Source organism: Oncorhynchus nerka, linkage group LG4 (genome assembly GCF_034236695.1).
Source record: "Oncorhynchus nerka isolate Pitt River linkage group LG4, Oner_Uvic_2.0, whole genome shotgun sequence".
Taxonomy (NCBI): Eukaryota; Metazoa; Chordata; class Actinopteri; order Salmoniformes; family Salmonidae; genus Oncorhynchus; species Oncorhynchus nerka.
The window spans coordinates 31,425,801-31,553,474 of record NC_088399.1 but is presented as its reverse complement, the minus strand read 5'-3'; the positions used below and the strand labels follow the sequence as shown (position 1 = coordinate 31,553,474).

Here is a 127,674-nt window from a genome sequence, read left to right as displayed (position 1 = left end):
GAAAGTCCAGGACCCAGTTGCACAGGGTGAGGTCGAGACTAGGGTCTCGAGATTAATAACGAGTTTGGAGGGTACTATGGTGTTAAATGCTGAGCTGTAGTCAATGAACAGCATTCTTACATAGGTATACCTCTTGTCCAGATGGGATACGGTAGTGTGCAGTGTGATGGCGATTGGTCGTCTGTGGACCTATTGGGGTGGTAAGCAAATTGGAGTGGGTCTAGGGTATCAGGTAGAGTGGAGGTGATATGATCCTTGACTAGTCTCTCTTCATGATGACAGAAGTGAGTGCTACGGGGCAAAATGGTCTATGACTCATAGTCACTCATGTGTCATACAGTACATGCTTTCATTTTTTGTTGTCCTAGGCTACCTGGCTAAAATGCTTGCTCGCTAGCCTAACTTCCTTTCATGGGCAGTGTTAGCTAGTTAATATTAGCCTACTACATTGATATACTACATATATTACATCCATCCTCTCAGTCCAATGGCCAGTACGGAGAATTAAGTAAAACCACAAGTCCAAATCCATATCTCCATCCATGGCTAATTTAGGAAAGGGACAATTTTAGCTAGCTAGCCACCAGAGAACAACAACATAACAAGATGCAACAATTCAAGTTGTTTCTATAAATTACTTATTTACATGTGATAGAAGTGAAGCCAAATCCAAACTGGCTTCCCTTGACACTTTTATTTGGTGCGCCAGGACCATTCACAGTTGAGCTCACTCAGCCTACCTCAACGCTGATTGGCTATTATTTTATGCATGTTTTTTGGGGGAGGCCAAATGCTCTCTGGCTTCCCTTGAATTCAATGCTACGTGCGGAAACAATGTCATACTCTTTATGAAAATTATGAAAACACCGATAGACGAAAGATAAATTATTTTATGTTTAAATTTTTTTGTATTGGTCAATTTGATCTATCCATTGTAGTTGGGGCAGCGGTCAGTTGTGAGTGAATGTATCAATGTCCTCTATGTTTTTAGTGTATGCAGTATGATGGACTGACTGGTTTAAATGTGTGTGATGTGAGAATGTATGTGATCCTTTAAATGTAAGGTGGCTATCCTGGATGGACAATAATGTTTTATTCTATTATGTTCAATTATATTGTGTATGAATGCCATTCAGAGGCTGAATGGGCAAAACAAAATATTTAAGTGACTTTGAACAGGGTATGGTAGAAGGTGCCAAGTGCACCGGTTTGTGTCAAGAACTGCAACACTGACAGGTTTTTCACTCTCAACAGTTTCCTGTGTGCATAAAAAATGATCCACCACCCAAAGGACATCCAGCCAACTTGACACAACTGTGGGAAGCATTGGAGTCAACATTGGCCAGCATCCCTGTGGAATGCTTTTGACACTTTATAGAATCCATGCCCCAACAAATTTAGGCTGTTCTGAGGACAAAAGAGGGCAATATTAGGAAGGTATTCCTAATGTTTTGTATACTCAGTGTATATCTCAATAGAAACCCTCCCACTTCTGCCATGCCAGAAGATACTGTAGCTATCTCTTCATGTATCTGAGAAAACGAGCGACCAGCACTGTGAGGCTCTGTTGGATGACTGCCTGTCTGTACAAGAAACAATGTGTCAGAACTCTGGTACGCAGAAGCATCCGGCAGACACTTAACCTTTCTCTCGCTGACAGACCCACCAGCTTCCTCTTCCGAAGCTCACACGGCCGCCATCGTTAAAGTGCAACGGCGGAAATTGAAGGTTGATCTGGACATGCCGTGCATCTTTGAAGTAATTTGTCAAAAGGCGTTCTGCAAGTCAAGCCTCAAACACCTGAATGTGTTGTTCTGTTCTCAATGAGTTGACTTTAGACAACAAGAACATAATGATACAGTTCCACAGGGAGGCCAAACACCCTCATGTACAACTGATCACACTGATCAGCCATGCAGAATATTAATGAGAAACCATTAGTATTTCGTTAGAAGGGAGTAAGAAATTTCTAGCCAATTAGTATTGGGGAAATGGAAGGGTAGCACTGCCCTTCATGGCTCAACCTATGTGAACTTTCTCTCACGGAGAGGGTCAATTAAAATCACATATTCATTTTCAAGGAAAAAACAGGTTTGTGGAGGGTCAAAAGGTGAAATTGTGCACAAAGCAAATATTAAATCTTCTTGACTTTCTAATCTCTCTACAGGCTACACCTGCACAAGTAGAGGAATGAGAAGGCACAGACACTCACACACAGACACACACCAAACAGCAGTCTGCAATGGTTATCAACAGAAGACAGACAGTTTGGCCTGATCTTCTATAATGCAAGACAGGTTATCTCCAAACAAACACAGTGGCTGTTTCCTGACATCCAGCCTCTTTCTCTGATGATGATTTCCACTCTAGCATCACATCACTTGGCCAAACTGCCCCCAAAACACACACATGTCTAATGAACAAATCATGTCTGCAACTGCCCCCACCACATGTGACTGTACCTGCACCACCCCTTAATTACTGGACTGCTGGGTGAAAGAGTGGTACTGTCCACATAAGGAGGTTCAAGCACACTGATTACAATCTGCTAAATTACTAAAATATAAATGTAAATGCTAAGGTTTTAGTGTAGGATCTTAATTTGAACCAGTTTGCTACAGCAGGAAAATAATCCTGCAACAATAGGAAATGTTCATTATTATGTAAATTATAATTCATGGACATTTTTGTAGGGGTTGGTACATTTTTCGTGAGGGAAAATCAAGTCAGAAATTTCACAGTAGAAATTACAACCTTCTGAAGCCTTTTTAAACAACAAATACACTAAAAGTCTTACAAGTTGTCCTGCAACAGGGTGATCAAATGAAGATCCTACATCTGTATGCACAACATGAATCTATTTCCTGATGTTACCTGAGGCGTCCGTTGACCCATTATTCCTCAGGTGATTTTCATTAGTACAAATATCACAGAGGGTATACAGTAGTCGTCATATTTTTAGGGAGATCTCAAATGTATAATGTTCACGAAGTTTAAAGTTTACTAGACTCTTTAACTCAGTAATGCATGGGAAAATATGAATGAATGAATAAACAGCAGTCATGCCAGAATACTTTCGAGCAAACATAGTCCTATGGTATCTTAAAGCATTAACTTATTATAGCATTCATGCTCTTTTTCGGGATCATCCCCAGGTGAAAAGCATGTTTTTTTCATGTAGTATATAAATAGGAAAGACCATGTATTCAATAAATGAATGCTTCTAGTCTACATCAATGTATGGACCTACTGTAATAAAATAAGCTATTCCTTTAAATGTGTTTCCAACTGTCAAGTTGTGTTTTTTATCTGTTGATCAATCAAAATAAGTTAGAATGGACCAAATGAAAAAAGAATTGACCTCAAACCATTTCATTTTCACCATCTATCACAGCAAAGTGGATCCTTACCTGTCAGAAGTTTGAAAATGAATACTGTGACAATTGGCAATATCCAAAATAGAGGCAAATAAAGCATCTTGGCAAGTTGGACAGTCCTGATTATCTACAGGAGCGCTCTAACAACGTACCAAGAGAACAGCGTCAGACTTTCTGCTCTCAATTGACACACATCTATGGTAATTTACATTTTTTCAATCCCCAACAAAGTAAAGAGCTGTAATGAATATATATAACTATATGTTGATAACAGATGCAACGGTAAATTCCTGTTCCAAGTAATAACTGAAGTGTTGTTTAGGTCCACCAGTTTGGGTATCCACTTTACGCTACTTTCTGCACCTTGCCTCCGTCTAATTTTCCTGCGTAAAATTCACTTTCGCTTGTGGATCGCCAAATTGTAGAACAAAGATCCAAGTTGTGGTATTCTTTTACATTCACCGTTTATTGTGGACGCAACTAAAAGCAAACTTCACTGGGTAGACTGCGGATATGTTATATCCTGTCCCGGACTGCATATAGAATGAGTAAAAATCAGGTTGAGCGCTGTGCCCATATTCCGTCAGATTAACGATTCTCGAGAGGTCAATGGGATCTAGTGATTTCTCCACGATTTATTAAAGGCTGTCCCATTTGGAATATGTTGCGCTACTAGTATATAGGCTACAATTCACAAAAGGCCTAGAAATACTTTGTAGGCCTACATGTCTATATATTTTATTTGACCTAATAACTTTGCTATTTTTAGTCTATTGTTATTTTGTATTCTGTTTTTGTAGCCTATTGACAGGGGTGTAGAGGGGGCTGGACAAAGGTATACCCACTTTTTTTCAGAGGGCATTGCATATACACTCTTAGAAAAAAGGGTTCCAAAAGGGTTCTTAGCAGATGGATAGATAGGGTTCTACCAATAACCATTTTCACCTAAAGATCCCTTTTTGGAAGATGAGGGTTCTTTGTAGAGCAAAAGGTTCTACCTAGAACATTTTTCATTCTAAGAACCGTTTTTGGAAGAAAGGGTTCTTTGATGATTATTTGGAAGGCAAGAAGCATTCTAAAGAGAACCGTTCTGAATCATTTTTTGAAATAGTGCTTTGACCGTTAGTGTTTACCTCAGTGTTTAAACTTAATCCTTTAACATTTAAAAAAGATTGATGTGATAATGTTTTAAACTGTACCTATATGAGAATATTTGTACCCAGCAAATTGTGTTACCTAGTGCTGTTTTTCGGTGTTACATTTTAGTGTAAAAAATAGGTAAATTAACATTCAGTGCTCTATAGCAGGTTGATTTTAAATTCGCTATGCCCTCAGATGAACCATCCATCAAGCAAAGCGTCAATACAGGATTAAGATTGAATCCTACTACACTGGCTCTGACGCTCGTAGGATGTGGCAGGTCTTGAAAACTATTACGGAATACAAAAGGGAAACCCAGACGCGAGCTGCCCAGTGTTGTGTCTTTTGCATCATTAAAGTGAAGACTGTTATTTTATCAAATCAATTCTCTGTAATTATTATTATGTGATTAAACTAATCATGTAAATGTAATTAACTAGGAAGTCAGGGCACAAAGTAAAATCTTCAGATTAATTTTCCTAATATAACTCTTCAGATATTTTAAATATCTAATCAATTAGTCTTCTAATTAATGAATTATTCTTTACCTCACGTTAGTCTCATTCCAAACTTCATAAATTGTTGGTTATCTGCATGAACTCAGCCACACCAATTGTCTTAATCAGTATCTCAGACTTGTAATTATCTCATACTTGTAATTAGTATCTCAGACTTGCTCTTATTCTTGAGAGATTGATAGTCTCAGTTTAACCATTTCCAGCCGTGTAGCCAATGCTCCACGTGGTATGGTTAGGAATTCAATAACTATTTGCAATCACAGCTCACGCTGTGGATGTGCTTAGTCTAAACTCAAACCTTTGCCCCCTTAGCTGATCGAGGTATGCGTGGTCTGAAGAGGATTTTCTCAGGAGTTTTTTTTAATTAGTAACAGTATAAAAGGGATGTTCCATGATGCCTGATCATGTCTGTTCTCACCGGGGCGGGAGAATGACTTGGTTAAACTTTAAAGGGAATACAATTCTCTTTTTTTTTTTTTACCTTTATTTTACTAGGCAAGTCAGTTAAAGAACAAATTCTTATTTTCAATGACGGCCTAGGAACAGTGGGTGTCGTTCTGCCTGTTCAGGGGCAGAACGACAGATTTGGACTTTGTCAGCTCAGGGATTCGAACTTGCAACCTTGCGGTTACTAGTCCACTGCTCTAACCACTAGGCTACCCTACACCTTAGCCAATTACATTTAAACTTAGTTTTTCACAATACCTGACATTTAGGCATCGTACAAATTCCCTGTATTAGGTCAGTTAGGATCACCACTTTATTTTAAGAATGTGAAATGTCCGAATAATAGTAGAGAGAATGATATATTTCAGCTTTGATTTCTTTTATCACATTTCCAGTGGGTGAGAAGTTTACATACACCCAATTAGTATTTGGTAACATTGCCTTTAAATTGTATAACTTAGGTCAAATGTTTCAGGTCGCCTTCCACAAGCTTCCCACAAAAAGTTGGTTGAATTCTGTCCCATTCCTCCTGACAGAGCTGGTGTAATTGAATCAGGTGTGTAGGCCTCCTTGCTCGCACACACTTTTTCAGTTCTGCCCACAAATTTTCAATGGGATTGTGGTCAGGGCTTTGTGATGGCCACTCCAATTCCTTTGACTTTGTTGTTCTTAAGCCACTTTGCCACAACTTTGGAAGTTTGCTTGGGGTCATTGTCCATTTGGAAGACCCATTTGCGACCAAGCTTTAACATCCTGACTGATGTCTTGAGATGTTGCTTCAATATATCCACATCATTTCCCTCCCTAATGATGCCATCTATTTTTTGAAGTGCACCAGTCCCTCCTGCAGCAAAGCACCCCGGCAACATGATGCTGCCACACCTGTGCTTCACGGTCGGGATGGTGTTCTTTGGCTTGCAAGCCTCCCCCTTTTTCCTCCAAACATAATGATGGTCATTATGGCCAAACAGTTATATTTTTGTTTCATCAGACCAGAGGACATTTCTCCAAAAAGTATGATCTTTGTCCCCATGTGCAGTTGCAAACCGTAGTCTGGCTTTTTTATGGCTTCACAGGGTCGTTTGCTGTTGTTCTGGGATTGATTTGCACTTTTCGCACCAAAGTATGTTGTCCAGTGACCATTCCCACCTTCTCACTAGTGGAACTTTTGTATCAAATCCCCATTTTGGAGATTTAGGAGTTTGCCATGTGAAATCCTTTGTTCTCTCTATGTGTCTCTTTCTGCATGGCCAGGGGGAGAGAGTGTCCTCCAGGAATTTATGACCTGAGATAACATAACCTGGGTGTAAGAGAGAGAGAGAGAGAGAGAGAGGGGAGGATGCCACGATCTATATCCAGAAAGGGGCACGTCATGACACCAGTGACGCGAGCCTACCAGATGAGCCTATTGCCTTTTATGCTCGCTTCGAGGCAAGCAACACTGAAGCATGCACGAGAGCACCAGCTGTTCTGCATGTGATTCCGCTCTCGGTAGCCAATGTGAACAAAAACCTTTAAACAGGGCAACGTTCAAAAAGCAGCTGGGCCAGACGGATTACCAGGATGTGTACTCAAAGAACGCGCGGACCAGCTGTCAAGTGTCTTCACTGACATTTTCAACCTCTCCCTGACCGAGTTTGTAATACCTACATGTTTCAAGCAGACCACCATAGTCACTGTGCCCAAGGAAGCAAAGGTAACCTGCCTAAATGATTACTGCCCCGTGCCACTCACGTTGGTAGCCATGAAGTGCTTTGAAAAGCTATTCATGGCTCACATCAACAGCAACCTAGACCCACTCCAATTCGCATACCGCCCCAACAGATCCACAGATGACACAATTTCAATCGCACTCCACACTGACCTTTCTCACCTGGATAAAAGGAACACCTATGTGAGAATGCTGTTCATTGACTACAGCTCACCGTTCAACACCATAGTGCCCATGAAGCTCATCACTAAGCTAAGAACTCTGGGACTAAACACCTCCCTCTGCAACTGAATCCTGGACTTCCTGACGGGCCGCCCCCAGGTGGTAAGAGTAGGCAACAACATGTCTGCCGCGCTGATCCTTAACACTGGGGCCTCTCCGGGGTGTGTACTTAGTCCCCTCCTGTATTTCCTGTTCACCCACGACTGCATGTCAAAACACGACTCCAACACCATCATTCAGTTTGCTGAAGACACAACAGTGGTAGGCCTGATCACTGACAATGTTGAGAACAGCCTACATGGAGGTCAGAGACCTGACAGTGTGGATCCTGGACCGAAAACCTTTCCCTCAATGTCAGTAAGACAAAGGAGCTGATCGTGGACTATAGGAAATGGAGTTTGTAGTGGAGACGGTCGAGATCTTCACGTTCCTTGGTGTGCACATCAATAATGACCTTTCATTGTCCAAATACACCAACACAGTTGTGAAGAGGGCACGCCAATTTCACATGGGCCCTCAGATCCTCAAAAAGTTCTACAGCTGCACCATTGAGAGGATCTTGACTGGCTGCATCACTGCTTGGTATGGCAACAGCTCTGAATCTGAACGCAAGAAGCTACAGTGGGTAGTGTGGGCCGGACACCTAAAATTGTCAAAGACTCCAACCACCCAAGTCATAGTCTGTTCTCTCTGCTACCACATGGCAAACGGTACCGGAGAACCAAGTCTGGGACCAAAGGGCTCCTGAACAGCTTCTACCCAAAAGCCATGACACTGCTGAACAGTTTATTAAATGGCTACTCAAACGTCCTGCTTTTCACCAAATCCATTTCTATCAGCACTTGACTCTCGGGTGCACGACATGCAGTACCAGTCAAAAGTGTGGACACACCTACTCATTCCAGTTTTTTTTTTTTTTTACCATTTTCTACATTGTAGAATAATAGTGAAGACATCAACAATATGAAATAACACATATGGAATCATGTAGTAACCAAAAAAGTATTAAACAAATCAAAATATATGTTCTTGTGGCAGACCAGGGGGTTTGGTCAAGACGTTTACACAGATCAGACACAGATCAGACACGGACAGAGTATGATTAGCCCGGTTTCAAGGGTGTTTATTAAATAATAAATCAAAAGAAAAGGATAGGTCACCCCATGAGACCCTCTCCTGGGCTCCGGGTCTTGCTGTATCCTGTCGGGCACACAAACGTCTTCGCTCGGACACCGTCTCCAACTACACGGAAGTCACCTTACTTCCCCCAGTCCTCCTCTGTGTGCTGCCCTTCTGGCAGCTTCATGGGACTTGTACAGCTGGTGAGCAATCAGCCCTTGATTACTCACCAACTTCCCAATCAGCCCCAATTAGTACTGGGCGGAGAGCCCTTCAAGACCTGGCATATTCAGCAGATGGAGCCATCGCCTCGTGATGTATACTCCGTCTGTCACCAGGCCTCGACGAGTCTCCCCCTGGTGGCTGACCTGCTGTACACCACAGATATAGTTGAGAATCTAGCCACCCTTTGCCTTGATGACAGCTTTGCACACTCTTGGCTTTCTCTCAACCAGCTTCTGCTGCACAGGATAAGTTCATTAGAGTTACAAGCCTCAGAAATTGCAGCCCAAATAAATGCTTCACAGAGTTCAAGTAACAGACACATCTCAACATCAACTGTTCAGAGGAGACTGTGTGACTCCGACCTTCATGGTTAAATTTCTGCAAAGAAACCACTACTAAAGGACACCAATAATAAGAAGATACTTGTTGGGCCTAGAAACACAAACAATGGACATTAGACTGGTGGAAATCTGTCTTTTGGTCTGATGAGTCCAAATTTGTATCTTTGTGAGATGCAGAGCTGGTGAACGGATGATCTCCGCATGTGTGGGTCCCACCGTGAAGCATAGAGGAGACTGTGATAGTTTGGGGGTGCTTTGCTGGTGACACTGTTGGTGATTTATTTAGAATTCAAGGCACACAACCAGCATGGCTACCACAGCATTCTGCAGCGATACGCCATCCCATCTGGTTTGCTTTTAGTGGGACTATCATTTGTTTTTCAACAGGACAATGACCCAACACACCTCTGGGCTGTGTAAGGACTATTTGACCAAGAAGGAGAGTGATGGAGTGCTTTATCAGACGACCTGGCCTCCACAATCACATACTTCAGCCCAATTAAGATGGTTTGGGATGAATTGGACCGCAGAGTGAAGGAAAAGTAGCCAACAAGTGCTCAGCATATGTGGGAACTCCTTCAATACTGGTGGAAAAGCATTACAGGTGAAGCTGGTTGAGAGAATACCAAGTGTGCAAAGCTGTCATCAATGCAAAGGGTGGCTACTTTGAAGAATCTAAAAACTTAAATATATTTTGATTTGTTTAACACTTTTTTGGTTAATACATGATTCCATATGTGTTATTTCAGAATTTTGATGTCTTCACTATTATTCTACAATTTAGAAAATAGTACAAATAAAGAAAAAGCCTTGAATGTGTAATGGTTGTCGGTGGAAGAAGGTGAGGACCAAAGCGCAGCACTTGTTCATGTTATTTATTTAAACTGAACACTATCAAACAAAGAAACAAAAAGCACGACCGAAACAGCTCCGTCAGGTGCAAACCACACTAAACAGAAAATATAATCAACCAAAACTCAAGGGTGAAAACAGGCTGCCTAAGTATGGTTCTCAATCAGAGACAATGATTGACAGCTGCCTCTGATCGAGAAACACAGAAATACCAAATCATAGAAAAAAGAACATAGACTGCCCACCCAACTCACACCCTGACCATACTAAAACAAAGACATAACAAAAGAACTAAGGTCAGAACGTCACAGAATGAGTAGGTGTGTCCACTTTTGACTGGTACTGTAAATTTGATTGACTTCAGCCTAATTGCTCCAGGATCGCCATTGATAATGGCTGAATCTGGCCGTAACCACACTCTCCGAGGGTGTCTCAGGGGATGTTGAGATATGCCAAAAATACATTTCCAATTAACACATGAGTATAATACACACTTGTGCATCTGTTAATTAGGACAAATATAAGCACCCACCAAACTATTATTATCATGTACTCCTTTTGCCTAAGCAAGTAAGTCTAAAATATTATACAAATGGCCTAAAATATGTCTATACTGCATTTAATCTTAACCCAGTCTTGTTAAAAAATGTCAGACCCTCACTTGTTGTGGTACACTGAACATCATTGCATGTAAGATATTAATTGAAATGTCATGCAGCCTCCCATGATGGCACCCTGCAGGGGCAGTGGAGAGATGATGAGATGGGCATTTTTAGGACCGAACGGAGGTGAGGATACGGCTCATCGACGCTGTGTCATCTCTGGATCCACACCAAGACTGTGGATGAATGCCTGGCTGGCTGAGAGAACATCAACTTTGCAGTAAACCTGCAAGGTTTAATGAGCCAATATTATTGTCAGGCCTGTCCTGTCCTCCTCTCATCTCGTTGACTCCCTCTCTGTTTGGACTGAGTGGCAGAGGGTATCCCAGACTCCCAGTGTCCTGTGGTTTGATGGTCACTTGTTGGTTGTCTGTGCAACGACACGTGTCAACACTCATTAATGCCTGAAATAAAGGGATCATGGCTGCCAAGCTGATGCTGTCCTGCTTCAGCACAACCTGATTTTCAATGGAAGGTGACATGGGTGCAAAGGTTATGCATTATGCAGCGACAGACTCATTTCCAAATAAACATCCCATCCCTGACAGCGCCAGCGGGTTAAAATAAATATGTGTCTTAGAGAAATTAAAGTGCCTGTGGATAGCTATAAAGAAGGGGTACCTATGTAGCCCAATTGTTTCATGCAAAAGAACCAGATGGAGTCTGTCGTAATCCATCCTGGACCATAGTGTGTGATATGTTTAACATTGTCAAAACACCTTTTACCACAAGCCAAACTAGGCCTGGTGGATTTAAATTAGGAGCATTATTTTGTGATGCAGTGTTAGGAGGTAGTTTTGTCTCTCTACCATTATTAAAGCTTCAGCAACGTGCATGTTAGCGGTGGTAGCCATCTGGGAACGGTTCCAGGTCTTAGCTGGGCATTTCAAGACATGCAAACATGCTCTTACGGCAGCTATTAATGGAAGGAACCCTGTTGAGTGGTGGTCTGGTCACTAGTGTTGTTGGCCTGGATAAACTAGCTAAACAGTATAGGTGGCTGAAAGGTTGAATGGTCATCTAAAATGGATCAACCATGTTCAACCCTAATTACCGACAGGAAGCTGGATGGATGTCCAGCTATTCAGACTAATCGGCAGAGAAGTATGAGTCCCTAATAAGGTGATTGGTAGGAGGAGCTTAGTGGGGACGAAAGAGAGGCTGAAAAAATACATAAACCTGTGGGAAAAAACTGCAAATTATGTGTTTGGGGCTGTTACTCACCATGTGTGCTCTCCTAATTCTCCCCTCTGTTCTTGCTCTGAAATTAGAATAGATTATTTTCTCTTCGGTCCTAAAATGAACACTTTAATAATCAATAGTTCTGGAAGCATGGCCTCGCATTGACCCTACGATTTCCCCTCGCTCAAAAAGATTTTGGATCCTTTTCCTGACAATTTCAATCTAAGTGAAACATGAACAGAACATCCACGAATGATCTGTAAGGACCCAGGTCACTGGATGGTTGGTGGCTCTGTTAACCTTTGCTGACACTAATCCTGTTCTGAGATTGACATTAAAGCCACTGTGCGGGTGTGTCTTAATCATAGAGATAGAGGACTCATTTTTATACCTGTGCCATTATAGCATCTGTGACAGCATTAGCAGCGCTATTGAGGCTACAACCCATAGGAATCCCCCCTCAGTTGACTACTATGACTACTTTAAAATGGAGGAAGCATGGTGGAAGCCCTCAATGGCGCTGCCCATGCTAAAACAGCATTTTGGCCTCTAGAGATAAATATCATTCTCTATGGTATTAATCTGTCTTCAACCTCTCTACTACTCCCCATTAGTTGAATTATGAGATGGACTTCATTGTATCCATCAAATCTGAGTTGAGAGATTAGTGTAAATCAAATATGCCCGGTACAGTGATGTAGGCTATAGGAAATCTCATGACTTATCATTAGCTCATACAAGTTTTTAAGACAGTAAGAACCATTAAATAATTTCTGAAGCCCTGTACATTGTTGTTATCATGGCCTCCACACAACCTCTAGAGAAATCTGGACCATACTCTTGAGCTGCCTATATGGACTGACTGTCAATAATGCAGGTTATGTCTAGCATTCAGTCCTTATAGGCAGCTCAAGAATATGGTCCAGAGTTTGTGAGGTAGCTCTGGGACCTCTCCAGAGCCGCATTGATGGGAGGCATTGCCCCGTGGCTAGCCCACTGTGAACAGCACAGACAAAGATGAATGGCTGGGGCCAGGCTGAGCCTCCTTCTCTCAGTGTCACAGGATGACAAATGAAAGTGGCTCTCAGAGCATGGCCACCATACACATCACTCCGCAGGAGACTGGGATGAGTTACAGGCCAAGTGGAATTTTTTACATTAACATTTTAGTCATTTAGCAGATGCTCTTATCCAGAGCGACTTACAGGAGCAATTAGGTTTACGTGCATTGCTCAAGGGCACATCAACATATGTTTTACCTAGTCAGCTCAGGGATTCGAACCAACAAACTTTTGGGTACTGGCCCAACACTCTTAACTGCTAGAGTACCTGTCCTCCAACCGGTATCTGCTCTCACAGACTAATGAAGGGGAGGCCACAGTCCTGACTCTTGCTACATCCTGCAGGGTTGAAATGTAAAAGGGTATTGGTATTCCATGTGATCTCACTTTTTTATTTGACTATTTCCCACCTGTGCTGACTTAGGGATATGTGCTTTTTTTATAGCATCACATGTAATGGCATCAACTCAGGACTCTAACACACATATACGAACACACACAAACACACGGTATATACTCAAGAGCCAGTTTATTAGGTACACCACCCATCACAAAAATGGAGTGGAAAAACATTGTCTGGTCCGATGAATCCCGGTTCCTATTGCATCAAGCTGATGGCAGAGTCAGGATTTGGTGTAAGCAGCATGGGTCCATGGCCCAAACCTGCCTGGTGTCTATGTCTATGGTGGCAGTGGTGTAATGGTGTGGGGAAAGTTGTCCTGGCACATGTTAGGTCCCTTGATTGCAATTGAGCAACGTTTCAATGCCCTGAAGAATTCAATGTGTTCTGCAGGCAAAAGGGAGTCTGACCGGGTACTAGATGGGTATACCTAATAAACTGGCTACTACCTATGCCGGTAAAGCTTCTTTAAACAGGAACACATTATCAAGACAAAAGTAAGCAGTCAAAAGAACTGAGGGATTTAAACAACTACCTGATCTGTATAATCTTTATCTTTTGTAGTGATCTCTGCTGTCTGTTGAGGGGTCAGCACTATTAGGACCTGTGAAATATAATTATCTGAAAAGGCCACCCGAAGATGGATGCTTGGATGGAGAGGTCAGTCGTTGAGAATTTTAAACATCCGATGGCCCCAGGGCCCTAGGGAGTGTTACAGCTCACTCAGGATCCGGAGAAGGCGGCGAGGTGGGACCAGGATGCTGTGATGTATGAGTGTAATCTCCACTCTCTCACTTTTTCACTCTTTTGTTTTCTGGTTCAGAACATACAGGGCCCATGTGCCAAATGTACTGAAGCATCGACTCAATGAACCAAAGCAGTGAATCACAGCAGTTCTTTCCACTCAATCAATAACTTTTTACTGTAACTAGCTACTGTATTGAACAATATTTGTATAAATGAAGGCTTGGATATATGGAATCAGTATGTAGAAATAATAATATTGATGCTTAGACAGTTGGCATCAGCAGTTGTCCTGATTAGGTTCTAACAGTGAGGCAGTATACACAATAAGACTTCGCTCGGCTTAGAAAAGAAGAAAAAAAACAATCGTGGCCAGGGCTGTGAGGGAGCACTTGCGTTTTGCTGGGACTGAAAATAGTGCTATTGGGGATGAAGATCACTGCTGCCATCCTGAGAAAGTAAAGCGTAATACAGTAGAACACAGGCTGATCCCTCCAGTTTCACTTAGCTTGTCTAGTGCTTTTAAAGAATGGACTATGGCGGAATAAAAAATAACACAGAAATATATAAATCAGAATATTTATCAGAATCAGATAACATCTGTAACAGAAAGTTTACAAACCCAAAATAGTTCAACTCTGTTTAACAGATTTCACATGTAGTTTTGCTCTTTATAATATGGCGAGACATACTTAAATTTTTTTTTTTTACCAATGTGTACTAATGATTCACAAAACAATGCATAAAACTATATAAATATACAGAAATAATGAAAACTGGCCGGGGCAAACCCTCAAACTTGAACTACTTCAAACTTTCTCAGAACAAAACACAACTAAACTATGTCATCAATTGACATACTGTATACAGGCTCAACACTTTACTTCAAGCTTCTATCATAAGGCCTATATTACACTGCATAACAACAACATAACAGATGTCATAAGCAGTTGTCAGCTGTCATGACAGTTTGTCACCACTTTGTCATCACAGTGCCACCTCTACATGCAGCGTCAGTAGGCTCTCCCAAAGTGCTTGTTGACTTTGGCCGTGGCGATGAAGACTACCAGATTGATGAGGAAGTACTGTCTCTGCTCTTCCAGCCACACAAGGTCCATCCTCACCTACAACAATAAAGAACTCATACATTATTGTTATTGTAAAGAAAAAAAAAACAGATGTCCACTCATTGGTTGCTGCTCCCCATATGTGATCATTTACTTACATTAAAGGTTATGGGTGATCATGTAAAATGTAAATATATACAGTACAGATACAATGTTTCCAATGACATGGTCCTTGTCAAATAAACCAACCCAACAAAAAACAAGTAGGCACAGCTCTGCTCTGCTCAAAGGTAATATATCCTCTGACGTGTGAGTCATGTGGGGTTGGTTTACCTTGCCTTCTGCATCCTGGTACTTGATCAGGAAGTGCTGACCCTCGTAGTCATTGGATGGCTCCTTACTGTTCAGTGCCATACACACTGGTGTGCTGACACACCAGAAGGGGTTCTGGTACTCATCCATCAGAGTCAGGCTCATCATGCAGCAATTCTACACAGACAGACAGAGACAGAGAGAGAAATAGAAGTAGAGAGAGACATAAACCATGTTTCCACATGCTTCCTAAACAACAGGTGTAGCCTAACAGTGAAACACTTACTTGGGGCAAAGACAGAAAACAGCTGTGATGGAAACAGGCACTGCCTGTTTCGATACAATTTTATAAATGCACAGATCATTTGTTCGTTCGACATGGTGGGTAGGCAGTGCCTACACATACTGTATCTGTGATCTGTTGGCTAGAGCGCACGTGCCAAGACCAGAGTAGGCACATTTATTATTTAACCAACAGTTTGTGACAAACAAAAAAACTTGTCTGCACTACGTCATCACACACTCATTTTTATCCACAAGTCAGTTTGGTGGAAACACCACTGGTGGGAAAATGCACATATTTTCTTTATGCAGATTTTACAATATTCGCATGAAAATCTGTCGCCAATTGAACGGAAAGCTAGCGAGAGAGAAATAAAGAGATAAATAGACAGAGAGAGAAAGAGAGAGAGGGGGAGCGCCAAAGTCTATATGTCAGCTGTTCTGTTATTACAATGACCCCATCATGTAGCCCTGGTGGTTCCAGTAAAGTGTAACCTAAACCAGTTGGAGTCAGTGTTCCCCTACAGTACCTCCACGGTGCCCTCTAGAGCCTCACACTTCCAGGGCAGGCTGATCCTGCCAGAGAGAGGGGTGTGCTGGGACAGGCTTCCCCTGTTGATGACATTCAGCTGGATAAAACCACCATGGACCTGACCTGGACAACCACAACACACAATCAAAGTCAACTACAGACTGCGGTATCGTACAGCGGCCCAATGTGGTTCTGAAAGAGAAACGTCCTGGGTACTGGTTTCATTACTTTTGCTACAGTAGAGTTGAGAGAAGTGGCCGGCCATGATCTGGGTCACAGTGTTGTGTAGTATAATGCGGAGCGTGTAACCATGGAGGCCGGAGTCAGGGTCCATGTCGTCGAAAGGAGGCTTGTTCTCTGGCATGGAATAGGGGCTGAGAGAGAGAGAGAGAGAGAGAGAGAGAGAGAGAGGAGAGAGAGGAGACAGAAGAGAAGAGAAAGAAGAGAAGAGAAAGAAGAGAGAGAGGAGAGAGAGGAGAGGGAGAAGAGGGAGAGAGAGAGAGTGAGGAGAGAGAGAGAGGAGAGGGAGAAGAGAGGGAGAGAGAGAGAGAGGGAGAGTGAGGAGAGAGAGAGAGAGAGAGGAGAGAGAGAGTGAGGAGGGAGAGAGAGAGAGGGAGAGAGAGAATGATTTAGTTTTTCATTGAACATGCATGCAACATCCTTTTCTGTTGAAATATAAAAAACAGATTCCAGTCACGCCAATTTGTTCAATCCTAGCCTGTTCCGGAGTCAGGGGCGCTGCATACCACATCGAGGTGCCCAGGAGACTCCTCTCCACCAGCCTGTGGTAGTGGAAGCTGGCCATCACAAAGGCAATGGACCACCGGCCCTGTGGAATGACACAGGGAAATCCCAAACATTATACACTTTTTATCAGGAAACAAACTAACTCATCAGCACACTGTGGGTTAGCCCATCAATTTTCTAATGATGTGATTTAGATGACATACCCTCCAGACGCCAATGACGATGCTAGGCGAAAAGAGTACCAGGGTGACTAGTTGGTCTCTACCGATGACCTGGCCACTCTTAGAGATGGTGTCCCTGTCAAACTTAGCCATCAGAGACCGCCAGCCAGGCCTGAGGGGAGAAGAGGGGAGCAGGCATTTCACTCAGAGGCAAGAAGAGACAAGAGAGAAAGAGAGACACTCACTTATTGATGTTAGGGGAGCTGAGAGCTTGTCTTTTGACACCATCTAGCTGTAAGGTAGAGAGCTGGTGGAAGGAGGGCCAGCGCCCGCTGCTCCAGCACACCGTCACGGACGAGTCAGAGAAGTAGGCACGGCTCTGCTCAAACGTCCCCTCCAACCCCCACTTGTCAGACACTGTGATCTCCCAGGTCACACGCTGGCTCCTGAGGCAGTGGAGAGGAGAACAAAATGCATTAGAGTAACTATGTAAACATAGTTGCGGACAATTTAATTGATTCTGGCCCAGTGAGTAGGTTCTGACAATATTACAGCAGCATTGGAGCCTCTGTATGTGTGCGCCTTATAAATGGCATGTTCTATACATGAGCCTGAACAACAGAGGCGGTACAACTTCAGTACTAACTGCAGAAACGGTTTAACCTGAGGATTCTTTCAGTCTGACTGGGCAAGCCTGTGAAAGGGTTGATGTCTCTCAACTCCTTCCTCCACTTGGTCTCATTGAAGCCAGCCATGGTCCTGAAGTACAGTCTTCTCCAATAGCCCTCTGGTCTCTCCTGGACCACCACCGCACTCAGTTTATCCAGCACCTGGTGGAGGAAAACACCAATAATAATAATAATAATACAAAAAATACTGTGCATACAAGCACATAATGCTCATAAAAAATGACCTTGGTGTGATAAGTAAAAAGGAGTGTTATGAAATATGAATTGCACTGAACCTCGTCCAAACGCTTGGGCCTCCACTTCTTACTGTGTCCATACTCTGCAGAATACATCTTGTGCCACATTCCACTGCAAGAAAATACTGTGGGTCAAAAATGATGACGTAAAACCAGTCTGTAAGACTGTAGGGAGGAAGAATAGACTACAATGTGACCAGTACGTCACTCCTTACTTGTTGTGGGCCATCTCATAGAATCGCTTGTTGGTGAAGCCAATGGAGAAGAGAGAGAGGGCATCCAGGTACGATAGGATCTTCAGAAGGATCTCCGGTGGCATCCTAATAAAACACCAAATAGACATGATTAAAACATTTATTGGAATGCTTGATCTTTCCCATCTAGTGCAAACACAATCGAGTAATCAGATTGCAGGGCATAGAACCAATAACATATGTTGCATATGTTCTATGCCCTGCAATCTGATTACTCGTGGGTTCCACAGCAACCCACTTTTACCTCTCTATGTGATTCGGTGTGCACTCAGCTGGCTTGCCAGCATGTCCAGTAGACTTTGTAGGTACCCTTGGCAGTGGTACAACTGGCTGACAGGGTACAGTAGCCTTTGACGCCTTCTTTTTCCTCTTCTTCTTTCGTGGCAGTGTTGGTGGTTCCACACTTGTAGTCGAGCATAGAGAAGGACAGAGATGCAAACACAATTTTGCAGTCAACAAAAGTCAGTGGCTAGCTGAAGTTAGTCAGCTACAAACCAGCTTATTGGGACTCAGTGCATACTATGCAACAGGAGTTGACGACATCACACAATACCTTTGAGTGCCCGGGGAAAATCCAGTAATTTTCTCGCAGAGTCTGCTATTCTCTTTGCCTGTCGGTCCTTGACCCTCTGTTGGCGGGGCATTCTTCAACAAACCCTCTCTGAAACTGCGGAAAAGTTGTCCGCGGCCAATAGCCATAGCTAGCTAGCTAACGTTAGTTACCTACAACAGGAGAAGCTACAGATGCTGTCAAGTTCAAGTTGTGAGAAAGCTCTGTCGAACTAGGCACGCTTTGCAAACCAGTAATGACACGATTCAAACAAACCCTCTCCCGTCAAGTCTGCAATAGCACGCAGAATTGCCATTCCTACGTTCTCCTAACACATGAGTGTTTGTTATTGTTATTATCAAATGTAAATGGGCCTTTTTCACGTTTGATAAGGTCTGCAAATGGTGAAGTAAAGATCACTGCTGCCATCCAGAGGATATAAAGTGTAATAGCACGGATTGAAGGTGATACCTTCAGTAGGTCTTCCCTTTCATCTGTGGTAGCTAGGCTATGCTGCAAAATCCATATTCAGTTATGTTATTATTAGTAGTAGTTTTAATTCATGCAATATGGGTTAGAAATCATTTATCATTCAGGTCATTGAGATATAAAAGGGAAATCATGAACATGCCTAATGAGTCCACTGGTCCCACTCACACAGAAGTACCCTACGCCTTGACCTCTTTCTCCCCTCTCTCTCCAGATGAAATCCTGTTACTAATGAGGTCCGGCTGCCCGACAAGCTGCCCGCTCGACCCCATCCCCTCCTCCCTTTTCCAGACCATCTCTGGAGACCTCCCATTCCTCACTTCCCTTATCAACTCATCCCTGACCACTGACTGCGTCCCTTCCTACTTCAATATGGCCAAAGTTTCGCCCCTCCTCAAGAAACCAACACTGAACCCATCTGACCTCAAAAACTACAGACCGGAATCCCGTCTTTCTTTTCATTCCAAAATACTTACGCTTGCTGTCTCTGACCAACTCTCTCACATTCTCTCTCAGAACGATCTTCTTGACCCTAACCAGTCAGGCTTCAAGATGGGTCACTCAACTGAGACTGCTCTTCTCTGTGTCATGGAGGCTCTCCGCACTGCCATAGCTGACTCTCTCTCTTCTGTTCTCATCCTCCGAGATCTATCCGCTGCCTTTGACACGTGAACCATCAGATCCTCCTCTCCACCCTCTCAGGGCTGGACGTCTCAGGCGCTGCACACTCTTGGATTGCATCCTACCTGGCAGGACACAACTACTAGGTGATGTGGAGAGGATCTGTATCTACACCATGTACTGTAACTACTGGTGTCCCCAGGACTCGGTTCTAGGCCCTCTCCTCTTCTTACTCTACACCAAGTCACTCAGCTCTGTCATATCCTCACATGGTCTCTCCTATCATTGCTATGCGGATGACACTCAATTACTTTTCTCCTGCCCCCCTTCTGACACCCAGGTGGTGACACGCATTTCTGCGTGCCTGGCAGATATGTGTGCTTGGATGTTGGCTCTCCACCTCAAGCTCAAACTCGACAAGACAGAGCTGCTCTTTCTCCACTTGGTGTTCAATCTTCCCATGTTCTCCCATGTCACCCCACTCCTCTGCACACTCCACTGGCTTCCGTCTCTCACAGCTGAAGTGTACCTATGATAAAAATTACAGACCTCTACATGCTTTGTAAGTAGGAAAACCTGCAAATTCGGCAGTGTATCAAATATTGTTCTCCCCACTGTATGTGGTTGTCCCACCTGGCTATCTTAAGATGACTGCACTAACTGTAAATCGCTCTGTATTAGAGTGTCTGCTAAATGACTCAAATGTAAATATGCACCAAAGTAATCCAAACACAATATTCTACAAAATATCAAATTTATTTTTGATTAAAAAATGTAATTTTTTTGCACATGCACACACACACACCATAAATAATGATTTCATTTTTTTTGTTTGTATCTTTGATTCACGGAGCAAGCACATAACCGCAGACTTAAACATCTTATCTGGAGGACACCATGGAGAATGCTTGCACTGTTTACAGTAAGAATTACATCTCAATGCACTAAAAAAGGCAGTCTGAAAATCAAGTATAAACATTTAGAAATGATCTATAAATGGAGAAAAGTACAAAAGAGCAACAGTATAGACACTACGCCCATTTACAAATAAAGGATTTGGTATTATGACTAACACCTTTTGACAAATGGATGCATAACATAATGCATAACGTTGGACAAATAATAACATGTGTACTATATTGCCCGCTGAACATTTCGTACATTCCTTTTTGACAATCCATCATTTGATTTTCTCTCTCTTTTTTTAAAAATAAACATAAAAGAACCCTGTAATCATTATACAGCAGGGTATTATGCTTGACTCAGATATCTTAGCTGATGGGAATTTAGAGGACCCTGTCAGAATAAAACACTGTCATTTTGAGTCATGGATTGACATGTTGTCCATTATGATCATGTCCATCAAACGGTGGCTGTACAGCAACGGAAGTAATGTTAAACTATTACAGAATAGGATCATGGTTTATGAAAATGGGTTAATATATGGTCCTGAAAGGTGTCAAAATACAGGACAATGTTTGTCTAAAGGCTATGACAGCCTCTCCAGTCAATGGATCAGCTGGATGCATCCTAGCACTCAGTTATCCCATAAGCCACATGACTACTGGTTTAGAGGTTGTAGGTACAGTATGTAGGTCATCCCTCCCTTTCCCTTGACTTCAGAAATAGGTTCTCACGAGTTCTAGAAGAGTGTAAACAAGTAAACGGTGCAGAATCTTGAGCACACCTAGACGTCTTTACTGAAATGGCTGAGCGGGGAAAATGGCCCTCTTTGACAGACAACAGAACTGAATATTACACAGGCAATGTAGTTAGCAGCACACCACTAAGATCACATGACTCAACTACTTGTCCTCTTTTTAAATAAAGGATGCACAGACATGAATGCACACTGAGCACACAAACTCACACACCCTCAACACATCCATACACACAGAGAAGTACTTATTTTCCATTCATCAGACAAAACACACCTTTGTGCAATTGGAAGGCAAACACAGAAGGTTGTCTTTAACTAGGCGTTTCATGACAGTTGGACAGCAATGAAACGAACAAACATACATTTTAGATTTCTATCAAACAAAGCTGCAGAGATGCACTAGGGGTTCTTGGCAAAGACTTGTAAGTCTAAATACAACCTTGTTCAACCATAGAAAATGAGGAAAGTCATGCTAGAATTGCTTTCATAAAGGCCACTGAGATGGTTCAAATGTATTATCCAATGCAGCTCCTTCTCCTGTCTGTAATGCCCTGTGTCCAACTACCCTATAGACTTCTAGGTTCTGTGAGTGATTCAACCCTTTGTCACCATCCTGTCTGTGATATATTGCACTGAATAAAGCCTCTGTATTAGCAGCCAGCATTACTGACAGAATGCCATCAATAGTTGAGTTGTTGCTCCAGTGTTCCAGGAGTATGGTCTCTCCTGGTATCAACATCTCACTGCCACAACATTGATGTTTTTTGCCACGTCATGTCTGTTAGAGACCTTGTAATTGCACAATTGCTATGGAAACCATCTAGAAATGTTAGATTTGTAATAAACAAAAAAATAGGCTACTCTGTTGTTACCCTGCTTGAAACAAATGCACACAAATGGTTTAGCAGCATCGTCCTGATCTCCATTCGATTAAAGAAAACAGTGGAAATGAAAATCCATGTCATGAAAATCCTAGTTTGTTCTCCTTTTTCCCCTCTACCTCAAATACATCACAGTTATACAGTATGTGTGAGCAAAGGTCTCATTGAATTTGGCACGAAGTACATGTAAGTATGTGTATTAATCATTAGAACATGTATCACTGAATATATTAGATTAGGCTCACATATATTGTCCTGTAATACATACACACATGTTGCAATTGTAGTTGTGTGCGTACGATCAGCTGATTTGATTGCATGTACTGTATGTGATGTACAGTACTTGGCTCAGCTGGGAACAGTTTATTTAACCGGAGAGAGCTTCTTGAGCAGTTTCTTCCCCTTGGAGAGCAGTCCCTTTTTCTTTTTGTTGTCTCGGAGGTCCCTGGGGCCCCTGGTGGGGCTGATGGGCCGCATGGTGCCTGGGGGACACACGGGACGCACCATGGGGGATGCCGCTCGGACAGGCGGGGCCGTGCTCTCTGTGGTATCCGTGGTTACCTGAAGAGAGATGCCATGGAGGGTGGTGGGGGTAGGGGCAGTGCATTACAAAGAAATCAGTAGTCCACTGTGGCCTACTCTTTCTCTTTCTGAGGTAGGGCTACAATAGTACATACAGTCTACAGTCAGCATTGTGTCCCTCAACAACACTTTATCATCCCACTGTCACCTGAGTAGCCCTATCCATCAACAGTAAAGCTATATATTCAAATGGACTTTAAAATATGTTGTGTTAAATAGAGTGAAGGGTTAGGTATGCCAAACATTTCTACAGTCTAATTCAATTTCCAATAATATTTGAATTTGAAGTTATGTGTGCTGACCTTCAGACTTCTCAGCATTAGCTGTCAATATAGACAAGTATGAAAACATAACTCTGCATAAAGTCCAAGAAAAAGAGAACAGTGTCAATGCAGACCATTATACTTACTGTAGGTTTTCCACTAAATGTGTGTCAAATACCTACGTAACGTTTATGTTTCAAATAGGGCTGGTTTCCCAGACAAGGATTTAGCTTCAAACGCTTGCTCAATAAACATTTGCCATTGGAATAGGTTTTTAGTTCAGGACTAGTGTCCGGGAAACAAGCCCTTAATGTTTATAAAAGTGGTTCAGAATAAGGATGAGGTATTGCCTTTTGGGCTATTGTTGAAATCATCAATCCTTAATACCTCCCTCTCCTTCTGTTGATGGGGACTGAAGACATTGGTGGCGCTGCTGAGGTTTCACACACACAAACACTGGTGAAGAAGCCATCAAACATAGAGCACACAACATTGCAACACCACAGATTCTGATATGTCCATTGATCATGAGGGACACCAACAGTAATATACAACACTCAGGGACACAACTGTAGATACCATCCCTCTTGCCTAATGTACTGGACTGGCAACCGATCAAAGTATGGTATGCTACCATACAGTTCATCTAGGACCTTTAAAATGGTCTCTCAAAGATAAAGAGGAATCATTTTTTAATCAAATGGGGATTTGCAGCTCCCATTAGTAATGTTTTTTCAACAACTACAGATATAGGGAACTTTTAAGTTTGCAAAATAGAGCACTATCTCACAGATAATTAGTAGTCCACTACTTTGCAGGCATTAAATTACTCCAATAAATTGTTACAAAAAATGTATTTGTAACAATGTTTCTAATTTATGCTGTAAATTAGCATTCTGGTTACATTAAAAAGTAAGGGGAAACACTTTCCTAATTACACAGAATAGTATATAAAACTTTAATGTGCAAGCATGAATAACCATGTTGCTATAAACTTTGTGACTGTGTAAGCAGAATGTTTACTGGCTACAAATGAACCATTTAACATAAGTGTAGTCACAATACCCTGCATTAGATCTGTCAGGCTGGTATCTCTAGTTGCTCACGTACTGTACAAGGCAGACAGAGCCATTTATGACGTGAAATGAACAATCTTCTTCTGTTTGTATTTGCCAAAGCAGGTGAGGAAAAAAAGTAAATCCGATGTGTTGACGTTTCATTTTCAGTACAACCCACAAACGACTATGAGAACAGAAAAGAAAAACAACAAGAATACGCACATGAACACAGGGCGCAAATGAAAATTATTGCTGCTTTTATTGTTCCATTGTACCATTACAGTATGGATGTATCACTGTGGCTGTTATTTCTTCTGGTTTAGTTCAACCATGGCATATCTATCAACTCTCATCAGGCCTGAAAAATATATATTTTTGGAAGTGTATGCAGTATACAAAAGAAACAAAGCCTCTCCCAGGAAATACAGCATTGGGCCAAAGTCTACTATTATATAAAAGGTATCGAGTTTGTTTTTGAAAAAGGCATGCTTTGCTATATTACCAACCCTACAGTTTACTCAAATCATTTCTGTCCATTTGGGTACAACTGGTAGAAATCAGGAAAGTTTCAGAGGTGTTCATAAAGCACTTATTAATAGACACAGGATCCAGAGTTGAGTTTGGTGTTTTGGTGCAAAGAGGTTACCCAATGATCCTTCTGTATTCCTGTGTAGGAATGACTTTAGCCTATTTCAAATCTGTACTCTCTTATGTCACTGGTCTGTGAATATCACCCACCCCGTACGGGCACAGTTCAAGTGTTCTATCTCTCTGTCCACATCAAGCTTTGCTTCTTCCTCTCTAACTCTCAGAAAGGTTTGACTGTGTTCGTCCCTTTCGCCAGCCGGGGCTAAGGTTTGTATCGTCACCACTGTCACACACGGACAACACACACACACACAGAACACAGACGGCAAGTGGAGGAAGCGAGGCGTAAATCAAGAGAGACGGAGGATGGATGGACAGAGGGACTAGCGCTGAGAGCGGCGATGTACCCTTTTGGCCTCGGCCCGGTTGGCGGGCTCATCCTGGGCGTAGCGGGATGGAGTGTCCGTCAGGTACACCTCCACGTCGTCAGGCACTTCTTCCAGAAAGTTGGAGGGGACGAGGCCACGGTGGCCATTGATTTCACCCTGCAGAGAGAGGAGGGTGCAGTGGGGATGAGAACCATGGCTAGATCCATTGAACTCTGATGGTCAAACCTGAGGGAAAGAGCCCTCTCCTGGGCAAGAGGACATACTATGTGTATGAGCAGGCAGTTGAGCCAATGGTATTTCTTAAAAATGCAGAACTAAAACATCTGACTTTTACAACCTTTGAATTGCCCTATATAATAATGCTACTAGTAACATCGCGGAACCCAGAAGAGGCATACTCACATAGTAGAACCCGTCTTCGTCAATCTCTCCAAATACAGCGAGGATGTCACCAGCACAGAAAGTCAACTCAGCCTATCAGGAAACAGAGACGTCATTAATACCCTTACGATGTCTGTCTATCTGGTTACATGTATGTACAGTGTGTGTATGTACAGTGTGTGTGTGTGTGTGTGTGTCAATACCTCCACATCCACGTTGGGGGAGCTCTCTCTGGGGTCATAATCATAGAGGGCCACCATCCTCCTGGTGGCCTGATGCTGACAGAGGCCTCGTCTGTCCTGCCCTGTGAGAGGAAACAAGAGGACACGCCAGGACAGGAGGTGATATAGTAACAGATATGTATGTGGTGTCATAGAGAGATACGTGTGCCCTGCCCAGTATGTTACCTAGAAAAATATGAAATGGGTACAGTCAAAATGGCTCCCAGTCTACCCGTTATGGAATCATTGACTTGAATGAGGATGTCTGTTCTATTCCTTATAGTTCTGTGGTTACCTATTCCAACTTTATCCACTGGTGTGTTGAGTGGGAGGAAGCCCTGCTTGATGAGCTGGTCCATGGTCTCCTCATCTTCAGCCCTGATCTCTGACACCATGTTGCAGGGCAGGAGCCCCATCCTGCCTCCCCTGATCTCCCCTCGGTAGAAACCATCAGTGTCCTTATCACCATATACCTGGAAAGAGAGAGCGAGAGTGAACAAGCGAGCGAGAGACAGAAAGCAAGGGAGAGTGAGAGGGGAGAGAGAGAGAGAAAAATGGAACAAGATTGATTGGAAGCAAAACAAAACAGATGGCAGAAGGAAAAGTCTATTTTCAATTATGTTTTATATTGTACCTCATTGTTTTCAAACACAAGCACAATATATCTCCTCGTATGGCCTAGCACTGTGTGTGACACCCACCCTGATGATCTGGCCCTCTTTAAAGGGCAGTTCCTCATCTGCTGCGTCCGGGTTGGGAGACATGGACAGGGGGTCGTAGTCAAACAGAGCCACAAAGATCCGGAATGTTTCTTCAGGTTCTGACTCATCGTAGTTAGGAGGGGAGCGGCGTTCCCTGTCCCCGTATCCCTCTTAAACACGGGCGAGAAAGAGAACACATCCACCTTCATCTCAATATACAGTTGAAGTCGGAAGTTTACATACACTTAGGTTGGAGTCATTAAAACTCGTTTTTCAACCACTCCAACAAATTTCTTGTTAACAAACTATAGTTTTAGCAAGTCGGTTAGGACATCTACTTTGTGCATGACACAGGTAATTTTTCCAACAATTGTTTACAGACAGATTATTTCACTTATAACTCACTGTATCAGAATTGCAGTGGGTCAGAAGTTTACATACACTAAGTTGACTGTGCCTTTAAACAGCATGGAAAATTCCAGGAAATTATGTCATGGCTTTAGATGTCATGGCTTTCCAAACGCCTGAAGGTACCACGTTCATCTGTACAAACAATCGTACACAAGTATAAACACTATGGGACCACGCAGCCGTCATACCGCTCATGAAGGAGACGCGTTCTGTCTCCTAGAGATTAACTTACTTTGGTGCGAAAAGTGCAAATCAATCCCAGAACAATAGCAAAGGACCTTGTGAAGATGCTGGAGGAAACAGTTACAAAAGTATCTATATCCACAGTAAAACGAGTCCTATATCGACATAACCTGAAAGGCCACTCAGCAAGGAAGAATCCACTGCTCCAAAACCGCCATAAAAAGCCAGACTACGGTTTGCAACTGCACATGGGGACAAATATTGTACTTTTTGGAGAAATTTCCTCTGGTCTGATGAAACAAAAATAGAACTGTTTGGCCATAATGACCTGTTTGTAGGAAAAAGGGGGATGCTTGCAAGCCGAAGAACACCATTCCAACCTTGAAGCACAGGGGTGGCAGCATCATGTTGTGCACTTCACAAAATAGATGGCATCATGAGGTAGGAAAATTATGTGGATATATTGAAGCAACATCTCAAGACATCAGTCAGGAAGTTAAAGCTTGGTCGCAAATGGGTCTTTCAAATGGGCAATGACCCCAAGCATACTTCCAAAGTTGTTGCAAAATGGCTTAAGGACAACAAAGCCAAGGTATTGGAGTGGCCATCACAAAGCCCTGACCTCAATCCTACAGAAAATTTGTGGGCAGAACTGAAAAAGCGTGTGCGAGCAAGGAGGCCTACACACCTGACTCAGTTACATCAGCTCTGTCAGGAGGAATGGGCCAAAATTCACCCAACTTATTGTGGGAATCTTGTGGAAGGCTACCCAAAACATTTGACCCAAGTTAAACAATTTAAAGGCAATGCTACCAAATACTAATTTAGTGTATGTAAACTTCTGACGCACTGGGAATGTGATGAAAGAAATAAAACCTGAAAAAAATCATTCTCTCTACTATTATTCTGACATTTCACATTCCTAAAGTAAAGTGGTGATCCTAAGACTGGACTTTTTACTAGGATTAAATGTCAGAAATTGTGAAAAACTGAGTTTAAATGTTTTTGGCTAAGGTGTATGTAAACTTCCGACTTCAACTATAGGTCCACTAGGATCCACTACAGTTGTAATGGGTCACAGTCTATGGCATTATGTTACATTGATTTTGGATTCATATCTATAGCATGAGAGAAACAATTTTTTTGACTGAATTTGGCCACTCAGTAACACTAGTGTGTAGTGGTGAGTCATGTTGCGCATGCTATTATGCATGGACGGAGAGAAGGGAAGAGGCATATACAGTATAGACAGGTGTGTTATTTACAAGTGATTTACAAGCGAGAGAGCCAAACCATGTAGGTGACTGTGCAGTACTATGGTATATAATGGATTGAGCTTGCTCATCAAACCAACACTTCATTTTGTAGCGTGCAAGCAGAATTCTATGGTCAATCCATCAATTGGTCGCAGTATCAGCACAGAGACAAGAGTAAATAATGTAATGTAATGTGCATCAATTTGACACCACATATGAACTTATGGCCAGGTTACAGATGGATAGAGATTGGAGAGCAAACCAGACATGATGGGTTACACGAACATGGTTGACAAAAACACCATGACACACACACACACACACACACACACACACACACACACACACACACACACACACACACACACACACACACACATACACACACACACACACACACACACACACACACACACACACACACACACACACACACACTACAAGACTCTGAGTTAAACATGCATACTGCTGACCCATGACATAGTGGTACTGATCTGACTATTGTTTTAGGCTCCACTAAAGTACAGTGGGCCTACAGTTTGTCCAAAGAAAACTCTGTCTGTCCTGTAGTTGACTCCTTGCTTAGAAACGATAAAATCAAATCAGGCCATCAACATAGTGAACATATGAAAACCCAAACAAACTTATAAATATGTATTTCTATGTAAGATGTAAAAGGACCATTTCAGTAGAACTTTCTGTAACAGTCATTGAGTTCTCAGCAAGTACAGCAATGCTATATAAGTCTTCAATAACCCTGACTCCTTCCACCCAGTCATGCATAGTAACCCCAGGAAAGGTGTGGTGGGTGGGGTTAAATTGAGAGGGGGAAGGGTTTAGCAGGCATCTGATGGAGTTCAGTGCAAGGGAGGGAGGGGAGAAGCATCATTTGAGCAGCAGTCATTCCAATCCGCAACAGTGGGCGGCCATCTTCAACAGTGTGGCTCAGCAAGGTGCCATATTGGTGCAGTGCAGTGGATCATGCTAGGCGTTCTGAGACATATTAAGGCAGTCGTTGGCATCACTACTCTTCTCTCGACTAGCGCTGGTGGCTATTGGCTGTGCTTTGGTGAAGGAGCGAGGGATAAACCACAGCACGTACCATTATAGGAAGGCTTGGTGCCTGTGGGGCGTCGGCGGGACGACCACGTGCCGTGCCGTACTACACTGCCATAGTAAACATCTTCCGTGACGGGGGAGAGGTTCCCATCACTGTTACTCTCTGTGGTTATCTCTACAGGAAACACCAATCAAACGGTGGTGGTTAAAGCGCGAATGCTACTCATTGGTTGGTTGGTTCGGAGGTCTCTTCCTGGCATAACCTTTGATAATCCTAACATATTGTTGGCCATAAACAGAGAGCTCAAAAGCAGTTCTTAATCATTAAAATATTCAGCTACATTTGTTACGGTAAAATATGTGTCTGTGTACCTTGTCACCGTAGCAGCCACGGAACGTTCTAGTAGCTGATAATACTGTACATTGACTGATGTCTATAAGTAAGCTGTCAGTACTGTGAAGGCATGAGCATGGTTCAAAGACACAGAGGTGATCTGCACACACAGAAGCTCATGGAGGATTAAAACAGGCAGCAGAACATCTACTAGGGCACAGAGAACATCAATGCACAAAAACAATACAACTCCCAGAGTCCTCTCTGGGGTAATGTGACCCGACTGACCAATGGAGGGCACCATAAGAGGGTGTCTCTGGGGCTGCGGACCGTCCCGTGGCATTCTTCTCCCCGTCTCCCGATCCAGCCGACCCCCAGAGGAGTTGTTCCCAATCTTAAAAAGATCACACATAAAAAAAATCTTAATCTTCCCACAACTAGCAAAATTACTTTCAATGACCATTGCTTCAAATAAAAGGTCATCCCAATCAAACAAGATAGAAGAAGTATTCTAATGTAGACACATGGCTGGACACAGGGGCCATATCATCCAACTGTGGTAAAGGGGTTTGCGTACTTGATTTTTTCCATTGTAAAAGTGGTAATCAGAACCAAATCAGTTTACTCGATTTTAATATTTAACATTTCAATGTTAAGCTTTGATGAGAGACTACATGAGTGGTATTCCTACCTTGAGTGCATTGTGGGAGTTGCGTCGTCGTCCCTCCTCCAGCTGCATTTCAGAGTAGAGCTCCTCCTCATCCTCTTCCATGATGTCAGAAAGGTCAGAGCCCCGGCTGCTCTCACTGTGGTACTCCTCACTGTGGCTGTAGTGGGCCTGACACACACACACACACACACACACACACACACACACACACACACACACACACACACACACATAAAGGTGTGAAATCATACTAGGATATCCAGCACCCGGGAAAAACCATTGGATGTGAATATGTACCCTATTACATTCTGTCTTTACCGGCCTGCCCAGCTCGGACCCTCTGAGGAATTCATCTACTGAGGCCCCCTGTCTCCTGAGGCCGTGACCATACCCTTCCTCATCCTCCTCTTCCTCATCTGAGTTCTGTTGGTGGAAGGCCTGGCCCTGCTCATTGTAGACGACTCTCCTCTCCATCTAACACAATCCATAGGCAGATATTTGTAACTTCAACAAACAAATGATCAGACTAGAGCTTTAACCAGGGCAACATTGATTGGCTTTATGTATGAATGACTCACTCTGCCACTCTCTGCAGCCACCCTCTGTGCTGCCTCGCGGGCGATGGCTTTGGCCATTTGGTCTGGGATAGGGGTGCCCCTGGGCTGTGGCAGGATTCTCTGGGGGGAGGGCGAGCGGTGGTTCGCAAAAAGGGGCGCCTCCAGGGTGTGCCCGTACATGGGGGCAGGAGGAGGCTGGGCGGAGGGGGAGCGGGTAGGGTCCCAGGGCTGGCTTGGGACGCCCCCATGCTGGACCACCTGCTCTTTGGCTTCCAGGTCTCTGGCACTTACTGGTCTCTGGTGGAGCTGGGGGTGGGTGGGGCAGCAGGGGTAGGCGGTGCTGGGGAATTGTATGGGGAGGATGAGGCTGGAGGTGCAAGGGCTGTGGAGGACCACCAGGGTGTGCGGGTTGAGGCTGTCGGTGAGGCTGGGGAACAAGATGAGGGGGCAGGGGTTGGAGTTGTGGCTGGGTTTGAGGACTGTGGTTAGGGAAGGGTTGTCTGTGAGGCAGGGGTGAGGGAGGCTGGAGGTGAGGCGGGGGTAGTTGGGGGTGGGGGAGGTGAGGTGACTGGAGGTGGGGTGGGGGGGCATGGGAGTGAGGTGGAGGGGGCCCTGCGTGTGGTTGCTGAGGGGGCACAGGGGCAGGGTGAGGAGGCGGCAACAGTAGGTTGTTTGGAATGGGGGCAACGTGGGAGTCCTGGGACTCTCCCTGTGCTGATAACGTCCTGACGATGACCTCCCTGGCCTCCAGACACTGGATCCTGTTCAGCTCCACTGTCACATAGTCAGCCAGAGGGTACAACACCTCCGCTATCTGACAGGAAACACAACACACACACCTCGGGTTGGACACAGTTGACATTCAGTTCATTGTTGCATTCCTTTCAACTGCTTTTCAACTGCATTGCTCTTAAATTCAGAGCAACGTCCACTAGTATAGACAGTTTGCCTAATACAGACCCTGTGCAACTCTACAAAGGGAGGATGTCCATATTTAATGTCCACCAGCAGAGGGAGTGAGAGTGCTTTCTAGGGTTTTCACAGGCCCTTGTATATAGAGAATACTAACACTGACAGTGTGAGCTGTCTAGGTAGCACTGCTGAGCACTAAAGCCAGCGGTGATGTAATAACACAATTACACACACATATCACATACTCTAACACTCTGTAGTTCACTCACTCTCACATACTCCGCTGTCACTTGGGGTATACCCTTACTCACCTTCTGTCTTTTGGCACACAGTTACTGACTCACCTTTTGTCCTTTAGTGCAGACTGCGTATCCGATGACGCTGGCTCCATTGGAGGTTCCACTGGGTGAGAGGATAGGGGGCTTCCAGCGCACCTGCAGGACCCCTGGTGCCTGGCCACACTGCACCTGCACCTCCTGAGGTGGTAATGGGGGGCCTGGAGGGGGGATGACACGTTAGATACTATCAACATAGGTTTTACACACACAAACGGTGATGGAGTGGAGGTGAGTGGAGCATTCATGAGTGCTGTTACTTGTTTCATCCTATCTCTTTTTTTGTTGGGAAATTACGTGATACACAAATCCCCTTTCCCTTTTCCAATGTTGGTTGCATAGACCTAAGGAATCACGATGTAAATGTTATGTAAAATCCAGTCAATTTTGGAGGGATTATTTTAAGAGTGAATCCTAAATGCATGAAACATCTTATCTGATTAACCTCAAACCCTTTAGCTTTGTAATCAGTCTATTCACACCCAAATGGAAATGTATTTATCAATATAGTATTTAAAAGCAATTTGGAATGTTCTAGCAATGTATTGTATGATGAAAAAGTGAAAGTAGAAGGCTAAAAGGGACAGAGGGAGGTGTGTGTGTGTGTGTGTGTGTGTGTGTGTGTGTGTGTGTGTGTGTGTGTGTGTGTGTGTGTGTGTGTGTGTGTGTGTGTGTGTGTGTGTCTCTTGTGTGTGAAAGGCATCAGTGTGGGTTGAATGGGTACAGCCTGTTCATTCCTGGTTCACTAGGTACACCATGCAGGACATCACAGTGATGTCACAGCTCAGGCAGGGGGGAATGCACACAGATACTGATGTGGTCAAATAAGTGAAGGATAGAGTGGGAGAGAGTTACTTCAGCATATTTAGGTTGTATCCCACATGGAACCCCATTTCCCATATAGTCAACTACTTTTGACCAGGGCTCTGGTAGTGCACTATATAAGGAATATGGTGCCATTTGGGACATAACTTTAATCTATGAGGTATATTAGCATTGAGCCAAAGGGAGGGAAAAGCTGAGGAATTTACTCATAGTAGTTTCCTAGGTTTTAAAGTGCTGTTAGCTTGTTTTCATTCGATGTGTCAGTTGCACATGCCAATGAAAAGCTACTTCCTACTTTTCCCATAACCACCATAACCCAACTGGTCTTCATTCTGACCTGATCTGGAATATGGTCCTGGACCTGGACAAAACATAACAGACATACATAGCACACGTAAGGACGTGAGTCATCTATCTATATCTATGGATGATTATCCAAACTTTCTAGAAAACATTATAGATGACATATGAACATGGACAACATAAAACACTTAGACTTAAGAAAAGATCAAACCGGCCTCACCAGCAGCTTGTGTACAGAACTCCACAGCAGCCTCCTTCTTCTCCCTCTGTTCCATGAGCAGTTGCCATGGTACCTGGTGTGGCCGGGCCACCACCCTCACCTTGTATACCGTCATGGCCTTGAGGTTAACAAAGCGCAGCCTGTACCTCCCCGGCTTCACCACTGCATGCTCCGCCCCATCCAGGAATACTGTGTGCCCATAGTTACTGTTGCTGGGCAACCATGAGAGCTCGGCTGAGTCACGCAGGATGTCGTCCACCCGCAGTCCATATGGCGCCACCACCACGTTGGCTCCCACCATCAGGGTGCAGCGCAGCTCGTCCGACAGGCCCCTGTCTGTCACACTCTGCACGGACACGCGGTGCGTATACGTGTCCAGATCCAGCTTCTCCAACAACGACTTGGTCCTGTCGCCGTAGGGCACGCTGGCACGCACCTCACCATCCACCAGCACGTTGTAGCAGCTGATTTTTCCCCATCCCAGGGGCACCATGGGGGGCTCCCAGGCCACAATGACGCTACGGGCCAACTGCTTGATCAGGGTGATCCTCCGGGGGTAAGGCACAATGTCATCGACCAGATCCTCAGGGTCCAGGGGCCCTGTGCCGTTGCTGCAGGGGCCCAGGGGGTTGCTGGAACCCAGTAGCCCATCCCGAGGGGCCCCTCCATCCACCCCCATCAGGCCATGGGTGATATGGTCCAGAGAGCCCAGGTCCTCCTCTCCGTCCCCTAGTTGGATGGATGGTTTCTCCTTGTCTTGGACAAACTCCACAAAGTTGGACGGGACCAGCCCTCTCTGGCCGTCCAGCAGCTCACCTGGAGCACACAGAGACAGACAGAGAGAGATGCTTACTTTATAATCAACAAAATATAAACCCACAACCATCTCTCTTCTGCAAATTCCTCTACAAATCTTGTCTCCAAACACGTTATTCCAAACAATTCCATGAAAAAAGACCTTTAGAATGTATAAAATAATTCATATTTATATGGAAATGTGGTATGTAAAGAAAGGATCATACGAGTTGAGCAGAATATGGATATTTCTATTGGGAGTAACATGTAGTATCACCCAGGATTCTTTGGCTATGAAGATTTAATTGAGCGATTATTCAGTCAGACACAGTAACACCTTCCAGGAACCCTGTTCTGTTCTGACACACAGTAGCCTGATGATAGATACCATTCACACACGGCCGTCTCAGGGGGAATCTATGGCACGCTCAAGCCTTTAATGATGCCTGCTGCAAATGTTAACATCAGCTAAAAATAGACCATCTCATCAGTGAAAAAAGAGAAAGGAAAATAATAACGAGAGCCCTCGTGACTCAATGCAAGTGTGATCTGTGTTTTGAGCACTATTTTCCCAGGACAACATGACCCTGTGGTGCTCGTCCTCATGGTAGGGACTGTTCTCTCAGATCTGACAGAGAAGAAAGGATAGGGCTATGATGCCATCATCACTTTCTCCAGGAAGTACGGGGGGTTAAAAACCTATTCCTGCACAGTGGATGGAACAAAGGGTGTCTGAAATGGCACCCAATTCACTATAGTGACTTAGTTACCACCAACATCTTTCTCTCATCAGTACTGTACTTGCTTTTCAAAGAGATCCTGACTGTCCTCTCCCTCTCATCTTTCCAGTCAGTACAGTAGTGAGGTTGGGAGGCCCTAGCTCTCTGTCTGCAGAGGGATATGTCTGCGATTAATCAGAGCCTTGCTGGATTAGCCGTCGAGCTACATGGCTCAGGCTGCATCTTGACAACAGCTTGGTCTGAGCACCAGTATCCCTGTGGTAAATACAAACCACTTCCTCCTCCATGCAGCCAGCCAGGCAGGCAGTAGCTAGACTAGATCTAGGCATTCTCACCCACCACCACCAACACCACCGCCCATGGCTGCCAGTGATGACTCACCAGAGCTGCTGATGCAGGCTGAAGTCTGGGCCAGGGATGCTAGGAGGATTAACGTAGCCATGGATGAAAAAGCCTTCATAAGTCTAATGAGATTAGATATGACGCGGGCCCTGTTGATACTGATGCCAGTGGTGATGTGTGTGTGTGGAATGTGTGTAGTAGTACATTTACATTTGAGCCATTTAGCAGATGCTCTTATCCAGAGCGACTTAGTCAGTGCATTCATCTTAAGATAGCTAGGTGAGACAAACACTTATCACAGTTGGAGTAAGTACATTTTTCCTCAACAAAGAAGTTAGCAGCAAAGTCAAAGTAGTAGCCCTGGATTCACTCTCACCTTGGTAGAAACCGTCGTCGTCCATGGTGCCGTACACGTACAGGTACTTCCCAGCCACCAGGGGGAGCTCTGCCTCTGGGTGCTCGTTTGGCCCATCGTAAGGGTTGTAACTACACAACAAGAGAGAGGAGGGGGAGTTCAACATATTGATGTGCTCCACAAGATATACTACAAGATTTCTATGGAGAAAAGAGTGCTTCCGATCTGCAGGTTGATGTACTTGGTGATCTAACTCTGGTCCAGGGTGTAACGTGCGGCTTGCTCACACTGACATAACGCCCTGGACCAGAGCCCTATCTGATCCAGCTGTCCCAGGTGTTGTATGACAGATTGAACAGTCCCACCTGTAGCGGGCGGTGCAGAGACGGACCGTGCCAGTGTAGCGAGGCTTGGACCGGGGCGCAGGGCTGACCTCATCCTCCATCTGCAGGAACACAGGGGCAGAGGAGCAATCATAGAGTTGCATCTAAATACTTCCACCCTTAATTAACTTCTCTAGGGTAGGGGGCAGCATTTGAAATTTTGGATGAAAAGCGTAGTCAAATTAACCTGCCTTCTACTCAGGCCCAGAAGATAGGATATGCATTGGTAGATTTGGATAGAAAACACTCTAAAGTTTCCAAAACTGTTAAAATAGTGTCTGTGAGTATAGCAGAACTGATTTGGCAGGCGAAAACCTGAGAAAAATCCATTCAGGATGAAGGATTTTTTTTTTGTTTGTAGTTTTCTATTCAATGCAATTACAGTATCCATTGACTTAGGACTCAAATTGCAGTTCCCATGCCTTCCACTAGATGTCAACGGTCTTTAGAAATTGTTTCAGGCTTGTATTCTGAAAAATGAGGGAGTAAGAGCAGTCTGAATGAGTGGACCCTGCTGTGTCACAGAGCTTCTTCATGTGCGCGACCGAGAGAGTGCCTTTCTTGTTAACCTTTTATATTGACGACGTTATTGTCAGGTTGAAATAGCTAAAAACAACATGAGGATTGATTATGAACATCGTTTGAAATGTTTCTACAAACTTTACGGATATTATTTTGATTTTTTGTCTACCTGTTGTGACTGCGTTTGAGCCTGTGGATTACTGAAGAAAATACGTGAACAAAATGGTTTTTGGATATAAAAGAGACTTTATCGAGTGCAACCATATGAAGATCATCAAAGGTAAGTGATTCATTTTATCTCTATTTCTGACTTGTGTAACTTCTACTTGGCTGGTTACTGTTTGTAATGATTTGTCTGCTGGGCTATGTTGTCAAATAATCGTACGGTCTGCTTTCTCCGTAAAGCATTTTTTAAATCTTACACCGTGGTTGGATTCACAAGAAGTTCATCTTTAAACATATGTAAAGTAGTTGTATATTTTCTGAATTATTATAATGAGTATTTCTGTATTTGAATTTGGCGCTCTGCAATCTCACTGGATGTTGGCCAGGTGGGACGCTAGAGAGGTTAAACTCTCTAGTTCTACTTCTCTGACAGTTGTCACTGGAGAGTCATGTTTCTGTCCGGTGCTAAACCCATAGGTTTTACGCTATAGCTCAGCTGACTGCTGTCATGTGCTATTATACAGCTGTTCCATGAATAGCCCATCTCTTGGTAAGAACAGAGATAAAGCACCCTCATGCTTTTGCCTTGAGACTTTGTCTCTGAATGGGAAGAGAAGAGAGGCGTTACCCACCTCTGAGGGGGTCGCCCGTTGTGGGCTGCTGGGGCAGCTCGTTGTCACGGTGGTGGGATTGACAGATAGCAGCTCTGGCCTGTCTCTGATCTGTAGCGGGCGGAGGAACTTCGATATCAGCGGAGTGTTTGCCGAGCTCTCATTGCCTGGGAAACATTGATTTCCACACCAAATAAAGAGCATCTGTCATTCCTTCTGCTTTCATTCATGGTACAGCTATTGATTTCCTGTTCAGGGGAGTACACAGCAAACACTCTACAGTATATGGCCAGGACCTGGCTGTGCTCTTTCTGCCTGATGCATCTGCAATGCATTTCCCTGATGCTTAACACTCTCGAACGACACAGCTGACAGGGACCAGGACACAGCCATCACAGAGTTCTCATCGACACACCCCTACACAACACCAAACCTAGGTAATTTCACATTTTAGACAAAAATATAAAATTATTGGTGGTTGGATTTGTTTCATCACACCACCAGATTACAACCATACAGTAGCATTTTAACTGCAGTAAAGTGACAGTAGAGGATATCTAGAGCAGTATCTCAGAGCCTTCTAATCTATAGTATCTGCATTGCTGATTCTGCTGTATGTATTAGCTGGCAGATTACAGTATGTGGGGTTAGAATACTAATGTGTTGGCTCTCATTAGCAGATGTCATATATCAACTCTCTGATCAATGAGCTGTGTTATTGATCATGAATATAGCAGCATTTCACCCATTTCCACAGTGGTCCAGATTTGCCTTGTAGCCTACCGTCGAGATGGGCTGAGAGAGAAGCAGGACCTTACTCACACCAGCCAGTTTAGCTGCCAATTTATCTTCTCTATCTGCCACTCTCCCAACGTCACTCCAGCCGGCTTCTTGTAAAGGTCAATGTTTTCACTGTCTTGTTCCATTTTTAATTAATGAATTACCCACGCATAATGTCTGACAGACCCTCATCTGGACCACAAACAAGATTGTGTACACAGACTTTCAGAACCGTCCGCTGGTCTTGATTGATGAGATACACAGTTTGAAACAAATGCCAGATATGATGCATGTACTATGACTCTCTAAGGCAAGGCTCTTTTCTGCTTCATATGTATGTCTTCTGACTGCACAATGCTCTTACAGAGGGCAGGGTTGGGAGCTCTCACCTTTCCCTGCCTTCACTGCCAGTCCGTTGAGGATTTGGGAGAGTTTATTTTCCAAGGAAAGGGGAGTTTTTTGTTTGGAGAAAGAATCAGTGCTGAAGATGTCCACAGTATCCGCCTCCAGACGGAAATCTTCCAGGCTCTTGGACAAATGGCCAAACCGTTTAGTCTGTGACCTGCATTTCTGCTCCAGGTCGCGAACCTTGTCCTTCCGTGGACAATGATGTGATATAGAGGGGAGGAGAGAGAAGGAATGAATGTTTCTGTGTTCCTATGTAGCAACTCTTTAGAAGGGGATAGATACACTGTATTACATTTATATTTGAGTCATTTATCAGACGCTCTTATCCAGAGCAACTTACATACATTTTCATACTGGTCCCCCGTGGGAATCAAACCCACAACCCTGGCGTTGCAAGCGCCATGCTCTACCAACTGAGCCACAAGGGATCTATTACAAAGCAATGCATGTTTTATGTTAATAAAATGTACATAATATACCTCTACATGACTATGAGTTCAACTAATCAATGGCTTAAATCCTTATCTGGTGCTGCAGATCGCAAGCCGAACCAATTACCGCACGGGATCCCAAAAGAGCCATTTCATATCAACAACACTGCCTGCCAAATAATCAATGTACAGTATATGGAAGAGGCTGTGTAACACTGATACACTTTGATAACCAAAGCCAAGCACAGTGAAGAGGCTTATAAAAGTATGTACATTAAAGACATTATCTAAGCAGCTCCGAGACAATGATTAGAGCCCTGAGTTAAAACAACCGTTGGGTTTTCTCTGAAAGCTAGAAAGCTCAAACCCCATGGCTTGCTGGGTAAGAGATAAGACAAGCCAGGGTCCTAGCCAAGGGGAAAGTTGGTTTTACCCAGCAATAAAACTAGATGTTTCAGAGTCAGAACACTGGGCTGCAAGATGGGCTGAGATACAATAACTGAGGATGAATGAACAGCCATCGTTTTCAAATGGAAACAAGGAAATCAAATGTGTTTAGATGTTCCAGAACATCTGGAAGGTGTACAAAATGGCACTCTATTCCCTATATAGTGCACTACTACCATACAGTGCACTACCTCTGACCAGAGCCCTAAAGGTCCTGGTCATAAGTAGTGTACTATATAGGGAATAGGGTGCCATTTGGGACACAATTTTGGACTGTAGTACAGAGGAGGCAGAAGAGGATCTATAGTGTGATCCAGTACTGACACAGGCTCTGTTCAACTAATATAATTCAATCTAGTTCAATATTAGCATATGTATGATTGCCTAATTACCATAACATATGCACTGATGTGAATTAGAGCCCAAGTGATTCACTGAGACTTTTGAAAGGCTATAGGACGGAAATGACCATGGAGATGATGAACACTGTGTAACTAGATGTTTCAGGGTGGGAAACATCATTATCTGCATTCTGTCCAAATGGTTCTGTTCAGACACAGAAGAAACACATAGAAACACACAATGACATTGAATAAAGATGAAAGAAAACAAACACCCAAATCAAGCTGTTACATCGTATGCAATCAATGCATATGTAATACAGTAATCCATTCAAAATCATGTCAATGAATTAGAAAAGAGAACCATTACAAAACAAGTAGGTTTGACGAGTCCCCCTATGGGGAAGATCATGTACAATGAATATCCTAAAAGAAAACACCCCAAATCATAACCAAGACTGTGCTGAAAACTAGAAATTATGGAAATGAACATTATGTCTAGTTCATCTTAGAGCCATCTCCTCTCTAGGTTAACTGAACACGCTGGTGGAGTTCTCTGTGCACAGCGCCAGCCCTAATGCAGCTCCTCTGCACTGTAGATATTTCATCATCTGGATGGTTGCCCCCTGAACTCCTGTTGATTTTTCTGTAAAAGAGGTTTCTCCAGAGCCATTAGTGCGTGGCTGGGATAAGAGCTTCTGATCTTAGCCTGAGCAATGGCAGAGTTCACCGGTCTAACTGAGTCGTAAAAGAAAGAGTTATGGGCAGGTTGAGGTTTTGCGGACCCAACTCTCTGGGTATTCCACGCTCATCAGTGCTTAGCTCCCCACTCAACAAAAGCCTCCAAAAGCAATGCAAATACAGTATAGAGTATCACCTGGGATTAACCAGGTTTATCTCAAAACTCTAGCTTTTCATGAAAGGCAATACGGATTTGGTGGATTTAAAACAAGGTATTTTTCTTATGCATCAATGTGTCTTGAATACACAAACAAAACCACATGTATCAGTCAATTGACAACCATTTTGAAAACAGCCACAGAAGCCATCCTCTCCTCACCCACTGGACCTCCATGTCCACTTACCTCTAACAGGTGGACCGCTCCCTCATGCTCTCTCTCAGCTTCAACCTGAGCCTGGAGAACACAAACACAGGTATATAGGCCCTGCAGGTGACACGGTGAGCACTGCACATTCTTTCTCTGTCAGTAATACATCAAGCATACACTTGGCACAGCTCTTGGTACACTGCAGACATAGAAGAGACAGTCTGAGTTGAACAACAACTCAAGAGGAACTGTCAGCGCAAGAGCAGACACATGCAGAACCCTCAGTGGTGTCAGCTCTGCACAGCATGAGCAGGAGAAATAGTCTTAGAGAGACAAGTTCACAGTACAAAGGCAATGAATGCCTCACAGCTGTGGGGTTTCTGAGGACAGGGGAGACTAGGCAAAATGGAAAGGGTGCTATGACTTCCAATTTAAAAACCTGCAACTAAGGTGCACCGGAAAAGCCTCATAATATCAAGCTGTTTCATCCAGATTGGCTTTGATATCTAGAAGGACGAAATGCTGTTCTACTCAAGTGATATATCATCTGTGCGATTGGTAATTAAATGGAATCACAGCGCAATAGATTAGGTAAAGGACAAAAGAGACAAAGGACGAGGCCTCAAATGAGCACGCTGTGGCAGATGCATACAAACTCGCCGATTGAAACGCAGATAGACGTGCACACCGACAAAACACACACCAATACTCAAAAGCAAACATCCTCATTCAACTCCCAATAACACACACACAAGCAAACACAATCACACATGCATTCCCTCTCCGTCTCCCTAAAGTGAAGTGCTTGGTTAACTTTAGGCAGTGTCTCTGGGGAGTCTGATCTGTGCGGTGCTTGCGGTCTGCACTAATTGTTATGTCTGTCATGGCTCCTCTCTAAACAGAACACACAGGGATTCACACAGCTCGCTAGGAGCTCAGATTACTGCTGCCAATGCAGACAGACACACAATCACAGGAGACTACTGATTATATGGCCCCTTTTACATTCCCATCATATTTCAAATCCACAGGCTGAGTTGAAAAACAACTCAGGAGGAACTGTCAGTGCTAGAGCAGACACATGCAGAACGCTCACTATGGTAGAATGTTGTTGTTTTTCATGAGTCATGAGTTACAGTGTTTGGGGGAACATTGCATATTAGTTGCACAATACTAGTCTCTCTAATAAATGCACACATACTTGACCACTGTTATCATGATGCATTGTCTTTAGTGACCACTGTGGTGATGGTTGGAGTCTAGGGCGGAGGCGAGGTGGGGTGTTATGGGCTTACCTTATGCAGAAGGTGGATCTTCTGCTGCTTGGAGGTGAGGGCAGCCAGGGCCTGCTCATGCTCTTCATCCAACTGCTGCCTCCTCTCAGCAGCCTCTCGCATATGCTGGGGAGACCAGGACACAAAAACAACACAGTCAAAACATGTTAATATGCTGGGGAGACCAGGTCACAAACAACACAGTCAATACATGTTTATATGCTGGGGAGACCAGGTCACAAACAACGCAGTCAATACATGTTTATATGCTGGGGAAACCAGGTCACAAACAACACAGTCAATACATGTTCATATGCTGGGGAGACCAGGTCACAAAAACAACACAGTCAAAACATGTTAATATGCTGGGGAGCCCAGGTCACAAACAACACAGTCAATACATGTTCATATGCTTGGGAGACCAGGTCACAAACAACGCAGTCAATACATGTTTATATGCTGGGGAGACCAGGTCACAAACAACACAGTCAATACATGTTTATATGCTGGGGAGACCAGGTCACAAACAACACAGTCAATACATGTTTATATGCTGGGGAGCCCAGGTCACAAACAACACAGTCAATACATGTTTATATGCTGGGGAGACCAGGTCACAAACAACACAGTCAATACATGTTTATATGCTGGGGAGACCAGGTCACAAACAACACAGTCAATACATGTTTATATGCTGGGGAGACCAGGTCACAAACAACACAGTCAATACATGTTCATATTCTGGGGAGACCAGGTCACAAAAACAACACAGTCAATACATGTTGATATGCTGGGGAGACCAGGTCCCAGACAACACCGTCAATACATGTAGATATGCTGGGGAGACCAGGTCACAAACAACACAGTCAATACATGTTGATATGCTGGGGAGACCAGGTCACAAACAACACAGTCAATACATGTAGATATGCTGGGGAGACCAGGTCACAAACAACACAGTCAATACATGTTGATATGCTGGGGAGACCAGGTCCCAGACAACACAGTCAATACATGTAGATATGCTGGGGAGACCAGGTCCCAGACAACACAGTCAATACATGTTCATATTCTGGGGAGACCAGGTCCCAGACAACACAGTCAATACATGTAGATATGCTGGGGAGACCAGGTCACAAACAACACAGTCAATACATGTTCATATTCTGGGGAGACCAGGTCACAAAAACAACACAGTCAATACATGTTGATATGCTGGGGAGACCAGGTCACAAACAAAACAGTCAATACATGTAGATATGCTGGGGAGACCAGGTCACAAACAACACAGTCAATACATGTTCATATTCTGGGGAGACCAGGTCACAAAAACAACACAGTCAATACATGTTGATATGCTGGGGAGCCCAGGTCACAAACAACACAGTCAATACATGTAGATATGCTGGGGAGACCAGGTCACAAACAACACAGTCAATACATGTAGATATGCTGGGGAGACCAGGTCCCAGACAACACAGTCAATACATGTAGATATGCTGGGGAGACCAGGTCACAAACAACACAGTCAATACATGTTTATATGCTGGGGAGACCTGGTCCCAGACAACACAGTCAATACATGTTCATATTCTGGGGAGACCAGGTCCCAGACAATGCAGTCAATACATGTTGATATGCTGGGGAGACCTGGTCACAAACAACACAGTCAATACATGTTGATATGCTGGGGAGACCAGGTCACAAACAACACAGTCAATACATGTTGATATGCTGGGGAGACCAGGTCACAAAAACAACACAGTCAATACATGTTGATATGCTGGGGAGACCAGGTCACAAAAACAACACAGTCAATACATGTTGATATGCTGGGGAGACCAGGTCCCAGACAATGCAGTCAATACATGTAGATATGCTGGGGAGACCAGGTCACAAACAACACAGTCAATACATGTAGGTATGCTGGGGAGACCAGGTCCCAGACAACACAGTCAATACATGTAGATATGCTGGGGAGACCAGGTCACAAAAACAACACAGTCAATACATGTTGATATGCTGGGGAGACCAGGTCACAAACAACACAGTCAATACATGTTGATATGCTGGGGAGACCAGGTCACAAACAACACAGTCAATACATGTTGATATGCTGGGGAGACCAGGTCACAAAAACAACACAGTCAATACATGTAGATATGCTGGGGAGACCAGGTCACAAACAACACAGTCAATACATGTAGGTATGCTGGGGAGACCAGGTCCCAGACAACACAGTCAATACATGTTCATATGCTGGGGAGCCCAGGTCACAAACAACACAGTCAATACATGTTTATATGCTGGGGAGACCAGGTCACAAACAACACAGTCAATACATGTAGATATGCTGGGGAGACCAGGTCACAAACAACGCAGTCAATACATGTAGGTATGCTGGGGAGACCAGGTCCCAGACAACACAGTCAATACATGTTCATATGCTGGGGAGACCAGGTCCCAAACAACACAGTCAATACATGTAGATATGCTGGGGAGCCCAGGTCACAAACAACACAGTCAATACATGTTTATATGCTGGGGAGACCAGGTCACAAACAACACAGTCAATACATGTTGATATGCTGGGGAGACCAGGTCACAAACAACACAGTCAATACATGTTCATATGCTGGGGAGACCAGGTCACAAACAAAGCAGTCAATACATGTTCATATGCTGGGGAGCCCAGGTCACAAACAACACAGTCAATACATGTTCATATGCTGGGGAGCCCAGGTCACAAACAACACAGTCAATACATGTTCATATGCTTGGGAGACCAGGTCACAAACAACACAGTCAATACATGTTAATATGCTGGGGAGACCAGGTCACAAACAACACAGTCGATACATGTTAATATGCTGGGGAGACCAGGTCACAAACAACACAGTCAATACATGTAGATATGCTGGGGAGACCAGGTCACAAACAACATAGTCAATACATGTTGATATGCTGGGGAGACCAGGTCACAAACAACACAGTCAATACATGTAGATATGCTGGGGAGACCAGGTCACAAACAACACAGTCAATACATGTTGATATGCTGGGGAGACCAGGTCCCAGACAATGCAGTCAATACATGTAGATATGCTGGGGAGCCCAGGTCACAAACAACACAGTCAATACATGTTGATATGCTTGGGAGACCAGGTCCCAGACAATGCAGTCAATACATGTTGATATGCTGGGGAGACCAGGTCACAAACAACACAGTCAATACATGTTGATATGCTGGGGAGACCAGGTCCCAGACAATGCAGTCAATACATGTTGATATGCTGGGGAGACCAGGTCACAAACAACACAGTCAATACATGTTGATATGCTGGGGAGACCAGGTCACAAACAACACAGTCAATACATGTTTATATGCTGGGGAGACCAGGTCCCAGACAATGCAGTCAATACATGTTTATATGCTTGGGAGACCAGGTCCCAGACAATGCATTCAATACATGTTAATATGCTGGGGAGACCAGGTCACAAACAACACAGTCAAAACATGTTTATATGCTTGGGAGACCAGGTCCCAGACAATGCAGTCAATACATGTTAATATGCTGGGGAGACCAGGTCACAAACAACACAGTCAAAACATGTTTATATGCTTGGGAGACCAGGTCCCAGACAATGCAGTCAATACATGTTGATATGCTGGGGAGACCAGGTCACAAACAACACAGTCAATACATGTTTATATGCTGGGGAGACCAGGTCACAAACAACACAGTCAATACATGTTGATATGCTGGGGAGACCAGGTCACAAACAACACAGTCAATACATGTTTATATGCTGGGGAGCCCAGGTCACAAACAACACAGTCAATACATGTTTATATGCTGGGGAGACCAGGTCACAAACAACGCAGTGAAAACATGTTGATATGCTGGGGAGACCAGGTCACAAACAATGCAGTCAATACATGTTTATATGCTGGGGAGCCCAGGTCACAAACAACACAGTCAATACATGTTTATATGCTGGGGAGCCCAGGTCACAAACAACACAGTCAATACATGTTGATATGCTGGGGAGACCAGGTCACAAACAACACAGTCAATACATGTTTATATGCTGGGGAGACCAGGTCCCAGACAATGCAGTCAATACATGTTTATATGCTTGGGAGACCAGGTCCCAGACAATGCAGTCAATACATGTTAATATGCTGGGGAGACCGGGTCACAAACAACACAGTCAATACATGTTGATATGCTGGGGAGACCAGGTCACAAACAACACAGTCAATACATGTTTATATGCTGGGGAGACCAGGTCACAAACAACACAGTCAATACATGTAGATATGCTGGGGAGACCAGGTCACAAACAACACAGTCAATACATGTTGATATGCTGGGGAGACCAGGTCACAAACAACACAGTCAATACATGTTGATATGCTGGGGAAACCAGGTCACAAACAATGCAGTCAATACATGTTGATATGCTGGGGAGACCAGGTCACAAACAACACAGTCAATACATGTTGATATGCTGGGGAGACCAGGTCACAAACAACACAGTCAATACATGTTGATATGCTGGGGAGACCAGGTCACAAACAACGCAGTGAAAACATGTTTATATGCTGGGGAGACCAGGGCACAACATGGTCATACATGGTCATAGTGCGGTAACTATGTCTTGAATGGTTACAACACAATCCAAACACATTTACAGCACCCATAATACCAGATGAATACATAAAATGTCAAAGCAACAAGAATGCTGTCGTTTTCCATTCAAAGGGTATGAAGTTTGTTTACCTCTATTGACGCCATATCAAGTCCGACTCACTGATTCTTGTGATCAATCGCATACACTGAGTGTACACAATAGTAGGAACACCTGCGCCAGGCGCACCAGTTTGAATCTGTCAAGAACTGCAATGCTGCTGGGTTTTTCACGCTCAACAGATTCCTGTATGTATCAAGAATGCTCCACCACCACCCAAAGGACATCCAGCCAACTTGAAACAACTGTGGGAAGCATTGGAGTCCACATGGGCCAGCATCCCTGTGGAATGCTTTCAACAATTTGTAGAGTCCATGCCCCAATGAATTGAGCATGTTCTGAGGGCTAAAGGGGGTGCAACTCAATATTAGGAAACTGTTCCTAACATTTTGTACACTCAGTGTATAGTCACCCACTCCCAAATGAGTAATTATGACTGTATCTCCAGAGTTAAGAGCAGCTGCCACCGGTAGGACTTGGAGTTAAGGACATAAGATGTTTCTTGGAGCTTAAAAACATAAAGCAGCTTATAAACTCTGACATTCATCTTTTTCTCTCCGGGAGAAGGAAAGCTTCTTTCTCCCCAGAGATGCTCAGAGGTGTCCTGAGCAGGCACTGCTTTGCATAATCACAGAGGAGTCTTAAGCTCTGCTGGAGACCCAGGAGACTCCAGTGACCGAGGGACTGTCACTAGGCTCACTCTGTCAGATGTGGTTGTGGTCATTCAAGAGCTCCAAAACAGACTGGCCCGTTAGAGCTCTGGCTCTCATACACAGGGACCAGACGCTAGCCCACAGCTAACTGATTCTTATAATCGTCGTCATCGGTATCGTTATCGTTACCGTTATCGTCATCGTCATCGTCATCATCCTCATCCACAGCAACAAAGATGCAACTTCTCAGTTTAAGACTCCACTTATTCAGATTAGCCAACTTTATGGCGATATTATGTCAGTGAATATCTCTCTCTGAAATTCCGAGGTATAGCACAATCTTGGTAACATGGTTATGCAATGGTGAAAAAGTGCAAACTATTATCCCTGAAACATTGAGCACACTGGAAACGAAGGAGAGTGCTCCACTTCAGGAAATCTCTCACTCATATTTTTTTCCTTCTCCCTTTTCAGTCTTTCTCTGCTTTCTCCATCCTCATCTCTCTCCATAATATTCTCCAACATGCAATCTCCACATCCGTCCAAATCAATAGGCAATGAGAAAGTAACACACACTTCTTTTATTTTTTAGGAGCAGGAGTCAATTTCCTCAGATGGGTACATTTTTCTCTCAAATATAGCCTTACAAACAGACAATCAATATTGCATGGAGGGAAGCAGTGATTTGCAATGAGAGTATATTTCACACTGCTATGAGACTGCTGCTGATTGCTATTGGCATACAAGAGTCTAATGAAAAAGAGTTTCCTGCAACACAAATGACAAAACTCACACACTTTTATTGGGAAGGAAGATGTATTCTATAACTCATAGGATAGACTTTGTAGATATATGCAATTGTCCAATCGGGTTTTCAGAAAATATTGATCTAGTGATCTAGCTTCACCTTAACCTAACCCAATCAGATTGCAAAGGTCTTATAGTAGCCTATCTCTGACGTTTAATTCATATCTCATGATTGGCTGACAGAGCTTACTGTTGAGTTGAAAAAAACAGTAGCAGTGAATGTAGGAGAGCTAGGACTGATGGATGGATGGATGGACGGACGGATGGATTCTCACCTTGAGGACCTGCTCGAGGTTCTCCAGTTTGCCTTGGAGCCGTTTCCTCTCCTGTTGGGCTAAGTCTCTCTCCTAACTCACAGCACTGTAGGTGTGTCCGAGCTGCTCATAGTCTGACCTTACCTAGAGAAAAATTAAATAAAGACAGAAATCAAGTAAGGGCAAGAGTGAGTCAGGGTGAAGGAATATACACTACAGGGCCAAAAGTATGTGGACACCCCTTCAAATGAGTGGATTCAGCTATTTAAGATTGAGCACACAGCCATGAAATCTCCATAGGAAAACATTGGCAGTAGAATGGCCCGTACTGAAGCGCTCAGTGACGATCATCTTGGCACCGTCATAGAATGCCACCTTTCTAACAAGTCGGTTCATAAGATTTCTGCCCCTCAACTATAAGTGCTGTTATTGTGATGCTGAAATGTCTAGGAGCAACAACATCGTATGACCTTGGTTGCAACACTCACTACCGAGTTGCAAACTGCCTCTGGAAGCAACTTCAGCACAGGAACTGTTCGTCAAGAGCTTCATGAAATGGGTTTGCATGGCCGTGCAGCCGTGCACACAAGCCTAAGATCACCATGTGCAATGCCAAGTGTCGGCTGGAGGGGTGTAAATCTCGCTGCCGTAGGACTCTGGAGCAGTGGAAACGCGTTCTTTGGAGTGATGAATCACACTTCACCAGCTGGCAGTCCGATGGACATATCTGGGTTTGGTGGATGCCAGGAGAACACTACCAGCCCTAATGCTTAGTGGCAACTGTAAAGTTTGGTGGAATAGGAATAATGGTCTGGAGCTGTTTTTCATGGTTCAGGCTTCTTGGATCCAGTGAAGGGAAATATCAACACTACAGCATACAATGACATTCTAAATGTAATTAACATGTTAGATATTACTGCACTGTCGGAACTAGAAGAACAAACATTTTGCTACACTCGCATTAACATCTGCTAAGCATGTGTTTCTGACAAATAAAATTTGATTTGATTTAGATGATTCTGTGCTTCCGACTTTGTGGCTCTTGCAGGGCTCATTGCAGGCCAGTCAAGTTCCTTTCTTGTTTCAGCACGACAATGCCCCTGTGCACAACACGAGGTCCATACAGAAAGGGTTTGTCAAGATTGCTGTGGAATAAATTGACCGGCCTGCACAGAGCCCTGACCTCAACCCCATTGAACACCTTTGGGATGAATTTTAACACCGACTGCGAACCGGGCCTAATCGCCCAACATCAGTGCCCGACCTCACTAATGCTCTTCCGGCTGAATGGAATTAAGCCCCGCAGCAATGTTCCAACATCTAGCGGAACGCCTTCCCAGAAGAGTAGAGACTGTTATAGCAGCAAAGGTGTGACCAACTCCATATTAATGAACAAGATGTTGGAATGAGACGTTCGACAAGCAGGTGTCCACATACTTTTGGCCATGTAGTGTATATGGAGTAAGTGGGAGGAGAAAAAAATAATTTTGTTCTTCCATCAATTTACCTGTCCTTTTTCATTTACAGTGCCTTCAGAGAGTATTCAGACACCTTGACTTTTCCACATCTTGTTAAATTACAGTTTTATTCTGAAATTGATTGAATAAAAAAAACTCTACACACAATACCCCATAATGACAAAGATAAAAATGTTTTTAGAAATGTTTGCAAATGTATTTAAAATAAAAACAGAAATATCTTACTTACGTAGTAGGTATTCAGACCCTTTGCTATGAGACTTGAAATTGAGCTCAGATGCATTATGTTTCCATTGTTCATCCTTGAGATGTTTCTACAACTACATTTTTGTCCACCTGTGGTAAATTCAATTGATTGGACATTATTTGGAAAGGCACACACCTGTCTGTATAAGGTCGAGGCACAGATCTGGGGAAGGGTACCAAAACATTTCTGCAGAATTGAAGGTCCCCAAGAGCACAGTGGCCTCCATCAATCTTAATTTCTTAACATTTGGGGCGGCAGGTAGCCTAGTGGTTAGAGCTTTGGACTAGTAACTGAAAGGTTGCAAGATCAAATCCCCGAGCTGACAAGATAAACATCTGTCGTTCTGCCCCTGAACAAGGCAGTTAACCCACTGTTCCTAGGCTGTCATTGAAAATAGGAATTTGTTCTTAACTGACTTGCCTAGTTAAATAAAGGTTAAAAGAAATGGAAGAAGATGGGAACCACCAAGACTCTTCCTAGAGCTGGCCACCAAGCCAAACTCAGCAATTGAGGGACAAGGGCCTTGGTCAGGGAGGTGACCAAGAACCTGATAGTCACTCTGATAGAGCTCCAGAGTTCCTCTGTGTAGATGGGAGAACCTTCCAGAAGGACAACCATCTCTGCAGCACTCCACCAATCTGACCTTTATGGTAGAGTGGCCAGACGGAAGCCAATCCTTAGTATGGCAAATGACCTTCCGCTTGTAGTTTTCCTAAAGACTCACAGACCATGAGAAGCAAGATTGAACTCTTTGGCCTGAATGCCAAGAGTCACATCTGGAGGAAACATGGCACCATCCCTACGGGGAATCATGCTGTGGGGATGTTTTTAAGCGGCAGGGACTGGGAGAGGCAAAGATGAACGGTGCAAAGTACAGAGAGATCCTTGATGAAAACTTGCTCCAGAGTGCTCAGGAACTCAGACTGGGGCGAAGGTTCGCCTTCCAACAGAACAATGACCCTAAGCACACAGCCAAGACAACGCTGGAGTGGCTTCGGGACAAGTGTCTGAATGCCCTTGAGTGGCCCAGTCTGAGCCTGAACTTGAACCCAATCGAACATCTCTGGATAGACCTGATAATACCTGTGCAGCAACACTCCCCATCCAACCTGACAGAGCTTGAGAGGATCTGTAGAGAAGAATGGAAAAATCCATATAGACCAAGCTTGTAGCGTCATACCCAAGAAGCCTCGAGGCTGTAATCGTTGCCAAAAGTGCTTCAACAAAGTACTGAGTAAAGGGTCTGAATACTTATGTAAATGTTATATTTCCCAGGGGGGGGGTGTAGAGTCTAAACTGCTGTGAAATTAGTCAGCATAGCGATGATACAAGGAAGTTGCTGACTCAAGCTCATGGCCCCATTTCATCATCAATCAGAAAGCCTTGAAGGAAGGTGACTTAAGTTGGGTTCTCTCGAGTTCGGCTGCATCTGAACAGAACCATTTCTTAGCCACCCACCAACTGCTTAAGTCTCTAATTAATTAATATAATTGGATCAGCTCGTTCAAGGTAACTTGTGGACCCAATGAAATCGTACCGCACCAGTTATTCACAATGTTGTACTTGTTTTTTGAAACAAATTATTTCAGCCGAACCCTCAAATGAAATAATCCATGATAATTTTGGGTTGTGGGTAAAGATTGCAACAAGATCCTCTGTTCTGATATGAAATTGAATCTATTATATATCTCCCCATAATTCCAGTATTCTGACAACTGCACCTAGATGTGATACAATCCTTTCTCTACACAGGGGTCAGTTAATGTTCATCTGGGGATCATGAGGGGATCGACCATGAAGAGAAAATGATAACGACAAACACCCGACTGATTGGCTTAAATCACCCACGGCAACGAGTCCCTCGCCTTCCCTCCCATCAACCAGACAGCCCTGGCACATTCCTCTCAGCACTTATTCACTCATATGCCCCCCGCCCTCTCTGATATTGGAAGGCCGCTCTGCTGGCATCTCCCATCGATCTTACGTCATCTGCTTTGAGAAATCGCCCCTCTGATGCGAGGGGTAGACAGAGGCGCCTTTCTCTCTCCCATGTTATTTACTGATTCTCCACAATCTCATTCACACCCAGAAGGTGAGAGGCGAGCACCTCGGCTAGCGCCCGGTGCTACGCTAACTCTTCCTTTCATCACTGACTCTGATGCTAATGCTAACCATGTCCTCTCAGGTAGTAGCGTCAAACCCAGGCTCAGGTACCTGGGCACCGCACTACTCTGCCCCCCCTCTCTTTCATTTCAACGTCTGACAGATGGCTCCTTTCTGTTGGCCGTGGCATGCGGGCGGAATACGTGAGGAGCCGGAAAGGGGATTAGGATGGAGCAAAGTGCCAAGCTGTTTTGTTCTCTGGACACGTGTCAAAGCTGGCCCCGTGAAAGTGACACCATTAGCGCTAGCCGACCCCCCCGCCACAGACAGTCACTCACTCACACTCCCAGTCTGTGTGTGTGTTTGAGTGTGCGTGCGTGCGTCCGTCTGCGTCTGTGGGGCCTGCTGGATAGGGTTGAGATAGATTCACACACACAGAGGCTGGGAAGTGATGCTGTGATGTTTGTGTCATTTTGGTGTCTTGGTTTTGTTTCCCAGATAACAGTGTTTAGAGAGTAGTAAAGCCTTTAGTGTGGGCATTGACATTATGACTGGCCTATGTGCTATGAGCATGGCCTCTCCACCTCCATTGGGAACGCACTTCAACTCCAAAACTCTACAACGTCCATATGGTAGCCTGTCTGTTATCACTGTCTAGCACATTCTGTTACAGCTAACAAATGTCCCAGCATCCATGATACATAATACACTCCACATCTAATGTATACAATTCCACTTAACCACAACAAGCATCATCTCCTTATGGAGACAGAGTGAAATTGTGCAAGGGGCTTTCAGTGGATATCGATCTATCAGAGATGGATCACAGATTCCATTAGTTAGTGTGATGTAGAGCCTCCTCTGTGAGAGACACCCCTGGGGCTCTGCTAGGCCAATATGATATCTGCCCATTGATCAAGTGATATAAGCACAGTACTGGGCTGAGCTATATGATGAGGTTGAGGCTAGGTCCCAAATGGTACCCTATTCTCTATACAGTAGTACACTGTGTAGGGAATAGGGTGCAATTTGGGATTCAGCCTGAGTCTTTTACCTACCTGGTCATATTTGGATGCCTTCAGGCTGTTGCTGGACAACTCAAGGATCAGGCGATTTTTCTCCTGCAACACATCCAAAGGCTGAGTCTTCTGTGGAGGGAAAGAGAGGAAGGGGGCAGAATAGATGCAGGAGAAAGACAGAGAGAGAGAGAGAGAGAGCAAGAGACAGATAGATGGACAGAAAGAGGGGGGGAATAGATAATTAGTCTCAATGTGACAGTACATTGAATGGTGATATCGGTGCATTATAATAGTGTGTACAGGACAGCAATAGGCTGCAATGAGCTACAATGCACGTTGTACAGTAACTCCACCTGCAAATGTGTAGTTAAACAACAGAGAGACATTCATCGCAGGTTGTCGTACCTTGTGTGGGCTGAAGTGGTTCACCAGCACACAAAACCCCTCCGTTATCTACAACTGTGGTTCTCAATCCTGGTCCTGGAGACCCAAGGGGGTGCACATTATTGTTTTGGTCCTAGCACTACACCGCTGACAAGAAAGCAGACTTTGATGGTTTGAATCAGGTGTGTAGAGCTAGGGCAAAAACTAAAATGTGTCACCGGGACCAGGATTGAGAACCACTGATCTAGAAGGCAGAATACACAGCTGCACGTTGCCACCCTCTATTTAGTGAGGCCAACACCATTAACAGTGACGCCTTGAGATCTCCAATGATCCAGGAGATTAATCAGCATATGATAGTGTAGTCAACCTCATGTTGATGATCAACTCTGCTCAATATGTGCATCCCAAATGCCTCTATGGCCCTGGTCAAAATTAGTGCACTACATTGGGAATGGGGTGCCATTTGTCACAAAGGAGTTGAGAGGCGGTCTTCCCTCTGCCAGATCTGGGGAGGATAATGCCAAATCTCACAGAGTGGAGGTGTGAAGTGATTCCTGCTTTAATACAATTATGTAACAGGCTTAAGTCCTGAACAGAGATACAGCGAGAGAGAGAGAGAGAGAGAGAGAGAGAGAGAGAGAGAGAGAGAGAGAGAGAGAGAGAGAGAGAGAGACAAAGAGACAGAGAGTGCCGTAAGGGTGGATGCCAGCTCTAGACCCAGGGTGGATGGAGGATTTGTGGGGAGGGTAAAGCCTCAGCAGGCTCCCTATCATCAAATTGTCTGCACATATGGAGGGACTCAATAAACAATAGACTGCCAATGTGAGTGCGTAAGCGTGTGTGCGCCGGAGTGTATGTGTAGATGTTAAGGTGCCGGCACAGAGCGGTGTGTATGGGGGGTGCATTCCTAATCTGATTGTGTAACACATTCTCCCCATCCCTTCCTCTCTCCCTACATTGTAATCTACTGTACTGTACCACCCACTGGCTGTGGAGACACCTCTCCTACGTGGCTAATCCTGATGTTAGAGCACTTCAGGTGCCAGATCCACTTTGTGCCTCAGCCCTGAGAGGACTGAACACGGCCTCTGTGTCAACACCACTGTTTGTCACACACAGACAGAATTGAGGGGGGAGAGACTAGAGAAGAGAGTGGGGGGGTGGGGGGGGGTGATATAAAAATATATACAGTTGAAATATATATACAGTTGAAGTCGGAAGTTAACATACACTTAGGTTGGAGTCATTCCGATGGCTTCCACTAGTTAGTGGAAGTTAACATACACTTAGGTTGGAGTCATTCCGATGGCTTCCACTAGTTAGTGGAAGTTAACATACACTTAGGTTGGAGTCATTCCGATGGCTTCCACTAGTTAGTGGAAGTTAACATACACTTAGGTTGGAGTCATTCCGATGGCTTCCACTAGTTAGTGGAAGTTAACATACACTTAGGTTGGAGTCATTCCGATGGCTTCCACTAGTTAGTGGAAGTTAACATACACTTAGGTTGGAGTCATTCCGATGGCTTCCACTAGATGTCAACAGTATTTATTCAAGTTTTCAGGCTTGTTTTTTGAAAAGTGTTGTAGCTGGGACCCATGGGATTGCAAACAGAGGAAGATCTTCAAAAGAAAGTGATTTATTTAATCGCTATTTGTGATGTTATGAAGCCTGTGCTGGTTGAAAAATATGTTGATTTGGGGCGCCGTCCTCAAACAATCGCATGGTATGCTTTCGCCGTAAAGCCTATTGTAAATCGGACAACGCAGTTAGATTAACATGAATTTAAGATTTTAAATGATATACGATACTTGTATGTTCATGAATGTTTAATGTTACGATAATTTATTTTGAATTGCGCTCCCTCCAATTTCAATGGAAATCTTATCCCTAAGATTATTAAAACTCGTTTTTCAACCACTCCACAAATTTCTTGTTAACAAACTATAGTTTTGGAAAGTCGGTTAGGACATCTACTTTGTGCATGACAAGTCATTTTTCCATCAATTATGTCGTGGCTTTAGAAACTTCTGATAAGCTAATTGACATTATTTGAGTCAATTGGAGGTGTACCTGTGGATGTATTTCAAGGCCTACCTTCAAACTCTTTGCTTGACATCATGGAAAAATCAAAAGAAATCAGCCAAGACCTCAGAAAAGAATTGTGGACCTCAACAAGTCTGGTTCATCCTTGGGAGCAATTTCCAAATGCCTGAAGGTACCACGTTCATCTGTACAAACAGTAGTACACAAGTATAAACACTATGGGACCACTCAGCTGTCACACCACTCAGGAAGGAGACACGTTCTGTCTCCTAGAGATGAATGTACTTTGGTGCGAAAAGTGCAAATCAATCCCAGAACAACAGCAAAAGACCTTGTGAAGATGCTGGGGAAACAGGTACAAAAGTATCTATATCCACAGTAAAACAGGTCCTATATCGACATAACTTTACATTTACATTTAACATTACATTTAAGTCATTGAGTCACTTGAAAGGTGTTATGGGATTTTTTAATCAATAATGACTAAATGAGGAATACTGCACTATAACTGGCAAGAATTCTACCCTGTCTTTCTTGTAGTATTAAATAATATTTGTTCATTAGGAAGGGGTTATATGGCATGTACCTAGGATGAAAGGAATGTATGTGGAGATAAGAGAGGACAGGGAGAGCACCTCCAGGGTTATAGTGTCTGGGGGAGCCTGGAACTGTCAGCTGAGGGGTTATTCGTTCTTGTAGGTTCATGCTCTACAACATCCGCAGAGTACGACCCTGCCTCACACAGGAAGCAGCACAGGTCCTAATCCAGGCACTTGTCATCTCCCGTCTGGATTACTGCAACTCGCTGTTGGCTGGGCTCCCTGCCTGTGCCATTAAACCCCTACAACTCATCCAGAACGCCGCAGCCCGTCTGGTGTTCAACCTTCCCAAGTTCTCTCACGTCACCCCGCTCCTCCGCTCTCTCCACTGGCTTCCAGTTGAAGCTCGCATCCGCTACAAGACCATGGTGCTTGCCTACGGAGCTGTGAGGGGAACGGCACCTCAGTACCTCCAGGCTCTGATCAGGCCCTACACCCAAACAAGGGCACTGCGTTCATCCACCTCTGGCCTGCTCGCCTCCCTACCACTGAGGAAGTACAGTTCCCGCGCAGCCCAGTCAAAACTGTTCCCTGCTCTGGCCCCCCAATGGTGGAACAAACTCCCTCACGACGCCAGGACAGCGGAGTCAATCACCACCTTCCGGAGACATCTGAAACCCCACCTCTTTCAGGAATACCTAGGATAGGATAAAGTAATCCTTCTCACCCCCCTTAAAAGATTTAGATGCACTATTGTAAAGTGGCTGTTCCACTGGATGTCTTAAGGTGAACGCACCAATTTGTAAGTCGCTCTGGATAAGAGCATCTGCTAAATGACTTAAATGTAAATGTAAATGTTATAAACTGTGGTTAGACTCATGAGAAAATCCATGTTGGTGTGTATGTATGTGCGTAGTTTAGGATGGTATAAGAAGGAATGTATTTGTGAAAACTTGAGAGCTCTCGCAAATAAACTGGGATCTGATAAATTGTGAGCTGGGAATTCTGTCTGTTTTATTTAAGACCAGAACTTTACAACCTCTGGGTATCAGACAGATAAATATAATTGGAATTTATGAACACCGATTCAATAATTACTTGACAAAGGCCACTCAGCAAGGAAGAAGCCACTGCTCCAAAACCACCATTAAACATCCAGACTACGGTTTGCAACTGCACATGGGGACAAAGATCGTACTTTTTGTAGAAATGTCCTCTGGTCTGATAAAACAAAAATAGAACTGCTTGGCCATAATGACCATTGTTATCTTTGGAGGGAAAAGGGGGAGGCTTGCAAGCCAAAGAACACCATCCCAACCATGAAGCACGGGTGTGGCAGCATCATGTTGTGGGGGTGCTTTGCTGCAGGAGGGACGGGTGCACTTCACAAAATAGATTGATTCATGAGGTAGGAAAATGATGTGGATATATTAAAGCAACACCTCAAGACATCAGTCAGGAAGTTAAAGCTTGGTTGCAAATGGGTCTTCCAAATGGACAATGACCCCAAGCATACTTCCAAAGTTGTGGCAAAATGGCTTAAGGACAGCAATGTCAAGGTATTGGAGTGGCCACAAAGCCCTGACCTCAATCCTATTGAAAATCTATGGGCAGAACTAAAAATGTGTGTGCAAGCAAGGAGGCCTACGAACCTGACTCAGTTACACCAGCTCTGTCAGGAGGAATGGGCCAAAATTCACCCAACTTATTGTGGGAATCTTGTGGAATGCTACCCGAAACGTTTGACCCAGGTTAAACAATTTAAAGGCAACGCTATCAAATACTAATTGAGTGTATGTAAACTTCTGACCCACTGGGAATGTGATGAAATAAATCAAATAAAAACTGAAATAATTAATTCTCTCTACTATTATTCTGGCATTTCACAGTCTTTAAAATCAAGTGGTGATCCTAACTGACCAAAGACAGGGAATTTTTACTTGGAAAAACTGAGTCTAAATGTATTTGGCTAAGATGTATGTAGAAATCCGACTTCAACTGTGTATATATGTATATATATATATATATATATATATATATATATATATATATATATATATATAGAGAGAGAGAGAGAGAGAGAGAGAGAGAGAGAGCACGTGACAGAGAGGCATGGGTACACTGGCAGGCAGTGACATCTCCTCCTCCACCTGTGAGTCAACTATTCACATTGGTCCTGCTACCTATAAGACAACCCTCTATTCCTAGCCTCGTGAGGAGTTGGATTGCTTATTTAACCCTTTGAAGTGTACAGATTGCATCCTGTTATTTATTGAACATTCTATGGATACTTCAAACTTGCTGTGAAATTCCAAAAATAGAACGCTGACAAAATTCTGTAAAACTCACCCCACAAAGGGATAACAAATTAAGACACATATGGTTACAAAAATCTGCAAGTGGAACTGAAAAGCATTGATTTTCAGTAAGGACCGGTGCTCAGCTGTAGAGCTATACAACACTGAAATCCATATTTGCGTCCCAGCCTGCCTGGTCGAGGGTGGAGAGACCAGGAGAGAGACAGCCCTCAACACTTCCAGTGACTAATTGACACTGACAGCTCTGGCTAATTTCCTCCATCATCATCCCAACCTCTGTTCTCCCTCTCTCCCCCACTCTCTCCCACGCTCTCTGTGCTTTTCACCAGGTGGTTGCTTCGACAGCTCTTCCCCTTACCTACAGCCACACAATGCAGAGAGAGTATTGACAAATAAAACATTTAATTGTCCCTTCAGCCTTTCAGGGTAACATCACTGCTTTGACTAGGCATCCTTCTTTCAACGCCAAACCCACCACTGGTGTGCGTGGCCAAAGAGATATATATGTCATCCAACAAATATAAGCGCCTGGAGTTTGCTTAACTGCATTGGCACTTGGATTGGAACCAGTGCTATGGTCAGATAACATGAAAATAGTGCTCTTTGGCCACACAGACCAATGGGTGGGTTTGCTGTCGAAATAAGGATTCATACAGTGCATTCGGAAAGTATTAAGACCCCTTCCCTTTTTCCACATTTTGTTACGTTAGAGCCTTATTCTAAAATATATTAAATAAAACATTTTCCTACAGTGTTTCTTCCTTTAGAAATTTAAAGCTTATGCCGCAACCATTTATGGTGGATGGTGGCAGATTGTTTAAAATTACATAATTCTGTCATTGCACCACACTATCACAAGGGGGAGTTAGAACACTGATCTATCGGTAGTCTAAACTGTCGCACAAATTTACTATATTTTCGTAAATTAATGGAGGTGTTTTCAGTCTAAGAGTCTCTCTTCTTTGGTACTAGAGTCCTGCATCAGGCAAAAAAAGAGTGGAGAGAGAACTTTGGTAAATTCAATGGCCAATTTTACACTTGACATGCGGACTGCCGATTTTCGAAAAATAGGCACGGTGGGCTTTTAGTTTTTCTCCCTCTAAAAACAGAAATAAGTTATTCTAAATAACATATTGGCTTTATTTACCACAGTGTGAAAGTGTGATAGCCCCTCTATATGAAGTGAGTTTCTATAACACAGAGTCCTTCTTTGCTGATGTGAAGAAGAAATGGAATGAAAGCGAGTCCAGCGAGGATTTTGCAGCATAAAGCTGAGTGACTCACTCATTCTTGGAATTGTATCTATCACGTTTCAGGAGAAGAACCAGATGCAGAGAGTGTCGAAGTAACAAATGTGTATTACTAGAACAGAGGGCAGGCAGAGGTCAGTAATCCATATCAGAGTCCATAAGGTACAGAACGGCAGGCAGTCTCGGGGTCAGGGCAGGCAGATGTCAATAATCCAGGGTGGTGTGACAAGGTACAGAACGACAGGCAGGTTTAGGGTCAAGGCAGGCAGAATGGTCAAAACCAGGAAAACTAGAAAACAGGCACTAGAAAAGACATGAGCAAGGGGAAAACCACAGGTAGGCTTGACAAACAAAACGAACTGGCAACAGACAAATAGAGAACTCAGGTATAAATACACTGGGGAAAATGGGGACAATGGGCAACACCTGGAGGAGGGTGGAGACAAGCACAAAGACAGGTGAAACAGATTAGGGTGTGACAGGATCAAAATAAATAAGTACCCACTTTCTGATTGTCTTTAACCTTTTTGGGATGGGGGCAGCATATTCACTTTTGGATGAATAGCGTGCCCAGAGTGAACTACCTCCTACTCTGTCCCAGATGCTAATATATGCATATTATTATTAGTATTGGATAGAAAACACTCTAAAGTTTCTAAAACTGTTTAAATTATGTCTGTGAGTATAACAAAACTCATATGGCAGGCGAAAACCTGAGAAAAATCCAACCGACAGAGTTACTTCTCGTTCCAGTGCTTTTCTGAAGACAAAGGAATTCTCCGGATGGAACATTATTGATGTTTTATGTTTAAAAACATCCTAAAGATTGATTCCATACATCGTTTGGCATGTTTCTAAAGGACTGTAACGGAACTTTTCGAGTTTTTGTCTGGACGAAATGCTCGCGCCTCATGAAGATGGATTACTGGGCTGAACATGCTAACAACAAGTGGCTATTAGGACATAAATGATGGAACTTTATGGAACAAATCAGTCATTTATTGTCGACCTGGGATTCCTGGGAGTGCCTTCTGATGAAGATCATCAAAGGTAAGGGAATATTTATGGTGTTATTTCAAACTTTGTTGATTCCAAAATGGCAGATGTTCCTCTGGCTGTTTTGGGTTCTGAGCGCTGTTCTCAGATTATGCTTTTTCCGTAAAGTTTTTAAAAAATCTTGCATTCAGGAGAAGTCTATCTTTAATTCTGTGAATAACACTTGTATCTTTTATCAATGTTTATTATGAGTATTTCTGCAAAATCACCGGATGTTTTGGAATCAAAACATTACTGCACGTAAGGCGCCGATATAAATATATATAAATATATAATTATAATATATATAAATATGCACATTATCGAACAAAACATAAATGTATTTTGTAACATGATGTCCTATGAGTGTCATCTGATGAAGATCATCAAAGGTTAGTGATTAATTTGATCTATATTTCTGCTTTTTGTGACTTGGCTGGAAAAATGGCTGTGTGTTTTTTCAACTTGGCTATGATCTAATCTAATCATATGTTGTGCTTTAGCTGTAAAGCATTTTTTAAATTGGACACGATGGGTAGATTAACAAGATGTTTATCTTTCATTTGCTGTATTGGACTTGTTAATGTGTGAAAGTTACATATTTGTAAAAAATATTTTTGAATTTCGCGCACTGCCTTTTCAGCAGAATGTTGTTGAGGTGTTCATCTAGCGAACCCCTGCACTAGAAAGGTTTATAAAGAAATGTTTGGACTGATTTGATTAAATTAATCTGTTCATATTGTTTGTGCTCAATTATTTGTGAAACTGTGGTCACAGTGAATAATGTAAATTAAGAAAATATACTAAATCCTATTCATAATGAATTATAAGATGTGTGTTGCAAGCTTTTAATTTTTCATTTTTTTTTGTAAGAATTTATTGGATATTTGTAGACAATACAAAACATACACGTAGAAACAACAACTATATCACACCTGTCCAGAACAACCTGCTGACACCATATCTCCAGCGCCTGCTCTCTGCCACATTGCCTCAAACTGCACCATTTTGTTTCTCTCCATCGCCCACACTCACTTAAACATTTAAAGGCTGACATTGGATTATTTTAATACTTCTGATAGCCATATATCTAACTCCACCCATAACATTTGTACTTTTTAACATTCCCAGAAGGCGTGGATTATTGTAACCTAATGAAAAATGAACCAGTAAATCTAATTTAACCCTTGTCATCTTGTAATCTTAACATTCTGTAATCTTAACATTCTGTATTCTCCCCTTGCCCCAAGGGTAAAAAATGACCCATTTTCAAGCAGCTAAATTGAATTTTAAACCCCAAATCTATTTTGCATTCAACAAACTTTGTAAAGATGTGGGGTTTCCCTCTTCACAATGCTGCATTTAACCAAGACTGCATTTAATCAGTTGACACCACTCGTTTTTATTACAACACACCTGGCATAATTGTTTACTATTATTATTATTATTCTTATTGCTGAAGGTACTACATCGGTGTAAACATGTTTTTTTGGGCAAGAGATAGCACTTGTAGAACCTAAGAAAGTAGCAGAAATATGCAGAAAGTAGTTTTGAATGCATTTTATTGAATGGAAACTATATCAGTCTTGAACATGTTTGGCAACATAATGATATATTCTTACATACTGTACAACGGGGAATTCAACTACAATAAATAAGAATAACATAAGATAACAGATATTTTTTAAATGTGAAGAACATAAATCAATCAACTCTAATTAGCACATGTGGGACAATATGCAAGTGTGTGTGCATGACTTTGAAGATGCATTTCTCATATGTGAAGCACATAGTATTTGATTTACAGTTCTTCGTTTGGGGGCAGAATTGGCATCACCTCCTCTTGCCTGCCCCAGCTGCAGCCTCAGGTGGATCAGGACAAGATTCAGCCCTCTGTACAGCTTTCACAAGCGCTGCAGAGGCTGCTGTGCGGGGGAGGCGCTCCCTTCTTTGAATATGTGGGGTTAAAAGTGCCTTTCCCAGCTGCCCAGGGAACACCCTCCTCTTGTTCCGCTTATCAGGCACCCAGGTAGGGTTGATCTTGTTCCATATCATGAAGGCATTGTATGAGGACACATCAATGATGTTATGGAAGATGACCAGGGGCCAGCGGGCACTAATCCTCCTGTAGCTGTAAGTTCCAATCACCTTGTCCAGGTTGTCCATGCCTCCTTTGTTGTAGTTGTAGTCCAGGATGATGGCTGGTTTCCTGTCCTCACTATCACTGGTCTCAGCCATTTTGTGCAGTGTGCTCAGGAGGACCACATTCTTGTTCATCTTTGGGAGGTAAGAAACTGGAGTGGTGGTAGGGGTGAAGGCATACTTTGATGAGAAGTCCTCTCTCCCCCTTGGTGTGAGGAGTGCAGGGGGAGCTCAGGCGTGTTCTTTCTAACTGTGCCAACCATCGTGATCTTCCTCTTCAGGAGCTGCTGGATGAGTTCATAAGAGGTGAAGAAATTGTCACGTGACATTGTGCCCCCTCAGACTATCTGTCACATCAAGCAAAAATCGCATCCCTGGTTCTTCTCCGTGCCTCCACTGGTCGGCTTCCCTGTGTAGACTTGCATCTTCTAAGCGTAGCTGGATTGTGCGTCACAGGCCACCCATATCTTGATGCCATACTTTGCTGGCTTGCTGAGCATATACTGCCGGAAAGGACAGCGACCTTTTGACAAAGAGATTACTATCAGTAATTAGCATCAGTGTCACAGAAAACAATCACATAAATCAATGATATTACAGCAATGCATATTATATTACAGATATGAAAATAAAAACTTACCTCTGAATGGAACCAGTTGCTCATCCACTGTTACTTCAGTTCCAGGGTTGTAGAAGTATGGCAGACGCTCCACCCATTTTCCCAGACTTCTCTTATGGCCGCCAGTTTGTCTCTCACATATCTTGCAGGTCTTCACTCACGGTTATCAAATCATAGCATTCTTGAGAAAGTGTGCTTTCAGTGGCATCGTGGCACGGAAAATCACCATTCCACACTGCATCCCAGAGACTACTGTTTGTTTGTTTTTTGTCCATTGTGTATTTCCGTTTGCGAAATATTTACATGAAGCCTGGAATAAAAGAAAAAGGGCTACCTATAATTAAATAGTACAAATATTTAGCTTCTATATGGATAATGGTGTGTGTACAGTATATAGATTGTGTATATGCTTGTCTATCATATGAATCTTCCCTTTGTCAGACTGGGTTCAAGTGACTTCTGTTTCTTTTTTTCGGTATTTATGAGTCTGTCTGTATGTATGTATGTATGTATGTATGTATGTATGTATGTATGTATGTATGTATGTATGTATGTGTATATATGCAATATGTATGTATATACAGTTGAAGTCGGTAATGTTTACATACACTTAGGTTGGAATCGTTTTAAAACTTGTTTTTTAACCACGCAATACAACCGCAGAAACTTACCCACATCCTGGTTCACTCTCTCCACCTGCCCATTACTCTGACCGAGACCCCCAAACGTTCCATGAACGCCTTCCACACCCTGGACGTGAACTGGGGACCCCGATCAGAAACAATGTCCTCAGGCACCCCGTAGTGCCGGAAGACGTGAGTAAACAGGGCCTCCGCAGTAGGTAGGGCTGTAGGGAGACCGGGCAAAGGGAGGAGACGACAGGACTTAGAAAACCGATCCACAACGACCAGGATCGTGGTGTTGCCCTGTGACGGTGGCAGATCGGTCAGGAAGTCAACCGACAGGTGTGACCAAGGCCGCTGTGGAATGGGAAGGGGTTGTAACTTCCCTATGGGCAGGTGCCTAGGAGCCTTGCACTGAGTGCACACCGAGCAGGAGGCCACATAAACCCTCACGTCCTTGGGTAAAGTGGACCACCAGTACTTCCCACTAAGACATCGCACCGTCCTACCGATCCCCGGGTGACCAGAGGAGGGGGACGTGTGAGCCCACCAAATCAGCCTGTCTCTAACCTCCAGTGGAATGTACACCCGTCCAGCTGGACACTGTGGTGGAGTAGGCTCAACACGCAATGCTCGCTCGATGTCTGCGTCCACCTCCCACCTCACAGGTGCCACCAGACAAGAAGCCGGGAGGATGGGCGCAGGATCGATGGCCCGCTCCTCGGTATCATATAGTCGGGACAGTGCGTCTGCCTTAGTGTTCTGGGAGCCTGGTCTATAGGAGATGGTGAACCTAAATTGGGTGAAAAACATGGCCCACCTTGCCTGACGAGGGTTCAGTCTCCTCGCTGCCCAAATGTACTCTAGATTACGGTGGTCAGCCCAGATGAGAAAATGGTGTTGAGCCCCCTCAAGCCAATGTCTCCACACCTTCAGGGCCCTGACGACAGCCAGCAGCTCCCGATCCAGCACGTCATAGTTTCGCTCAGCCGGGCAGAGCTTCTGAGAAAATAAGCACAGGGGCGGATCTTCGGTGGCGTACCCGAGCGCTGTGAGAGCACGGCTCCAATCCCAGCCTCGGACGCGTCCACCTCTACTATGAATGCCAAAGAGGGGTGTCGTGGCGGAATCAGAATTATTTAGGTAACATTTATAAATCAAATGTTTTATTTATTTTATTGCATGCTTATGTGAGATATGTCATTAGAATGTCTATTTTTGGATAATACTGTTGGCCGGTTGCAGTTATCTGTTCTCTGTCAGGGTTCAGTGACTTGGGCTGCAGAGAGGGGAGAGGTCAAGCTTGTCTTCATATGTAAACATATCTTTTAAACCATGTGAAGGGATGATTGAGGGGGAACCATTTATCTCTTGGCTTCACAATGTCTGTGTGCCAGTCACTGTGTCTCCGTGAGCTTGTCCAGAATGGGAGTGTCTAAAATAACAATTGATATATATCCTAATGTCTTGGTACTATGTTGTTCCAAGAACGAGAAGTAGAACCTCGTTTTAGGAGAGCAAACTGAACGATAATTTATAGCTAATGCTGTCTGGCTATGGAATACTCCTCTCTCAAGTAAAGTCTTCCTTTGTAATGTTCCTAAGATCTGTTATTCGTCATGGGAGTTGAGATGGGTGTGTCTTGGCTATAAATTATACTAAGAACTGTTTTGTAAGGACTCTCAGACAATTCATTGATAGACACTGAATTGATCTGAGAGTCACGGGGTTGTGATGGAGCTCATATAATTAAAGATGGACTTTATGATAACTCTGACTTGTGTGTGGTTTGCTTTCATGATTTGGTAAATACAGGAAATTTCCACTACAGGGGTTCGGATGCGCCAGCACGGGAGCCGAGGTGAAAAGAGCCTTCAGGCGACCAAAAGCCCTGTCCGCCTCAGCCGACCACCCCAGACGCACCGGCCCCCACTTCAGCAGTGACGTAATGAGAGCAGCCATCTGCCCAAAACCCCAGATAAACCTCTGGTAGTAATTGGCAAACCCTAAGAACCGCTGAACCTCCTTTACCATGGTTGGAGTCAGCCAGTTACGCACGGCTGCAATGCGGTCACACTCCATCACCAACCCCCGATGTGGAAATGCGATACCCAAGGAAGGAGACGGCCTGGTTGAAGAACAAGAATCTCGTCAACATAAGATTGGAAGACTGCTGGAGCATTCTTCAACCCGTACGGCATGACGAGGTACACATAATGGCCGGATGTGGTACTAAACGCAGTCTTCCACTCATCTCCTTCCGGATACGCACCAAGTTATATGCACTCCTGAGATCCAGTTTTGTGAAAAAGCGTGCTCCGTGAAATGACTCAATCGCCATGGCAATGAGAGGTAGCGGGTAACTATACCCCACCGTGATGGAATTTAGACCCCTATAGTCATTGCACGGACGGGTTTGTCAAACTGAACATGGGGGATCCCTAACCTATGCTCTAAACCGCAGTCAATACAATTCCCCGCCTTATACCCCGCCTTATGCCGGGAAAGTGTTCACACTCTCACCTCCCGAAGGAGCCGGATGAATGGTTGCCAGGTATAAGTCCATCTGGAGATAGAACCCCTGGCACCCGGCCGCCGCCCGGAGTACGAGTCGAATCCCACTGTGCCCAGGCAATGAAGGAGAGGGGGTTGGTACTGGTTGGGGTGTGGCTGATGGAGGTGTGGGAAGGCCATCTCTCTCCCATCTTTCCATCGTCGCCATCACCTGATCCATTGCGGTCCCCAGCCGGTGCAACACTGCCGTGTGGTGTTGAACGCGCTCCTCCATGGACACTGGGAGTGCGTCCACTCCTGCTGACTCCATAGATGGTGGTGCGGGATTCTGTGATAACGTGCGTCTAGGTGAGAGGTGTAGGAGTCAGGTGCAGGAGAGCAGGCATGTCGGAGAAGCGTGTTTAATCAGTCAGTCCACCAACACAAAAATGGCACAGTCGAAAATATAAACTACGCTCTCGATACTGAGAACTGGTGGAGGAACAAACACAGTTCCGACACTCATATACACTTGCGTAACCGTGAAAACAACAAACTGTAAATACAATCGAGTACAATACACAAAATTCTAATCCCGCACAAACTAAGGCAGGCAACAGGTTACCCTTATACACACAGAGATTAACGCAAATGAAACCAGGCGTGAAAAAGAAACACAGACAAAACTAACAGAAAAGGAAAAAGGGATCGGTGGTGGCTAGTAAACCAGGAAACGCCGACCACCGAGCGCCGCCCAAACAGGGAGAGGAGTTACCTTCGGTAGAAGTTGTGACAGATGGTAATGCAACAAAATAGGAAAAATGCGAAGGTAGATGAATACTTTTGCAAGGCACTGTATATTATTTTACTGTTCTTTGACAAAAATGTCTCTCTTTCAGATTTGGCCATTTCGTCTTCATCTGAAGATGATGCATCATGCTCTGGGTTGGATTCTTTCCCATCTTCTTCTTCAGATACCTCCTCCTCTTCTAAATCACTGTTGTTCCTCATGGACATCTGAAAAAATCTGATCTACGACCTGTTGGGCACTGAAACGTGCACTCATAGCTTCAGCAAAGAGAGAACTGGGGGGACTGTCATCTGCAGCACCTTTATAGCTTCTGACTGCATTCCACATTAGTAAACAACGCCTTCAAGAAGTGTTTATTTTGTCTGAAATGTTGTTTATTTTGTCTGTAATGCTGTTTATTTTGTCTGTGAAGTTGAGTCATGTGTGGGGTCATGGAGGGGAGATGCTGCACATGCACAATATTTGTTTTGTTTTGTCTGAGTACAATCAGTAGCACACATAATCTACATTTCTCAGTGTGTTTGTGTGTGTGTGTGTGTCTTTGTGTTTTTTTCTGGTGTGTAAATAATTTTATAACTGCAGGGTCAAAAATTACCCTAAACAATCTTTGTACCCTGGTGGTGTACAGCTTTCATGGAAATACGAACAAAAGCGTTTAACATTTTTCTAATGTTGAGGTCACTCTGGCAAAAGTCCAAATTTCAAGTCGAAAGAATATAATTTAGGGGGTTTTCTCTGCTGTTAAACATAGTGGCAGGTCATTTTTGACCCTTAAGACAACACAAGGGTTACATTTACTGCAGGTCTAAAACCTATGTGTTTAACCTTCTGAATGATGATTATATTGATAGAAGCCGCCTTTTAATAAGTTCCAAGAGCCGATCTGTTACACAACAAAATAATATCAATTTATTTAGCCTAAATGTTTTTATGACTACAGACAGTAGGCTATTATTCCTAAAAATATATATATATTAAATTACCACAATGTAAATATAAGTACTCTAAGGTTTGACATTTCTATCTCAGTATCACAGACCAGATTTGCCCTTATGAAAAATGCATCAACCCCTGCAAATATATTTAATTTATTATTAACCATGTATTATAATTGTATAAAAGCCCCTTAGATATTAATTTAGAATTCTCGAAATTCTCTAGATTTAATTAGATCTACAAGGACATTTTATTGATCTGCCAGTATTTTCATTTAGAAGCCGCCTCTTAACGAGTTCTGAGAGCCGATTGGTTACCCAACAAAATAATATACATGTATTTAGCCTAATTGTTTTAAAGACAACATACTATTATCCCTCTTTTCCTCCATGCATGAATTAATTTGTCTGCATATCTATTCAACATTTGGCTGAAAAGAAACCACGCCATCAATTAAGAATAGATATATATTTTTCTCTCTAAGGTTTCTAATTCAATATCACAGACCAGACTTGCCCTAACCAAAAATACATCAACCCCTAAAAACATATAAATGTATTATTAACCCTGCATAATAATTGTATAAAAGCCCCTTAGATATTAATTTATATAATTTTATTGATCTGCCACTATGTTAATTTAGAGATTCCAGTAAAGTCTTTGATGTTTCCTTTTATGTGTCATAACAATTATTATTGGATTATTCACCATGGCAACCACTTGTTAACAAAACTTATTTCTCAGTTCGGTATGCTTTAGTGGAGATCAGACTGTTTTCATTTGCAGGGATATTTGTGCGGTCTTGACCAAATATAAGTTGAAACTGTTCTGGACACAGAATACCAACTGGGCCGGATCCCGAGGAAAATGTAGCTTTCTTTTGTTGAATTCAGTAAAATATTTGTACCACTGCAGATGTTGTGTTTTTATTTACGGTAGTGATGGACAGCTGGAGGCATTTTGAAAACATGTTTTCAAACACTTGTTCATCACAAGTCTAGCAGGTTGTGAACTCTGCAAACAATGTTTCCATGATGGGCTATTAGGAGGAAAATAGACTCTTCATACCTCCATTAACCTCATAAATAAAATGGCAAAATGTAGATTTCCATCTAAACAAACATACCCAAAAGTAACTGCTATTCATGTGTAATTGCATGATTCAGACTTGGTATATTTGGAAAGAAGACATCTGGGAGATTGTGAGGAAATTATCAGAAGAGAGATAGGAGTTATATAGTTCAAAATGCCCAAGATCAAGCACACACAAAATAACAGTTTTCATCTTTCATTGACAAGCTATAAGTGTCACGTCCTGACCTTAGTTCCTTTTTTATGTATCTGTTTTAGGTTGGTCAGGGCGTGAGTTGGGGTGGGCATTCTATGTTTTTGTTCTATGTTTTGTATTTCTGCTTTTGGCCTGGTATGGTTCCCAATCAGAGACAGCTGTCAATCGTTGTCTCTGATTGAGAACCATACTTAGGTAGCCTGTGTTCCCACTATGAGAGGTGGGTAGTTGTTTTCTGTTTTGTGTATTCACCTGACAGAACTGTTCAGTTTCTTCCATTCACTTTGTTATTTTGTTTTGTGTGTTCAGTCTAATAAATTAACATGGACACTTACCACGCTGCATATTGGTCCAATATTTCCTACTCCTCCTCAGACGATGAAGAGATTTGTTACAGAACTACCCACCACAACTGGACCAAGCAGCGTGGTAACCAGGAACAGAGGGTTCTGGACTCCTGGACATGGGAGGAGATTTTGTACGGTAAGGGAGCCTGGGCACAGGCTGGGGAATATCGCCTCCCCAGGGAGGAGCTGGAGGCAGCTAAAGCCGAGCGGCGGTGTTATGAGGAGTTAGCACGGCAGCGCAACAGGGACGAGAGGCAGCCCCAAAAATGTCTTGGGGGGAGGGACACAGGGAGTGTGGCTAAGTCAGGTAGGAGACCTGAGGCAACTCCCCGTGCTTTTGTGGCGAGAGGTGGACCGGGCAGGCACCATGTTATGCCGTGAGGCGCACGGTATCCCCAGTGCGCAGGCATAGCCCGGTGCGCTACATCGCAGCTCCTCGTATCGGGCGGTCTAGAGTGGGCATCGAGCCAGGAGCAATGAAGCCGGCTCAGCGCATCTGGTCTCCAGTGCGTCTCCCCGGCCCGGGTTATATGGCACCAGCCCTACGCACGGTGTCCCTGGTTCGCCAGCACAGCCCAGTGCGGTCTGTTCCACCCCGCCGCACTTCCGGGCTACAGGGAGTATCCAGCCAGGACAGGTTGTGCAGGCTCGGTGCTCGAGACCTCCAGTGCGTCTCCACGGGCCGGTCCATCCAGTGCCTCCTCCACGCACTAGGCCTCCTGCGGCAGCCCCACGCACCAGGCTGTCTCTCCGTCTCCTCCCTCCAGGTGCTCCCTCCTGTCCAGCGCTTCCAGAGTCTCCCTCCTGTCCAGCGCTTCCAGAGTCTCCCTCATGTCTAGCGCTTCCAGAGTCTCCCTCCTGTCCAGCGCTGCCAGAGCCGCCCGTCAGTCAGGAACTGCCAGAGCCGCCCGTCAGTCAGGAGCTGCCAGAGCCGCCCGTCAGTCAGGAGCTGCCAGAGCCGCCCGTCAGTCAGGAGCTAACAGAGCCGCCCGTCAGTCAGGAGCTAACAGAGCCGCCCGTCAGTCAGGAGCTGCCAGAGCCGCCCGTCAGTCAGGAGCTGCCAGAGTCGCCCGTCACTCCGGCGCTGCCAGAGTCGCCCTTCACTCCGGCGCTCCCAGAGTCGCCCTTCACGCCGGCGCTGCCGGAGTCTCCCGTCTATTCGGGGCCCGCTGCAAGGGTCCCCAGTCCGAGGTCGGCGGCGAGGGTTGCCGCTCCAAAGGCGCCACTTAAGTGGGCCAAGGCTATGGTGGAGTGGGGTTCACGTCCCACGCCAGAGCCGCCACTGCGGACAGATGCCCACCCGGACCCTGGACCCACCCTTCGGGGGGGTACTGTCACTTCCTGACCTTAGTTCCCTTTTTATGTCTCTGTTTTAGGTTGGTCAGGGTGTGGGTTGGGGTGGGCATTCTATGTTTTTGTTCTATGTTTTGTATTTCTGCTTTTGGCCTGGTATGGTTCCCAATCAGAGGCAGCTGTCAATCGTTGTCTCTGATTGAGAACCATACTTAGGTAGCCTGTGTTCCCACTATGAGAGGTGGGTAGTTATTTTCTGTTTCATTGTTTTTCACCATTCGGGACTGTTTCGGTTTTTCTTTATTCACTTGTTTGTTTGTTTCCTGTGTTCAGTGTAATAAATATGACAAACACTTACCACGCTGCATATTGGTTCGATATTTCCTACTCCTTCTCAGAAGAGGAAGACAACAACCGTTACAATAAATTAATTATTGATGACTAGAGCTGGAAACACATATCAGAAGGATTCCACAACATGTGAACTATATCAGAAAAAAAGAAAATGGGATTGATAGACCTAACAACTAGACATGGGAAGATGTTTTAGTAAGTGCTGTCAGGTGTGGTCACAGGACGTTTCCAAGTCTCTGAGCCAGGTAGCAATAGTTTGCATTACACATAAGGTTCTAGGCCTGGCTTTATCCCACCCAGGTCAACTGCATATCCCTGGAAAACTTATCTCATTGGCTACAAGACTATAGTAGCCAATCCCCTGTGTAATGGATGCCTACTGCGTGTAAGCAGGCAACATCATATTCTTGATGCACAAAGATATAGTCGGTGGACATTCGATGTTGCCATTAAGTCATACATCATCAGATAACTTTGGCAATAGGCTAGATTTGTTTCAACGTAAAGATTAATTTCATACCCCCAGTGTAGCTATAGCTCAAACACAGACCACTTCGAAGCTTACCTTGTAAGATGATTGCTGTTTGTGAAAACGTTGTGTAAAATAAACCCTGCTTTTGCAGATAGGGGCTACAGTTATCATATCACACTGAATTGAATAAAACAAATCTAATAGGACAGCCTAAAAGCCCGGTTAGGTGTGAAAAATGCCGCCAATTTGCAATCTTTTCGATGTTAAATACCCTTAAGTTTTAAATGTCTAACTCCAAACCTCATGCAACCGCAAAATGTTGGATAAAGCATATACTGCACAGTATTTGTTCATCAACATCTTATGCTTTCATTAATAAAATATTGAAAAAAATACTTTCAAAATGTAGATGTTTATTTCAACTACTCTACATCTCAGCTACATTTAGTTGCACTTACCCCCAGCACCATGACCACGGGTAAAACCTTGCTGAGATGATCAATGCATTTGTTGCGTTGTCAGTTTCTAAAACCAAAACATCTTGATGGCCTTCACCATTTCATCTTTGCTTGTAGGCTTGGCAGAGTTACACAATATCCCATAATGACAAAGATAAAAACAGGTTTAGACATTTTTGCAAATGTATTAAAAATAAAAAAGTATTCAGAACCTTTGCTATGAGACTCGAAAACAGAGAGCAGTTACATCCTGTTTCCATTGATCATCCTTGTTTCTACAACTTGATCAGAGTCCACCTGTGGTAAATTCAATTGATTGGACATGATTTGGAAAGGAACACACCTGTCAATATAAGGTCCCACAGTTGACAGTGCATGTCAGAGCAAAAACCAATCCATGAGACAGAAGGAATTTTCCGTAGAGCTCCGAGACAGGATTGTGTCGAGGCACAGATCTGGGGAAGGGTATCAACAAATGTCTGCAGTATTGAAGTTCCCCAAGAACACAGTGGCCTCCATCATTCTTAAATGGAAGAAGTTTAGAACCATTCTTCCTATAGCTGGCCGCCTGGCCAAACTGAGCATGCAGGGGAGAAGGGCCTTGGTCAGGAAGGTGACCAAGAACCTGATGGTCACTCTGACAGAGCTCCAGAGTTCCTCTGTGTAGATGGGAGAACCTTCAAGAGGACAACAGTCTCTGCAGCACTCCACCAATCAGGCATTTATGGTGCAATGGCCAGACGGAAGCCACTCCTCAGTAAAAAAGCACATGACAGACCACTTGGAGTTTGCCAAAAAGCACATAAAGGACTCTCAGACCATGAGAAACAAGATTCTCTGGTCTGATGAATCCAAGATTGAAATCTTTGTCTTGAATGCCAAGAGTCACTTCTGGAGGAAACCTGGCACCATCATACTGTGGGGATGTTTTTCAGCGGCAGGGACTGGGAGACTAGTCAGAATTAAGGGAAACATGAACAGAGCAAAGTACAGAGAGATCCTTGATGAAAACCTGCTCCAGAGTGGTCAGGAACTCAGACTGGGGCGAAGGACAATGACCCTAAGCACACAGCCAAGACAACGCATGAGTGGCTTCAGGACACGTCTCAGAATGTCCTTCAGTGGCCCAGTCAGAGCCCGGACTTGAACCCAATCTAACATCTCTGGAGAGACCTGAAAATAGCTGTACAGCGACGCTCCCCATCCAACCTGACAGAGCTTGAGAGGATCTGCAGAGAAGAATGGGAGAAACTCCCCAAACACAGGTGTGTCAATCTTGTAGCGTCATGCCCAAGAAGACTTGCGGCTGTAATTTCTGCCAAAGGTGCTTCATCAAGTACTGAGTAAAGGATCTGAATACCCTTTGTAAATGTGATATTTCTGATTTTTATATTTAATACATTTGCTAAAATTTATAAAAACCTGTTTTCTGCTTTGTCATTATGGGGCATTGTGTGTAGATTGAAAGAAAAAAAAAGATTTCATCCATTTTAGAATACGGCTGTAACGTAACACAATGTGGAAAAAGTCAATGGGTCTGAATATTTTCAGAATGCACTGTATGCAGAAAAGGACCCCATACCTACTGTCAAATATGGTGGTGGATTTTTGATGTTCTGGGACATTTTGCTTCCACTTTCCTGGGGCCCTTGTTAATTAAGGTTAACGGCATCGTGAAATGTATCCAGTACAAGGACATGTTCTTCCAGTCAGATCTTCCAGCAAGACAAAAAACCCAAGTACCAGTGATGGGAAGAAGTGAACTACATGTTGTTCAAATAGTCGTTGAATTACATTTGGCTTTATCTTGGTGGTAGTTGAACTAAATTGAAATCTTGGTAGTGTTTTCAGTAGTTCATTACTTTGTGACAATGTAGCGATGTAGCGAACTACCGGAACTACCTTATACTTTTATTTTCAAAAAGTACAGAAAATATGGGTAAAGTAGGCAAGATTTCCTTTATTTTTCAGCATCCGACCTGCCTAACTCTCACTTGAAACATAGTTTTTGTGTTTAATAGTCTAAATTACACATTGTTAAAATTTGACTCCTGAGTGATCTGTTCTTGCAATTTGTAGTCTATGACATTTCAGATTTAGATAAAATACTTTTGACCACTTTCTATTGGATAATATAAAAAAAAAGACTTTATCTGAGCAATTGTTCTGTACCTGACTGTATATGGGACTATCCAAATCAAATATAACCAGTCTCTCTTTGAAGTCCTTAGTCAATGTGTAAATCACAAGTAGAGAAGCACATCGATACATGTCCTGAGCACTCTCTCTCTCTCTCTTCCATCTCTCGCTCTCTCTCTCCTTGTTTATGTGTTCTTTTCACCAGGTGGTTGCTATGACAGCATTTCCCCTTGCCTACAGCCACAGAATGCAGAGTATTATAATCCCTTCAGCCTCTCAGGGTAACATCACTGCTTTGGCAGCTGCAATGATGATGTCATCATCCTATGCTTGGTGTGTGATGCTGTGCACCTGTCAGAACAATGTATGGATAAGTTCAGTCTTCTGACATGGCATCATTCCTGTGCCATGATAATGTTACCTGATATTAACCACAATGACTAGGCATCCAATCATTCTATACAATGACAAAAACAAAGCATACTGAATATCTCCTAGGCCTATACACGTCAGTCTACCAATCCCATCTTATTTCGTCACTAGCCATGACTTGGTGAGGGTGTAGTATAAATGTATTCAGGATTGTTGGTTTATCTATAACTAAACAGCTATTTTCCTAAATGTCTTAGACATGCACTAAGGAGTGTCTGTGTGCGTGTTTTTTCAGACAAAATCAATTTATCTGGAGCCCGTGGCTCCCCGCTGGTCCCTTTAACGTCCGGGGGGATATCCTACCTTAATGAGACGTCACGTGGGAGCAGCTTTGTTCCTGGGAACAGCAGGGAGGGACTGGGTGCCTCTATTAAGGGGTCTCTATACTGTATCTGACGGGATTACTAGCAGGCAGGCCACACTGAGATACACCGCTGCAGTGGTGGAGCTATACCATGGCACTACATTATATCATCAAGGGGCATCAGAGTCCATGTAAAACAAATGTAGAAGATATCCTTATAGAGAGCCTTGCAGTATTCACTGAATCATGTTAAACGTGCCAATACGTTCTGTTTAGATTCAATATCAACACCAGTCTAGCACACAACTTAGAATGAAGCAATGTATTGGGCATGCACTTCAAGTCATACGCTAGGGTGGATGTTGGAACATAGCCCATATTTTGTAACTCAGACCCCATTCCCTCCAGCCACACTACCACTTTGTGCTAGTCCAGTGTGATGTAGGTGATGTAGGACAGCGAAAGGGCAAAGGGAACGTGACATGGCCCATAACCTAAATTTAAAGATCAGCTGTCTCTTCAGCACCATCTGAGGTCTGGAAGAGTCAGGACCTTGACAGCGGCAGCTAAGCACTCCCAGCCAGCTCCCAGAAACAGAGATGGAGGCCATGTGCCTTCAGTCGTACTATGATAGGGCTTTCAGCTGATTCTATTTAACAATGTTCCTCTCACCTCTCTCTGTTTGTGCTCTACAGGTAGCTCATTCATAAAACACAAGTGAGTGGGGCTAATACAGTGTTTGTGTGTTTGTGTGTGCTTGCGAGCATGCGTGACTGCGTGCCATGAGTGTATGAACTCTGTGTTTGTAAGTGTGTGTGTATGCGGGTGGTTGCAGGCCTGTGGGGCATCTCTAAAACAGTGCCGGGTTGAAAAAAGGACTCTGCTGCCAGGACACAGCTGGCTCAGTGCATAACCAGCAGCTTTAGGGAGGGGCTGTCCCTAAGCTCTGGTCCAGGGACAGTCTCTACAACCGTAGTCTTAACCTATAAGGATTTAATTAATAAGACCCGGTCTTGTGGTGAAGGGCAACTTCTATCTCAACCAACATCAGCCATGAAATCTCTATCGATACATCCCGAATGGCATCCTATTCCCTACATAGTTCACTACTTTTGACCATGGGCCTTGGTCAAAAGTAGCACAGTATAAAGGGAATGGGTGTCAGGTGGGACACAACCTCTACGCTACAGCAATCTGTTGCCTCTGACATGTCTAGGGTGTGTGCTATGTATTCATCTCGCTCTTGCACTGTGTGAGGTGTGTGAGAGAAGATTTATTTATTTATTAATGGACCTTGATATAAATACAAAAAATACATGCTACGCATCATTGTCATCTTTGCTATTTGACCAAATGACAAAATCAGCCTGAGCCTCTAAGTCTCCAACATAACACAGGCCAGACTTTAGAGTTTGTCCTTGTCCTGCTGCACTGGCCAAAAGGCTGGTTTGATGGAGTAAAGTGATCATGCCCAGCTCCTGAATTGTTCATATATTTTACTGGAGATGAGCAGAGAAACAACATGTAAAAAGGGGTGGCCAGAGAGACTGCTTTTAGGGGACACATTCTCAGAGAGGTTTGTGGTGTTAGTTTTGTTTTACGCCCAATTACAAATGAACAACTCCTCCTAGCCTCTATATATGTGAGGCGGTGAGAGGATCGGACACATGTAAGCAACATAGTTTGGGGATTGGGATGGTACTGCGTGCGGTGTGTCTATATATATTTCTGCAGATTGCCAGCCTCTCAACCAGACAGTCTAAGGAGCAAACCATGCGTGTAAGGTTGTTACTCTTGAGCTGGCTGCTTGTGGGAGGCACAGAGAAAGACCCCCATCACCTGCCTCCACAAAGCAGGATGAGTCTCAGCCAGGCTTTCACTAAGGAGACAGGGCTGAGCACTGCCAAGAGAAAGGCCAGCCCTAGTCAAGAAGGATTAACTTCTCCACTGTATAATACACCTCCTCCACATCCTCCTCTCCCTCTACCGCGCATAACCTCCCTACCTAGGTTGTGTTGTGTGTATAATGGAAGGGATCCAGCTGGGGCCAGGGTGAAATGCGTTGGCCCCTCGAGAACAAACAGGCCCCGGGGCTGTGAGGGAAGTGGGCTGTTCCACTCTGGCAAAGAGGGGTCAGGGGAGAGTAGAGCACGCATCAGATGACGTGACTAAAAGAACTTCCAGTCAAACAGATGACATATCACATTTGACATCACTGGGACCTATTGTTCCTATTCGTCACACTGGAGAATATCAAAAGGAAAAAATACAAATAAATCCTCCCCAAGGTTTTTATATCAGTTTGGTGGATAAGAGCTTAAAGGTGACTTTTTGGTGGATAAGAGCTTTAAGGTGACTAAGATTCCCCTTTGCTGGGACTTATACATGTCTGACTAGGATTCCCCCCACAACACAACACACAAAATCCAAATCTCCAGCAAAACATATGACTGAAGAACAGCTAAATAATTCAAGGTGACCCAATTGCACAGTTAAAATGCATTCTAGAAATACACTGAACGGCCCAGCCTCAACCTTCATCCCTGCCACGTTGCTTAGCCCACTGTTTCCATGGTGATGGTACTGTAATGCACATACAAGATGATCCCACTAAGTCCTGTAGGCCTATATGTTTGACTCTACAGTACAGTCAGTTGGGCTTGTGGACCCTCCTCCTCTAGAGAGCCTGGCTCGGTGGCACATGTGACTGGATCAGTACTGTGTAGAAATGGCTGTCATGTTGGTTGTGTTTGAACAGGACCATTAACAGTCTCCCTGCTGTCCCAATGGCCTTCTCCCCTCAGCCTCAGGGTTTAGTCCTGCTGTGGCTCAGTCCTCCACAACTAATGGGAGATAAGGGTGAGTGAGAGGATGGATGAGGGGAAGAGCGGGGGAGATGGATAGATACTGGAAAGACAGCAGGTAAAACATCAAATAAAAAGACAAGGCTCAAGTCAAAGCAACCAAAAGACTACAAATGATCAAAAAACTACAAACAACCCTAGACTAAGAAGATACTGTAGCATTCTACTGTAAAATGCAACTGCTCAATTCCTGTAGTACTACTACCATGCATGGGGCTGAAACGCTCCCCACTCTCTTCAGCCCCACTGGCTTAATGACACTAACGCTTATGGTGCGTTTGCGACCAGTCAATGCGGCACACACACATGCTCACACACATATGTGAGGTGGGGTAGGGGTCTGTGTCGTTGCTATAGAAACCCTATATTCCAGGTAAAATATCAGCGGTGAAAGCGCATTGCCGCAACTAACCTCATTTGCACCATATTACACAGTCAGTTATCAAATCCCAGGGGGTCAGATGTGTATTCTAAACCAGCAGAACAGTGGTGTACGCAAAGGCTCCTTACTTAATCTGTTATTCAAACAGGCAGGCAGAATTAAATTAGCAAATGAATCCATCAAAGACGCACAGTCTACATGGGAACATTGAGTCACCTGGTCTGATCCACCTGCAAACACTGATACAGATACAAACTACAGGTTCTGAGGGAAGAGACGGGATGTTTTCCTGTGCTTACACCTCACTTACACACTTTACTGTACTATGGTGTACTATTGTGTGTGCACACAAAAACACATGTACATGCTGTGCTGACAAGCAAATGCATCATGGATGGGATTCAGTGTGTGTGTGTGTGTGTGTGTGTGTGTGTGTGTGTGTGTGTGTGTGTGTGTGTGTGTGTGTGACTCTGTATGTGTGTGTTTGCACATGTAAGTAAATGCAAACATGCATGTTTTGTGCGCATGTATGTGACTACTCTGAGCCCTCCCCCTGGCTCTGTGTCCTCAGGAACATTGAGATTAGTTAAGGCTGTCTTATTCCATCGCTAATCTCAAGACAAGAGGAGGAAAATCAGCCAGACGGGGATTCAAAATAGAAGTTTGGTACCCCCTCCCCACTCCTCTCTCCCTCCATCCCTCCTGTCTCCCCTCTCATCCCCTGGCATCCGGCTGAGCTCAGCTGGTACTGGCTGCCAGTCTGCGCAGAGAATAGAGGGAGGAGGAAGAGAGGGAGTAAGCACATAATGAGGAAGAGGAGGCGGGGGGTGCCCATGAGCCACTCCTGTCACTGCTGCAGCTTCTTCCGTTGTTTGAGGTTTCACACCCACATAATGAGACAGAGAGAGAGAGAGAGAGAGACAGAGAGAGAGAGAGAGAGAGAGAGAGAGAGAGAGAATGAGAGAGAGAAGCATGCCTGTCGAAATACTGCAGAGTGGGAGTTTAGGCTGTCTACCCCTCCCTCCCTTCTTTCCCAGGCCTGAAGACACACACTCTTGTCTTCCGTTGCTCCCTTTCACACACCCACACAAACCACACATAGGCATATACATGTACAGGGTACACTCAGGCACAGTTGCACATGCATTCTTTATCAATCGTAACTAGAGTATACATATCAGTGGATCTAAGTGATTTAGTTTCAGCTTTGTTTCTAGAACCTACCTTCAGTAGTCAAGTCCCATATCAATGCAGCTATGATGTAGTAAGTGGAGCTAGGCAGTTACCAAAAAGCATCCTCCCTATCACCAAAAATACACTTACACAGGGCTGCACAGATTTCTTCTTCCTCTACAAAGAATTCAATCAGTATATGTTGTAGAAGAGGAATATACACCCTGTAGCTAAATATATGACACAGTACTGAGATCAAAGAGCACATTTCTGCTGAGGAGATTCCCATCGTCTCCAACCCATCGGCCAGGAAAAGGGAGAGGTTCATGTCACACAACCAATCTCCAAAATCCGGAAAAGACACCAGTGTCTCTATAGTACTTGCTTATCTACCTCACTTGCTTTGGCAATGTTAACGTATGTTTCCCATGCCAACAAAGCCCCTTGAATTGAATTGAGTGTAGGTGACATCAGGCCTAAGTCACCACACAGACCACACAGCTATGAGAAATGGGTGGCAGCGTACAGTGAGGCAGAGCTGACAATGCTGGAGTGCCCAGTGTCCATGATGTACAATTGCACTGCATCTTCCAGCTCTCCTCCGGCACAGTATATGGGAGAAGCTTCCCTCAGCCAGCCACAGAGCTGCATGTGCCACACTAAAACCCCAAACCATGCAGCCTACACACATTACCGCCATACATAAATAACCACACACACATGTCCAAACACAGGCAAGACACCCAAGGGATAGAGAGAGGGAGGGAAGGAGATGAGAAGAAGAGAGAGAAAGATAGATAGATACTATGCAGTTGTTGGGGGAGGCCAAGTGATGATAAGGAGCCGTATTTACCGTGTCTGCTGGCTAGCTACAGTAGCATTGTAGCACGGTGACTGATGTTGCTAGTGTTCCTTCCTTCCTATTATCTTGGGTGGCTAAATGTCAGGCGGCTGCAGCAGCAGCGGCGCCTGGGCCTGCGTCTCTCCCTCCCTTCCTCCACCTCTCTCATTCCTCCACCCCCCTGACTCTCTGTCCCCCTTTCCTCCTGTCTCTCTCTGTCTCTCTGCCTCCTGACTATCTCTCTCTTCTCTCTGTCTCTCTCCCTCCCTTCCTCCACCTCTCTCATTCGTCCACCACCTGACTCTCTGTCCCCCTTTTCCTCCTGTCTTTCTCTCTCTCTGCCTCCTCTCTCTCTCAGGCTCTCTGGTTGTACAGCTAGCTCCAGAATACCCTTTGCTGAATTAATCTCCTACCAGCAGCAGTAGTTCCAGAGGGCTGTACTGCAACAATAGTCCTACGAGGAGGAAGCTGCCACGCTTGCCTGTCTGCTGGGGGCTGGGCTTCCAGTGGGCTGCCTGACTGACTGCCTCACTACCTGACTGACTGTCTGAAAGCTGGAGATAGTTGCTGAGGGGTTTGTCTGAGGGTGGATTGACCCCTCCTCCGATCCCTTCCTCCCCTCCTCCGCTCCCCTACTTGTAGCTATGGAGCAGCATAGTGTATGGGGTGGGGCTAATTGGGCAGTGCTTGACTGATGTTGCTCTCTCTGTCACATACACAAGCAAGCAAACACAATGCTAACTGCTAGAAAGCTAAAAGTGTATGCTGTCGGTGACTGCAGAATCGGTGGAACCTGTTTGAATGTAGTCACATACTGTAGTTCTCTGTCTGTCAGGGCTCTGACGCTGGGGTCTGTATGTATGCAGATTACACACCTGAGCATTGAACAAGATCCTAAGGGGCAAAGGAGGAGAACGATGGAACGAGAGGAAGAAAATAAGAAAGAATATGAAGTCATAAGAGAGTATGACATAAGAATAAATTGCGCATGATGCGCAGTGCACCCGAACCAAAAACATGCTGGATCGGTTGAATAATCTGCTGTGTGTTTTGATGCTTGCTGATGGCAAATTGAATGAGTAATCTTCTCAGTTCTAACACAAATTGAATCAGAGCAAATACACACACACACACACACACACACACACACACACACCTTCTTCCTCTCATAATTCTATGCCTTAATCAGTGTGCGTGTGTGCCCAGTGCTGTTGGGCCCAAAATGACTTAATCTGGTTAGTCAGATTTGAAATAATCCAGGAAGGCCCTATATTTCAATGATGTCATATTTTTTTGCACATATTGCTCCTTGCTTTAGATCTGGTTTATAAGATTCATATGGCTGAGATTCTATAGAAAATAGACCATACATTTATATTGCTGAATTTGACTGAAAGAACATGTGGTATTACTGAAATGGGTCTGCTTTTCCAGCTCTCTCACTTCGAGGGGTCATTTCAGTCATTAATAGCTCGAGGACAGGAGCAGGCAGTTGCCGTAGCAGCATACCTAAAAACACTTCCTAAGTTGTGTTGATTTTTGGGCCATGTAACACAGCTATTTGGACAAGCAGTAGTAAAGGCTTTCTAAATTCAGATAGCCCCTTCCTTTGGCTAGCCGTGGCCTTTGAACCCTCTATGGACGTCATCATCCGTGTGGGTATACTGACTAGTCATCCTTGCATTGCTACTGGGCAAAATCTGTGACTTCTTGTTTTGAGAATGTTATTTCGCTCTCATTGACTTAGACACTGAGTAAAATATACAGTGTTGCATAGGTGTACAGTATTTTACCCTTTCACTTCTCAATAACAACAAGACTCCACAACAAGAAAATGACATCATATCAGTTTGGAAATGAAAAATCTACAGTCTCCAGACCATTCTGCTTCATAAAAATAAACAACTCTCAGCACGTCTATTTTCTTTTGATTTATTTAAAACTCAACAGAGAAGGATTATTTGACTATCATAAGTAATACACTGAAAAGCATTACGACCCCCCCCCACCCAACCCCATGACTATCATAAGTAATACACTGAAAAGCATTACGACCCACCCCCACCCAACCCCATGACTATCATAAGTAATACACTGAAAAGCATTACGACCCCCCACCCAACCCCATGACTATCATAAGTAATACACTGAAAAGCATTACGACCCCCCACCCCACCCAACCCCATGACTATCATAAGTAATACACTGAAAAGCATTACGACCCCCCACCCAACCCCATGACTATCATAAGTAATACACTGAAAAGCATTACGACCCCCACCCAACCCCATGACTATCATAAGTAATACACTGAAAAGCATTACGACCCACCCCCACCCAACCCCATGACTATCATAAGTAATACACTGAAAAGCATTACGACCCCCACCCAACCCCATGACTATCATAAGTAATACACTGAAAAGCATTACGACCCCCCACCCCACCCAACCCCATGACTATCATAAGTAATACACTGAAAAGCATTACGACCCCCCACCCAACCCCATGACTATCATAAGTAATACACTGAAAAGCATTACGACCCCCCACCCAACCCCATGACTATCATAAGTAATACACTGAAAAGCATTACGACCCCCCACCCCCACCCAACCCCATGACTATCATAAGTAATACACTGAAAAGCATTACGACCCCCCACCCCACCCAACCCCATGACTATCATAAGTAATACACTGAAAAGCATAATGACCCCCCACCCCACCCCACCCCCATTTTCTCTGCTTTATCAAGCTAGGGATATTTACCACTTCTTTGCTAACAAGCCAAGGTTTTTTTCTAGATGAAAAAGGGCTTAGGTGGTGGGCACGACAGAGGGTGTGGCGAAGTGTGCGGTTGGCCTGTTGGCGTGACAACATTTTAGAGGACAATGTAGATGCCCCTATTTTAGTGGTGTAGAGAAATGTTTGCATTTTTAAGCCAATTCCCTGCACATTTCTCTATGTAGCAGAAATACACTTAAACAGTTTTAAAGCTAATTTCCTGCTATTCTACACATTTTGCCATGGAGCTGAGAACACGTTTCAGTTTGAATGCTAATTTCCTATAATTCTTTGCATTTTGCCATGGCTAGTACTGCTCTTTTGCTCAAACATAATAATAACATAATTACTGCTAAATTCATTGTTTTGGGAATTTTCTATTCTCCCTGGCTTTATTTTGGTGATTGTTAGTCCCCAAAGATTATATTAATTTAAAATATATCGGTCAAATATCTACATACTTTTTGTACACACTATATATCTGGTTTTAGTAATTTAAGTTTGCACTGAAAGCATTTTTCCATCCCCAAAGTTTTGGAGGAACACTAAACGATCTTGTCCAAATCAGTTAGCTTTTAATAATGTGTCTTCATTCAAAAGCTTAGAACCTACTTAAATATGTGGATTAAACTATTTTACAAATGGAAGATAAAATACTTACATGGAAAAGACAGGCTTTACAGTGGAAACCCGGGAAAAGCTATTGGACAGGTGCTGGTGAATTGGCACAACATTTTTATCAGATATAAATAAATTATTTCAAAATAGTATTAATTGCAGGAGCACGCACTTGTGCACACACGCATGCACAAACACCCACATACACACAAACAAGTAGGTAGGTACAGTAAATAGGTGGTTATATATTTCAACTGACCTTTCAATTACTTAGCCTATGTGCCAGCAATGAGCTCTCTGCTCTGCCTCTGATTTGATTATGGGCTGGCTCAGTCCATTCAGATCTGGATCAAGTCCGCTTTTATTAATGCCAACACAAACCATGCGTCCAGCTGAACTCAGTGCCCAGGCTGGCTACACCCAGACTGCATGGGACTTGGTAGAGGAGTGGTGGGCCTTCGTAGGCACCCAATCCATTGCTTAATTAACCCAATAATTCATGGGTTACCCCCTTTCCTGTTCCTGTCTGTCACGATACAGCTACTGTATATCTCATTGTGGAATAGAGGAATCGTGTTGGTTCTATACATTTTTTGCTCTATGAAAATGGTGCTGTGCTTTTAGCAGTCTCCTGGAGAGGATAATGGAGTTATGGAGGATAATGGAGTTAGGAGGAGAGAGAGAGAGAGAGAGAGAGAGAGAGAGAGAGAGAGAGAGAGAGAGAGGAGAGAGAGAGAGAGAGAGAGAGAGAGAGAGAGAGAGGGAGAGAGAGAGGAGAGAGAGAGAGAGAGAGAGAGAGAGAGAGGGAGAGCGAGAGAGAGAGAGAGAGAGAGAGAGAGAGAGGGGGGAAGAGGAAGAGAGAGAGAGAGAGAGATAAAAGAGCTCTGCTCTGTCTGGGTCTAATTCAATTAGGGAGGATGGAGACCTCAGCTGATGCAGACCCTACCGAAATCACTTTAGGAAGCATTCACCAAAACAATGTTAATTTCCTGGGGGCGAGTGGATTCAATAGAATTGCAATATAAGGTTTTTTATCGGGATATTTTAAACCAGTGATTATGTCTTTATGCATATGAATAACACACATTATTGACACTAATTACGGCCCTGGCACTACACTGTTATAAGCCTTTATTATTAATTAGCAGTTTTTCCAGTTAGCATCCATATTATTATTATCATCATGAGGACCATCATTGAGGGGGCTGTGCCGGGGCTCGCACAGAAGAGGCGTTGCTATGGGGACTGTGTCTGGGAGACAGTTGTAGCCTTCTAGCGGGAGCGAGACCCTCCTTAAAGACACACAGGTCATTCCTCATGCAGGGTCTCTTCCTGCTATGCTCTGTCCATCACTGAAGGGCGACAGACAGACAGACAGACAGACAGACAGACAGACAGACAGACAGACAGACAGACAGACAGACAGACAGACAGAGACAGATATACTGTATATCACGCCTCACCTCTCCACTGTGTTAGCTGATATGTGATGAGCATTCTAACACAAAATGGTTGCCGTGCATCACCCAAGTGGGTGCCACATATTGGTGGATGAGGTGAGTTTCCCCCTTACTATGTAAAGTCCTTTTTGTACCTAAGTAGGTAGAAAGTTGCTATTTAAATTCAATCCATATACAGTGTGGTCCGGCATTGCCACCTTTGATAAAGAAGAGCAATAATGACTGTATAAAATAAATAATTAAAATACTGAGCTTCAGTGAACTCCAAAAGTATTGGGACAGTACCTTGTACTCCAGCACTTTGTATTTGAAAAGGTACAATGACTATGAGGTTAAAATGCAGACTGTCAGCTTTAATTTGAGAGTATTTCCATCTATATCGAGTGAACAGTTTAGAAATTACTGCACTTTTTGTACATAGTCCCTTCATTTTAGGGGACCAAAAGTATTGGGACAAATTCACTTATGTATATTAAAGTAGTCAAACGTTTAGTATTTGGTCCCATATTCTTGGCATGCAATAATTATACCAAGCTTGTGACTCTACAAACGTATTGTTTGCATTTGTGTTTGGTTTGGTTGTGTTTCAGATTAGTGTGTGCTCAATAGAAATGAATGGTAAATGATGTATTGTGTCATTTTAGAGTCACTTTTATTGTAAATAATAATAGAATGTTTCTCAACACTTCTACATGAATGTGGATGCTGCCATGATGACGGATAATCCTGAATGAATGGTGAATAATGCTGAGTGAGAAAGTTAGAGGCATATAACATGCTAACCTTCCGTTATTATAATGATGAGAGGTCAGCATAACTTGGGGGTATGTTTATTTGTGCGTCTGTAACTTTCTCACTCATCATTATTAGTAGTGTATATGTTTGGGGTGGCAGGGACCCTAGTGGTTAAGAGCGCTGGGCCAGTAACCGAAAGGGGGCAGGTTCGAATCCCAAAGCCAACTAGGTGAAAGATATGTTGATTTACCCTTGAGCAAAGAACCTAACCCTAATTGCTCCTGTAAGTCACTCTGGATAAGATAATCTGCTAAATGACTCAAATGGAAAAATGAGAACATATATTCCAGCATCCCCAATCTAGAAAACCTGTCACTATAACACAGTCCCACTCTGGCAACCCAGCCTCTGGTGACTCATGTGGCATGTCCATTCTATTTCACAAAGCTGGAATGAGCAAGAATTCCTCCTGCACAAGGACCATGGAGTTACGGAAATGACTGTTGTGTAACCATAACACAACAATGTGGATGCAATAACAGGTTTATGTGCATACGCAAACACTATTCACTCTGCCAGCATAATATCGTTCCCTGTAAATGATTTACATCACATTTACATATTTCATAATTGTTCCATGAGTTGATGTATGGCAATATGGAGAGCATGTCAGTGAAGTGGTCATTACCATAAGAGCGTTAAGATACTGGATGGACATAACAGCTGACCATCAAGTCACATGGATGCCAGGAAGCATGTTCCAGCCTTTAGACCTATGCGTGTTGGCCAATGACAAGCCATTAGCGTGTGTACAGTAAGGTGCTCTGCACATCGCTGCCATCTCCGCCTTACATCTCCGTTGGGTGAAATTGATTTGGAACAAGTGAGGCTTGCAACAGAAAGAAGCCATTATGGTCTGTCAGTTTCCCTTTATGAATCTGTCCCTATCTTGCTAGTGGGCTTGTTGCCAGGACAATAGCTCCAGCACCTTCCCTCCCTGGACCAGGAGGAGACCCAGAGGACTTCCACTCCTTCCCCCATTTTCCTTTCCTTACTTTTTCTTTGCTCTTCACTTCACCTCCACACACTCTCCTGACTCCACAATCCAAAGTGCCACAGCTCACATTTACATTTACATTTAAGTCATTTAGCAGACGCTCTTATCCAGAGCGACTTACAAATTGGTGCATTATCCCACTACTGGACAGCACGGGGGATTTGACCTGCTTCGTTTCCGACCTGGGCCGGTTCACCCCTCCTTAGACAACCTGGTGGTCCCGGGCTCCCCCAGGAACACCATATCGATACCGAACTTAGCGTGGACACCCGTTCGACATAGTGTGCTGCAGCCCAGAGCTCCTCAGCTCACTTGATCCACCAACCTCAGCCTCCCAGTGACTTGGATTACAGGCACATGCCACCGCATGTGCCACCAGACCCACACATTTGCTATGCATGAGAGCTTGCCATAAAGACCTATATGCCATAAAGGAACAGGAGATACACTCTCTAATCTATACAATATACATTCTCTGAGGACATAGATTGTGATCAAGATAAATGCAGTAAAGAGTATGATAAAATATGATTAGGTCTTAACCAATGGCTTGAAGGGCCAAACCGCTGGTTATCTGGAAACCTAACTGATCAAAAGCAGATATGGTGCAATATGCTGAGCTCTGGAGAATAGATGGCATTTTGTGTGTTCAAGATTTAGAGGGCCACTAGTAGGACACAGTGACAAACTCCTCCATCTGGCCTAAGGAGACCCCACTCCCAGGGGCACTTCAAAAGGTGCCATCCCTTAACTCAAGGAAGATATAAATGCAATCCCTTATTATTTGAAGGAGATTAAGGGGTGAAATTTGAAAAATACAGTACAGTTCAAAAGTTTGGGGTCACTTAGAAATGTCCTTATTTTTTAAAGAAAAAGCAACCTTTTTGTCTGATAAAATAGCATCAAATTGATCAGAAATACAGTGTAGACATTGTTAATGTTGTATGGAATGGAATATCTACATAGGCCCATTATCCGCAACCATCACTCCTGTGTTCCAATGGCACGTTGTGTTAGCTAATCCAAGTTTAACATTTTAAAAGACTAATTGATCATTAGAAAACCCTTTTGCAATTATGTTAGCAAAGCTGAAAACTGTTGTTCTGATTAAAGAAGCAATAAAACTGGCCTTCTTTAGACTAGTTGGGTATCTGGAGCATCAGCATTTGTGGGTTTGAGTACACGCTCAAAATGGCCAGAAACAAATAACTTTCTTCTGAAACTCGTCAGTCTATTCTTGTTCTGAGAAATGAAGGCTATTGCGAGAAAGGCTACATGCGAGAAATTGCCAAGAAACTGAAGATCTGGTACAACGCTGTATACTACTCCCTTCACAGAACAGCGCAAACTGGCTCTAACCAGAATAGAAAGAGTAGTGGGAGGCCCTGGTGCACAATTGAGCAAGAGTACAAGTATTGGAGTGTCTAGTTTGAGAAACAGACACCTCACAAGTCCTTAACCGGCAGCTTCATTAAATAGTACCCACAAAACACCAGTCTCAATGTCAATAGTGAAAAGGCGACTCCGGTATCGCCTTTTTCTTAGCAACTCTGCCTAGAAGGCCAGCGTCCCGGAGTCGCCTCTTCACTGTTGACGTTGAGACTGGTGTTTTGCGTGTACTATTTAATAATGCTGCCAGTTGAGGACTTGTGAGGCATCTGTTTTTCAAACTAGACACTCTAATGTACTATGAAATGTCTAAGTGACCCCAAACATTTGAACAGTAGTGTACATGTTTTCAACACCCCAAATTCAATTTTTTTTGCATCTACCAGGGCTAAAGAGCAAACGACTTTCCTAAGACGACAGTACAGGAGGACATAAGAAACACAATGTCATAACTGCCAGTCTCACATAATGACATGTGTGTCCAGGCATAGCCTCCTCCCCAGGGCCTGTCATACAGTAAAGAGGGGATGGGGCTGTGACTGCATGGAGCTAGGGATCCAGGGCAGAGTTAGGCCAGTCTGAAGTGACAGCTGACTCAAGGGAACACTGATGCTGCCTCTGTCCCTGCCTGCTGAAATTAGCCACCCTCCAGTGGACACGTCTCCTCATGACTCCCTCTAAACACTCCTTCCCCTCAGGGAGGTGTGTGTGTGTGTGTGTGTGTGTGTGTGTGTGTGTGTGTGTGTGTGTGTGTGTGTGTGTGTGTGTGTTAATGGGAGTTGATGAGAGAACACAGAAACACTTCTCAGACCTGCTTACACACAGCTCTGAGGAAGGACACAGAACGAGAGAGGGCCGGCCGACGAGCTGATGTGACGTCCAGGCGTCTCACAAAGCATTATGGGTGAATGATATAGGGCTGGAGGTTGGGAAGCTACCGTTTGAAATCCCTAGTGGGGTGTAGTGGTCCTGTTGAGCGCCTAAGCGAGGCACTTACCCCGCCCAGGCACTGCAATATCTCGAGATATAAAAAGCAACATATCCACCTAGACAAAAGCAACCTGTAGTGCATTGCTTTAAAAGGATGCCTGAATTCAATGTACTGTCTCCCTCTCCCTCTTCCTGTACTGTCTCCCTCTCCCTGTAATGTCTCCCTCTTCATGTTCTGTCTCCCTCTTCCTGTTCTCTCTAACTCCCACTCTTCTGTGATACAGATTTCTCTCTGAAATGTTTCATTATCAAAGTGTATAATGAGGAAAATGTTTCTGAAAGCCAAGCTTGTCAGAACATCAATTTACAGTCTCTCTAAAAGCTTTTCAGACAAAACGGCTTTGGCCCTTGAGTGACCTCTGATTGGAGGGTCTTCAAACTACATGAACCAAGCCACAATAACACCAAAAGCCAAGAACACAAGTGTTTGTTTTATCTAGGCTATTATTATTATTTTATTCCTGAACTATGAATGTGTTTGGGTTATTAAACTGAACCTTCCAGGGGAGGATTTCCTAATCCTCACATACACACACACACACCGCTGTGCAAATCACTTACACTTACCATTGGAAGACTGTCTGTCAACCATCCAGCTGGCTCACACATACAGCATCCCCCCTGACAGACAGACCAACAGCCAGACAATCAGCCACAAGCAGCCATGCCACCAACCAGGCAGGACGCAAGCCAGACAAACCGGCCAGCCTGTGGATCTGTCAACCAGACAGACAGATATCCAACCAGACAACCAACCAGCTCATATAGCAGGAAAAGAGACAGATGGACAGATAGATACTGTAGGTGAGACATCTCATTCAACATTGCTTCTACGGGATCGGTGTCCCTTCCATGGGACGGTTGTGTTGCACTGAAGTAAGCTAATGCGATTAGCATGAGGTTGTAAGTAACAAGAACATTTCCCAGGACATAGACATATCTGATATTGGCAGAAAGATTAATTTCTTGTTAATCTAACTGCACTGTCCAATGTACAGTAGCTATTACAGTGCAATAATGCCATGCTATTGATTGAGGAGAGTGCACAATTTTAAACATGAACAGTTATTAATTTACAAATTAGGCACATTTGGGCAGTTTTGATACAAAATTTTGAACCGAAATGCAACAGTTCATTGGATCAGTCTAAAACGTTTCACATACACTGATGCCATCTAGTGGCCAAAATCGAAATTGCACCTGGACTGGAATAATACATCATGGCCTTTCCCTTGCATTTCAAAGATGAAAAAAAAAAATACAAGAGAATGGTTGTTTTTTTCTTTGTATTATCTTGTACCAGATTGATTGTGTTGTATTCTGCTACAATCCATTCACATCTCCATAAACTTCAAAGTGTTTCCTTTCAAATGGTACCAAGAATATGCATATTCTTGCTTCAGGGCCTGAGCTACAGGTAGTTAGGTATGTCATTTTAGGGGAAAATTGAAAAAAAGGTTGGGGATTCATAAGAGGTTTAAGACCAGAGAATCAGACATCCAGCCAGCCAACAAACCATCACATCCATCTACAAAAAGACAAACAGGGGGCCTCCTGAGTGGCGCAGCGGTCTAAGGCGTCACAACAGACAGGCTGACCTCAGTCGTCAGATGAACGGTGCTTCCTCCGACATTGGTGTGGCTGGCTTCTGGGTTAAGCGGGCGGGTGTTAACTTGTTGAGGACGTGGTACCGAAGTGGGGACCACAATCAGCAGAAATGCTCAAGAGCGCCACCATAGAGGTTGATAAACCTCAAACTTTCATTAAAATTGACATACAATATACTGAATTAAAGCTACACTCGTTGTGAATCTATCGACCAAGTCAGATTTGTAAAATGCTTTTCGGGGAACGCATGAGAAGCTATTATCTGATACCATGCACCCTCAAAATACATTTACATTTACATTTAAGTCATTTAGCAGACGCTCTTATCCAGAGCGACTTACAAATTGGTGCATTCACCTTATGACATCCAGTGGAACAGTAGTGCATCTAAATCTTTTAAGGGGGGTGAGAGGGATTACTTCATCCTATCCTAGGTATTCCTTAAAGAGGTGGGGTTTCAGGTGTCTCCGGAAGGTGGTGATTGACTCCGCTGTCCTGGCGTCATGAGGGAGTTTGTTCCACCATTGGGGGGCCAGAGCAGCGAACAGTTTTGACTGGGCTGAGCGGGAACTGTACTTCCTCAGTGGTAGGGAGGCGAGCAGGCCAGAGGTGGATGAACGCAGTGCCCTTGTTTGGGTGTAGGGCCTGATCAGAGCCTGGAGGTACTGAGGTGCCGTTCCCCTCACAGCTCCGTAGGCAAGCACCATGGTCTTGTAGCGGATGCGAGCTTCAACTGGAAGCCAGTGGAGAGAGCGGAGGAGCGGGGTGACGTGAGAGAACTTGGGAAGGTTGAACACCAGACGGGCTGCGGCGTTCTGGATGAGTTGTAGGGGTTTAATGGCACAGGCAGGGAGCCCAGCCAACAGCGAGTTGCAGTAATCCAGACGGGAGATGACAAGTGCCTGGATTAGGACCTGCGCCGCTTCCTGTGTGAGGCAGGGTCGTACTCTGCGGATGTTGTAGAGCATGAACCTACAGAAACGGGCCACCGCCTTGATGTTAGTTGAGAACGACAGGGTGTTGTCCAGGATCACGCCAAGGTTCTTAGCGCTCTGGGAGGAGGACACAATGGAGTTGTCAACCGTGAAGGCGAGATCATGGAACGGGCAGTCCTTCCCCGGGAGGAAGAGCAGCTCCGTCTTGCCGAGGTTCAGCTTGAGGTGGTGATCCGTCATCCACACTGATATGTCTGCCAGACATGCAGAGATGCGATTCGCCACCTGGTCGTCAGAAGGGGGAAAGGAGAAGATTAATTGTGTGTCGTCTGCATAGCAATGATAGGAGAGACCATGTGAGGTTATGACAGAGCCAAGTGACTTGGTGTATAGCGAGAATAGGAGAGGGCCTAGAACAGAGCCCTGGGGGACACCAGTGGTGAGAGCACGTGGTGTGGAGACGGATTCTCGCCACGCCACCTGGTAGGAGCGACCTGTCAGGTAGGACGCAATCAGCGTGGGCCGCGCCGGAGATGCCCAACTCGGAGAGGGTGGAGAGGATCTGATGGTTCACAGTATCGAAGGCAGCCGATAGGTCTAGAAGGATGAGAGCAGAGGAGAGAGAGTTAGTTTTAGCAGTGCGGAGCGCCTCCGTGATACAGAGAAGAGCAGTCTCAGTTGAATGACTAGTCTTGAAACCTGACTGATTTGGATCAAGAAGGTCATTCTGAGAGAGATAGCGGGAGAGCTGGCCAAGGACGGCACGTTCAAGAGTTTTGGAGAGAAAAGAAAGAAGGGATACTGGTCTGTAGTTGTTGACATCGGAGGGATCGAGTGTAGGTTTTTTCAGAAGGGGTGCAACTCTCGCTCTCTTGAAGACGGAAGGGACGTAGCCAGCGGTCAGGGATGAGTTGATGAGCGAGGTGAGGTAAGGGAGAAGGTCTCCGGAAATGGTCTGGAGAAGAGAGGAGGGGATAGGTCAAGCGGGCAGGTTGTTGGGCGGCCGGCCGTCACAAGACGCGAGATTTCATCTGGAGAGAGAGGGGAGAAAGAGGTCAGAGCACAGGGTAGGGCAGTGTGAGCAGAACCAGCGATGTCGTTTGAGCAAACGAGGATCGGATGTCGTCGACCTTCTTTTCAAAATGGTTGACGAAGTCATCTGCAGAGAGGGAGGGGGGAGGGGGAGGAGGATTCAGGAGGGAGGAGAAGGTTGCAAAGAGCTTCCTAGGGTTAGAGGCAGATGCTTGGAATTTAGAGTGGTAGAAAGTGGCTTTAGCAGCAGAGAGAAGAGGAAAATGTAGAGAGGAGGGAGTGAAAGGATGTCAGGTCCGCAGGGAGGCGAGTTTTCCTCCATTTCAGCTCGGCTGCCCGGAGCCCTGTTCTGTGAGCTCGCAATGAGTCGTCGAGCCACGGAGCGGGAGGGGGAGGACCGAGCCGGCCTGGAGGATAGGGGACATAGAGAGTCAAAGGATGCAGAAAGGGAGGAGAGGAGGGTTGAGGAGGCAGAATCAGGAGATAGGTTGGAGAAGGTTTGAGCAGAGGGAAGAGATGATAGGATGGAAGAGGAGAGAGTAGCGGGGAGAGAGAGCGAAGGTTGGGACGGCGATACCATCCGAGTAGGGGCAGTGTGGGAAGTGTTGGATGAGAGCGAGAGGGAAAAGGATACAAGGTAGTGGTCGGAGACTTGGAGGGGAGTTGCAATGAGGTTAGTGGAAGAACAGCATCTAGTAAAGATGAGGTCGAGCGTATTTCCTGCCTTTTGAGTAGGGGGAAGGTGAGAGGGTGAGGTCAAAAGAGGAGAGGAGTGGAAAGAAGGAGGCAGAGAGGAATGAGTCAAAGGTAGACGTGGGGAGGTTAAAGTCGCCCAGAACTGTGAGAGGTGAGCCGTCCTCAGGAAAGGAGCTTATCAAGGCATCAAGCTCATTGATGAACTCTCCGAGGGAACCTGGAGGGCGAATAATGATAAGGATGTTAAGCTTGAAAGGGCTGGTAACTGTGACAGCATGGAATTCAAAGGAGGCGATAGACAGATGGGTAAGGGGAGAAAGAGAGAATGACCACTTGGGAGAGATGAGGATCCCGGTGCCACCACCCCGCTGACCAGAAGCTCTCGGGTGTGCGAGAACACGTGGGCAGACGAAGAGAGAGCAGTAGGAGTAGCAGTGTTGTCTGTGGTGATCCATGTTTCCGTCAGTGCCAAGAAGTCGAGGGACTGGAGGGAGGCATAGGCTGAGATGAACTCTGCAATACTCCACCGTCACCAAAAACGACAGATTTTGCGTTATCCGTCGCAAACGAAAACGCTGAAATAAAATATAAAACATTCATTACCTTTGACGAGCTTCTTTCTTGGCACTCCTAGATGTCCCTTAAACATCATTTAGGGTCTTTTTTCGATTAAATCGGTCCATAAATAGCCTAGATATCGAACTACGACTCCGTCGCGAGTAAAGAAAAAAAATAGCATTTCATAACGTAACGTAATTTTTTTAAATTCAAAAAGTCGACGATAAACTTTCACAAAACACTTCGAAATACTTTTGTAATGCGACTTTAGGTATTAGTACACGTTAATAAGCGATAAAAATCCTCAGGAGGTGATGTGAAAAGATTAGCTTGTCTGTGGAAAAAATGCTGTCTTGAAAAAGTCGAACCAAAATCTGGGCGGGGACAGTAGGAAAGGAGTTCCCTTGTTTCGGTTAGACCAATAATCAATTGCGCAACAAATGACGTGACTCTAGACAACCTGGGGAAGCTGTAGCTCGGCTCTATGTAATTCTGTTCGCTTTTAACAATTGCCTGTAGTCGCGGAAGAATATATTTTTCCATTTTCAGTGAACAGATTTTCATGCACTATTCGATGAAACGCACGTTCCGTAAATGCCACAGGCGTGATTTAAACAGTTTTGGAAACGAGTGTTTTCTATCCACAAACACTAATCATATGCATATACTATATTCCTGGCATGAATAGCAGGGCGCTGAAATGTTGCGCGATTTTTAACAAAAAGCTGCGAAAATCTGCTTGAATTCTGAACTTCCCTAATTAAGAAGCGTGGTTAGGCTGGTCATGTTTTGGAGGACACATGACTCCACCTTCACCTCCCGAGCCATTGGGGCGTTGCAGCGATGAGACAAGATCGAAATTGGGGAGAAAAAGGGGGTAAAACACAAATATATATATTTTTTAAATATGACAATCAGGACAACATTCTACCTAGAGGATTCAGTCCTAGAGGAATCAAACCAGCCAGACAATTGTACACACGATCAGAAAACCAGCCAGCTTCAAGAACTGTTACAGAATCCCCCTGCAGAGGGCGCTGTGGGACTAATTTCCAGCGTGCTGTTTACGTTTGGCTGGCACAGCCTTATCTAACTCTCCCACTCAAGTGACAGATATCGATCCACTCCAGCTTGTGGTTTCAGCCAATCAAACAGTCCCGATGCACTCCACACTCTGTCAATACATTGATGCATCCTGTGATAGGTCAGATGCTCCTAGCTAATCCAGCACTGGCCAGTCGGGTCCATGCTCTTTCAAGTGTAAAGTATTAGCTGGGCCTGAACTGTGTTTTCTCCAGTGTCAGAGCGTGGATGGACATACTGTATGTGCATGGGATGTGAAAACAAAGTAAGTTGTTGTAGCTGTTGTTATCATTGCAGTATGTGCTAGAGTAATAGTATTCTATGTACGTTTTCATTCTTGTTATTATTATGTTACTACTAATATTGTGTGCAATGATTAGTCACTCTTTACTACTTCCTATTTCCTAAATATTTAAATACAGTCCTTGCTGTTGTGTGTTTCTTTGTAAAAGCCTACTATCCGTGTAATATATAGATAGTAGGCTATTGCAAAGAAACACACAACAACAATAATATACAGTCCTTGCTGTTATACTTACTGTGCTATTGACATGCTAGTCATTCATGTAGTGTTACTATGTAATATGTGGTTATTAGGTCATTATTAGATACAGTCCTTGTTGTTCTATCCCAAAAGCTTATTTCTCTCAGATTTTATTTACGAATTGGATTACATCCCTGTTAGTGAGCATTTCTCCTCTGCCAAGATAATCCATCCACCTGACAGGTGTGGCATATCAAAAAGCTGATTAAACAGCATGATCATTACGTGCAGTATTGTCACACAACACAATACCACAGATGTCTCAAGTTTTGAGGGAGCATGCAATTGGCATGCTGACTGCAGGAATGTCCACCAGAAATGTTGCCAGAGAATTGAATGTTCATTTCTTTACCATAAGCCGCCTCTAACATCGTTTTCGAGAAATATGTCCAACAGTCATCACAACAGCAGAGCACGTGTAACCACACCAGCTCAGGACCGCCACATCCTGCTTCTTCACCTGCGGTATCATCTGTGGGAGGGGGGCACACTATTTCCTATATAGTACACTACTTTTGACCCGAACCCAAGTAGTGCACTATATAGGTAATATGGTGCCATTTGGGACACAGTCCGTGATGGTTGTGATAAAGTGAAACCCAGTGAAAGCATTCCTCATTGCAGATGGACTGGAATAGAGTGAGAGTAGGAAAAAGCCTGAGGTCTGTTAGCTGCAACATCCAATGTGCCAAATGTCAACCTCAATAACAACACCTTTACCACCCTGTGGCCTTGAGACACTACTATACCAACACAGCCTGTGGGGTGCTCTCTCTTCCTCCATTTGTCTCATCATGTGACCCTTTCTCTTTTTTATATATATTTTTTGCTTACGGAACCTGGTATTCTCAGGCGGTCTCCTGTCCCAGTACTAACCAGGCCCGACCCTGAACAGGTGTGTTCAGGGTGGTATGGCCACAAGCCTATTTTTTTTACCCCATTTTCTCCCGGAATTTGGTCCCTTGGCTCATCTCTGTAATTCCTCAATAGGCTCGGGAGAGGCGAAGGTCGAGTCATGACCCACCTGGCCACATACTACTTATCACACTGCTCTCTAAACTGGATGTCAGTCGCACCAACGTGTCGGAGGAAACACCGTTCAATTGACGATCGGAGTTAGCTTACAGGTTCCTGGCCCTGTCAAAAAGAGTCGCTAGAGCACGATGAGCCAAGGAAAGCCCCACCGGCCAAACCCTCCCCTACCACGGATGGCGCTGGGCCAATTGTGCACCGTCCTATGGGGCTCCTGGTCAAGGCCAGTTGTCACCCTGTCACCCTACACGTGTCATTGTAAAAGGCAGCTTGATTTTGAAGGTAATATCAGCTCATCACATAAAACCACCCACACACAGAGAATCCCTCTTAGTCATCCACTATATGAACATTTAGCCTGGTCCTGGCCATATCTGCTCAGGTATATTCAACCCTGCAATTACCTACCCAGCCTACCTCCCTAGTCATGAGGTAGCCTCACCCAGCCTATCCTCTCCCCTCCCTCCACAGCCGTGCTGGCACTAGCCAGTCGAGGCCAAGTGGTATATGGCCCTGCCAAATCCCACACAGCACTGCCTTGCCATGCCTAGCCCCATTTAGCCCTATACAGAAGCACAAAAGCCTGCATGGTGTCCTATAGACTGTAGACCCATGTAGCCAAGCTCTCCACAGGCCTTCCCAGCTCCATCTAGCCATGGTCCTGCCTAATGTAGCTACTCAGTCTGGCCCAGCCTAATCCAGAAGTGTTTCAGAGCTGCAGTCCCAGTCATAGCAGTCTCTCTCAAAGCAGCAGAGCAGAGTAGAGCTGAGGAGGAGCACGCAGCAGACAGACACTTCTCTCTCTCTCTGCAACACAGCAGCATCGCCCACGCAACCAAGTCCATGGGCACAAATCACAAATATGCATGTAAGTGTGCAAGCAAACACACACACACACACACACACACACACACCACACCTGATTAGTCATGGTATATTCCTGTTCAGAGGATTGAAGATGAGTGTCATGGCTGACATCTACTGTAGTTTCTGAGTGTGTGTGTGTTTAGTGTAAACCAAGTCAATACCATACAAGTTTGTTTACAGAGATGTTCTTTGCACCATTGTTCCAATACTGATCTATCCGAGTCTGTGGTGAGAGCGTTACACATGCAGAAATGCATATGCTACATTTTGCAGAAGGTTATGGCAATAAGAATTCCCACTGAGACAGTGGCACAACACTAGTGGTGCATAGGGTAAAAAAGCTCCCTACCTCAAAGGCAGTTCCCCCTTTGTCTCAAAACGACTGTATCCTCCCTCTCATCACCGGCCGGCAAGGGTGACGCGGCAGTGGCGTGTGTCTACGTGTGTGTGCGCCGTGAGCGTTCCAAAGGCTAAATGGTTGGTCCAGTCTACAGCTCCGAGAGTCAGACGAACTAAGGCTCTCTCACACACACACACCATCTCTCAGTTACTCGCTTGTATTCCCGCTCTCTCTCGCGCTCTCTCCTCCTTAGTAGCACTCGCAGGTTCTCTATCACGACAAACTCCCTCCCCTACTTCTCAGCCTTTCTCTCTCTCTCCCTTCCCTGTCTCTCACAGATGCACGCGCATGCTCCGTGCAGTCCGCATCCCTCCTCTTTATTCCACTCACAAAAATTCACACACAAACCCACTGAAGGTTGTCAGCATTCATATCATTTGCCTGTGTAAATCTCAGCTCATTGATGTGTAAATGATTGCATCATGGATGAACGTTTCCTCTTCACGCATCTCCTCCCTGCAGTCCTCCCTGAGCAGCCTTCACACCCATGTCTCGCTCTCTCCATCTCTCTCACTCTCCTCTCTATTTTTTAGAATAGAGAAAGGCATGATCTGAGTATACTGGGTCGATGTATTCCTGCCCTGGATCACTTAACTCTGCTCCTTCTTCCATCCTCTTAGCCATGATTCATCATTCCTTTCTTCCCCCCATTCAAACACTGACATACGTCCCTCACTCTTTTCTTTCTATTCCTTCATGCATTTATTTTTGAACTGCTATGTCACCTGTCCTCAACTTAGGTTTGGTATAGTGAGATGTGTGCTTCCTGGCTCTGCTTGGACTCCTAAAAGACCTTTACCTTAAAGTACTGGAGGACATGGGCCAATGGAAAAACCAAAACTAACCAGGACAGACCAATCAAAACTCACCTTCACCTTGACTGACCAATAAGCAACAGTGCCCTCTCAGCCCTCCCCAATGCCAGATCATACCTCTAAAAGCAGAGTAGTGTTTTAGAGAGATTACAATATCACAGCGGCAGGTATTGGTTAGTCATAAGGAGCTCTCTATTTTACAGGGCTGGAGAGAGGGAGAGAAAAAAAAAAATCTCCTCCACTCTGTTGCCTAGCAACGCCAGCTGCTCTGAGAGTACACACTCCCTCCCTCTCTCTCCGTCCTTAGATACGGTTCTTTATAAGCCAGTTGGTTTTCAGGCACAATGCAAAACCCTGTAAGACTCTAGTTGGGATTGGACAGAAAATGAGTCTGAGGAGGCAAGGTATCATTTGAAAAGACCTTTTAACCACACCCACTGAAGATGCTAATAACACGTCATCATGGATTTCACCCTGTTTCAACCTCTGATTGGTGAATCCAGACATTGCTTTTTACCATTGGGTCATTGGTGCTTTCAGTGAGATATGCTGTCCTCTCCTGGACACATTGACAACTGGCTTACAGTACAACATATAAACAGCAAATTTAACAAGGATATGCATAACATTTGGGTTATACAGTGGGGAGAGTATTTGATACACTGCCGATTTTGCAGGTTTTCCTACTTACAAAGCATGTAATTTTGTCAAAGGTACACTTCAACAGTGAGAGACGGAATCTAAAACAAGAATCCAGTATATCACATTGTATGATTTTTAAGGAATTCATTTGCATTTTATTGCATGACATAAGTATTTGATACATCAGAAAAGCAGAACTTAGTATTTGGTACAGAAACCTTTGTTTGCAATTACAGAGATCATACGTTTCCTGTAGTTCTTGACCAGGTTTGCACACACTGCAGCAGGGATTTTGGCCCACTCCTCCATACAGACCTTCTCCAGATCCTTCAGGTTTCGGGGCTGTCGCTGGGCAATATGGACTTTCAGCTCCCTCCAAAGATGTTCTATTGGGTTCAGGTCTGGAGACTGGATAGGTCACTCCAGGACCTTGAGATGCTTATTACGGAGCCACTCCTTAGTTGCCCTGGCTGTGTGTTTCGGGTCGTTGTCATGCTGGAAGACCCAGCCACGACCCATCTTCAATGCTCTTACTGAGGGAAGGAGGTTGTTGGCCAAGATCTCGCGATAAATGGCCCCATCCATCCTCCCCTCAATACGGTGCAGTCGTCCTGTCCCCTTTGCAGAAAAGCATCCCCAAAGAATGATGTTTCCACCTCCATGCTTCATGGTTGGGATGGTATTCTTGGGGTTGTACTCATCCTTACAAGGCGAGTAGAGTTTAGACCAAAATGCTCTATTTTTGTCTCATCAGACCACATGACCTTCTCCCATTCCTCCTCTGGATCATCCAGAAGGTCATTGGCAAACTTCAGATGGGCCTGAACATGCGCTGGCTTGAGCAGGGGGACCTTGCATGTGCTGCAGGATTTTAATCCATGACGGCGTAGTGTGTTACTAATGGTTTTCTTTGAGACTGTGTTCCCAGCTCTCTTCAGGTCATTGACCAGGTCCTGCCGTGTAGTTCTGGGCTGATCCCTCACCTTCCTCATGATCATTGATGCCACACGAGGTGAGATCTTGCATGGAGTCCCAGACCGAGTGTGATTGACCTTCATCTTGAACTTCTTCCATTTTCTAATAATTGCACCAACAGTTGTTGCCTTCTCACCAAGCTGCTTGCCTATTGTCCTGTAGCCCATCCCAGCCTTGTGCAGGTCTACAATTTTATCCCTGATGTCCTTACACAGCTCTCTGGTCTTGGCCATTGTGGAGAGGTTGGAGTCTTTTTGATTGATTGAGTGTGTGGACAGGTGTCTTTTATACAGGTAACGAGTTGAAACAGGTGCAGTTAATACAGGTAATGAGTGGAGGACAGAGGAGCCTCTTAAAGAAGAGGTCTGTGAGAGCCAGAAAGCTTGCTTGTTTGTAGGTGACCAAATACTTTTTTTCCACCATAATTTGAAAATAAATTCATTAAAAATCCTACAATGTGATTTTCTGGATTTTTTCCTTCTCATTTTGTCTGTCATAGTTGAAGTGTACCTATGATGAAAATTACAGGCCTCTCTCATCTTTTTAAGTGGGAGAACTTGCTGACTAAATACTTTTTTGCCCCACTGTATGTCATGCAATAAAATGCAAATGATTTACTTAGAAATCATACAATGTAATTTTCTGGATTTTTGTTTTAGACTCCGTCTCTCACAGTTGAAGTGTACCTATGATAAAAAGGACAGACCTCTACGTGCTTAGTAGGAAAACCTGCAAAATCGGCAGTGTATCAAATACTTGTTCTCCCCACTGTACTTTAAAGGTAACATAAAAGGTCAAGGCAAAGTCAGAAGAAGGCCACTGGTGAGCTCACATGGGCTAAGCCTTACCTTCCCTTTGGCCTGCAGGTTCCTGGCAGCGATGATTGACAGCTGTTTCTGGATCCACAGCAGCTCTGCCTGAGACTGTCTCAGTAGCCCCTCAATATCACTTGACCTGTGACCTCACAACATGTCCTGGCAGTCTGGCACACGCATCGTATATCACAAAGACACACACAATCAGTATGCTGTAAACACACACATTCACAAATATAGACTTTGTATAATCAAAAACACAGACTCATGCTCACACACATATACACTGTATTCATAATAAAAAACACAATACAGCTTCATCCCTAGATTAGGTATAAATCCAATGACCTGATGTCAATAGTTTAACAGTGCTGCTGCCACACATCAAGAGCTCTCTGGCTTTCCCCACAGACTGACTGACTGAGTATCAATTCAAATCAAATCAAAGTTTGTCACGTGCGCCGAATAGAACAGGTGTAGACCGTGAAATGCTTACTTACAGGCTCTAACCAATAGTGCAAAAAGGTGTTAGGTGAACAATAGGTCAGTAAAGAAATAAAACAACAGTAAAAAGACTGTCTGTTTACAGTAGCGAGGCTATAAAAGTAGTGAGGCTACATACAGACACCGGTTAGTCAGGCTGATTGAGGTAGTAAGTACATGTAGATATGGTTAAAGTGACTATGCATATATGATGAACAGAGAGTAGCAGTAGCGTAAAAGAGTGTGTGTGTGTGAGTGTGTGTGTGTGGACGTGTTTAATAGTAAAATAACAAAAATAACAAAAATCTGACCTACTGGGGGACATTTTGTTAGTCCCCACAGGGGCAAATGCTATTTCTAGGGTGTTTAGGGTTAAGAATTAGTGTTAGGGAGAGAGAGAGCATGGAGATTATTGTACACAGCACTACAATGACAGGAGGAGCCGCTGGACCTAGGCCAGCTTTTATCAGCCAATACTAAGTACCCCTCTCCATCCCTCCGCTCTGCTGCTGTCCTCCTTCCAGCCACTCAAATCAAATCAAAAATCACTCACCGTCATTAGTCATCACAAACATCCCTCGATGATGATTGACATGGTTAAGGGGGTTAATACTGCTTAGCTCACTGGGGGAATTATATAGATTAGACTACAAAGACCACAGGATACGGAAGTCTTTCACAAAGGTTTGATATCATCTTTTATCAGTACTCAGATGCTCCTTGGCTTAATCTGAATATAATGGTTCCTTTTCTTGTTGTGGAGAGTTGGACATGGGTATGGGTCCTTAAAATAGCTAGAATACTTAGATATAAAAGGTGTCTGCCTTAACTGCTACAGCACTGGATTGACTGTAGTCAGCTCTTTTTCACGACCGCAAAGTCAACACTAGATGGAAACGTGGTCTCACAATTTCTGGGAATTTTCATTCTGGGTCCTAACTTTGATTGATTGAAATGTTGAAATGCTGCTCTCATTCATACACACCCACCCACCACACACACACACACACATCATGGGTCTGTGTGACACACAATTGGCAGTGACCCATCAGCCTAACATGGCTTTTACCATGAGGATGATCGTATCTCCAGGCTCAGATGGGAGAATCCCTTCTTTAAACCAGTGAAGGTTTTCTCTCTAGGACGTTCCCATTCACTTTAGGCAGCTGCTAGGGTTCCTTACAGCAGGGTTTTGCCTATTGTACCTGGTAAGAGAGCAAACATCAGTCTATACATTCACTCTATTAGTGATCTGGAACATTTCCATGTTCTACTTTCTAGCTGAATAATGCCATTATATCATGTGACTCTTTAGCCTAGAATAGAATTAGTTGAGCAATGTGAAATATAATCATATTTTAAACTGATACCAATATTTTTGGGCTTTAAAAAAGGTGTCTTAAAGCAACCCTGTTCCTCGAGTATCCCCAATAGTAAACATTTTTTATGTAACCCTGGACAAGAACACTTGTCATCTAATCATCAAGCCCTCAATAAGCCGGATGAGGTGAGTCTGTCCAGGGCTATAACAAAAATATGTACTGTTGAGCGTACTCAAGGACCAGGGTTGGGAAACTCTGTCTTCGAGGAGAGCTGTGCTGAGCCTAACTGTCCTGTTAACCCAAGCCAAAGGATAGGGCCTTCCCTTTAAGCCTTACACACACGCAAAACCAAATTTGGATACACCTCACAGCTTCTTAATGACTCACCTTGGAGAGCTTCTGTCTTGCTGCAGGGAGAAAGAGAAACAGAGAGCATGGTGTCCCTCTCAAAAGGCAGGAAACGGAGTACCTCATTCCGTTTTAAATTATTTCCCATGACATGCCTGCTGAACATGACCATGACGTATTTTTGTAGGCATGAATGTCTCCACAACAACCCGTTCCTTGTCCCCTCACAGCCCACCATGACCTCAAGCATAACTGCACCAAATTTGCAGAGAGCAGTGACTTATTGGGAACAAATGTGAATCCTCATCCGCCAGCCCGAAAGCTACAGTCACTGTCAGGAATAAAGGAGAGGAGATGAGAGAGCAGTTTACCTCTGTACCTCTCCAAAGCATGTGACCACAGGCTTACACAAATGTGCAACATGCACTCAACCAGAAAACAACATTGTGTCTCATGCTTGAGCATGATATGAGTCAGTGGTTACCAGGATAACATGAATTAGCACTTGTGTTGTTATTTTCACTCTCTGATCAAGCTTATAGGCAGTATTTTGACAAAAAAAGAAAACACTATAATGAAACCTACCCCTTATTGATGGTATTTTTATTCTGCATTTTTCTAAGAATTGGAAGGCAATGTACAGTTGGTATGTTGTAACAGTTCAGATGTACAATTATGATCTTCGAGGAGAGATTCCCATGCTTTTTCAAATTTTCCTTCTTTTCTGCTGCATGTGACTTGACATTCCTTGATATCAGTTTGCCTGGTCCTCCTCAGTCATGTAATAAAGGCCGCTGTATGACAGAAACACAAAGGTAAGCACATGTAGTATGCAGATCCGTGCTTGTATCCAGCCAAATACCAAAGGTGTGTGAATGCATTTGTGAATGTGTCGTGACTCCAGAGATAACGCAGCAGGTTCAGTAGTTTCCATGGTTTCTGTTGTGTGTTGGTACGTGTTAACGCAGGAGATTCTCTTCATTAGATCTGCATCCTTGAAACACTGCACAATGTGTTGTCTTTCTCCTCCTAGCATTCTTGTACCCGGAGCTGCTTGCTGTGTGGCAAGATTTTATTGAACCTTTATTTAACGAGGCTAGTCAGTTAAGAACAAATTCTTATTTTCAATGACGGCCTAGGAACAGTGGGTTAACTGCCTGTTCAGGGGCAGAACGATAGATTTGTACCTTGTCAGCTCGGGGATTTGAACATGCAAACTTCCGGTTACTAGTCCAACGCTGTAATCAGTAGACTACCCTGCCGCCTGCTACCCTAGCACACATACAGCAGGAGCAGAAGAGGGATCAGGGGAGAGAAAGAATAAAAGAAACACTGTGATTCTAGAAGGGACATAAGTTGTTATATATGTATGTAAGTTATTTGTGAAAAAACCCAGGACCCTACCTACAGCCCACAGGCCAGGAGTGGACAGCCTACTAAGTGTAGGCCTTTTTTGTAAATAAGAATTTGTTCTTAACTGGCTTGCCTAGTTAAATAAAGGTTAAATAAATAAAATACACAAATGAATAAGTTCTCCCCTCACCCCATAGTGAGAAACCTGTCAGAATTAGCTTTTTGTTTCAGTTGGCTACAGGGACTGTATTTAGAGAGTTAAATGCAAACTGATATAGGATATGACAGTATTTGTCTGGGTGTGTGTTCGATGATGACAGACAGTGTTTGTCTGTGTAGAAGAGTAGTCGTGGGCAGTTTTAGACCCAGACACAAACCAACGATAAGTGCAATAACAGCAAGCAGGATCACCACGGCTATGGCAATCATGGCATACTTCTGCCAAAACCAACAACAAACAGCAGAATGTTAGGGTTGATTTGGAGGCAAACATGAGCTGGCAGGTTAATGTTAAGGATGCTCAAATACAAAATAGTCTAGTGCACTAGGCCAAACATGCATTAGTAAAACATATTCTAATCATGTTCTGTTTTAATTGCAAGTCATATTTATTTCCAATGGTCTTAACATGTTAAAATATACCGTAGCTAGGTCCATCCGGCCGGCCAGATAGCTGAGTCTGGCTGACTGGCCAGATAGCTGAGTACGGCCGACCGGCTAGATAGCTAGGTCTGGCCGGCAAGCCAGATAATTAGGTCTGCCTAGATGGCCAGACTGCTGAGTCTGACCTAGATCCCTAGGTCCAGCCGGCCTCACAGATATCACAGTTACCTGGCCGTAAAAGGAACCTGCCGGCTGACCAGTCACAGTAATCTGATACATTTTTTTTGTCCTTCCTCTTAGTTAGTAGTGTGGAAAGACATAGAAAAAAAGTGTGTGTGGGTGTTTCCTTGTGATGGCAAGCTAGCTGCTGGTAAGGGGGAGTGGTGTATTAAGGGAGAAAACTAAACATCTGAAATTTGATTCATGGTCTTATTTTTCTATACCTAAGGTCACTGAATAAAGTATTTATCCTTACTGAGGTAGTAATCACTCAGAATTGCAAAATATAACATATATGCTAGTTCATTTTATCACTTACAACCATAAAATAATCATTTATAGCATAATAATGAAACTGACAGGCAATACGCATAACATTATCTACCAATGTAACACTCCCTTAATATACAAACACACACACTGGACAGAGACAATGAAAATAAAAAGAGCCTTTGCATCGCTGAGCAGTTCATTGACAAGAGTGCTGCCTGCCTGCCTGCCTGTCATCAGAGTCTGCCTGCCTGCCTGCCTGTCATCAGAGTCTGCCTGTCATCAGAGTCTGCCTGCCTGTCATCAGTCTGCCTGCCTGCCTGCCTGTCATCAGAGTCTGCCTGCCTGCCATATCAGAGAAATAGATCTGTGAATAATGAAAAGTTAATAAGTTATTGCCACACTTTCACATAGAGGCCTAGATCAAAGCACCATTTGAAAAACAAAAGGCCGGTAGCAGATACAGTGCCTTGTGGAGTTATTCAGACCCCTTGACTTTTTTTACCTTACAACCTTTTTAAAAATGTATTACATTGTTATTTTTTCCTCATCAATCTACACACAATACCCCATAATTACAAAGTAAAAACAGGTCTCTAGAAATGTATGCTAATTTATTAAAAAATAAAAACCTGAAATAACACATTTACATAAGTATTCAGACCCTTTACTCAGTGATGCTGCCTATTGTCCTGTAGCCCATCCCATCCTTGTGCAGGTCTACAATTTAACCCTGATGTCCTTACACAGCTCTCTGGTCTTGGTCATTGTGGAGAGGTTGGAGTCTGTTTGATTGAGTGTGTGGACAGGTGTCTTTTATACAGGTAACGAGTTCAAACAGGTGCAGTTAATAGAGGTAATGAGTGGAGAACAGGATGGCTTCTTAAAGAAAAACTAACAGGTCTGTGAGAGCCGGAATTCTTACTGGTTGGTAGGTGATCAAATACTTAGGTCATGCAATAAAATGCAAATTAATTACTCAAAAATCATACAATGTGATTTTCTGGATTTTTGTTTTAGATTCCATCTCTCACAGTTGAAGTGTACCTATGATAAAAAATTACAGACCTCTACATGCTTTGTAAGTAGGAAAACCTGCAAAAATCGGCAGTATGTCAAATACTTGTTCTCCCCACTATATATATATATATACACATCATTGAGTTAATAAAGCCGTGAACAAACATGGTCTCTTTTTTGTTTTCTTGCATAAGGGACCTCCAAAATACAGTGGTTTCAGCATAGCTCAGTGCTTTCTGTGGTGGGGCAAGCCAGCAGAAAATATGTAGTGTTGTGCTGTGATCGGCTCAGTGTTCTGTCACTCATGGGGACACTACGTCACCTCAAAGTCTAAGGGTAGAGCTCAACAATTCAAGCGCCTTGGGTGCTGACATAGAGTTACATTACAAGGCTCAAGGTCATTGGAAACAGATACAATTATGTCAAATCACATATCTACAGTAGCTTTGATTGGACTGATCATGTCAACATCATACTTTCAAAATCTTAGCTTGCAGTCATCATGAATCAACTTCGACAATCTACTGGCAAATTATTTTTAATCCTTGTCATATGAAGAGAAATAATGCAGAGAAATTATAGATAAAACATATCGGTGCTCATTGGCCATTGGACATAAACATTACACAGGAAATTGGAAATCGCAAATTTAACAATTTGTGGTTTGGAAGTAATCAGTGGCTAACTGCAAGCATTGCAAAGCAATCATTAGCCTGCTATTCAATAGAGTCCCAAGTCTGAGATAAACATTCAACATTGGCCATGCTGTTAATGAAGAATGATTTGTGTTGTGCTTAAAACAACTGCTAACTTGGAACTGGAAAATCTAACTTTAGCGAGTTCAAGACAACAGGGAACTCCGGAAAAACGAGCTACGACTGGTAAAATACGTTTAGAATTTTCATCCAACTCGGAATTGTAAATCGGGAACTCTGGACGCTTTCTAAAGCTACGACCTGAAAATTACTGACGTCATCATGATTCAACCTTTTTTTTCAAGTTCCCAATTGTCTTGAAAGCACCATAAACCCAGACAAAATTTGCCCACAAAGTACCGCTGCACCAACTTCCTCTTCAAGTTAGCACAGCACAACAAGGTGAGTGCAAAAATGTCTTTAATGCTGCGCCATAATATGCCAGGGAGATATGTATACTGTAGATAAGAAAGTAATACTAAGCTTAGTAGCCCATGTGCTTAACCCTAATAATTTGTTATATTTTCACCTCTTAAAATAATCAGGTAAGTGTAATTAACTAGGAAGTGGGGCACCAAGGAAAATCTTCAGATCACAAAGTTATAATTTCCTAATATAGCTCTTCAGAAATGTTTTATATCTGATCAATTAGTCTTCTATTAATTAATTATTCTTTACCTCACGTCAGTCTCATTCCAAACGTCATAAATTGTTGGTTGCACAAACCCAGCCTTTACTATAAATCATCCATAATTGGCTTAATAATTTATTTACTAACTAACTAAATAATCACAGAAATGCAGAAACAAACAAACAGTAAGTATGTTACTAACAAATGACCGGGAAGATTCCCTAGTGGGCTAAATCGATATGAAGGCTTGGTGGACAAAGGGAAGTGGGTGTGGACTGAGAGAGAAAGACAAAAGGGAGCACTATACATGGTTGATAATTATATTAATTTAAATGCTAATCCTTTGCACATGAATGCTCACTCATTCGGGAATAATTGCAATAAATATATATTTACGCCCATGTGTCGTCGTGATTTCTGTTGGAATTGTCAGTCCATCTGAAGGAGAGTTCATCCGAGTCTCTCTCTCTCTTTCTGTTTCCCTGAAATTCAAAGTCTTTCGTTGTTAGAATGGTACTTCAGAGTACCATTCAGAAAGGTTCTCATTGAATAGATGTTTCAGCGGTTGTTGGTCGTCGCATCCCAGGTTTACATCATTTCTCGCTGCAGACTAGTAATTAGTATGTAAGATTTGCTCTTATTCTTGAGAGATTGATAGTCTCAGTATTACCATTTCCAGCCGTGTAGCCAATGCTCCACGTGGTATGGTTAGGAATTCAATAACTATTCGCAATCACGATTGGCTTTGACAAGCAAACTGACATTTACTCCTGAGGTGCTGACTTGTTGCACCATCGACAACTACTGTAATTATTATTATTTGACCCTGCTGGTCATTTATGAACATTTGAACATCTTGGCCATGCTCTGTTATAATCTCCACCTGGCACAGCCAGAAGAGGACTGGCCACCCGTCATAGCCTGGTTCCTCTCTAGGTTTCTTCCTAGGTTCTGGCCTTTCTAGGGAGTTTTTCCTAGCCACCGTGCTTCTACACCTGCATTGCCTGCTGTTTGGGGTTTTAGGCTGGATTTCTGTACAGGACTTTGTGACATCAGCTGATGTAAGATGGGTGTTATAAATACATTTTGTCAGGATTTGGCCAGGATTGTTCCGGTTTTGGCCACTAGATGCCCCCATTGTGCTTTTTGACCCTTTTGTTTTCCCTTGTTTCCAGTTATTATTTGCACCTCTGCCTCGTTTCCCTTGAATATATTTAAACCCTTAGTTTTCCTCAGTTCTTTGCTCTGTGTTTGAATGTTAGCACCCAGCCCCAGCGATGCTGTGAACATTTGTTGCTCCAGTTGGACTCTCTTGTGGTGCTCTGTTTTTGTTCTCGTTTATTATTTTTTATTATCTTTTGAGGCTTTTTCCTGCTGTACCTACCACCTTGTGGACTTACCTTTTGTTTCTGGGGTCCTTTGACAGCTCTTTGGTCTTGGCCATAGTGGAGTTTGGAGTGTGACTGTTTGAGGTTGTGGACAGGTGTCTTTTATACTGATAACAAGTTCAAACAGGTGCCATTAATACAGGTAACGAGTGGAGGACAGGGGAGCCTCTTAAAGAAGAAGTTACAGGTCTGTGAGAGCCAGAAACCTTGCTTGTTTGTAGGTGACCAAATACTTATTTTCCACCATAATTTGCAAATAAATTCATAAAAAATCCTACAATGTGATTTTCTGGATTGTTTTTTTTCTCATTTTGTCTGTCATAGTTGAAGTGTACCTATGATGAAAATTACAGGCCTCTCTCATCTTTTTAAGTGGGAGAACTTGCACAATTGGTGGCTGACTAAATACTTTTTTGCCCCACTGTAGGGGCACCTGTATTCTCATAGGCTGAAGTTGCATGCATATTTTATTTTCTCAGGTGAAGAGGCACCAGCAGCAGGGTAAATCAATAGGAGCGAAGCACCCCTATGGTTCGGATATCCACTCATGTAACTGAAGTTACAATACCCAGTATCTATCAATAATTAAAATACCTATCCAGGTGTTGTAAGATCTGGCATTCATCAGACCTTCCTGATCCCTTGGAGGGCATTTTGAAATACATTAAAACCTCCATTATCCAATCCGTAAACCCCTATTAAGGAAGGGGCCGAAACCATATAGAATCCATGGATTCGATTTCTATGACCGAAACGCCTTTGGCACCAACTTCCACTGTCTGCAAAAGTTGCTGAATTTCCTCGTCACTTAATTTTCTTCTCAAATTCTGCACCTTTGGTTGGAGCGCGTATCGGCAGCATTCCCTTCGAATTGCAAGTCCCAAAATCATAATTTGCAAAAAGTTAGGCTGCGTGTTGTTGGTCAATTTCTTCAACAGATGATCAGGTCTATATAATTATCAAACTCACATTAGTAATGGAAAGGAAACACAGACTCTTTGTTTAATAAGTATTAAAACTCTCCTTTAGTAATACAATTGTAGGCAGAAGTTGGTACCGTGTACAGTATGTGATAGCCCTCCCCAGGTTCTGCAAAATGTCTAAGACATCCTGTAACTCATATAGCCTCCCCAGTCCCTGCGTGACTTTCCCTGGCAACAACATTTTAATACATCTAACCTCCCCTGACAGCAGAAACCATCTTGTCAGCAAGTAAAAGCTCAGAAGTGGGTTTGACCGAAACTTGACCTTTCATCACAAGTTTCGGGTCATAACAAGGTGAAAGAGTCTAAGCATCTTCTGACAGTTGGCTGTTTTCATCAGGCCTGCGGCAGCCTTGTGTTCTCAGTAAAACAGTTGTATTCTCAGAACCTCAGATAGCCAGGTGGGGCCCGGACAGGAGGAGTCTGAGGTGGTTTCCACCTTCTGATAGTGTCTGAAGGGCACAACACTCAAAACAGGTGTTAACACACACAGAGGACTCTTACAGTTTCTCATAACACAAGATCTGATTGGAAAATACCTAATGTGATTGGTCAAAAGACTAATTAGTGGAAGATATATCAGAATTTGTCTGAATCTCTAAATGCAGCCTAATATGAATGTGTTAGGCCTACATTTAGATGAGTGTTTTGGTCCTTTGGAACATGCTCAAATAATTGTTTCCTCAACTGCTCTCTGAGAACTGAGAACTTCTTTCCATAAGGCCGATAAAAGACTAACATTTGTCGACAACATATTGTAATAAAAAACAGTCAACAGTCATGTGAAACATTCATAGTCATCTAATATTTGTTTTTTTACTAAGGAAGCTTTTACATAAACAACGGCATTGCCTGCTGCTATTCCAGAGCACTCAACTCTTTGACTCAACCATGAAAACCTTTGTGTTTACACCATATACCTGCCCTCCAGTCAAGGAGTGTTTACTGTAAATGCTGAGGGTTTGTTCCAACTCATCTTCCTTAGTCCATCCCCTCAGGGCTCAGCTAATAAAGGGAGTTATTGGTCCCCCTGGTGCCTGTAAGAACTTCAAAGGAAAGGTTTAATGGTTTAATGCTCATCAGATACCATTGTTCATTCAGAGCTCTTATTCAGAGCCCTTATAAATTCAGAGCCCTTATAAACTTAATGTTAACCTTGAAGACATAATACATATACATAATATGACTTTTATTGTGAATACAAGGAATATAAGGCATCTGTGCAGGCACACACACATAATGACAAAGCACAGTCAAGGACAAAGTTGGCTGAGATGTATGATGGATTTAATGAGGCTGATTTGAAGGGACAAAGTCGACAGGGTAGTTGAGCTGTGCTGCCATGGAAAAAGCCAGGACTAATGAAATAACACAAAGAAACAAACACAAAGCATCACGTATGCAAGGTCAGTGTGTAGTGTTCTAAAACTGCTGAATATACCCTTTCCATGCACAAATCAAAATGTAATTTCCTTCTTCTTTGTCTTCTTGTACGCTTTTTCCTGCATGCTTTCTTTCCTAGCAGAAAGTGGTGGCTGAGCTGGAGGGGATATAGTCACGAATGAAGCGATGCCTTCCAGTGTGTAGGCATGGCCACGCAAAGCTTAACTGTCACGAATGTTGAATATAATTCTGTTTGAATTTACTCTGCCGATTGTCCGTGGGGTTGGTCATTCAGCTGCTTGAAATTCGAGACAGTATCCACAAGAAAGCATTATTTACCCAACTTTTAGGGTGCCGGTAGAGTCATTGACATTTCTATTACCTGGCACATTAAAACCATGTAAACACACTGCTAGGCTTTGGTTAGTATGCATGTACTTCCGTGCATGTGCCTTAGGTCATGAGAAAAAAACATCTTGTTTGCCACACACAGGTTAAATAATACTTTCCTGTGAATATTGTGTCTCAAATTTTGACCAGCTGAAAGACCAACCACATATACATTTGTCAGAGTAAGTTCAAATGTAATTTTATTCAACATTTGTTTATTTTTTTCTGAATCTATTTAACATTCATGACTAGAGCAGATGGGTCTCTCATGGGAGTGCAAGATGTGGCCAAAAACAGACTAGCAGATTGGTAGAAGATTGTTGCAGCCTTATGTCCCACCTCGGATGAAGAAGATTAATTAAATAGTTTATTTCCTAAATCCACAGCTGTAGTACTCTAACACTCTGAACAACCATAGCGTAGACATTCTATTTATAAATTAACAACTTAATAGAATGTTGAGCTCTCCCCAGTGATACTTGTTAGTACCTGCACTGTTTGGTGTGTAATTCTATCGTTTTTGGACTACACAGTTTACCTACCCATGGGAAGGTATCCAGTCCAGGCGTTAATCAGTCAGCTAATTCTAATTGCAAAGCCCCCACCCACCGGCGGAGCGAGAGACTGAGTCTGAACAGGAGCCAGGAGTCAGTCATGCTAATGATAAAGCTGCAAATTACATTGGGGTTGTAATTTTGGATCTGCTGGTGGGTCAAATCAAATCAAATCAAATCAAATCAAATTTTATTTGTCACATACACATGGTTAGCAGATGTTAATGCGAGTGTAGCGAAATGCTTGTGCTTCTAGTTCCGACAATGCAGTGATAACCAACAAGTAATCTAACTAACAATTCCAAAACTACTGTCTTATACACAGTGTAAGGGGATAAGGAATATGTACATAAGGATATATGAATGAGTGATGGTACAGAGCAGCATACAGTAGATGGTATCGAGTACAGTATATACATATGAGATGAGTATGTAGACAAAGTAAACAAAGTGGCATAGTTAAAGTGGCTAGTGACATAAGAATGCAGTCGATGATCTAGAGTACAGTATATACATATGCATATGAGATGAATAATGTAGGGTAAGTAACATTATATAAGGTAGCATTGTTTAAAGTGGCTAGTGATATATTTACATCATTTCCCATCAATTCCCATTATTAAAGTGGCTGGAGTTGGGTCAGTGTCAATGACAGTGTGTTGGCAGCAGCCACTCAATGTTAGTGATGGCTGTTTAACAGTCTGATGGCCTTGAGATAGAAGCTGTTTTTCAGTCTCTCGGTCCCAGCTTTGATGCACCTGTACTGACCTCGCCTTCTGGATGATAGCGGGGTGAACAGGCAGTGGTTCGGGTGGTTGATGTCCTTGATGATCTTTATGGCCTTCCTGTAACATCGGGTGGTGTAGGTGTCCTGGAGGGCAGGTAGTTTGCCCCCGGTGATGCGTTGTGCAGACCTCACTACCCTCTGGAGAGCCTTACGGTTGAGGGCGGAGCAGTTGCCGTACCAGGCGGTGATACAGCCCGCCAGGATGCTCTCGATTGTGCATCTGTAGAAGTTTGAGTGCTTTTGGTGACAAGCCGAATTTCTTCAGCCTCCTGAGGTTGAAGAGGCGCTGCTGCGCCTTCTTCACGCGCTGTCAGTGTGAGTGGACCAATTCAGTTTGTCTGTGATGTGTATGCCGAGGAACTTAAAACTTGCTACCCTCTCCACTACTGATCCATCGATGTGGATAGGGGGTGTTCCCTCTGCTGTTTCCTGAAGTCCACAATCATCTCCTTAGTTTTGTTGACGTTGAGTGTGAGGTTATTTTCCTGACACCACACTCCGAGGGCCCTCACCTCCTCCCTGTAGGCCGTCTCGTCGTTGTTGGTAATCAAGCCTACCACTGTTGTGTCGTCCGCAAACTTGATGATTGAGTTGGAGGCGTGCATGGCCACGCAGTCGTGGGTGAACAGGGAGTACAGGAGAGGGCTCAGAATTCGCACCCTTGTGGGGCCCCGTGTTGAGGATCAGCGGGGAGGAGATGTTGTTGCCTACCCTCACCACCTGTGGGCGGCCCGTCAGGAAGTCCAGTACCCAGTTGCACAGGGCGGGGTCGAGACCCAGGGTCTCGAGCTTGATGACGAGCTTGGAGGGTACTATGGTATTGAATGCCGAGCTGTAGTCGATGAACAGCATTCTCACATAGGTATTCCTCTTGTCCAGGTGGGTTAGGGCAGTGTGCAGTGTGGTTGAGATTGCATCGTCTGTGGACATATTTGGGCGGTAAGCAAATTGGAGTGGGTCTAGGGTGTCAGGTGGTGGAGGTGATATGGTCCTTGACTAGTCTCTCAAAGCACTTCATGATGACGGAAGTGAGTGCTACGGGCGGTAGTCGTTTAGCTCAGTTACCTTAGCTTTCTTGGGAACAGGAACAATGGTGGTCCTCTTGAAGCATGTGGGAACAGCAGACTGGTATAGGGATTGATTGAATATGTCCGTAAACACACCGGCCAGCTGGTCTGCGCATGCTCTGAGGGCGCGGCTGGGGATGCCGTCTGGGCCAGCAGCCTTGCGAGGGTTAACACGTTTAAATGTCTTACTCACCTCGGCTGCAGTGAAGGAGAGACCGCATGTTTTCGTTGCAGGCCGTGTCAGTGGCACTGTATTGTCCTCAAAGCGGGCAAAAAAGTGATTTAGTCTGCCTGGGAGCAAGACATCCTGGTCCGTGACTGGGCTGGGTTTCTTCTTGTAGTCCGTGATTGACTGTAGACCCTGCCACATGCCTCTTGTGTCTGAGCCATTGAATTGAGATTCCACTTTGTCTCTGTACTGACGCTTAGCTTGTTTAATGTCTCGTTAGCCATTTCGTCAACCTTGTTGTCAAGAGACTGGACATTGGCAAGAAGAATGCTCGGGAGCGCACGCCTCCAACTCAATCATCAAGTTTGCGGACGACACAACAGTGGTAGGCTTGATTACCAACAACGACGAGACGGCCTACAGGGAGGAGGTGAGGGCCCTCGGAGTGTGGTGTCAGGCAAATAACCTCACACTCAACGTCAACAAAACTAAGGAGATGATTGTGGACTTCAGGAAACAGCAGAGGGAACACCCCCCTATCCACATCGATGGAACAGTAGTGGAGAGGGTAGCAAGTTTTAAGTTCCTCGGCATACACATCACAGACAAACTGAATTGGTCCACTCACACAGACAGCATCGTGAAGAAGGCGCAGCAGCGCCTCTTCAACCTCAGTAGGCTGAAGAAATTCGGCTTGTCACCAAAAGCACTCACAAACTTCTACAGATGCACAATCGAGAGCATCCTGGCGGGCTGTATCACCGCCTGGTACGGCAACTGCTCCGCCCACAACCGTAAGGCTCTCCAGAGGGTAGTGAGGTCTGCACAACGCATCACCGGGGGCAAACTACCTGCCCTCCAGGACACCTACACCACCCGATGTTACAGGAAGGCCATAAAGATCATCAAGGACATCAACCACCCGAGCCACTGCATGTTCACCCCGCTATCATCCAGAAGGCGAGGTCAGTACAGGTGCATCAAAGCTGGGACCGAGAGACTGAAAAACAGCTTCTATCTCAAGGCCATCAGACTGTTAAACAGCCACCACTAACATTGAGTGGCTGCTGCCAACACACTGACACTGACACTGACTCAACTCCAGCCACTTTAATAATGGGAATTGATGGGAAATGATGTAAATATATCACTAGCCACTTTAAACAATGCCACTTAATATAATGTTTACATACCCTACATTACTCATCTCATATGTATATACTGTACTCGATACCATCTACTGCATCTTGCCTATGCCGTTCTGTACCATCAATCATTCATATATTTTTATGTACATATTCTTCATCCCTTTACACTTGTATGTATGAGGTAGTTGATGTGAAATTGTTAGGTTAGATTACTCGTTGGTTTTTACTGCATTGTCGGAACTAGAAGCACAAGCATTTCGCTCGCATTAACATCTGCTAACCATGTGTATGTGACAAATAAAATTTGATTTGATCAACAACCAATTTGACAGAGCTTGACGAATGTTAAAAAGAATAATGTGCAAATATTGTACAATCCAGGTGTGCAAAGCTCCTAGACTCTGAGAGCTGTAATCGCTGCCAAAGGTAATTCTAACATGTATTGACTGAGGGGTGTGAATACTTGTGTAAATTTAGATATTTCTGTATCTAAAAGCTAAATTTAGCAAAAATGTCTAGAAACATGTTTTCAATTTGTCATTATGGGGTATTGTGTGTAGATGGGGGAGGGAAAAAATATATTTAATCAGTTTTGAATTCAGGGTGTAACAACAAATTGTGGAATAAGTCAAGAATACTTTCTAAAGGCACTGTATGTAGTCTATTTATAGACAATCACTAGACTGCTAACCTTAGACTGGAGTCGGCTTATGGTAATGAATGTAGGTTCTCTAATGAATGTAGGTCATTAGAGAACTGGTAATGTTGTGTCTGTCATCTGACTCGACGATGGACATTGTATTCTCTCAACAGTCTGAAATCCCCCCCGCCCCTTTTTAATTGTATTTATTATTAGCCCATCCACCACCACCCCTCTTCGGAGGATGAAAATTACTTTTTTTTACAGCTTTTTCTTTTTTGTTACTAGTACATTCTACATACATTCCATTTATTTTTACACCGTAGTTGCATAGCAAAATAGTTATTTGATATACAATACATCTGGATAGATAGCACTTAAACACATTTGGTATACATTATATTCGGCCATCAGATTTGCCACCAATGCTCCTTATAGGACACATCACTGCACTCTATACTCCTCTGTAAACTGGTCATCTCTTTAAACCCGTCGCAAGACCAACTGGTTGATGCTTATTTATAAAATCCTCTTACAACCCCTGTTCTGCCAGTCACATTCTGTTAAAGGTCCCCAAAGTACACACATCCATGGGGCGCTCGTCTTTTCAGTTCGCTGCAGCTAGCGACTGGAACGAGCTGCAACAAACACTCAAACTGGACAGTTTTATCTCAATCGCTTTATTCAAAGACTCAATTATTGACAGTTGTGGCTGCTTTGCGTATGTATTTTTGTCTATAACTTCTTGCCCTTTGTGCTGTTGTCTGTGCACAATATTTGTACCATGTTTTGTGCTGCTACCATGTTGTGTTGCTACCATGTTGTTGTTGATGTCATAAGGTGAAAGCACCAATTTGTAAGTCGCTCTGGATAAGAGCGTCTGCTAAATGACTTAAATGTAAATGTTAAATGTTGTGTTGCTATCATGCTGTGTTGTCATGTGTTGCTGTCTTGCTATGTTGTTGTCTTAGGTCTCTCTTTATGTAGTGTTGTGTTGTCTCTCTTGTCATGATGTGTGTTTTGTCCTATATTTATATATCCCTGCAGGAGGCCTTTTGCCTTTTGGTAGGACTTCATTGTAAATATGAATTTGTTCTTAACTGAATTGTCTAGTTAAATAAAGGTTAAATAAAATACATATATAGTATTTTCAGTCATAACTATTATAGATTATGGGCTTTTAAACAAACCCCTCAGCTGCTCTTTTCACTGTCTTTTTACGGTTGTTTTTATTTCTTTACTTATCTATTGTTCACCTAATACTTTTTTGCACTATTGGTTAGAGCCTGTAAGTAAGCATTTCACTGTAAGGTCTACACCTGTTGTATTCGGCACACGTGACAAATAAACTTTGATTTGATTGTTGATTGATTGACTATTGCTTTCCAAATCTCCCAACATTGCTATTTGTAGGATTAGTTGCAGGTAAATGTTGTGATTTTTCAGCCACCCCTGAACCTGTGACCAGAAACATAGAGTTAATACCATAATAAGTGATCTAATGATTCTGTCTTTTCACAGCCAAATCTGCAAAGCTGAGATGGTTGTATGCCCCATATTCATAACATTATGTTGGTGGCAATAATCATTTGAATTGAAAAACTTAGAGTTTTGAAACAAGCGTTGTTTTGTGTATCAGTTAATGGAATCGGAAACATCGAAATTCTCTTCCGAGCTATTTTGCAACCTTTATGATGCCGCTGTGTAATGCAGTTGGTTGTAATTTTGGATAGAGCAAATATTTCCATATATTTTTGTTAACTGCACGTGTGACTCTCCACCATTCCTATTCATAATATCACTATCAAAGATATTTATTTGAGTTTAACCATAATAGTTGTTGTACTATTTGTTCTGTCTTTTCTGAACGATGAACCTGGAATTGCAGCCAGTTTGTTATGGCTTGTTTTAGAAACGGTGATACTTAGAACAAGGTTTCATTTTAAATTAAACAAAAGTGAGAGGTTGTAATCTGGATAAACGCACAAATGACATTTTTTAACAAGGAGTGAGACATTTCTTCTAATCTACAAGAGAACAAGTTAAGAGAGGTTTAATGCTTTAACATTAAATCGTTTTTGCCCCCCAAACTTGTATTTCATTATATAAATATGCATGTTTAATTTTGTCAGGCTTACCGTTCCAAATAAAGTGAAATATCTTTGTTCATATAATTTGAAAAATGATTTGTCTGGAGTAGGCAGTTCTATAAGTAAATAAGTAACATTAAACTGTGGTATGACTAAAGAGTTCATCCTTATGATCATTCCATAAAGAGACAGTTAAGTACCTTTCCATTATTGCAAGATCTTTCTATTGAAATATATTGTTCATTTATTTTTGGAGGGATTTTTGGAGAGATATGAATACCAAGTATGTCTACTTCGTTATCAGACACATGTATTGGTAAACTACAGGGTAATGTAAAAGTTGTGTCTTTTAATGATCCAATAACCTAAATACGGCTCCATCCCCATCCCTCTCCACCATGGTTCCACCAGTGAAACATGGTGGTGGCTGCATCATGCTGTGGGGATGTTTTTCAGCGGCAGGGACTGGGAGACTAGTCCGGATCGAGAAACAGATGAATGGAAGCAAAGTACATAGAGATCCTTGATGAAAACCTGCTCCAGAGTGCTCAGGACCTCAGACTGTAATGAATGTTCACCTTCCAACAGAACAACGACCCTAATCACACAGCCAAGATAACGCAAGAGTGGCTTCGGGACAAGTCTCCGAATGTCCTTGAGTGGTCCAGCCAGAGCCCAGACTTGAACCCGATCGAACATCTCTGGAGAGATGTTTTTGCTTTGTCATTATGGGGTATTGTTTCTAGATTTATGAGGGGAAAAAAACAATAATACATTTTAGAATAAGGCTGTAATGTAAGTCAAGGAGTCTGAATACTGTATATATAAATTATATACATACTTTATCAAAGGCCTTTCAAAATCCGCTATGAAGACCAGGCCTGGTTTCTTCATTGCTTCATAGTGTTCTATTTTTTCAAGTTATTGTCTTTACTGTTTGAGTAATAGTGAAATCAGACCTTCTTGCTGTGTATCTGATAGTCTATCATTTTTATAGGAGTAGTTAAAATATGCTAATAGTGGATTTTTGAGAAAATCAATAAAGGTCTGATATAACTCAATTGATATGTCATCAATCCATGGAGTTTTTCCGGACTGAAATGAATGAATTAATCTCTTCTCTTCCCTCCCTGACCAGAACCTCCCTCGCTTCCAGGAGCTGATCTTTGAGGACTTCTCCCTGTTCATTCTGGTGGAGAACGCTTTGAGGAGGTGGTGCTGCAGTCTGTCACCAAGGACATCATGATGGGTGAGTGGTGGACACGCATGTGGACACTGGCCTGGCATAGACTAGACCAGGGGTGGGTAGCATTGATGGGGGTGGGGCCACAAACATTTTTAAGTGATCATAAGGGGCCGCATATACTCGAGGGGTCTGCGTATCCACATCCAAACCCCACACATGCAGTCAGAGCTGGCTCTAGACTATTGGGGACCTTAAGTGCAATGTTGTTTATTTATAGGGGAATTGATCCGCGGGCCTACAAAAGGACTAGACAAAAGAACTGGGCCTATAGTCATAAAGCGTCTCAGGGTTAGAGCTCTGCTACTCGACCCAAACCCTACGGGCCCCAGCATTATACAGAACATCGGGTTAGGGTCTGGAAGGAACTATTTTTTTTATTTATCAATAACTAGGGTACGGACTCGGTTATCACTAAATCGATCACTAACACTTTAAGCCGAGCCATTTGCTCATGCTCTGCTGTGCAGTACAGTCATATCTTACCATGATCATAACATGGTGTCAGAAGGGTTTCAACCTTGTCAAATATAAGACAGGAGAGATAATTTCACAGACATAATAATGTTCCTTGGGTTTTGTCTGAGTTTATGGTGACGAAACAGCTACCAGCTCTCTCATGTCTCTGCAAAGAGCAAAAGAGCCCAAGTGTAGCCATTGCTATGGATACTCACAGACTCAGAACCACCATGAGCAGAGCGCATGCAGAGCGAGCTGCGCGCAGGGAGCGAGCGACAGACTGTGAGGAGCAGCTAATGGATATACTAATGAAGTTATTTTTGATTCCGGGTTTCAGGCAGAGCCTTACATTTGGCAAAAGCAATTGGCCTGGGCAGGGTAAGGCCTGAATGTAATCGGCATAGTGTCAGGACTTCTGGAAGTAGTGGGTGGAAGAGTCAGGCGCAGAGAGCAGGCTAGTTTGATACGTGGATATTTATTCCCAAACAACAGTGTGTCGGTCAATGCCATACACACGGGCGCTAAAAGACCCAGTCCTAAATAAACAGGACGAAACGGTTCGGGAAATAAAATCCACAAAATATACACACACCAATAACAGAAAAACAAGCCCGCACAAAAGCCGGCGGGCCTACCGGGTTTAAATAGCCCAAAACCCAAACAAGAAACAGGTGCAACTAATCAGACAACACTAAATGAAACAGAAAAGGGGATCGGTGGCAGCTAGTAGGCCGGCGACAACGACCTCCAAGCGCCGCCCGAACAGGAAGAGGCACCATCTTCGGCGGGATTCGTGACACATAGGTAGGGCTCGGGCTTTAAATTCATGCCTGTGCAGGGCTCTACACAGGGTGTCAGAGTTTTTTTTAGATCATAATGAATGGATGGATGAAGCCAGTAATGATATTTCTCATTCAAGCACATATTTCTGTTGCAATTTAAATCCCTTTGCTGCCGAACACCTTCATGTTGTGAAGTCATACAGAGAATATCCCCAATGGCATTAGCGTTATCCTTTTTGATACGGTACATTAACTCAAACACGTATTATCGTTTAACATGGTATGCTAAATGAATAATCAATACACACGCTACATTAAACTAAGTAGGTATTATCATTATATGTGATACGTTGAACAAAATACTTTCCTTTATGGTAATGCTTATAAGAGTACCCCTGGGAGTCCTTCAGAGAAAAAGGCCACTTCTCATTATTAAAATCTCTGTCACTCTTAGAAAAAAAGTGTTTACTAAGCAAGAGATAGAAGATTGCAATGTGGCTGGCTACAAATACTGTAAATATGCATTGTTGGGTGCAAGCGAACTGTGGCTGTTTTCTGTGATATTCTGGTCCGAGGCATTTGGCCATCAATTGTTCTGGTGTGTTTCCTCTCTTATACAAGGTTACTCATCATTAGAGAACCTGCATATTTTCCTAACATCCCACAGTCAGTATCTCAGAAAGCTCTGACTGTCACTGAGACCTGGTGAAGTAACATCTTGTGTGATCCAGTCTTATCCTCCACATCACCATCACCATATCCCTCTCCCTTCCTACTTAATACTCGTCTTGTGTCACACCCTGACCATAGTTTGCTTTGTATGTTTGTATGTTTTGGTTGGTCAGGGTGTGATCTGAGTGGGCATTCTATGTTGTGTGTCTAGTTTGTCTGTTTCTGTGTTTGGGCTGATATGGTTCTCAATCAGAGGCAGGTGTTAGTCATTGTCTCTGATTGGGAACCATATTTAGGTAGCCTGTTTGGTGTTGGGCTTTGTGGGTGATTGTTCCTGTCTTTGATGCACCAGGTTTTTCACGGTTCTTATCTTGTATTATACATTGTCCAAGTTATCTTTACTAAAGATGTATAAAAATAACCACGCTGCGTTTTGGTCCGACTCTCCTTCCCAGGAAGAACCGTGTGACATCTTGATGTATCCACTGTTGAGTAGTGCAGCTGTGACTCAGCGACGTGCCTTTCTATCTCTGCTCGCTCTCCAGAATGCAGGCTTGAAGTCTTTCCAAGATGTATTTTCTCTCCTCAAGACCTCTGATGTTCGCCATGTGGCCTGCATTTTCCCAGTACAAAGCCCTGGGAGAAGCAACTCACCCAGCGGAGATTAATTTTAATTCAAACCCTGAAAGAAAATATACAGTCTGGAGCAGCGAGGCCTGCGAGCTATCAGACACACAGTTGAGGACAGTGAGGTGTTGAATGGGCCTAATAGATGCTAACTATTTTTTCAATAGTTGATTGTACCTGCACAAAAGCTCCAGAACTTTTCCTTCAAAGCTTGTTCTCCGTCTTCTTTTGAAATAGGAAGCCCATTATTTTCAGCATTTTTATTTCCATGTCTGATCAAAACTTGTTTTCTCATGGCTCTCTCTCTTGTCCCTCTACAGCAGACATATCGTGAGGAATATGTTTGAACCATGGAATCGCTCAGTTTTGAATCACAATAGATATAAAATGGTGAGAATCTTGAGAACTGCAATACATATCGTATCGGCACCTAAGTACCGTGATAATATTGTATCGTGAGGTCCCTGACAATTCCCAGGCCTAGACATTGCTCATCTACGCCAGTGATATCAAGTGTATTGACTAAATCACAGAGGCCTCCTCAAAGGTCATGCTATTTTCTCTCTCAAAATACAGGAATCTTGATGTGGAAACTGGACTTTGGTGTCGCTACATTTCACAGAGGAATGTTTTGTGAAAGTGATTCACTGAAAGGCTACAATTCCATTCCGTGCTAGAGAGGCAATCAAAAGGCCTCATCTACTAGTCGGATGGCTGCCAAGGGAGGGGGATTTGAAATGAATAGTGTTAATGAATATGAGGTTGTCAGACTCTTATTGGACACTCACAAATGCTCTCCATCCAACCTCACTGAGCTCGAGCTGTTTTGCAAGGAGGAATGGGATAAAATTTCAGTCTCTCGATGTGCAAAACTGATAGACATACCCCAAGCGACTTACAGCTGTAATCGCAGCAAAAGGTGGCGCTACAAAGTATTAACTTAAGGGGGCTGAATAATTTTGCACACCCAATTTTTCAGTTTTTGATTTGTTAAAAAAGTTTGAAATATCCAATAAATGTTGTTCCACTTCATGATTGTGTCCCACTTGTTGATTCTTCACAATAAAATACAGTTTTATATCTTTATGTTTGAAGCCTGAAATGTGGCAAAAGGTCGCAAAGTTCAAGGGGGCCGAATACTTTCGCAAGGCACTGTATATACTGTTTTCTATACTATTGTACAATATTTTGGTTTGTTCTGCTCTGACATCGCTCCCCCATATGTATATAGTCTTAATTCATTCCTACTTAGATTTGTGTGTATTGGGTATATGTTGTGTAATTTGTGAGATATTACTGCACTGTCGGGGCTAGAAGCACAAGCATTTCGCTACACCCACAATAACATCTGCTAATCATATGTATGTGACCAATAATGGTTCATTTTAATTGTTTGCAACCATGATTGCTGATTACTGTTTGTCATGTTTTCAGTTCAGTTCAGGACAATCAAGTGAGTCCTTCATAAAGCTACAAGGTCACCATCCATGCTTGCAAATGCCACCTGCTACTGATTTTCTTATGTTTTGGGGCTGTTTCAGAGAAATTACGCTGACACTCATATGCCAATGTATCTATAGCAATGTTTGTAAGTACTTCAGATTAGGGAATGTGGGTCTTTTCACAGAATCAAGAGATGCATGGTTCTCTTGCATGATGGACTGTAGGTTAAGACCTCCAATTCCTTATAAATAGGACCTTAGGATAAGGTAAATTAGTGACCACAAGAGAACCTTGGTAAATGGTTCAAATGATTTCAAAATATTCCTTGATAGAGTAGAAATAAAGTGTGGTGGTGAGCTTTGTTTTAAAAGGGGCCTATATCTCCAACTCAATTAATAATGGAAAATGATGCCAAGCCGTGTGATAGGCTTGCTTTGGGGAATTGAACATGTGATTATACAGAAGACAGGGATTAACCCCCTGTGAAAATGTTGCCCTTAATCTCATTAAACACATCTCTTTGCTCAAAGTCTCTCTAGTATTCTGCTCAGTTTGCTGGCGATGGTCCGTAGCTCCAAATGAAAAGCATGGAGAATGATCCTGTAGATCTTAAAGCATTACTTACACTACATGACCCTTTTTCTACGCAGAAACCCTCATCCACAGAGGCTTAGATGCATGGCTCTATGATTGATCCCTTTTCACTGCTGGGTATTATGGAAGCTAGAGGTGCTAAGCACCTTGCTAAGCACCTTCCTCTGGGGTGTGGGCCGGAAAGCTACTGTGGTATTCTAGACCACGACTGGCCATTATGATGGTGTGCAGCTGGAACAGTTGTCCCACTGGCCCTTAGAAAAAACATTGTGTATCATGTGAATGAAGGGGGAGGCTAATGTCTGGCCGTTTTGGCTGATTCCTTTCTCAACCATTATAGTCTGCATCTTGCGCTGCACTGGCTAGTGGCTACCATCAGACAGGCAGTGCGTTAGCCCTGTAATCAGGATAATATGTTATTACCATTGTCATTATAAAAACGACCTGAGGGATAGATTGTCTGATGTAAATTGGGAAGGGTTGAGTGGCCATAATGGAATGAAACCTAAGTCAGGTATCTGGTCAGGACACTTTTGGTTTGCACTTATTTGGGGGCTTTGTACAAATTGCACTTATTTTAATGACCACAGATAGTCAGGACCCTGGTCAGAGCATACCTACTGATAGTGTCTGAGTTCCTCTTCTGTTGATGTCGTCATGCTGTTATACATGTTGACCACTAGATGGCAGGCTTGTTTGAACAGTTCGCATCTCTACTTTTTTATGAGCAGTGAAGCATAGCGTTAAGCAAGCAGTGATCACTATAATTGCTGTTGTTTGCTTTGGTCTATCGTGTGTCCTCATCAAATATAATTTTGTCTTTTTTTGGAACCTAGACAGACATTAGATGACTTTGAGGATCAAAAGTGTTCTCTGTGCTAAACTTCCTTTCCTAGCCTTAGGCTACACACGGACAGTGTGTGCTTCTCTGTGTGATTCTCTCTGTGTGTGTGTGCAACTGTGCATGCTTGTTTGTGCGTGTGTATGCACAGTAAATATAGGGTATCAAGGTCACTGAGTTCTTCATAATGTGCACAGTGATGTTGTCTCAGGGTGAAGTCCACTGAATGCCACGTGAGGCAGGGGGAGGCAGGCAGACAAGGAGGGAGGCAAAGATGGAGGGATGCAGGGATGGAGGAAAGCAGGGATGGAGGAAAGCAGGGATGGAGGGGGCAGTGATGAATGGAGTCAGTGAGGCATGGAGGCAGGCAGGCAAGGAGGCAGGCAGACAAGGAGGGAGGCAAAGATGGAGGGATGCAGGGATGGAGGAAAGCAGGGATGGAGGGGGCAGTGATGAATGGAGTCAGTGAGGCAAGTAGGCAGGCAGACAAGGAGGGAGGCAAAGATGGAGGGATGCAGGGATGGAGGAAAGCAGGGATGGAGGGGGCAGTGATGAATGGAGTCAGTGAGGCATGGAGGCAGGCAGGCAAGGAGGCAGGCAGCGAAGTGGCAGCCGCTTAGTTCTCAGGCACTCACATGCAGCCACATAGCTGTCACCACAGATTTACAACCACTAAGTCATCCGAAACAGTGTGACGTGCACTAAACTTTAAGTTCAGTAAAGCATTGTTCTACACGTGATAAAGGTCATACAATTGGAATACCACAGTCCTATTGTCTTTTGATAAGTTATGTACTGTGTATTAATGCTCCGCCTCCCCCGCAACAACTCTCCCATGTGTATGAGTGTGCATGGAGAGAAACAATGTTCGTAATAAAGTATACTGTAGAAATTGCAGGAATGGTTCCAATCATTTTGGTTTCCCACCACCAAATGTCATGCACATCCAATTGTAAAAATTAAAACGTTTGATGAGAGGGTCCCTTTTCCCAGTGGCAGTGTGGCCTAACTAGAAACATGCAAGCGGAGGCACGGGTTTAATTTCCATCGGAACACAGTGACGTCTCTTCAACAAAATATTTGTTAAATCTTTTCAAAAAACTCAAACTTCAAACTTCAAAACTCTCTCACTTGAAAATTTGTGAGGGTTCGGTAATGGGAACTGAAATAGCACATCAGCACAGCATTCCTACAGGGA

General features: G+C 43.8%; 2 protein-coding genes across 2 annotated transcripts; both read right to left on the bottom strand.

Moving 5' to 3' along the window:
- Nucleotides 1–14,564: 14,564 nt before the first annotated feature.
- Nucleotides 14,565–19,240, bottom strand: zgc:161973 (uncharacterized protein LOC556635 homolog). Its single transcript, XM_029659015.2, has 12 exons — nt 18,835–19,240; nt 18,526–18,684; nt 18,243–18,347; nt 18,067–18,139; nt 17,766–17,932; nt 17,348–17,548; nt 17,145–17,274; nt 16,941–17,023; nt 16,423–16,568; nt 16,193–16,317; nt 15,402–15,557; nt 14,565–15,125 (listed from the first exon to the last, which is right to left on the bottom strand). The coding sequence occupies exons 1-12, from the start codon at nt 18,978–18,980 to the stop codon at nt 15,015–15,017; spliced, it is 1,602 nt and encodes a 533-aa protein (XP_029514875.1). The 5' UTR covers nt 18,981–19,240; the 3' UTR covers nt 14,565–15,014.
- A 1,438-nt stretch (nt 19,241–20,678) lies between these two features.
- Nucleotides 20,679–99,256, bottom strand: LOC115122022 (RIMS-binding protein 2-like). The gene is given in 24 exon segments (XM_065017456.1): nt 20,679–23,043; nt 25,381–25,518; nt 25,765–25,836; nt 25,947–26,047; nt 26,260–26,437; nt 26,666–26,835; nt 29,618–29,749; nt 30,197–30,302; nt 30,600–30,746; nt 30,897–31,052; nt 31,157–31,442; nt 31,444–31,949; nt 32,392–32,543; nt 33,545–33,568; nt 33,731–34,546; nt 35,984–36,093; nt 36,328–36,407; nt 37,665–37,810; nt 38,813–39,017; nt 41,136–41,186; nt 42,395–42,499; nt 48,864–48,986; nt 53,729–53,818; nt 98,975–99,256. Coding segments are annotated over 21 exon segments (3,876 nt in total). The 5' UTR covers nt 42,497–42,499; nt 48,864–48,986; nt 53,729–53,818; nt 98,975–99,256; the 3' UTR covers nt 20,679–22,845.
- Between the last annotated feature and the right edge of the window lie 28,418 nt (nt 99,257–127,674).

Bases quoted from the DNA above. Each gene is read 5' to 3' on its own strand.
- zgc:161973 (XM_029659015.2), bottom strand. From the start codon at position 18,980: ATGGCTATTGGCCGCGGACAACTTTTCCGCAGTTTCAGAGAGGGTTTG. The intron at 16,569-16,940 runs GTATGCAGCGCC...TCTCTCTCTCAG, and splicing joins CTCCTGGGCACCTCGATGTG to CCCCTATTCCATGCCAGAGA. The intron at 15,126-15,401 runs GTAAACCAACCC...TTATTGTTGTAG, and splicing joins ACCAGGATGCAGAAGGCAAG to GTGAGGATGGACCTTGTGTG.